The sequence below is a fragment of the Brassica napus genome, chromosome C3, assembly GCF_020379485.1.
Source record: "Brassica napus cultivar Da-Ae chromosome C3, Da-Ae, whole genome shotgun sequence".
In the NCBI taxonomy this organism is placed as follows: Eukaryota; Viridiplantae; Streptophyta; class Magnoliopsida; order Brassicales; family Brassicaceae; genus Brassica; species Brassica napus.
The window spans coordinates 66748673-66866855 of NC_063446.1; the positions used below are offsets into that span (position 1 = coordinate 66748673).

General features: G+C 37.2%; 9 protein-coding genes, 2 long non-coding RNA genes, 5 other non-coding genes and 2 pseudogenes across 18 annotated transcripts; 10 read left to right on the forward strand and 8 right to left on the reverse strand.

Annotated features, from left to right (window-relative positions):
* Positions 1-2085: 2085 nt before the first annotated feature.
* On the forward strand, positions 2086-3213 carry LOC106421760. The gene has a single exon (XM_013862589.2). The coding sequence runs from the start codon at positions 2086-2088 to the stop codon at positions 3211-3213; it is 1128 nt and encodes a 375-aa protein (XP_013718043.2).
* A 25931-nt stretch (positions 3214-29144) lies between these two features.
* Positions 29145-38824, forward strand: LOC106421712 (probable WRKY transcription factor 29). Of its 2 annotated transcripts, XM_048752897.1 has the most exons (7): positions 29145-29651; positions 30152-30268; positions 30359-37381; positions 37723-37831; positions 37920-37951; positions 38182-38378; positions 38518-38824. In XM_048752897.1, the coding sequence occupies exons 1-3, from the start codon at positions 29290-29292 to the stop codon at positions 30804-30806; spliced, it is 927 nt and encodes a 308-aa protein (XP_048608854.1). In that variant the 5' UTR covers positions 29145-29289; the 3' UTR covers positions 30807-37381; positions 37723-37831; positions 37920-37951; positions 38182-38378; positions 38518-38824. The 2 variants fall into 2 exon arrangements, with proteins under 2 accessions (XP_048608854.1, XP_048608855.1); XM_048752898.1 differs by lacking the exons at positions 37723-37831; positions 37920-37951.
* LOC125584662 lies at positions 31665-31823 on the reverse strand. Its single transcript, XR_007321572.1, has one exon. It is a non-coding gene; the product is annotated as a U1 spliceosomal RNA (small nuclear RNA).
* Positions 38825-42571: 3747 nt separating the features above from the next.
* On the reverse strand, positions 42572-43791 carry LOC106421711. The gene is made up of 2 exons (XR_001284231.3): positions 43384-43791; positions 42572-43217 (listed from the first exon to the last, which is right to left on the reverse strand). It is a non-coding gene; the product is annotated as an uncharacterized LOC106421711 (long non-coding RNA).
* A 133-nt stretch (positions 43792-43924) lies between these two features.
* Positions 43925-45254, forward strand: LOC106421775. Its single transcript, XR_001284241.3, has 4 exons — positions 43925-44244; positions 44456-44701; positions 44836-44887; positions 44975-45254. It is a non-coding gene; the product is annotated as an uncharacterized LOC106421775 (long non-coding RNA).
* Positions 45255-51199: 5945 nt separating this feature from the next.
* Positions 51200-53448, forward strand: LOC106421821 (cystine lyase CORI3-like). Of its 2 annotated transcripts, XM_048750352.1 has the most exons (7): positions 51200-51537; positions 51631-51970; positions 52062-52280; positions 52426-52485; positions 52598-52753; positions 52844-52937; positions 53059-53448. In XM_048750352.1, exons 1-7 carry the CDS (start codon positions 51287-51289, stop codon positions 53208-53210), a joined length of 1272 nt encoding a protein of 423 aa, XP_048606309.1. In that variant the 5' UTR covers positions 51200-51286; the 3' UTR covers positions 53211-53448. The 2 variants fall into 2 exon arrangements, with proteins under 2 accessions (XP_048606309.1, XP_048606308.1); XM_048750351.1 differs by having other exon boundaries at positions 51223-51537; positions 52598-52937.
* A 4868-nt stretch (positions 53449-58316) lies between these two features.
* On the forward strand, positions 58317-60078 carry LOC111198319 (annotated as a pseudogene).
* Positions 60079-68408: 8330 nt separating this feature from the next.
* Positions 68409-69054, reverse strand: LOC125583283. The gene is made up of 2 exons (XM_048749921.1): positions 68467-69054; positions 68409-68423 (listed from the first exon to the last, which is right to left on the reverse strand). Exons 1-2 carry the CDS (start codon positions 69052-69054, stop codon positions 68409-68411), a joined length of 603 nt encoding a protein of 200 aa, XP_048605878.1.
* A 916-nt stretch (positions 69055-69970) lies between these two features.
* On the forward strand, positions 69971-70077 carry LOC125584584. Its single transcript, XR_007321497.1, has one exon. It is a non-coding gene; the product is annotated as a small nucleolar RNA R71 (small nucleolar RNA).
* A 2133-nt stretch (positions 70078-72210) lies between these two features.
* Positions 72211-72366, reverse strand: LOC125584707. Its single transcript, XR_007321616.1, has one exon. It is a non-coding gene; the product is annotated as a U1 spliceosomal RNA (small nuclear RNA).
* A 2643-nt stretch (positions 72367-75009) lies between these two features.
* Positions 75010-77254, forward strand: LOC106363590 (cystine lyase CORI3). The gene is made up of 7 exons (XM_048750353.1): positions 75010-75354; positions 75452-75791; positions 75883-76101; positions 76242-76301; positions 76414-76569; positions 76662-76755; positions 76868-77254. Exons 1-7 carry the CDS (start codon positions 75104-75106, stop codon positions 77017-77019), a joined length of 1272 nt encoding a protein of 423 aa, XP_048606310.1. The 5' UTR covers positions 75010-75103; the 3' UTR covers positions 77020-77254.
* A 218-nt stretch (positions 77255-77472) lies between these two features.
* Positions 77473-80025, forward strand: LOC106350754. The gene is made up of 2 exons (XM_022714531.2): positions 77473-79091; positions 79173-80025. Exons 1-2 carry the CDS (start codon positions 78795-78797, stop codon positions 79443-79445), a joined length of 570 nt encoding a protein of 189 aa, XP_022570252.2. The 5' UTR covers positions 77473-78794; the 3' UTR covers positions 79446-80025.
* Positions 79500-81369, forward strand: LOC106363587. The gene is made up of 4 exons (XM_013803306.2): positions 79500-79769; positions 80054-80515; positions 80605-80863; positions 80936-81369. Exons 1-4 carry the CDS (start codon positions 79500-79502, stop codon positions 81367-81369), a joined length of 1425 nt encoding a protein of 474 aa, XP_013658760.2.
* A 1446-nt stretch (positions 81370-82815) lies between these two features.
* Positions 82816-84337, reverse strand: LOC125583284. Its single transcript, XM_048749922.1, has 3 exons — positions 84265-84337; positions 83268-84128; positions 82816-83168 (listed from the first exon to the last, which is right to left on the reverse strand). Exons 1-3 carry the CDS (start codon positions 84335-84337, stop codon positions 82816-82818), a joined length of 1287 nt encoding a protein of 428 aa, XP_048605879.1.
* Positions 84338-89471: 5134 nt separating this feature from the next.
* Positions 89472-89578, reverse strand: LOC125584824. Its single transcript, XR_007321731.1, has one exon. It is a non-coding gene; the product is annotated as a small nucleolar RNA R71 (small nucleolar RNA).
* Positions 89579-94404: 4826 nt separating this feature from the next.
* Positions 94405-96634, forward strand: LOC125583427 (annotated as a pseudogene).
* Positions 96635-100321: 3687 nt separating this feature from the next.
* LOC106380958 lies at positions 100322-102704 on the reverse strand. Its single transcript, XM_048749923.1, has 3 exons — positions 101723-102704; positions 100726-101586; positions 100322-100626 (listed from the first exon to the last, which is right to left on the reverse strand). The coding sequence occupies exons 1-3, from the start codon at positions 102702-102704 to the stop codon at positions 100322-100324; spliced, it is 2148 nt and encodes a 715-aa protein (XP_048605880.1).
* Positions 102705-106928: 4224 nt separating this feature from the next.
* LOC125584825 lies at positions 106929-107035 on the reverse strand. The gene has a single exon (XR_007321732.1). It is a non-coding gene; the product is annotated as a small nucleolar RNA R71 (small nucleolar RNA).
* Between the last annotated feature and the right edge of the window lie 11148 nt (positions 107036-118183).

Here is a 118183-nt window from a genome sequence, read left to right on the forward strand (position 1 = left end):
ACTTTCTAAATTTGTGAAATGTTACAATATTATTGAATATGATAATAAAACAATATTTTACTAATCTTTATATATATAGTTACGATTTTAATAATTAAATAATAATCCGAAAATATATATATAGAAGAAGATACAAATATATGTGAAAGTTTGAAATAATCTATTCAATGAAAAAAATACCGTAAACTTATTATGTTTAAAAAATTGATAGACACATATATATTATAATATATAGCAATTTAGAATTGAAAAGAAAATGTTTATATAAAAATAAATGAAAACAAAAACCCGTGCGGACGAGATCTAGTTTCAACATTAAAATGTCAACTATTTCCGTGTAAGATATCTATAAGCATTTTGTAGTTTCCTATCAAAACAAATGACTTTACAAACTTGTTGTAATGCAATAAGCAGAACATTGGCTTATGCTTCAAGAGGTGAAGTTAAGTTGTTGCTCCAGCTTGAATCCGGTCGTTTGTTCTTCTACGTCGTCAAGAGTCCAATACCGTTTCAGCAACATTTCTAACAAATTAAAAAGAAAAAAGTCAACAAATTGGGTTTTGTAAATATGGAGATTACTAGTATAAAAATTCAATTAGTTTGGTGATGACACGAAAACGCGTACGGTTACATATCACATCTAATTCAACGTGATTGAACATAAGTTGAATAACAACAGTTTTATTGGCTTAATTAACATAATAGTTAACTCTAGTCGACCAAAGATGTCATCTTTTCACAGCATTCCTGTGTACTGAATTGTGCGGAACTAACTTAATTAGTAGTATTAGTTTATAGGGAAATTTTTTTTTAGAGCAAAAAAAATGATAACTATGTCCCTTTATACTAATCTCTATTTTGTGTCATTTTTTCCTATAACACCCTTTAATATATTTGAAAATAAATTTAATAAATAGTTTTACAAACAAAAAAAAAATTGAAAAAATAGTAACTTTTGATAAAATACCTATATGAACTTAGTGGTATTTTTTCAGTTATAAAAAAGTTGAAATCATAAATTTCAGATTATTTTCTAAATAAAGTAGAAATGACATTCTACGAAGTAGAAAACGAAATCCACTTTTTTCATTGAATCTACAATGTTTAGAATACGTGATATACGTAAATAGGAGTATTCTAAAAATATTTAGAATACACATTCCGCGCTTAACCTACCGTTCTAAAATCTTTAGAAATCAAAATCTACACATTAATATAAATCTAAAACACGTAGAAACCGACTTCTACAGATTTACTATAAATCTAAAACATGTAGAAATCAAAATCTACACATTACTATAATTCTAAAAACTGTAGAAACCGATTTCTACAGATTAGCTGTATTCTACGGATAAGAAATCAGTCCCTAAAAATATGGAAACAAAATATTTGGGAATATTCACTTTTATATTTTGTAAAAAAATCGATTTTAAAAAAAAACCGAAAAAGGAACTAAAGAAAGAAAAAAAAAGCCTTGGTAACCTTCTTCGCCGTCTTCTATATTCCATTGATTGTTCACAAAATTTTCACATTATTTCTACCATGATTCATGTCTATGCTTCATGTGGTGTTTGGGAATTGATTGTATTTTCAGGTTGGAGTTTTAATGTTGATAAAAAGAAAGGGGGAAGGTTACTTGCTTTGGAATTGAAGTCCTCTCTGGAACAGTTACAAAAAAACGTTATAGAGGATTTTGGTTTTGAAGAAACGGATGCCGATTTGGAGTTGAGTTACCTTCCTATTGGGTTGATCAATTCATCAGAATGTCCACCGGTGATCATTGGAAACTCACGGCAAGTTCAAAATTTTCTAGGGTTTTGTAAGAAACATCAGTCAACTCAATTGTGTGTTAGCTATAAAACAAAGCAAGGAAATCCAAATAAGGTCGACATTGATCTTAATAAGATGCCAACTGATGCAAGTAATAGTGAAGAGAACGAGCGAAATCCTTGTGACATTGGGGCCGCTTCAAGTATTGTTAAGGGGGCTAAGCATAACGAGAAGAAGAAAGGGAAGATGAAGCAAAGTGAAGTTGATGAAGATGATTATGATGCTGACAAGCATAACGAGAAGAAGAAAGGAAAGATGAAGCAAGACGAGGTTGATGGAGACGATTATGATGCTCACAACATCAACTCTGAAAAAGAAAACAGAGAAAAATTGGCAAAGAGTCCGGTGGTCGAATTGGTTAAGACGGGAGATCTTTTCCACAACAAAAAAGTTTTGAAAGCGAGGTTTGAGTTATGTGAAATGAAGCATAACTTTCACTACACAGTTACCAACTCCAATAAATCACTTTGGTGTATTAGATGCGCTGATAAGGTGTGCTTTTGGGGTGCTCGAGCAGAGTGTTTGAAGGGCTCCACATATTTTATTATTAAGAAGTATGTCGGTGTACATTCCTGCGCACCTTCAAGAAAAACCAGTGCCGTAAAGATAGCTTCAGCGAAAACGATAGGCGGTCTGATCATGCATAAATATGAAGGTATCAAGGAAGGGCCTAAAGTGAAAGATATTGTTCAGATTATGCATAATGATTATGGATGTGAGATCTCTGATTCTTTAGCATGGGATTCCCGTGAATATGCAGTCAACGCTGTTAGAGGTATTCCAGAGGAAAGTTATGGGAAAATACCAAAATACTTGCACATGCTGCGAGAGGCCAATCCGGGTACACATTCCTCTTATGAGACTGACATCAATGGTAGATTTCGATATATGTTTATAACGTTTGGCCAATCGATCAGAGGCTTTAGCAAAGTCATGAGGCGTGTCATTGTTGTCGATGGAACATTCTTGAAGAGTAAATTCAAAGGGGTGCTACTGGTTGCAACTGCTATAGATGGAAATTTAAATTTATATCCTATTGCATTTGAGATAGTAGACTCTGAGAATGAACAGTCTTGGGAATTGTTTATGAGACAATTAAAAGTTGTTGTTGCTGATGATAATGGTTTGGCTTATATTTCCGATAGACAAGTGTCAATAGCGAAGGCACTGGAGAAAGTGTATCCGCTAGCAAGACATGGTATTTGTATTCATCATTTGTTGAATAATGTGATATCATATTTCAAGGGGAAGGGATTAGCTGGGTTGATTTCTAAGGCTTCGAAGGCTTATAGAGTGGTTGATTTCAAGAAGACGTTTGCTCATGTTTGCAATATCAGTCCAGCAATTGGAAATTATCTTATGGAAGCGGATGTCAAAAAGTGAGCTAGATGTCAATTTCATGGATACATGTATGACATTAGGACAAACAATCCTGCAGAGTCGATAAATTATGTGTTGCGTTCGCCGAGAGAGTTTCCTGTAATTCCTTTGTTGGACAGTATTAGAGAAATGCTGACACGCTGGTTTTTTAAGCGTAAGAAGTTGATTTCAAAGCACACCCATCGTTTGACCATAGATGTGGAGGACAAGATCGATAGGAGAATCGAAAAGGGGAAAACTTTCAGAGTTTACCATGTAACCGATAGCCAGCTGCTTGTTAAAGGCGCTACAATTGACTGCTTTGTTGATTTGGACAAAAGGACTTGTTCTTGTGGGAAGTACGACCTCTTGAAGATCCCTTGTAGACACGCAATAAAAGACGGTTTCTTTGTTGGTAGAGAACCATATACATTGACTGATTTTTTGTATACCACGGGAGCTTGGAGAGAAGCTTATCAAGAAAGCATAAATCCCATTTCAGTTCCTGAAGATGGTTGGTCCGTCCCACAAGTTGTGGAAAATTTTGAAGTGCTACCGCCTGAGACAAGAAGATCTCTTGGAAGAAATAGAAAACGAAGATATGAAACTGTTGAAGACAAAATCCGATCATCACAAGGATCACATGGGGGTTAGCTTCTTAAGTGCAGTAGATGTGGTATTGGCGGTCATATAATCCAAACTGGGTATATAAAACATGAAAACAACCCAGATCCGAATTCGAAATGCGCAGAAAATTAAAAAAAAACTGTGGAATACAATGGAAAGATATAACTGATACTGATCATTGGTGGTCGTCAGGACTGCAGCTCCTACTCTGTCCTGGTGTTCGTCTGCTCCTATGGAGGCGTGAACCTCGCTCTGCATCGGCTGCTTCATCAGATGGTTCATCTCCTGCGTCGTCTCCAGTCATACCAGCAGCCTCTGAAGTATGTGGAGCGCGGCAGCAGGAAGGAGTAGGTGGACATCTAATCTTTGCAAGTGCACCCCACACAGTCTGCATCATCGTCGAGAGCTTGACCAGTGTATCCGCAGTCCAGGCGAACTGCTGCTGCTGTGTACCATCTAATGGTGGTGCTCCAGAATCAAACTGACCAGTATATGGTGGTAACAAATACTCCATGGAAGGGTCTGGAGTATGATCGACTGAGATATTCGGAATGGTGTCATCCTCACATTGTGTCTGCGCAGGACCCGAAGAAGAGGAACCACAGCGACGTTTTGAAGCTGATGGAGGAGGCGTGTAAAGAACTTCAGCAGGAGGCATGAACTCCATGTTCTCCACAGACGTCAGAGATGTAATAGCGGGCTGTGGAAGTTTGCAATGAAGGATTGTCCCATCAGGTATGGTAAAACGGTAAATTTTACCAGAGTGGAGGATCTTGGTGTTTAGGAAGAACTGGGCATCAAATCTGTCAACCGTATCCACACAAGGAGTATCCGAAAGATCTATATCATGGTGTTTGAAGATCCGAGTAAGTAGACTGCCAACAGACTCATCCAAAGGCTTCTTGTCAAGAAGATGAAGACCCCTAAACTTCCTTTCAAACAAAATCTGAGCAAACAATGCTCCCATGTTTACCGAAAGCTCTGCTGGAGGTTCATCTGTAACGTCATACGTCGGCCTGAGAGCTATTGGCAGCCCGTAGTGAATAAGCTGTGCTTCATCCTCAGAAAGTGATCCTGCTTCTGACTTTCCTAGTAGAAGATGACCCAGATATTTTGCTACCACTTGCAAGACCGTGTTTCTGAGCATTGCAAGTTTATCTTCCTGAGATACATAAGAACTGTCTGCAATCTTGCCCCACAACAGGTAAGCACAAGGGAACTTGGGCAAAGAGCATGCCTCATGTCGGGTCTCAAATCCGAATAGTGTACACAGCTCGTGTATAGACATCTCATAAAGCAGTCCTCTGCATAGGAATATAAGTTTACCTTCGCTAGCAACTTTGTTTACCTCGGACTTGTTGTGCAACTCAACTGAAGAGAGGAACTGTATAACCAAGTCTGGGTATAAGGGTTAAGGATCGTAGCCAAGAGTCCCAAGTCCCATGTTTTTCCACATCTTTTTGACATCACGCAGAATTCCCAACTCCTTTGTAGTGTAATCACAGATGAACTTTGTTGGTTTCAATCTCATCTGCTGCAAACCATTGTAGAGAATGCAGTGGTAATCACTCCAACCAGCATAGTAATCGCGGTTTGCATAGGATGCAAGTTCTTTCAGCATCTTCTTACTTGAGATATGTCGGTTATGAATTGTAGGGAGTGTGGGAACCGAAATTCGCACTGTCGATTTCCGTTTAAATTAGGAAAGTAGGAGAACCCTAGTTTCCCAGAGGTCCCAGATATCTGCTAATACCACACGCTAAGCAATCAGAACACGAGATAACAAAGATAAATTATATGTAATAGTAAAAAGAGAGCAAAGAGAAGTCTTATTCCGAATTTGCGTATGAGCGTTTACAACAAGTTATAAGCCTGGGCTCGAGAGCTGTCAGCGAGATTCCTAATTCTAACAACCCTAAGACGGTTAAACCTAATTGAGTCGCAGCTTGAATAACAAAAATGGAAAGTTGCTTAATTGCCCTAAGTGCTAAGTTTGCTCTGAGAAAAGTCCTCTCATGCTTCTCACCTAGGACTCCTTATATATTGGCTCCTAGGTCGGTTTGTGCTTTCCCTATTCTGCCCTTAAGCTGTCATAGCATAAAAATGGAGATAATCCATTTTTTTCCGATCTTCGTAATTATCTTCAGAATTTCGTATTTATCCGCGGAAACTTGATATTTTTCTTTCCTTGCGAACCAAGCGAAAACCGTCATACGGCATACGGGCTGTTGGTTAAGAAATCGTAAGTTGGGCCTCGAGTCATGTCTTAGGTCCCTTTGGGCCGTCTTCTGACTCGAAACGTTTATTACGGATTTTTTCGATAAAGAATGAACTTTCTGCGGTTTTTACCGTAAAGTTTGGTCGATGACTTAGAATGGAGGAAAACATGAAATGGGTTCGCTATGGTCTTCGGGAGATAGCATCGAAGGGTAGACGAGAATGCATGGACTAATCGTCATATCGACGTTTCGGAAGAGCTCGGTCGCTACGTAGCGACCGAGCTTTGGCTCGAGCTCGGTCGCTACGTAGCGACCGAGCGGGACGGATGCTCGGTCGCTACATAGCGACCGGACAGCGTGCATGTGCAGTAATTGTGTAATGACCGAGCTTGGTTCGTTCATGTTTCGATCATCATACTCGGACCTATCCGTAACTGGTCTGGATATGTTTCCGATGGCTTATGTTTGAATTCGAACGAAGCTTTATCTCGGAACATACGTTGCGATGTTCTCTTGATCGAGCATGATTTGTTGCGAAAAGTCATATTCGTATTTTGCGGAGATTTGGATATTAACTTCGTCGTAACTGTTTTTGACCCCAACAGTTAGCCCCCCAGCTCGTTAGGATTGTGGATTTCTAGTGAGATTCAACCGTGCGGTATGGCGAGTTCGGACGAGATTGGTGTATTTGGGCGAAGTTTGTGTCCGAAAATCCGCAAGTAAATAGTAATTTCTCATGCCTATAAGAAGGGAGGTAACTTCTTCACAACCTTTACACTTACTCATTTTCATAGAGAGGTTCCTTGAAAAATTCCTTCTTCCTTTTTCTTTCTCTCTATCATTTCCTTCTTGATTCTTAGAAAGAAAACACGAAATGTCGAGTAAGAAAATGAGTTTGAAGAAAGGGTCCTCGCCCGCGAACGTTTCTGAAGAGTTCCTTGTGCCAAAGATAGAATTCGTTCCTCATTCGGTAGACCCGACCGAGAACGAGGCATGGTGGGTGGCGTGTTATGGTTCGATCACGCCTCCCAATGAGAAGTCGTTCCTGGTCATGAACCATCGCCCGGTCGAGGAAGGTGCACCAAGTCGGAGTACTAGCGAATTCCTCGAGATCATGCGGTCGTTTTATCAGATTTTGGATGCGGTGGAGTTCCGGGTTCCTTGTCAAGGAGAGTGCGCTAGTAGTCCCCCGGAGGGTTACTTTACTTGCTACGAAGCATTCGTAGTGCGCTGTCGCTTGTGGTTCCCGATTCCCGAAATTATCGTCCGTGTGTTGGATCGTTTCGAGGTGGCGAAAAGCCAACTGAATCCCCTTGGCATCCAGCACCTCATTGGAGTCCTGATCCTGAGCTACGAGCATGGTCTCTCCCTTACCGTCGATCACTTTGAAGCGCTTCTTAGGTTACAGATTATCAAGGATACGGACAAGTATAGGCTGGTCCCTCGGAACTTTATGTCAGTGGTTAAGGGGTTTACTTCTAACTTCAACTCGTGGAAGAAATTTTTCTTCTTCGTTCGTGTAGATGCTGCGTCTGTTGAAAAGAGTTGTATCCCATTGTTCCGGAGGTTGCCGAACGATCATCCCTTCATCAATCATCTTGCTCCGTTTCCTGAGGACATTATCGCGGTGAGGGATCTGCTCAGGAACGGTCCTTTTTTCTGGACTTCCTTTACGCCGAAGATAATTCGAAAGGCGTTGAGGTTTGTGCATCCTAGTCCTGCTTTGGGCGGGGAAACAGGGAGTGATTCCGAGCCCGATGACCAAGGTCCCGACGCTGCTCCCACGGTTGCGACAGGGCTGAACTCTTCGAAGGGAAAATATATTGACCTTGGTGACATAGACTTTTCGGTGGGCGATTCTATGCTTTCAGGATGGGATCCAGACCTTGCTTTCGGCGATGGAAGTGGTACGAGCGAGGTCCCTATTCTGGACTTCGATGATTTTTTTGCTGGTCTTCCCTCGGGCATCGATGCTCCTCCGGCTATGAACGAGTCGGGGAGGCCGAAAGTCGTCGCGGAAGGATCTCGTATCATCAACGGAGTATAGGCTTTAAGAATTTTGACGATCGTTTCAAGTAAATATTTTTTTATAACGTGTTAATCGGTTTCGCAGGGCTTGAACTTGCTTGGATCGGCCATTGAGGCGAGCCATAGAGAAGCCATGATCTATCGCTTTAAAGCGGAGAAAGCGGAAAGGGATCTTGCTCGCATGCAAGGCGAGATGTTGGAGCGAGATGCGCAACTCGCTCGTGATCATGCGAGGGCTGTTCGCAAGGCGGAACGGAAGGGTAAGAGGGAGATTTTCGAGGTGATGAAGACTCGCACCTCTCAATTCCAGGTCGAGTACGGGAACCTCAAGGATGCTTTCAACTCGCTAGGCGATTTCCGTGAGTGTCGCGGTTCAGTCGGGAGCCTTTGGAAGACGCGTGCGGACGATTACTTTTTCCAGAAGGAGATGAAGTTAATGAAGGGTGGCATGAAGGATCATGCTCGCGCCGAGGCGCTCATTCCTCCGATCGACGGGAGGATCTAGGGATTTTGGGATCCCATCCCAGTTTCTCCTGATACTGTAGAGACCACGACCGAGTTTGCCGGTGACGATGAGGAAGTGAACTATCCCGCGGATGCATTCGGAGCTTCCTTGTCCGGGAATTTTAACTTTGATCTGTGAGAGGTGAGTGTTTGACGGGAAGAAGTTTTTCCCTTATCTAGTCTTTTGCGGCTGAGTGTGGCTTTCGTTCATATATGTTCGGCCGAGTGTGGCCTTTGAACTTTGTGTGGGCCTGTTTTGGCCGCTTTTATCTTTATCGAAACCGGCCGCTGGTGGTTTTGAATCCCTACCGTTATGCGGTTTATATATATATAATGGATGTTTGTTTGAGTTACTTTGTTTCGAGTGGGTTTGAAGTAAACATGAGTTGTCTTCTCATATTTAATTCCGTTGAGGCGTTCAATCTGTTGGTTTGTTCGAGACGTGAGTTTTCGTAAAAATTATTTATACCTACGAACTTTCGGGAACGTTAAGATATGAACGGAGAGACATGTTTTAGGATCTCGTATCGTTTAGATATCATGTCTTGAGATGTCTGAGACCAGTGCGATGGGTTTAGGGCAAAACCTAGGTTTACTCTCGGTTTTAAGGTTTGTGCGGTGACTAGCCGGCTATCGATTTTCCTGTTGCGATTTCTACCTGATTCGTACCGATTTAAAGTCCGCGATAGGTTCTCGGCTTATATGACTTGTATGGTATGAATCGAGCATCTTTCCAGAGACAATTTTTAAGCCAACTGGAAGTGCAAGATCAAAATTTCGGAATTTGTTTTGTAGCGCGCTTTCGTCCTTGTGTTGGACGTTCGAAGATCAAAAGAGTGATCAAGTTGCGTTTGTTTAAGACAGCTGATGTGTTCGTCGGGGCCAATCGACGAACGGGGTGTAAGGTTTTTGTGGTCGCGTTCGGACAATTTGTTCGCATCGTCTCGACTTTTAATTTGGCGACATCTCGCAGTTATTTCGAAGACTATACGTATATTTTTGGTGCTGAAGAGAGATTGTTTTGAGATTTTGGGCCGTATGAGGCTGCTGACAAGAGTCTTAACGTTTGTAGATTTTCTAAGCGTGTTCTAAGACTTTTGCGTTAATTGAAGCGCAAGTGTTTTAATAAAATGGAGCGACGCATATCGTAGTAAAAATTTTCGAAATCTCTAAAAAACTCGATTACAATAACGCATCTTTTCCTATGTGGGAGTATACGAGTATACGCACCCATTCTCCGCCCTTTTAGAGAGGGGGATAGCTGAACTCGTCTTTCGATGAGCTGCCTACGTACCTCTTTCGAGGATCAAGCCATCTCGTAGTTCTATTTTACGCCGCGAGCGTTTTTACTCGGTGGTTGTCGCCGTGCTGACCGCCTTGATCGTGATGACCGTGGCCGGGTCAACGTTCTCTTCCGGATGTTCCGGTTGAGTTGTAGTGTCGGCTTCGGACTCATGTTGAGTTTCGACACCCGAAGCGTTTGCGTCAGCGGACGATGTTAAATCATCTTTTCTTGAAACGTTTTTGGCCAAAGATTGACCTATCTTCGTGCGCTTGCGATTTGCCGTTGCAGAAGTCGTCATTTGCCTTAACTTGTGCTCCGCGAGGAAGCATAGTCGCGACTGTTTCTGACATCCCCAGATAGCTGCGACTCCGTTTGGGGTCGGGAATTTGAAACCCAGGTGGTACTTCGATGGAACGACTTGCATGGCGTTGAGCCATGGGGTTCCCATGATCACGTTGTAGATGGCTGGATGATCGAATACCGTGAATTCGACGATTTTTGTGATCTCCTGGGACATGACTGGTAGCTGAATCGACCCGAGGGTTATCGATACTTTGCCTGAAAAACTTGTGAGCGGTTTCGGCGTTGGAGTTACTTCTCCGAGTTCGATGCTCATCCGATTGACAGTGTCGCGGAAGATTACATTGACCGTGCTTCCCGTGTCAGTGAGTACTCTTCCGACTTCCAGATCTCGTATGACGAGATCTATGACGAGCGGATCGCAGTGAGGTTGATCAATCCCGCCGGCTTCCTCCTTCGTGAGGGATCTGCTCAGGAACGGTCCTTTTTTCTGGACTTCCTTTACGCCGAAGATAATTCGAAAGGCGTTGAGGTTTGTGCATCCTAGTCCTGCTTTGGGCGGGGAAACAGGGAGTGATTCCGAGCCCGATGACCAAGGTCCCGACGCTGCTCCCACGGTTGCGACAGGGCTGAACTCTTCGAAGGGAAAATATATTGACCTTGGTGACATAGACTTTTCGGTGGGCGATTCTATGCTTTCAGGATGGGATCCAGACCTTGCTTTCGGCGATGGAAGTGGTACGAGCGAGGTCCCTATTCTGGACTTCGATGATTTTTTTGCTGGTCTTCCCTCGGGCATCGATGCTCCTCCGGCTATGAACGAGTCGGGGAGGCCGAAAGTCGTCGCGGAAGGATCTCGTATCATCAACGGAGTATAGGCTTTAAGAATTTTGACGATCGTTTCAAGTAAATATTTTTTTATAACGTGTTAATCGGTTTCGCAGGGCTTGAACTTGCTTGGATCGGCCATTGAGGCGAGCCATAGAGAAGCCATGATCTATCGCTTTAAAGCGGAGAAAGCGGAAAGGGATCTTGCTCGCATGCAAGGCGAGATGTTGGAGCGAGATGCGCAACTCGCTCGTGATCATGCGAGGGCTGTTCGCAAGGCGGAACGGAAGGGTAAGAGGGAGATTTTCGAGGTGATGAAGACTCGCACCTCTCAATTCCAGGTCGAGTACGGGAACCTCAAGGATGCTTTCAACTCGCTAGGCGATTTCCGTGAGTGTCGCGGTTCAGTCGGGAGCCTTTGGAAGACGCGTGCGGACGATTACTTTTTCCAGAAGGAGATGAAGTTAATGAAGGGTGGCATGAAGGATCATGCTCGCGCCGAGGCGCTCATTCCTCCGATCGACGGGAGGATCTAGGGATTTTGGGATCCCATCCCAGTTTCTCCTGATACTGTAGAGACCACGACCGAGTTTGCCGGTGACGATGAGGAAGTGAACTATCCCGCGGATGCATTCGGAGCTTCCTTGTCCGGGAATTTTAACTTTGATCTGTGAGAGGTGAGTGTTTGACGGGAAGAAGTTTTTCCCTTATCTAGTCTTTTGCGGCTGAGTGTGGCTTTCGTTCATATATGTTCGGCCGAGTGTGGCCTTTGAACTTTGTGTGGGCCTGTTTTGGCCGCTTTTATCTTTATCGAAACCGGCCGCTGGTGGTTTTGAATCCCTACCGTTATGCGGTTTATATATATATAATGGATGTTTGTTTGAGTTACTTTGTTTCGAGTGGGTTTGAAGTAAACATGAGTTGTCTTCTCATATTTAATTCCGTTGAGGCGTTCAATCTGTTGGTTTGTTCGAGACGTGAGTTTTCGTAAAAATTATTTATACCTACGAACTTTCGGGAACGTTAAGATATGAACGGAGAGACATGTTTTAGGATCTCGTATCGTTTAGATATCATGTCTTGAGATGTCTGAGACCAGTGCGATGGGTTTAGGGCAAAACCTAGGTTTACTCTCGGTTTTAAGGTTTGTGCGGTGACTAGCCGGCTATCGATTTTCCTGTTGCGATTTCTACCTGATTCGTACCGATTTAAAGTCCGCGATAGGTTCTCGGCTTATATGACTTGTATGGTATGAATCGAGCATCTTTCCAGAGACAATTTTTAAGCCAACTGGAAGTGCAAGATCAAAATTTCGGAATTTGTTTTGTAGCGCGCTTTCGTCCTTGTGTTGGACGTTCGAAGATCAAAAGAGTGATCAAGTTGCGTTTGTTTAAGACAGCTGATGTGTTCGTCGGGGCCAATCGACGAACGGGGTGTAAGGTTTTTGTGGTCGCGTTCGGACAATTTGTTCGCATCGTCTCGACTTTTAATTTGGCGACATCTCGCAGTTATTTCGAAGACTATACGTATATTTTTGGTGCTGAAGAGAGATTGTTTTGAGATTTTGGGCCGTATGAGGCTGCTGACAAGAGTCTTAACGTTTGTAGATTTTCTAAGCGTGTTCTAAGACTTTTGCGTTAATTGAAGCGCAAGTGTTTTAATAAAATGGAGCGACGCATATCGTAGTAAAAATTTTCGAAATCTCTAAAAAACTCGATTACAATAACGCATCTTTTCCTATGTGGGAGTATACGAGTATACGCACCCATTCTCCGCCCTTTTAGAGAGGGGGATAGCTGAACTCGTCTTTCGATGAGCTGCCTACGTACCTCTTTCGAGGATCAAGCCATCTCGTAGTTCTATTTTACGCCGCGAGCGTTTTTACTCGGTGGTTGTCGCCGTGCTGACCGCCTTGATCGTGATGACCGTGGCCGGGTCAACGTTCTCTTCCGGATGTTCCGGTTGAGTTGTAGTGTCGGCTTCGGACTCATGTTGAGTTTCGACACCCGAAGCGTTTGCGTCAGCGGACGATGTTAAATCATCTTTTCTTGAAACGTTTTTGGCCAAAGATTGACCTATCTTCGTGCGCTTGCGATTTGCCGTTGCAGAAGTCGTCATTTGCCTTAACTTGTGCTCCGCGAGGAAGCATAGTCGCGACTGTTTCTGACATCCCCAGATAGCTGCGACTCCGTTTGGGGTCGGGAATTTGAAACCCAGGTGGTACTTCGATGGAACGACTTGCATGGCGTTGAGCCATGGGGTTCCCATGATCACGTTGTAGATGGCTGGATGATCGAATACCGTGAATTCGACGATTTTTGTGATCTCCTGGGACATGACTGGTAGCTGAATCGACCCGAGGGTTATCGATACTTTGCCTGAAAAACTTGTGAGCGGTTTCGGCGTTGGAGTTACTTCTCCGAGTTCGATGCTCATCCGATTGACAGTGTCGCGGAAGATTACATTGACCGTGCTTCCCGTGTCAGTGAGTACTCTTCCGACTTCCAGATCTCGTATGACGAGATCTATGACGAGCGGATCGCAGTGAGGTTGATCAATCCCGCCGGCTTCCTCCTTCGTGAAGGTGATTGAGTAATTCTGATCATCTCGGGTAGGAAACCATGTAGACCAGTTTGTGCTCGACTCCGCCTTCCGCTGGTAAGCCTTGATGGCCGAAACCGTATTGTTGCATAATTGCGATCCTCCAATAATCATGTTGACTCTGCGACTATTGTTATCGTTCTCCTTGTCGTCCGGTCTTCTGCCGCGTTTATCCCCAGATTGGTTTCTTTAAGGAGATTTCTCTGCGGGAGGATTTATGTCCGCCTTCGGGGGACGATCGGTCTCGAGGATGAGATCTTTCACGCTGGTCACTTCCGAGAGCTCTCCAGCTAGTAGCTTCGCGGCCAGCCTTGCTCCCAATACTTTGCAGTTAGTCGTGGAGTGTCCTCGGGACTGGTGGAACTCGCAGAAGGTGTTTTCATCATATCCTTGATTGTGAGTCCACGTATTACCCATGGTTCGGCCCTGGTCCGAGTTGATCGCGTAATTGTGCGCTACTTGGAGATCTTCCCCCTCTAGATTGACATACTTGTCGTTACGAGGGTTCTTCTTCTTCGATTTTGGATCTACATCTTTCGAGGATGGTCTCACCGACTTATGGTTTTGCGATACGACTTTCTTTTCTTCCTCGATCATGATGTAGTCCGTCGCCTTGTGGAGGGCGTCCTAGATCGTCCGCAGTTTGTCGAGGGCTGTCCATTTTTTGAATTTCGACTTGTACCAGAGCGCCTTTCTGAGCGCATCAATGGCCACATTGTCGCTTATCCCACTGACCCTGGACATTACCAACTTGAATCGGCTGATGAACTCGCGGAGGGGTTCGTCTTCCCTCTAGAACAGACTCCAGAGATCAACATCGAAAGTTTCTCTATATATGAACATAGAGTATTGCTTTAGAAATTCCGATGCGAGCTGTTAGAAACTTCCGATAGAGTTTCGCTTAAGGCGTGCAAACCATTCGAGGGCTGCCCCTTCCAGATTCTCGACGAACAGGCGGCAGTAGCCGGCGTCTTTTTCGCCGTCCTTCAGTTTCGCTCTTCCCATCGCGATGTGGAAAGCCTGAAGGTGCGCCTTCGGATCGGTCGTACCATCATACCTCGGTGCTTTGATTTTTCCTGGATCGGATACCCTCATATCTAAGATGCGAGTGGTGAAGGGGGTCTTTCTAGATTTGAGATTTCACGGCTCTTACTTCTGTTGCGGTTTTGGTGATATAGTCACGAAGGTCGCGGATATCCGACGTCTCGTCAGCAGATTTCCGAGCCTGTCGGCGTTTACTGCGAGTGAGCTTGGTTTGCTTTTCAGCCAGCTCTTCTTGTTCGTTCTAATAGAGGATTTCCTCCTCTTCTGTCATTGGTTTGTCGAACGGAGAGCTTTCCCGAGCGAATCGGTTTCTGGTCCTCCTTGGATGTCTGTCGACGTCCTCATCAGTATCGTTGGAGACATCGTTAGGATCCAGGTCGACGTGCTCGACTTCGTTATCCTCCGAATCCTTCGCGGGAGGTGGAGGACTTTCAGGGTTTCCCTTTTTGATGAGAGATTTCTCGCTAGGGTTTTGACCCGAAGGTCATTCCTGCGCGGCTCCAGGCCTGTTGAGTGGGGTTGCGAAATCGAGTCTTTTCCCGCGGACTTTAGTGGTTCCGCGGGGGTGGATTGCTCGAGTCCTTTCCGTTAAAGTTTCAACTTGTTTGGTCAAGGTGCTCACGAGCTTATCCTGTTCTTCCGACCTTTTTTCGTAGGTGGCGAACATCTTTTTAAACTCCTCGAGCGCCGCGGCGTTGGCTGGTGCGTTGGCCGCGGATACGTCCACTGCGGGAGTGTGGAGATCAGTGCCACTGCTTCTGTTAAGAGGAGTCTGCACATTATCCGCGTCGTCAGTTGACATGTATGGTTGAGCGTGATGTGGTTGAGAGTTAGATTGATCCGGTATCCCCCTCCTTCTAGCGCCAAACTGTGGGAACCGAAATTCGCACTGTCGATTTCCGTTTAAATTAGGAAAGTAGGAGAACCCTAGTTTCCCAGAGGTCCCGGATATCTGCTAATACCACACGCTAAACAATCAGAACACGAGATAACAACGATAAATTATATGAAATCGTAAAAAGAGAGCAAAGAGAAGTCTTATTCCGAATTTGCATATGAGCGTTTACAACAAGGTATAAGCCTGTGCTCGAGAGCTGTCGGCGAGATTCCTAGTTCTAACAACCCTAAGACGGCTAAACCTAATTGAGTCGCAGCTCGAATAACAAAAATGGAAAGTTGCCTAATTGCCCTAAGTGCTAAGTTTGCTCTGAGAAAAGTCATCCCATGTTTCTCGCCTAGGACTCCTTATATACTGGCCCCTAGGTCAGTTTGCGCTTTTCCTCTTCTGCCCTTAAGCCGTCATAGCATAAAAATGGAGATATTCCATATTTTTCCGATCTTCATAATTAACTTCAAAATTTCGTATTTATCAGCGGAAACTTGATATTTATCTTTCCTTGCGAACCAAGCGTAAACCGTCATGCGTCTTACGGGCTGTTGGTTAAGAAATCGTAAGTTGGGCCTCGAGTCATGTCTTAGGTCCCTTTGGGCTGTATTCTGACTCGAAACGTTTATTATGGCTTCTTTCGATAAAGAACGAACTTTCCGCGGTTTTTACCGTAAAGTTTGGTCAATGACTTAGAATGGCGGAAAACATGAAATGGATTCGCTACGGTGTTCGGGAGATAGCATCGAAGGGTAGACGAGAATGCATGGGCTAATCGTCGTATCGACGTTTCAGAAGAGCTCATTCGCTACGTAGCGACCGAGCGGAACGAACACTCGGTCGCTATGTACCGACCGAGCTTCGGCTCGAGCTCGGTCGCTACGTAGCGACCGAGAGGAACGGACGCTGGGTCGCTACGTAGCGACCGAGCTTTGGCTCGAGCTCGGTCGCTACGTAGCGACTGAGCGGAACGGATGCTCGGTCGCTACATAGCAACCGAGCTTTGGCTCGAGCTCGGTCGCTACGTAGCGACCGAGCAGAACGAACGCTCAGTCGCTACGTAGCGACCGAGCTTTGGCTCGAGCTCGGTCGCTATGTAGCGACCCAGCGTCCGTTCCGCTCGGTCGCTACGTAGCGACCAGACATCGTGCATGTGCGGTAATTGTGTAATGACCGAGCTTGGTTCATCCGTATTCCGATCGTCATACTCGGACCTATCCGTAACTGCTCTGGATATGTTTCTGATGGCTTATGTTTGAATTCGAACGAAGCTTTATCTCGGGAACATACGTTGCGACGTTCTCTTGATCCAGCATGATTTGTCGCGGAAAGTCATATTCGTATTTTGCGGAGATTTGGATATTAACTTCGTCGTTACCGTTTTTGACCCCAACAGGGAGTTTAGAGAATGGAGTCAATGGGTCATGAGGCCAAGGGGCTGCTTCGCGAGGCTCATCACTTTCGGGCTGAGCTGAGGTAGAAGCAGCTGTTGTGTCACGTGTCTGTGTTGCCGCTGGTGCTGCTTCCTTGATCTTTTTCGGTGCTCTTTTTTTCACCATTTTCTGCACACAACCCTTAACAAATGAGTTCTCAAAGGTAATACCGAGTAAATTGGCATGGACAATGATTCAACACCAATGCAACTCAACAACTAACATTAAAGCATCAGCAATCTCACTCTATTAATTCCAAATTTCGAAAAAAAAAATTTAAGAAGTAACCCTAATTTCTTAAATCAAACTTAAAACGACGAATTAAGGCATGGGCTATATGCAAAATCGTCCCTATCATCACCCTAATACACGGTTTAAGCCAAAACAACTTAAAAACTAAAAAAATTCACCTTTTGCTATTTGAATTTCGAACTATAGAAGTGGAGATAGAGTTTTATACCTTTGCAGATCGACCGAAAGAGTGGTAGATTCGGAAATAGCTCACGAAATCATGTGGGTTAGGCTCAAGAATCGTCCAAATCGGAGTTAAATCGAGAGAGATAGGGTTTATGAACTTGAGTTTGATCCCATTCTCTCAAGAACAATTGGGGAAGGAGATAAAAGTGAGGGTTTGATCTAAGTCTCTCACAATTTTATTCATAAAATCGTGTTAGTCCGGTTCAAATTAAGTGGGTATCAAACCGGATTTAACCGACGAAAACCATGAAATTAATTTGAGAGACTTATCTGGGTGCGGGATAGGTCGATCTCAAAGACAGATCGATCGATCTACACTCGATCGAGCTTTGCCGAACGAGCGTACTGGAACAAGTCGATCAGAATATACTGCCCGTTTTTTTGTTTGTTCTGAATAATGATCACGATCGACCGACTGGATCGATCGATCTGTATCTCGATCGATCTATATAAATCGACCTTCGCCGATCGAGTGAAATGGACCAGGTCGATCAGTATATACTCCGTGTTTTTTGTTATGCATAATGATCAGGATCGATCGATCCGTTGGACCTTCTAAATTCGGATCGATCGGTCCCGCATGATCAAACTCATTATATATTTTATTTAAAAAATTACAATATTAAGGACATTACTGTCATTTTGAAAAAAATTAGTCTAATGGAACATAAAGTAATAGAGATTAGTCTAAAAGTACATAGTTACCATTTTTTGTTCTGAAAAAATAATTTTCCCTAATTTATATCAAGTTATTCAAAGTGAATTTTATTTTTATAATCAAGTGATTGGTGGATTCACTTTTTGTCAATTTTTATCTGGTACGCAACCAACACTACGGACCTATTTACCAGATAACTGTATTTACTTATTATACAAGATGCAGATGTGTATTTTCTGCGGATTACTTCTAAAAAATAACATAGATCTTTTATATCTGATGTGTTATGTTTTTGTTGATTTTTACTTTTCACAGTACATGGCATATGCCATATGGTTTCATTTTTGTTCTTTTCAAGATTTAAATAAGGACCAGTTAATAGAGAGATAAAACAGAAATGGTTAATCATCTTTTTCTTAATTCTTACAGCGTTGAACTGGTCAACAATTTGTATATAGTGTTCGCATGCTTAACGAAACATAATATATATACATACAAATAAATTTAAATACTCCGTGTGTTTCAAATTGATTAATGTTTTAGTTTTTTGCACAGATTATAAAACATACTCTCTTTGTTTCTAAATAATACATGTTTTAGATTTTTCACAGATATTAAAAAATTAATATTTAAATATCCATACATTAATTTTAAAAATTACAACAGTTTCCCATAAATTTAAACTAATAGCAACTCAATAAATCCAAAATTATCAATTAATATTTTTTGAAGTTTACAATTCATTATTAAAAAAATACATAGAAAATCTAAAACATTGATCTTTTAGAAACAAGTAAAAAGTGTTACAACATGCATTATTTAAAAACAGATGGAGTATTAAATTTCAGTATTAAATGCATATTTTTGTGATTCTCTATTTTCCATAATTTAAACCAATTAGAAGTTAGTAAATGCGATTAGTTTTCTTAAATTTTACAATTAGCCATTATTAGATAAAAATGCATTGAGAATATAAAAATATATCACTTTGAAATATATTTTTTTTAAAAATATGTATCTTTATCTCTGTTCAAAAACTAGCCCGAGTTGCCGAGTTTACGTCCGGATAATCGCTGATCGGAAGATGACCGTGGCGACTATGGGATGATCGGAGTGGCTAAGCGGCAGACCGATTCTTTGCCGAGTTAACCGTGGAACTATCGAAATCAGCGCGTAAAATCTCCAATCGCGTTTGTTCAATATGATAGTTCTGCAAAGTTTTGGTGTAGATAATTTATCTGCAGAGCAACGTGGATGATTCTTGTTATAAACAGCTAGAAAAAAAACTAAAAAAATCGAAGACAGTCATGTGTTATGGAAAGTACGGCGATTAGGTTATAGAGGAAGCTATATACAGTAGAACCTGTATAAATTAATAATGTTGCAACTTTGAAATTTTATTAATTTATAGAGATATTAATTTACAAAATTGTACTTATTTAGATTTTTATTTTAAGATATATTTATTCAAAGATAAGAAAAATATTTGATTTTAGTCTATAGAAATTAATTGTTATTTTTTGAAATTTGACATTTATATTACTTTTATTATATTATTTGGTATATATAATATATATTACATAGAACTTAAATGTGATGTTAGATATAATATTACTAAATCTCATCAAAAATATATTAAGTATTAAAAAATATAAAGATAATTCAATTGTGAATATGAAACAAATAATATAATAATAAGTTTTTACTTATATAAAATATGTATACATATAAATTTTAATTTATAATTTTAATGGGACCATATATTTACAAAGAATTTTCTAAAAAAATATTATCTTATTATTTTATCGATTTATGTCAAATTTTGAACCGGTCCAAGTTGGGACCGGTGAAATTTATTAATTTGTAGAGATTATTAATTTATCGAGTATTAATTTATAGAGGTTACTGTATTTGTGTAAAAACGGTGAGGCAATTTGTGTGAAAACGGTGAGGCTAGAGTAGTAATTTCTTATTTAACTGATAAAATCAAATAAAATGCAAAAATAGCACATACCACACATGGAACCCGGGTCGTGACAAGATGATTAATACTATCTAACCGTTGGAGTAAGTTAATATATTGAATTTAATACCGTAGCTATCAATATATATTATAAAAAAGATCTAAAAATTCTAAAACTAGGCTCCGATTAGTTCCGCGTAATCTCTGGTTTTCATTAGGCCCGAAATTACCGCATGACTAGTGTCAAGCGTAGTTCCGAACAGGGATCTTTACGAAACGGAAAGCGTAGATTTGTTCATCACGGTAGACGTAAACGTACAATACATATAATTCATTAGTGCAAGTGGAACCCTACGATGTCACGAATATAATCGTAAGTAGCTTGTGGAAATCAACTTTGTTTTTTAAAATATGGCAATCATATACGTAGTACCATATTTATTAAATATTTGCTTATCATAACTAAATAATATATACTAGATGATAATTTGGGTGCATGCGCGGAATAAGTTATTATAATAATATTTGTTCATTAAATGGTTTTAACATTTTGCAACACTACAATTTTTATCGATTGTAAAATGACGAATACAAATATTGGTTTCTTAAATGTATCATCGTTGTTAAAGAGTTAACGTATAACAACTTATTTTAATTATTTTTAAGTCTTCATATGCATAAAAGGAAATTAAGTTTTTTCGGCTGACCAAACACTAAAACCAAATAGGCAACATCGATTGTATAATGACGAAGGGAGGTTAGATTTTCTGATCTCGATTTGTTTACTATTGATTTCCCATAAGTGATTTCATTTTCTACCTCTATAAAATTGTACTTTTGTTCTCCTCTCTGTTTCATTGATATGAATTTAGTTTTTTTTTTCAAACTTCTTCTATGAATTTGGTGAATTACATAAGTGTCAATTTAAAAAAATGGAAATCTGTAAAAATTAGTTATACTCCAGATACATATCTAAGAATCAAAATTTTGAAGAAAATCACCGGCAAACTCTATTAACAGGTTACTTAACCTGTTCAAATTTAATACATCAAAGTGTTATAAAATATAATTGCAGACTCGAAATATAAATTCATGTCTAGTATATATTCACCAGTTTAGTCTAAAAATCATATAATTCTAGAACAACAAAACAAATTACTTATTTTATTAGCCTACGCTTTTGAGCTTTAATTACTTAAGAGTATACATATATATATATAAAATACTTTACCATTCTAGTATATGTAAACTATGAATAAACTAAGAATTATTTGATTTATTAAATGATAAACCAGAAAACTTATAATAAATACTTCAACTCTCTCATTCATACAATTATAATAGCTTGATAGAGTATTAGAGAAAGAAAAAAATATTCGACGAATGATCAAATTCTCATTCTTAGAACAAACTCAAAGTGAGGTGATTGAAATTTTGTCATTATATTTTATTAAAAGCTTTTTAGGAATAAAAATCAAGACTAAATTATTAAATCTGAATGAAAATATATATTTAGTGTTTCCAATACTAAAAAGCACTTCAATTTGAAGAAGTGTGTTTCTGAGATTGTCTGGATCAAATAAGAGATTAGAAATCACCTAATTTAAAAATAATATGTATGCATAAAAGTATATATATTAGAGTAAGCACATAAATCAAAACCAATACCTTTTGTTAATTTACAATCACGTTTTTGGTAAATAAATAAAAAAAAACAATTTTATTTACTTTATATGGTAATAATTAAACTTTAGTGATATTGACATAGATACAAATTATATTTTAATATAATTATTTAGTATTCACACTTCCTACTCATATGATTTTTTTAACATTTGTATATTTGATGTAACAAAAACTTAAACCGTTAATCACAAAACTTTTAATGTGAGATTTTTCAATACAAATTTAAAATTAAAATATTAAGATCTCAATAATTTTTCACTACAAATTTTGAAATTAACATTTTTATATAGTATATAATTTATTTCAAATGATATTTATATATATGTATATATGAATATTTATTAATGAGACTTCATATTCATACAATTTATTAGGACTTGGCATTTTAACCGATACCCGAACCCCATCTGAATCCGATCCGAAAATCCAAACCAAAGTAGTAAAATACCCTAACGGTTATTGAATTCGGAGAGAATGGATATCTGAACCCAAACTGGTAATATCCAAATCCGAATGGGTAGTATCTGAACCCGAACGGATATCCAAAGATAATCAAACATAAGTATACTTAACCCTATATTTTTAGTTTACTTCTCTCATTTTATTCAAAGTATTCATATTAATGCTGCATATTGCTCAAAATTAGATAATATACATATAATTATGGACAAAATCATTTGTTCCTTACTTAAAATACATATCAAGCTCTTGTTTCTTGCATTAATAGAAGTTGCATCTAAAATTTCAAAACAACAACTAAATTAGTGTCTTTCTATTTTTAAAGTTTTATTTCCAAACCTATTAATAGTTTAATCTTTAAAAAATTAGAAAACCAATTAAGTTAAAAGTATATTTTAAATACAAAAAAAACATAAGCAATGAATAATTTATTTATTTTTTATTCAAAATTTAAATATCCGAACCCGATCCAAAATATCCGAACCCGATCCGAAGTGTAGAAATACCCGAACGGTTTCTATACCTTTATATTGAAACACCCGAAAATCCTACATACCCGATACAAACCCGAACGGGTATCCGAACGTCCACTCCTACGATATATGATCATTTGTATCTTGATAGAACAAAAAAAAAATCATTGATCACAAAATTTTCAATGTGAGACTTTTACCATTTTTTTGTAATTTATAGTCATTTAAAAAAATTCAAAATATAACATATAAGAAAAAATCTAATTTTTTTTAATTATATGCTTAATATGATTGTTAATTTATTTAATAATATAAAAAAAAAAGAGGATACAAAAATTGTTATCAAATATATATTATTCATAATCATTAATTGTTGTATATATGTTAATCATATTAGGTAATTCTGTAGCTTTTATTTAAGGAAAGAAAAAATATTATTTTGTACACTACTAATTAATTTGATAGCTAGTTTAATAAAAAGTATATTATATGTTTATATGAACCAACTTATTTTTCTAAGAATTCTAAGAATCATCCTCATGATGACACGTGTCTACAAAAATATGTCATAAGGCTCCAGGATTAATATATAGGAGATTCATCAGTCATCACATAAGTATATATTATTGTTAATATATACTATAATTAGTTTTTATTAATCTTCTGAAACCTGGTAAACCTGGTCTATGCAGCGCCTAGATCTCTGTCTAGACGGCAAATCGGTTATACCCAAAACAGTTTTCTTAAAATATGATTTACTTTTATATATCAGATTATAATTTTTTTTAAACTGATTAAAATATGTCTTAATCTATCTAAATATATTTAAATCTATCATTTCAAATAAGAGTAATAGCGTAAATCCAAAATATTTTCTAATTTCTTGTGTTGTTTGTCTAATTTTATAATTTATCAAAAATAATTTATAATTACATCTAAAAAATATCTAATATAACATATAACATATATATATATATATATATATCAATAATCCATTAATGTCCCAAATAATATGCTTAGTCATTAATAATATATAAAACCCTTAGTTACGACTTAATGATTTCTTAAACATGGGGTTGTCACAGAAACAACATTCATAGATCAAAATTGATAAATTTCTTTGATACAAGTGTAAGATTTATTTTCATGTGGTATGCACTGCTATGAATCGTTGATATCATATCAAGTTATTTATCCATTATGAAAATTATGTGGGGTCATTAATAGAAGGGGTTGTTGGGAGGAATCGATCCCTGTATTTGTGGGTTCAATGTTGAACTTTTCAACCACTGCACCACGGTTATTTAATAGACAATGGCCTACAAACTGATATTTATACGATATTTGTCGTGTCAGTTGACCCCATATCTTTTCAAATGGGTCCACTTCTGGGTGCAAGGTGATCTGTGGATCTATAAAAGACTTGAATTCGAATCCGCTGCTAATCTAGATAAACACGGCGCGTCGCCACCGGAAACTTTCACATTCTCTTTCCAGGAAAGGAGTCACCACTACAAGAATTCACTCGATTAGCTACGGACGGGCGAAGACATTCTACCGTAGAAACATTAGCTAAAACAATAAATATATATAAATTTAATAATTTGTAGCTAACGTAGCTATTCATAGCTATATAGCTAGAGATGATTGTCTGATCTCGTATAAATAGCTACTTCTAGGCTAGAGATAAGTTGTTGCCATAGTATATATATATTTATCAATTGATAGTTATAAAAAATATAGTTAAAAAATCAATAACATATATCATCATCACAATCCCTAACCCTAAAACACAAAACCCCAATCTCAATCTTTATACACTTTAAACACTATATATTATATAAAATGTTGTGTATATACTATATTCTTAAACCCTTTTCCTAATCCTAAACTCAAACTACAAACAACTTACATAAATAACTTACAAATGAATGTGTGTTATCACCGATCCCTAAAGCCCCAAACCCCAACTTAACCTTAACTTACAATGTTTAAAAACTTAACCTTAAACCTTAAAACGTCAAAAAAATCAAAATTAAAGTCATATATACAGTTATTAAAATGTAGCTTTATATATATAACTTATTAAAAAATAGCTATAGGTCTAATTCATACTATTATTTAACGATTACAATATTTTCGTAGTCATATATAGAATTTAAGTAGTATCAATCATGATAAAGTCATATATATAATTTATTAGAATGTAGTTTTACATATAATTTATTAAAATATGGCTACAAATGTAATTTATTACAGTGTAATCATATAAAGAATGAATTATTTTTCACATAAAAATTTTTAGTCTCACCGCCAAATTATCCCTCCTTCCCCGCGTCTCTAACATTTTTGGTAATTTGAATCCAACATTTTAGATATAAACATTTCTAGCCAAATACGTAGCTACATTAGCTACGTCATTGCTAAGGATAAGCCATAGTTAACTCTGTAGCAATTTAGCTACGCAGGATCTATCGCCAAGATTGTTGCTAGTGAGCAACGGAACAATTTTTTAGCCATGTTGTAGCTGTTAGCTATGGCCAGTTCTCTTGCAAAATCGTAGCGAGTGAGTTACGGAATGGCGACGGATCCGAGTTAGCGTCGACACTGACGCCACGATTCCTATCCGTAGCCATCCGTTGTGTTCTTTATTCTAGCGACAGATTGTCCCTTTTAGCTAGGAAAATATCAGTAGCTATTTGAGTGATTTCTTGTAGTGCACCTACTATTTTGTTTTTAATCCGACAAAAATGATATAGATATTTATACTATTAAAAATATATTTAATATAACATAAATATTGAAAAATGGATTCGGATTTTTAAAAGAGGTTAAACCACATAACACAAATCTTATACTTAACTCTAAAAATCGAAGAACATATATTAATTTCGATATATTGTGTGTGACAACTGAGGACAACTCCATATATATGAAGGGTCTAATTTATAAATGAACATGGACTATCCACGATGGACACATAGGTGCTCTGTATGCTTCTTTTTTTTGTTTTTTTTTCCACACGTATGCTTATCTCACACGTTAAAAGAAAAATTCAAAGAAATCGGTTTTATTTGTATTCTTGTGAGATTATCAATGGTGAACCAAAATAAAGTGAGATCATCAATATGACAATATCATTATATTATATCACATGTTGTCCTGGTTTCACATACCAAGTCGACATACAAAATAGTAATTCATAGTGTGGATCTAATCAAATCACCAAGAAGTAAATATATAGTGTGTATATCGACGGATCGACCGAATTTATACAAAAACCTCCCAGATTTATACGACTGGTCAAGACTTATGACAACCATTATATTACTATTAAAGTTTTGGTTTATCGCTAGTGTGAATAAATTGATAATGCTTTGACATAGCATGCAAAATCATTTATTTTACTTGCTGATATGTATGGACTTTAATAATGTCAATCAATCCCCTGGACTACTTCTGAATTCTGAATTCTAAAGTGATTTTGCCACGTGTCATCTTTAGAATCAATTTTACAAAACAAATATGACAAGGCTATTGAAATTGATGACATGGCTTCCGGAAAAATATGACATGAATAATTTCATTTAATGTTGATTTATATTTTTGCCAAACTTATTAGAATATGATAATAATTCATATATTACATTTAATATTGATATTTTTTTTGGTAAACTTTTCTTAAATATGCTAATAGCTTATACATCATCTATAAAATAAGTATATTCATATATAACATTTCAAATTTGGAAATATTATTATTTTTGTATAATTATACAATTTGTATTACTAAAGCTTTCAAATTTTTTTAAAATTTTGTAAAAATTTAAATATCTAATCGTAAGATCATTAGTTTCTTATATACCTACAAATTTTATAAATATTGTTTAGACTAAATTTTTGATAATTATACAAAGTTATATCATTTTTATTAGTTTTATACAAATTGATTTAATATATATCAAATATATATTAAATATTAGTAAGAAAATAGTAAAATTTATAATATTTAATGAAATTTATTTATAAATATAAGTTAGATTAAAAAAATTTCTTACTGCACATGGTGCAGGAAAACACCTAGTATAAACTAATTGGCCAGTAGAAATAGGAATGCTTTCTGCATGCGTCTTACTCTTATTGTATCTAATAAACTACTTATTTCTTTTTTTGTTAAAAGAATAAACCCCTGTTCCAAAAATCGGCCGCCTAGACACCTAGGCAGCCGCCTGGGCGCTACGCGTCACTCTTCCGCCCCGATTTATGCCAAATCGGTTAAAAAAATTGGATATCCGATATTCTCCGCCTAAACCACCTAAATGACCGTCTAGCTGCTTAGGCGGCCGCCTAACCGCCTAGGCGGCCGCCTAATCTATTTCTTTTATTATTATTCTTTTATTTTTAATAATATTTTTATTTATTTATTTGATCTAAAATTTTATAAATATCATTTATATTCATAATTTTGATGAAAATTACACTATATTAAGTTTATATATTCTATATGTGCGTTTTATACAATTTTAAACATGAAAATGTATTAATGTTATACACAATTAAAGATTAACATGTTTTATAACATAGTATATAGTCTAAAAATTCCGCCCCGCATAATTTCCGATTAATCTCCGATTTTCTCTTTAGTCGCTAGGCCCAACCCGACCGTCCGACTAGCGCCTAGCGCGTTCCCGAGCAGGGGAATAAACTACTTATTTCACATTCTAAAAATAGTTCTCTCTCTGATTTAAATTATACAGAATAAAATAACTTTTTTAAATACCATATAGAGTATTAAAATTTTACATTAGTATTTTAAACCATTTTATCTGTTTTAACTATAGTATTAAAACTGCAAAATCTTCTTGGTCGATATTATATCATTTTATTTGTTTGATCTGTATTTATTCTATTTAGGTCGTTTATTTCGCTTAATGCCTTGTCCTTTTTTTTTATTTGAAGCACAAGAAAGGGTAAACTATGCACCAGATTATTTTAGTCCCACTAGTTTATGTTGTCTTCCAATATTTATTTTCTTAAATGACAACAAAAATGTTTTAAACATATAAATGCTTTCTTTCGATATTTATTCTTACAAGTAAAATAAAATACTTTTGGGCTATATAAATCGTTTTGGTTGATTTTGTTGTCTTTAAATGTTTTTTAGCTTATTGTCTCTAAATGTTAAGTGATTTAAATTGGAGTATGTAGATATTGCGCTGAAACGCACCTAGTATTGTGTGTATATATATACATTGTATTTTTTTCGATATGTATAACACATATCCCGTCAAGTGGTGAATAAGGGATGAAAATTTCTTCCCAGTTGCAAGAACAAGCTGATTAAAATATTCCTTTTTGTTAGTGATTTTTTTCGCAATGTGCTTTGTATTTATTATATTGTTGACTTTTGAGTTATTTGCCTTTTCTTATTGCCTTTTATGGGACTCCATTCACCCGTGCCAACTTCCATTCTTCCTCGTCTAGAAACGAAAGGCTTATCAATTTCATCAAGGGCAGACAAAAACTTAAGAGCTTACTACAAAATTCTCCACAGATAAACTGAATTTATTAACGAAATTGAAGCTAATAATTGTAAGTTTGAAATTATTAAAATAACCAAACCGCTTTTGAGAAATAAAATATTTTTGTCTATTACATAGCATTCTTTTGCCTATACGTTCATAGTTAAATATGTAAATATAAAGGAAAACAAAAAAATCATAATTACAAATTTACGTTTGAAAAAAGAACAAGTAAAAGAAGAAGAAGATATTATTGGAGAATCTTTCTTTAGTCTTAGTTGTAAGATTTTTGTGCTACTGGCTTAAAGGTAACCCCTATTCTATGATGGAGGCGTGGCTTATTGGACCAAACTATATATTACCACAAATCTTAACATAAAGCGATAATACCCTCTCAAATTCCTTTTATTTTAAAAATATTTTATTAAAAGAAGCTTTCTACATATAGAACATACTTGGAGTATATATTTAGTTATATCCAGTGTTTGTTACGTGAATGCAAGGCAAGCTAGACTTACGTACGTACCACATTAAACACACACATAATTTACAAGTATGAAACTAGTGACATAGCCTTTATATATAAATAAGGTGCTAGTGTACGTCATACATCTGCATGTACAAATGCCGCTTTCAAAATCTAATTGAGTAAAAGAACGATATTTAAATTCTCTATAAGTCATATATAGCTTCAGTTCAGAAGACATATTGCCCAATATATATATATATATATATATATATATATATATATATATATATAAATATTGTCAATATCTGATGATAAAATAGCAGAAATATAGAATACTCTTAGTTTTGGTGTATGATCCAAAATTGAGATATTTTGTCGGAGATGGATAGCAAATGTATCAAATTCTAAGTTTAGGTACGAATTGACTTTTTCAAAAGTCTACTAAATAAATTTTAAAAGTTAAATGATTACTAACGGTTTACATAGAAAACCAAAAAAAAAAGAACCCTAAACCACAAACCATCCTTTTTCATTCTTTATATAAACTGATGTTCCCCAAAAGGCTTTTCCTCGCCATATACCTGTGAAAGAAACAAAAAAAAAAGATATAAAAGGGAAACAATATTCGAGAGAGAGATATGGGTGAGGTGGCTTATATGGACGAAGGAGATTTAGAAGCAATAGTCAGAGGTTACTTAGGCTCCGGAGACGCCTTTTCTGGGGAAAGCTCCGGTGGGTTTTCACCTCCGTTTTGCCTTCCGATTGAGACGGCTAGTTTCTATGAACCGGAGATGGAGACAACCGGTTTAGACGAACTTGGTGAACTCTACAAACCTTTTTACCCTTTCGCCTCACAAACAATCCTCACAAGCTCCGTCTCTGTCCCCGGAGATTCAAGAAGTTTCCGAGATGATAAGAAACAACGAACACATAGTTGTCTTCAATCTAACGGATCAAGAGTTGATCATATCCGAATCCCAGTATCCAAATCGAAGAAGAGGTCAGTTATACTTGAAAATCTACTTTCAAATGCAACAAAAAAGCTTGAATATTCATAAATGTTTTGAACAAAAAAAAAAGAATATTCATATAAAAAACTGATTTTCAGCTGTCTGGGTTACTATTATGAACCACTTCTTGAAAATAATTTTATTAGAATTTTATACATATTAGGAAAGCAATTTCTGTTTGATCATAAATGTATAAACTTTTTGAACTAAACAATTTCCTACGACTCAAGCAATAGAAATTTAAAAATATAATTATTGTCAATAAATATTTCGATATACTATAAAATTTGTTATGCAAATTAATAATATATGCATAGAAAACTGAGAATGTATAAGAAAAAAAACATAAAATGCTAGAAAATTCATCTTTACAAATGTAGGGTATACTATATAGTTATTAATATCACCAACTTGTTTTTCATAATTATAATTATCATGAATATGTATGCTCCTTGTTGAATTAAATAATTTATGATTTGAATTTGAACAGCAAGAAGAATCAACTAAAGAGAGTTGTTGAGCAAGTGAAGGAAGAAAATCTGTTGTCGGATGCATGGGCATGGCGTAAATACGGGCAGAAACCCATCAAAGGATCTCCATACCCAAGGTCTTAAACCATTTCCGGTTTAACATAATCCTATCCTTACTTTTAACCAAAAAACCGGTTTGACCTACTTAACCTCTTTTGTTTCTTCAGGAGTTATTACAGGTGCAGCAGCTCAAAGGGGTGTTTGGCAAGAAAACAAGTCGAAAGAAATCCTCAGAACCCGGAAAAGTTCACCATAACGTATACAAATGAACACAACCATGAGTTACCAACCCGGAGAAACTCATTAGCCGGTTCGACTCGAGCCAAATCTTCTCAAACCAAACCGGCCGTAACCAAAAAGTCCGTAAAGCAAGTGGTTTCTTCTCCCACAAGTAACCCCATGATCACATCCACTGATGAATCTTCTGTTGCGGTTCAAGATATGAGGGTTGCAGAAACGAGTACCTACCAAATAACCGTAGAAACCAAGGGCACGAGTAACACTTTACCATCGGATTTGTTGTCTGGGACGGGAACTTTTCCGACTTGTACCTGTGACTTTGATGAACTACTGAATAGCCATGAGTTCCTCAATGGGTACTTATGGAATTACTAAAGAACAGTAGGTGTATGTATATTCAGACTTATATTATAGTTGCATTGCGGGCGTTGAGAAAAATGTATATTTATGTCTCTAGGAGATTAGAGCGTCGTAGTTTTCGTCTTGTTTCCAGCTTGACCTGAAAATGTAACCAAATATAGTTCATTTAAATTGTCATACTAATGCTAAGACAAATCCCCATTTTACATTATATATATTTCAACGTTTTCCACTGCACTAAGAAAAGACTACGCCTAAAATTGTTAGACACTGTGTGAAAATGGAACCGTCTTCAGGCCGGTCTAGATGATTAATTAGGCATCCTAAAATATACTGTATATTTTACATTATAGAGACACCAATATACAACTCACCCGCCCACCCAGCCGCATTTAGTATTTTAATGAATGTGAAAATTAATTTTAACTTTTAAATCAAATTATTGACAAATAATTAATATTCAAATAAATGGCCAGACAGTTGCACAAATCAACACCATGTTTCCATCCAATGTCCAAACTGAACGTATTTTTAGGCTCTAACGATTGATATGGATACATATGTTTTGTAAGGCAAACAAAGAGGTAACAAAATTTGAATTGGAGAAATTAAAAGAATCTTTACTCGAAAGTCTACTGTCATTAGCTTTTATTTACAGATGGGATAAGAAACGAGCCAGTCTTAGATTTCTTGTATCATAGAAACTTGGGGATCATTCATTAAACTTCCGTCAACAGATAATATATTATTCGCAATCTATTCTGAATTTATCAAATAGTTGCAAGTCCCAACCTCTCTGTCTAGCTAACAATAGATGATTCGTCTAAGCCACAAACACTTAACCTTAAAAAGAAATTGAACTGTTGGGAAATGGAAGAGGCCGCGCGAACACCCTTGCTGCCACAAATAATGACGCAGGATCATCCACTTGGGAAGACCTTAAGCTAAGCACCCTTCCTTATTGTGCAATGGAAGTCACTGGCATAGGCCACTCGTCTTACGATCACGAGTCAACCCCATCGAAGTAAGTATCTTTCAATGTTCGACCATCTTCTCCTAATATGCTTGCAATGTGGCACTGAATGCTTATGATTTATATGGTTATATATAAGGCAGCATCGTACTGTTAAATAATCTAGAAGGAGATAAAAGGTTTTCTTGTGTATTAAGACGTGAAAGTTACGCCTTATATACAGACTCGGCAACATATACTTTTTACCTAGTTACAAAACATTTTTACCTAATTACAAGACTCAATATCAAACTTACAATTTATGGGCCTATGGCCCAGTACCTCTCCTCAAGATGGAGTGTGCATATTACAAACACCCATCTTGACAAGAAATCAAATACAAATTCTCTGCATCCAAGCGGATTGGCGATTATATCTGCAAGCTGAGACTTCGTGGAGACATGTTTCGTCTGTATGACCCCTCGAGTTTTTCATCTCGTATAAAATGATAGGCTATACCTATGTGTTTCGTGCAAACATGGAAGATGGAGTTGGCTGCCAAGTGAATTGCGGAGGGTCTATCAGAATGTAGAGGGAACACATAAGAACAGTCGGCTCCAAGTGCTGGAAGTAGATTACGAAGCCAAATAATTTCAGTTATAGTGTCAGCCATGGCCCTATATTCAGCATCAGCTGAAGAGCGAGAAACAACATCTTGTTTCATCATTTTCCACGATAATAGCGAGCCTCCAAGATGAATAAACCAACCAGTAAGAGAGCGTTGTGTTACTGGACACTTACCCCAGTCAGCGTCACACCACACCATGAGAGTTAAAGGAGCAGGGGCGCGTAGAAGTAGTCCCTGTCCCGGACTCTGTTTCAGGTATCGAACAACCCTCAAGGTAGCATCCCAGTGTTCTGTTTTCGGCGATCCCATTAACTGAGACAATATATGGATAACATATGACAGGTATGGTCTTGTTACTCCAAGGTAAATGAGCTTACCAATGAGACGACGATACTGCATGGGATTCTGTAGTGTGGCACCGTTGGCACGAGCTAGCTGATGATGTTGTTCAAGTGGGAATTTTTCTGGTTTGACTACTAGTAGACTCGTTTCCGTGATGATGTCGATAGCAAACTTAGATTTCGAGCTACTTCTATCCCCAAGAATATTGAAAGATGCCAAGATCCTTCATACGAAAATAAGTGCTCAGATATGACTTAGATTTTGTGATGTAAGAAACCTTACTTCCAAAGATAATTGGGTCATCGACGTAGACAAGAACTACTAAGATCATATCAGTCTTTTGAAACGTAAATAGAGAATGATCAAAGTCGTTTTTTCTGAAAGCCATACTCTTTCAAAGCAGTAGCGAGTTTGGCGTACCAGAATCTTGGAGCTTGCTTCAAACAATAAAGCGACTTCTATAATCAGCATACCTTTGAATTGCCACCGGTTCTAAACCCAAGTGGGAATTGCATATAAATTTCTTCACCACGATCTCTATGAAGAAAGGCGTTGTGAACATCCATTTGGTGAATCTCCCAATCACGCGAGGCTGCTAGTTGAAGAAATGCTCGAACCGTAATCATCTTAGCGACCGGAGTGAAAGTCTCATTGAAGTCTCCTCCTTCGGTCTGGGTGTTACCCAATACCACAAGGCATGCCTTATGTCTAACCAGTTGTCCTTCACAATTTAATTTGAGATGAAAAACCCATTACAACCAAGCGCTTTCTTTCCCGGTGGTAATACTTCAAGAGTCCATGGACCACTCTCTTCACAAGCATCTATTTCTTCACGAACAACTGAACGCCAGTGATCATCAAGAACATCTTCCTCATAATGATGAGGCTCATAACCTTTTGTGATAGCCATCACATATGCCTGGTACTTTGGAGAGAAGTTATGACTTGAAAAAAACTTATCCAACGGATATGGTGTTGCAGGCGGAGGTGGCGAATGACGTAATGTTGCCACATAGATTGCCAGTTTCGTAGGTGGTCTTTTGGTGCGATGTCCACGTCCCAATATTTCAGGAGATGAGGGATACATGTTAACATCAGTCTCGTCAGGAAGAACCTCATCTTCGTCTAAGTTTGAAGCAACTACCGTAGTGGTTTCCAGTGGTGATATGATCTCACTAGAGGATGGAGTAGGAGCGGTGTCATCACATGTTACCGATGTTGCATGATGAGTGTATGCCAGTGGAGCTTCTGGTTCCGAAGATAAAACAGTTGTGGCTGAAGGTACAGGGTCAGTAAACAGACGTCGTCACTGATGGGCACTGAGATATCATGTGGTGTCGGTGATTAAATGTTCACATGAGGAAGATGATCAAGAAACGGGAACTCTATTTCATTGAATATAGCATCTCGAGAAACAGATACGACTCCAGTTTAAATGTTATACACTCTCCAGCCTTTTGACTAAAAGGATAACGAAGAAAGACTGAGTGATTGCTGCAAGTTGCAAATTTATCACCTCCGTATATCTTATTGTGGACATAACACAACACGAAGATGATTCAGTGGAGGCGGTCGTTTGTAAACAAGTACGCAGTAGGAGTTTGATTAATCATATATCCAGATGTAAGTGCACAATATCCCCAAAATTCAACCGGAAGACCCAACTGAAATCGTAATGCTCGAGCCACATTCAATATGTTACGATGTTTGCGCTAAACTCTCCCATTCTGCTGCGGAGTCCCTACTCAAGAGGTCTCATGCACGATACCATTTTGTGTAAAGTAATCGGAGAGACATGTGAATTCTAAACCATTATCACTTCGTATAATTTTCACTTTAGTAGAAAATTGTATTTCCACAAGCGCAAAAAAAAATTTCAGATGAGTAAGACCCTCTTTCTTGTTCGGAAGAAGGTAAATCCAGACTGCACGACTGAAGTCTTCTAGAATGGTGAGAAAGTAACGAGCTCTGCACATATAGTAGTGCGATAAGGGCCCTATAAGTCGCAGTGAATCATTTCGAAAGCAAAACTCGTCTTATTAATGCTTAAAGGGAATGAGTTTTGTGCTTGCTTGGCACGTATACAAACGTCACACTTTTTAAATTCAAAAACAGTACTACTAAAATCAGAAAGCTTCAACAAATCAATGCTTTAGAAGATAGGTGACCTAGGCGACGGTGCCAGTCATCAATCGTCAAACCACTGGTCTGCTGAACAGCTCCAACAGTCTCCACACCTCTAAAGACGTACAGCATGTTGCTTTCCCTACCCACTCCAATGTGATCCTGAATAACACAAATCTGATCAGTCATTGGAACTAAGAAACCACTATCGCGAGTAAGCTGAGATACATATATCAGATGGTAGTCAAGGCCACCTACAAAATACACTTCTCGGAGTCGCTAAGATGAACCCATAGAGACATATCAGAGATGTTTAAGAGAAAGTCAAGGGTACCTGTCGTGTGATTAGAAGCTCTAGAATCAATGATCCAAGATTCAAAGAATTGCTTACCAGAATGATGTTTATCAGATGAGATTTTGCGTTCATCAAACATGTTTACCAATGTCTTCCATTGAGCATCACTCAATCCACTGATACCCATTCTATCTGCTGTCGTCAGTGTGTGCGATTTCATAAGAGATGCCAAGATAGACAGAACACGAGCCTTAAGAGTGATGACTGCAGCGTGATTTGCTTTAGATGTGTTTCCGACTGCAGAGCCACTACAACGACCCGTTCCTGTAAATTGCGACGAAGATGAAGACTGTTTCAGATGCGACTTCTCTTCCCACCAATCAGGATATCCAATGCGTCAAAAGCAAGTCTCAGCAGTACGTCCACTCTTGCCATAGTCAGTACACACAGCTCCATGTTAGTTGTTCATTTGTCCAAGTGACATGGAGCTGACACTCTGCCTTCTTTCAGTGTTCATTTGTCCAAGTGATTTAGACTCTTCATCCCGAGTTAGCATCTTATAAGCTTCCTCGATAGAGGGCAGAGGAACCCGAGATAGAAGTGCAGATTTCACAGCTCCGTACTCTGTTTCATCAAATCCCATAAGAAACTGGCGCAGCTTGTCTTCGTCTCCCTCCTGTCGAACTTCCTCCATTTTTGGCTTTTTGATAATCATCCAAACTTCTCCACAACTGAGTGAATTTTCCGTAGTAAACATCTATTGCCAATCCTTTTTGTCGACACGTCGCCAACTCGGTTTTGAGTTGTTGGACTCGTTGACGGTTCTTCACTCCAAATCGTTTTTGGATATGTGTCCAAAGCTCTTGAGAATCGTCAATATGTGACATTGAAGAAGACAGTTCATCTACGGTGAGTTTAATCCAGGAGACAACAAGAGCGTTATTTGCTAACCAATCTTCATAATCTGGTGAGTCCTTGAGAGGTTGAGGTATACTCCCATCAGCAAAACTGAATTTCTTTCTTGCTTTTAACTCCAAATGAATGTTGGTTGCCATTCACCATAGTTAGGACCACACAAAAATGGTTTGGAGATCAAGGTTCTGGGGTTGTCTCCAGAGGTCAAGTCATATGGAAAAATCGTACGTTCTGTTTGTGAAACAGAAGAAACGAGGGATGATTCCATACCAGCCATCGTAGAAGTTCAGACAAACGAGATCTCATAATCGAATAGCTAGAAAATCTTGTAGGAGTTTAGATTTTCAAAGTTATGATATCATGTTAAGAAACCTAGAAAGAGGTAAAAAATTTCTTGTGTATTTAGATGTGAAGACTACGCCTTATATACAGACTCGAGAACGTATACGTTTTACCTAGTTACAAGACTCAATACTGAACTTACAATGTATGAACCTATAGCCAATACATATTGTTTTACCTAAATGGGCCTAAGCCTCACTATTGAGAATCAAACGCTTTTTCGTCACTATTGATAAGCTTCAAGAACCACGAACTTGAGCTCTTCATATACCTTACTTCAAGTTCCAGTTACAGCTTCTTCTTCTAACTTCAACAAGCTAGGATCAGATTCTTAATGTTGAATCACCATCCAACACTCACAAATGACTAATATCTGCCCCATATCTATTTGACTATTTTTCTAACTCTTGTCCTCGACTTATCATGGTCAATATGTCGTTGGGATATGTTCGTGTTTATCTACTAGTGTCAAAAAAAAGAAGAACATGTATATCCGTGTCTTTGAATAACATGCAATCTATCTATCTATAATAATAAAGTTGACTTATGATCTCTCCTCTTTCCTCCACCTCATCATAGAGCATGGAGCAATTACTGACACGTGGCCTCATCTCTTTAACTATTTTGAAATGTTTGTCGCTGGAGATCTGTAACTTGAGCTAACTTTAATCTGATTAATGGAATGGGCTATTAAAGCTTTAGAAAAGAGATCCATATTTTATTAGGGTTTGGTTTGTTTTCCCGGTTGACATGCAGAGTATAATCGGCTTGACTCTTCAGATCTCACTTCTCATACCTTCGTCTGTATAACGGCTTGACTTACCGACTATCCTCTTTCAGATACATTAATCTTTGCATTTACGTGTTTATAAATGGGATCGTAGCCTGCGATTATCAGACCCACCACTCTTAGCAATGGGCTTCTATCCGAGGTCTCCCTGATTCGCGCTTTCGTACCAAAGTCGAAGGATTCTTCGTCTTTCCAAATCGAGGTATTGTTAGAAATCCTTCTTCTCGGATCTGACTGTGATTCTCGATTTCAAATCTCCAATGCGTTTTATTTGCTTTTGAGAAGTGGATCGAAAGAAATATGGGATAGATACCTATATCTTCTCCTCACTTCTAGTATTATTCTATACAAGGATATTTCACTTTCATGGATTTTATACGCCATAGAATTTGAGATTTGAATCGAATGAAACCATAGCCTCAAAAGCTTTGAGCCAGAAGTCTTATGTCTTAGTGTTACGGACTATAGTTGTTTGTTCTTCTTCTTTTTCGTTTCTAGGCTGTCTTTAATTAGGGTCTATTGTTTTTGGATTTTGTGTTGCAGTGGATTCTATCTCCCAAATACTTCAATTTTCCACTTCCGATAACACCTACTTATGATCCATATGGGATTTTCTAAGTTCGTGGCCTTCCTTCTTATTTGAGTATTCAAGGTATTCTAAGCTTCATGCTCATCCGGCGTATTTGACCTTTTGTATAATTATCAAGTAAATAAGTATCTTATCTTCTTCTATAACGCAGGTTGTCGCACCTGTTAGAATGACATTCTAAATGTAAGCCTGCCTATTTTATTCTTTCCTATACTTCTTCTTCTATCATATCTTTCTTTTTCTCATATTTGGATTCCAGCCCTTTTGGATACGTGACATGTATGATACCTATAAGCATGTTCTTTGCATCCATCCTCTGATAAATCTTCATACAGCCGGACGTACAAATTTTATAGATGTCATTTTGTCTGAGTCTGCTGTCTCTTGATCATTCTGTTTACTCCCTTTTGCAGGTCCGTAAATACTGTATATTTGGACATTTCAATTGTCTTCATACAGATTTTCAAAGAACACCACTCTCTTTTTGCTCAAAGCCTATTTCATAACTGTTGCATTGAATGTTGATGCAAAGCTGCCAACGATGTCGCTTATCGCTTCAGACTTCAGCTTCTTGCCCGGTTGTGAAAGAGCTCCATTGGTCTCAACAACGGTATATTCTCTTCTTTTCCTTCTAATCATGCATTGTTGCCTTTCTTAGCATGTGTGGACTGTTACATACCATACTCAACCGCTTTGCTTTGCTTTGCTTTGCTTTATACTATTTCTAATTATCCTTTTTGAATGTGCAGAGAACACCACAGGTTGCCCTGATGCTACAATTGATGAAGCAAGCACAATGGACTCAACACCACTACCTTGTCAAGCGGAGACAGTGGTAAGCATTGACTGCAGAGCAAGTGATTTCACGTGGAAACAACAACAATGCAGAAAGAGTATTAGCTAATCATCAACATCATGGAGTGAAATAAAGGTTTGGGGATGCTTAGTGTTAGAGTGAGATGCAAGTCGTGTAACTTCAATCTCTGTTTATGTTATTGTTTACTTTACTTTATAAAAACCAAGCTGGATTCCATCAAGAAAACTTTTAAAAATTGATTTATTGTTTACTTTACTTTCTTAAATAATCTTTAATCCCTTATGTATTGACTCCTACCATCAACTGAACGTTAAAGATAAAACCATAAAAGATAAAAAAAACAAACCGTTATACATACGGACAGTACACCAATTAGTAATTTAAGACCAAAAAATGGCTCTATTCCATTATTAAAAACTTTTTAACATTTTAATTCTGGAGGAGTCAAAATGCATAAACATCTGTCGAAAGCAAAAGACTCCAAGTCCGATTTCTCCTTCCATGTACTCATAAAATCTATTGTTAGTTCGGGACTTCAAATTCTTAATTCGAGAAAACAACGTCCGAACCCGGCCGCAGCGCCGGGACACCCCTAGTTATGTATATTACTTTAGAAAAGTATAAGAATTGTTTGTATAAATATTCTGTAGCTTCGTATATGAATTCAAAAAATCCATTTATAAGAAGTTAGGTTTCTGACTACATATCATAAAGTTAAGGCATCCACAAACAGTTTAATTATACACAAGCTGTATGGATTACTTTTAAGAGAATTTATACATAATTATACTAATATATTCCGTGATGAATGCTCGTCGTTATGCTTCCAATGTGAGAGAATGCTTATAATTTGTACTAGGTATTTTATTTAAAAATAAAATTGATTATTATTTAAAAATTTATCACCATGTGCAGTGATAAAAATTTAAATTATATTTAAAAATAAAATTGATTAATATTTTAAATTTTATTATTTTAAACTAATATTTTAATAAAAATACTAAATAATGAGTTAGTTAAACTAGGCCTGGGCATAAAATCCGGAACCCGAAATCCGAATCGAACCCGAACCAAAAAACCCGACCCGTTATCCGACCCGAAACGTAAAAATACCCGAACGGGTCTTGTAGGGTGGTACAAAAAATATCCGAACCCGAAGTGTTATTAACCGAACCCGAACGGGTAACCCGAAAAATCCGAAATTAATAGTCAATATAAATATTTTGAAATATATATAAGTATTCCAATTATTAAATTTAATATTTGTGGTAATATTATATATAATAATAAATACTAAAATTCTAATAAATGCTTTAAGTACACAATTAGTTATAAATATGTATTTTATAATTGGCTCATTGAAATAAAAAGTCTACTCTCTATAAGGCAATACATATTTTTTACAAATGATGTTTGTTTTCATGCTTGATTTAACATTTTATTGTTATTTTATCAATTTTATATGTGATAGATTAATTTTTATTTAATTTAGATGTTTTTCTTTATGTTTTACTTCAAAAAATTTGTTTTTTACTTTGGTTATATCCGAACCGAACCGATATAACCCGAATCCGTACGATATATGATTACTTTATGGGTTTTATGATGCAATATAATTTTGAACCGAACCCGAAGTGTTATTATCCGAACCCGACCCGTACTAATAAAATTTTAGTATGGGACCTAGAAGCGTAAACCTGAAAATCTGAAAATCCGAAAAACCCAACCCGAATGCCAACGGGTACCCGAATGCCAACGGGTACCCGAACGCCCAGGCCTAAGTTAAACATATAATTAAAATGAATAATTCGTTTTGTTTATAATTATATTCAAGTTATATTTAAAATCATAATTTACATATATTATAATTTATTTATTTTGGTTAAGATAAATTAAATTACTTGTATACAGTAAAATTGATATAATTTTTTTATAATTATCAAAATTAAAAATTAAAAATCATTCCTAAAATTTATAGGTATCAAAAATAAACAAATGATATTACTATTAAAAATTTAATTTTTTCTTAAAAAAGATTGTATAACATTTTGAAAATATTTTTAGTATGAAATTTTTTATGATTATAAAAATATATTTAAATAATATTTCGAAATTTTAGAATCTTTTATATTTCCTTTGTCATATTATTTAAACAAATTTATTTTAATGATGAATTATTAGTTATTATCATATTATCAAAAGTTACCAAAAATTGAAATTAACATTAAATGTAGTTGTTCATGTCTCTTTTAGTCATAATCCATGTCATCAATTTTAGTATGTCATGTCACATCTTTTTCGTGAGAGTGATTATGGAGATGACATGTGTGAAATCACTTCAAAAATAATGTCTAGGGGATGGTCATCTTAAATAATTAGTTAATATGACATATTTGATTATTTACATTAATAATAAACCAGCTACAAATTTATTTATTTTTTAAATTATAACAAAATCTGTTGAGAAAGAATCAAACAAAATCTTACTAAAATTTTAAATATGTTTATAAAATAACACATTAATTAATTTCACAATTATTAATATAATATTATTATAAATTAATTTTAAATAAAATTTTATTCTAAAACAAGAAAATAAAAATTTCTAAAATATTTTTTATAATTTTATAATTATGTTCTGTATTATATAAAAATAGAAATGATTTATGAATTAAATATGAAAAATATACTATTAAATAGGAAAATTAACAAAAAAAATAATTGATTTATTTAAATAAATTATCACTCATCATTAAAATGGGTTAAAATTTGTAAACTATATAATATTTTTATACATAAGTTAAATTTTTATATCTACAACTGTATATATATTTTTTATTTTTATTTTGAAACTCTCAATAATATATTGTTTAAAAATGTTAATATAAAAAAGAAAGTAGTATATAATAACCTTTAGTTCATATACTTTTTAAAAAATGTGTTATTATAGAACTATGATATTTTAATAATTCATTTAAAATATTAATGATAAATCAAATTTTAATTATACATTTATTTTTTATTTTAATTATAATAAAATCTGTCGAAAAAATAATAGTAACCAAAAGTTAAAATATTTTTTTATTAAATAATGTATTAATGTAGTAACAAAATACATTCAAAATTCATGTAATCTTCCAAACTCAAACATAGTTACGTAATTTTCCAAAGTTTTTTTTTAAATAAATATTCAAACTCAAAATGATAATATTTTAATTTTTTGCAAAAGATAAAATCATAGATATTCATAGGGGAATTTGCCAAATATGACTCAAAACTAGATTTTAAATGCAAAAGTATACCCAAACTTAAATCAAATGCAAAAATAACTCAAGCCTTAAAAATTACAATCAGCCCCTTATGACCAAACACAAAACGAGAATTCAGTTTTACGAATATATCCCCATAAAGTAGATCTTAAAAATAATTTACAAATTTTGTAAAAAATATTTGATAGGAGAAAAATTGAAATCTTGTAATATAAACAGTTGTAAGTGAATAAATTAAGATATAATAAAATTGAATCGTTTTTAACATCGACAAGTGGAAGTATTGAGTCATGATATTCTTTGGTTTAGAGTTTGACAACATATGTTGTAGTATTGTATGTATTCTTAAAGTTAGATTTTGGAAGCTTAACTTTTTTTTTTTGTAAAATTAAATTTTGATATATGCTTTTAGCTTTGTGTTAATGAATTATTTGTTTTTATTTAGTTAGTTATTTGAGTTTAAAGTATATTTAGGGTGTAGACGACTTCGAGAAAGTCTTCTAGACGACTTTCAGAAAGTCTTCTAGACTACTTCCAGAAAGTTTTCTTGTGTTTTTACGTTAGAAGACTTCCAAGTCTTCCGAGTTAAATATATTAAAGTCTTATTCCCAATAAAAATATTTTAGTTTCCCGTTTAAACTCTGGAACTTCTAGAAAGTTTTCTAGAAGTCTTCTTGTGTTTTTACGTTAGAAGACTTCAAAGTTTTTCGAGTTAAAAATAATAAAGTGTTTTTTTTAACGCTGATGTATTCAATAACAAATAGTTACAAATGAACCCCCTGAAGCGCACACACCTCACAAACAGAGGATTGAGGGAAAACAAAAAACATAATATAGAAAGTAAAAAGAATACACCATTAGGTGTCATATCAAATCGCAGGAGCGAAGAAGCGAAAAATAATTGCATGGAGAACAGAATATCCATAGCGCCACATCCATGTAACTATACGCCATCACTGGATGCCTCTTCTCGGATAGTGAGGTCAAGCCATTGAGGACCAATGTCGCAAGATACGCATGATAACGGTGACTACGTACTTGTGACACTATTAGCGATGAACTAAAAATTCATGTCATGTTTTAAGCATGAACAATGCAACATGTACAAGATAGCATCTGAAGCATGAAAAAATGAGATCACAGAGATGACACTATTATGTGCCATTTGTCTTTGATATCGAAGATCCAAAATTAGGGTCCAGATTGTTAAAGCACAAACTCGGATCTTTTAAACTGGCTCCTTTTTTATCCACAGCAGTGGCTTGGAAAGAACACAAAATTTTGAGATCCTTCTCTAAAAGACCAATTCTCACTAATTATGGCTTATGATAACCTAACATTGGCCGCTGAAAATGTAACCAACCTGCCATCAGAAAGTCGCAGGAGATAGAGCAAGTCAACAAATACACAAAGACCGTATCTCCATTAGGAACCGGAAACGAACGACAAAACCATCTCTCCACTAGGAGCCAGAAATTCTTGGAGAACCAACAAAGGAACCTCAAACCAATAGAGAGCACGAATCTTACATGAATGGTGAAACCTAGAACCCCAACCCATCGTGAGGCCCACGAAGCACCAGCTGGAACAGAGATAACCAATCGCAGAGTCTGCAATAATAATAGAGGACGAACACGACAGAAAGAGAGGTCATCCTCAAGCAACTCCAAACGCCCGAAACTTCCAGATCTGAAGAGAGCAACACCGGATCTGAACTTCAAGCAAAAACTCATTCACTACGACACTACTGCAGAAAAACGAAGGGGAAAGAGAAGAGATTGAGTGAAACACATAGACACACAAGAGGACGAAAGGCGGATCCGGCGACCGCACAAGGCGGCGGCCGCCGGAAAAGAAACAGAGATTAGGGTTTTCTCTTGGGCTAGTGCCAAGTTTTTTGGAAAAAAATATATTTTAATAAAGTGTTTTTATTCCCGCAAAAAATATTTAGAAAATTTTATTTTCCCGTTTAAATATTAATTTTCTCAAAAAAATAAATTTAACATAATATTAAATTTTACTTTATTATACTAAAATCCAAAACCCTAATCTGATAATTTTTGTTTCTCTCTCTCCGACTCTCCATGTCTTCCCATCTTCTCATGAAAGCTTTTCTTCTCATTATCTTCTATAGCTTTCTCCCATGGTTTAACCTGACTCACTGATGACAAGACCAGCACGAAACTGTTGACTGGAGCAGCCACAACAACAAATTTGTTGAACTCAAGATCCGACTCAAGATCTCACACGCCGAACCACCTCTCTCGCTGGATCAGTCCTCTCGCCGCCACGCAAGATCTCTCTCTCTCCCGTGCCTCTCTCTCTCTGTCTCTCTCGCCGGACCTCTCTCTCGCTGGACCTCTCTCTCTCGCCGTCATTTCCGTAATTAGGTCGGTAGTGCGATGAGTGAGTGATTAATGATAATGAACATTCTCTTAATTTCGTTTGTCAGTCTGATAGCTGTTGGTAATTACATTGTTAGAAAAGGTTTTCGATCCTGTTTTAAGTAAATTTGGGTCTTATTAACCTATATTATTCTCGTATATGATTACATTTGTTCACCAAACAATAATTAGTTGACAAGGGTTATTTTGTCTACAGGTAGTTCTTGGATATGAACATGGTGTTCTTCGGAACACTAATCCAAGATATGTATGCCAGAGAGAGTTTGCGTTGAAGAATTTGCCTGATGACCCTCTTTTCCAGCTGATATTTTTGTTTTTCTTTCTTTCTTTTGCTTTCTTATATAAACTCTTGCATTGTGGGCAGTGGTTAACAGAACCTTCATCTCTATAGGTTTCAAAGCTTTATGAAGTTGTGCCTCCTGTTCTCACCAAACTCAGAAAGGTAATATTTCTAATCTTTTCTCCTTTACCAGGGTGATCAATTTTTTTTTTCTTTGGTTCACGTACCAGGGTGATCAATTCATATAACAGATTACATAGATAGTAGTCGAAAATAAAATTGTGCGTTTTGAATAGGTACTACACGGTGCTCTTTGGTGTCTAAATGAGTCTTGCTATCTGCTCTCAGGTAATATATGCGTCTTTGTTACTACAAACCATTTAAAACAGAACTCAGATGCTCAGCTCATTATGTTATTTTTGGTTTGCTTTGCAGATAATATGGGACAGAGCTCTTGGACTTGGACTTGAGAGGCCAAAGTGTGTTACAATGGATTGGCTTGAAGTACTGTAAGAAAGCTTCATCTGCTTATATTGACAGAGGAGTTGCTCGACCTTGTAATGATTGTAATATTGTTGTATGTTCTATGCAATAAAGAACTCCCAAGTAGCGTTTGTTTTTCTTCAAGATTATACTTCCTAACAGAATGTATATTCGGATTTAAAGACATAAAATGAGATCAAATATCAATCAAAATTTTTGAGTTTTCTCCAAATTCTCTGAATCAAAGAAGATCATCGAGTGGCTAGTTTGAAAGATTCATATTGTTGAAGACTGTAATGTCTAGTCCAATGTCTAATAGTTTGTTTATGAGTTATATGTGTACTTTGTTTTGAAGTAACTTGAACATTCTTGGATTTGTAAGTTTTCCAAATTTGTATATATACTTGTTTAGTTGCGAAGTTTTTTTGTAAATTTGAAAAATAATATTAATGAAAAAGTTTTGGTAAATATATTAATGTTTACAATAGCAAACACACAATTACACAAAAAAAATTAGTCAAATTTATTACAACCAAATGATAAACTTCTAAAGAAAACTTATTCAAAATCACAAAAGATCATAAATTATATTAGTTCAAACATATAACACTTTCAATAGAAGTTTTCTAGGAAGTCTTCCGGAAAATTTTTGGAAAGTCTTCTCGAAAAACTTCTCTGAAGACTTAAATTTCATACGGGAAAATAAAATATAAGCGGGAAATTTAAGAAGGAAATTAAAATTTAAGTGGGAAACTTAATTTTGAAGTGTAAATTGAAAATTTAAATTTCATGAAAGTTAAAAAGTATATCTTCTGATCTAGGAATACACATTAAACCATATTACTTGATATTCTTGAGGTTACTTAACACTTTTGAAAGTTAAAAAAAATATATATCTTAAAGTTGAAAATACAAGTTTTACAAAAACAAACGTAGAAGACTTCCCTATAAGTCTTCTCTCATTAGCTAGAAACATTTATAAGCATGAATGTTGTTAACTTCATAATTATCGCCAATTAAGTTATGAATTTCATTCAGGAGCCTCAATATTGAGTAATATAGATGAATTAACAAAACAAATGTTAAAAAGTGTTTATAGTTTCAGAAAAAAATGAAAGTTTATTAAACGTTGACGTAGACGACTTCCATGGAAATCTATTGGCCGACTTTCTAGAAGGTCGTCAAAAAAGTCATTTTTGCAATTGAAAATTTACAAAAGAAGACTTCCAGAGAAGTCAGTTGTATTTCCAGAGAAGTTTGCTATACATCAGACTTTTCAGGAAGTCTTCCTTTGTAAAGATTGGCTTACTTTTGTTTTAAATTTGTTTTCGAAAATTCCAGAGATGACTTCCATGTAAGTCGTCTAGGATGAACATGTTAGTTTTCCATTTGACCGGGTTGTATCTGAAATTTGATTTTTCCTAACGACTAACACAAAAGTCGTCCAGAGAAAAATAAAACTTTAATATTTAATTTTTGTTAGATGACTTCCATGTAAGTCATCTTGGGTTACTTTTGCAATTAAAAATAAAACTTAAATATTTAATTTTATATGGACGACTTACATGTAAGTCTTCCGACAAACGACTTACGCGAAAGTCGTCTATGGTAACCAAGATTTGACCAGAATTTGGGAATAAAATCCTGGAAGACTTACATATAAGTCGTCTAGCGGAAGACTTACATGTAAGTAGTCCAGATAAAATTAAATATTTAAATTTTATTTTTCAATTGCAAAAGTAACCCGAGACGATTTACTTTGAAGTCATGTAACAAAAATTAAATATTGAAGTTTTATTTTTCTGTGGATGACTTCCGTGTAAGTCGCCTAGGAAAATTCAAAATTCTGACACAATCCGGCCAAATGCAAAATTAATCTGTTTCTGACATGGAAGTCGTCTATGGGATTTTCAAAAAAAAATTGAAAACAAAGAAAACCGGAAGAATTTCAGAGAAGTCTTCTCACGGACAGATCTGGAAAATTTTTGATTTCATACCTTAAATTAGTGAGATAACTTGTTTAGCACACAAAAATCTTTCTCAAGCACCCAAACACTCAAACGAAAGCGACCCACTAAAAATCGTGAGCTCGAATTGCTCTATGAACCTTAAAAAAAAATTAGAATCTTGGTTTTTTTTTATGAATATAGAAAGAAAGTGAAAGAGATGTTGTTTTTAGTTCATAAGAAATGAGATAGAAGAAGACAAAATCGAATTTTAGGTGCATTAAGAGCTTCAAATTGGTTGTTCATGGTGGTTGGTGTATTGATGGCAATGACAATATTGTAAATACTTGATGAATATGAGAATGATAGAGTAAAATACTCATTTTCGAAAAGAAAAAAAAAATAATGGCATTTTCGTGAATATTTCAAACTTTTGGGGTGAATAGGACAAATCAAAGTTTCAAGAAAATATGTGTTAGTTTTGTGTTTGACTTTGAGTTTTGAGTCATATTTGCAAAAACCCGTAAAAAATAATAACTTTTAAAATGCACCACGAAAACAAACTATATATGTTGTAAAAAATAACATAATCTAATATTTTGAAATCTTAATTGTACATCCTAAAAATTTACACTAAGTATTTGATAGTGATCGAGAGTCTAATCTAGGGAAGAAAATATGATGTGGGCAACGATATCTTTAGAACACAACAATATAATCAGATTCCAATATGCAAAGATGAATTTTATTGATGAATAAGATCGAATACAATGAGAGAAACGAGATCCGATGTTACAAATGAAATAAATAAGAGAAAAGACTTAAAACGAGGTGAAATGAAGTCGAAGTATGTGTAGCTCTCTCTAGGGTTTTCTCCGCGATCTCCGTAGCCGTTATCTCGATCTCCGGACCTTCCATCTCTCGAAGAGTTCGCCGGGGGCTTCTTATTTGTTCAGGATCGCCCGGCCCATGCTGATATCGGCCCATTTGATATATGGACCAAAATTGGGTCTAACACTAATTAAAAAAAAAGAAAACTTAATATCATAACATTAGAAAAATATCATATATCAGTAAAATTTATTAAAATAATATGATAGATGCTACTATGTATAAAATTTACTAAAATAATAGGCCTATATTATTTAAACAAAACAATGTTTTTAGTTATAAATTTCGTAAATTCTAAATTTATATATGTTAAAGTATTTTTTAAAACACAAAATGTAAATATAAATTATCTTAAACATATATATTTTCTATAATATAAAGAAATAAAATTTTAGAATGTATTATACGCAAAATGTATAAATTAAAAAAAAAACATATTTTGAAGAATGTTCTCTATTTGATTATTTCATATTATTATTTTATTGTACCTAACTTGAAAATATATTCGGAAGTAACGAATTAGAAAATCACTATATTTTAATAATAAATAATAAGAATATAAATAATTATATTATAAAATTATATGATATATAATACTAAAATAAAATTGATATATTTAAAATATTTGTAAAAATATCAAATGAATCTTTTAAGGCAGCGTGGTGTTGTTTTATCTAATTGGGCCTAAACAAAGCCTCCCAACAGACTACTATCTGGACCATACATTTCTAACTCTTGTCCTCGGAATTAAAGACGTTGGGAAGTTGTCATATTCGTGTTTATCTTGTTAGAAAAAACAAAAACCAGTTTTACATCCATTTCTTTGAATAAAATGAAGTTTTTTTTTTTGCTAAAAAAAAATCGAAGAATATTAAAAAAATAATATTAAGAAATTGAATAAAATGAAGTTATGTATAGTACTTAAGAAAAAGAGAAGAACTGTTTCTATAAATATTGTGTGGCTCTTCGTATATGAATTCACAAAAAAATAGTAAAAACTTAATAGCATCTCTAAGCTCACTCTAAATTTATAGAATAATATTTTTATTATTTGGTTGTTAGTCCATTTTCTACTCCATTTTTGAGTAAAAAGAAATATATTGTCCTTTTAGTAATTTCATTAATATAATTACATTAATTATCTTTCCATATTTCACTCAGATTAACAATTTTATTAATTATAATACCTTAACAATACATCACATCATTAATTATAATACTATAATAACAATAGTGCTAATTTTTATTTATTAGTTAATTAACATTAACTTTGTGCCAATTAGTAAAATCAAAAATATAAAATAACTTGATTTTGCATATGGTTAAACGTTCGGTTTAGTTTGTTTTACTAAACTTTATTTTATTTTAGTTTCAATCGGTGAAAAATTAAGTAGCCAAAGAACATAATTCAAAGACATGTATTTGTGAATAAAATAATAACTTAAATCAAAATAATAAAAATGTATTACATTATTTTCACTTAATTTTTCACTTCATATAATTATTTTACTAGATAAAAAACTCTTTCTATTTCACTTAATTTAGCTAAACACATAGAAAAGTCTTTTTTATTAGTTTATAAAATCAGTTATATATGAACAGTTTTTTTTTTGGGTATTTTTTAAAAAATTGGGCCCGCTTGAATATTATAATTTTATGTGTGGCTTTTGAGTTGGGTCCTTATGGGTCTGGATGAGTTCGGTTCTGATGTATTAGAACCTAAAAATATCTAAATATCAAATGTGTGTGAAACGGGTTCAGATATTTGTGCAAAAAAAAAATTATATTACCCGATTCGGTATAGATCTTTTAATTACAATTAGTTATATTACGACACATCTAAAATATATAATACTAATTATGAAAAACAAATATCAATATTTAAAAATGTAAAAATCAATATTTGCGCATGTGCGCGGATCAATCTCTAGTAGATCTTATGTGTCGTAAGTAAAAAAAAATACTATCTTTTATTGGTAGAGTTATAACATATTTTACTTAGAAATTTATCATGTATAATAAGTTTAAAGCTTCGTAGTTTCGTTGTAACTTATTCATCGTTTTGTTTACCATTTATGTTTATTATCTGTTCAATTTTTTTTTCTTCATTTATTCCTCTTTATTCTGTTTCTTTTTCAATTCAATTCTTTAGATGAGTTTTTCTTCCAACTTTCTTTCCATTCATTTTGTTCAACAATGGGTCACCAATTGAAAAGACGAGAGATGAAACTTTGTTGGTGTAAAAATTTAAATATTATTTTTTGGTGTAAAAAAAACATTTTTATTTTTTTCCATTCACCTCGCACATGAGAAAAAAGAAAAGACGCAAGAAAAAGTGAAAAAATATTTCTCTTACACCAAAAAAAAAGTGTGTGCGGGTGAAGAAACATATATGGATCATGGTCTCATCCTATTATTTATCGTAATCGTCGTTGTGTTGGTCATACTCATGTCGATCCAAGTATGGTATTGCTGTCGCTTCGACGGAACACCGGTTGTGCCACTTTAACAAAACAAAAAGCACGCATTGAGCCTAATTCTAATGCGTAACTATTTTTCTATTTAACATGTATGGCCTATTTTGTGTTTGGTTTTACTTTGGTTTCTCTTTATGAATTATTTAACGATGAAACTTTTAGTTTAGCAACCGATACGATGCTGCAATGCGTGATCCATAATATTTTATTTTATTTTGGTTTAAGGATATTGCAACTTTATTCTACATCTTTAAGAGATATTTCAATGATTTTTCATATTTTACGGTGTTACATTAGGTGATCTGATTTACATAGTTAAAGGTGAAGACGTTATTTTACAGAAAAGAATCTGTATGATCTACAAAAGAAATTTAGTATGGCGATAGGTTATTCCAGCTTATCCTCAAGATTTTCAGTGTATAGACGACGAAAGCTAAAAACACGACCAAACCGAAAAAGATTCCGTTGTTTCTTGTAACTCACGTCGCAAATCATTAGGATTGTTCTTAAGTCTTGCATTTATATGTGTTGATGGTGACGCACGGCATCATAAGCAAAATGTAAACTGTAGAGGCCGTCACCGATAGTAAGAACTACGGATAGAAAGAAAACCGAAAATAAGTTGGGTACTATATTATATAATATCCCCTTGTATAATTGAAAATCCAAATAGCACGTGATTTTTCATTGTCTGATAAAATATTTTATATAAATTACCTATATTCCATTGACAGTTTTACATTTTGTACTTACCGTGATTAGAGGAAACGTTCTAACATGTAGGGACTCGAGATGCATTTAGTTCCTTTCTTTTCTTATATAACCACGCGAAGTATAAACTATCATAAGAAAAAGTGTAAAAACTTGTACTATATAATCTCACTAGTAGTAACGAGAGTAATCATCCAAAAATAAACAACTGCGTAAGGAAAAAAAAGGAAAAAAAAAAGATGGCGAACAGTGAAAGCGTTGATTGGCAGTTCAGTGGCAGCGATGAGGGCAAAGCCGCCTCAGAAGCCTCACTAAGCACTTACACCTCTAAACTCTTTGCTCTGTGCGATCCTCAAGGAAAGCCCATTTTGCCTCCACGAGGTGAAACTGCCGAGACTAGCCACACCGCTGAAAGGGCCGTTGTTAAAGCCGTCCTATTCGGCACTGGAAACGCCTATGCACCCAGTATTGGCCTTCCGGTGGCCAAAAGGTGATATATACATACATAGAATTATAGTAGCATAGTTTATTAATTTTAGACCTCTTTGACAAAAAAGTGTCCCATAATTTTTGCTTTTCTCAGGGCAGTAGCAGATTACCTAAACAGAGATCTTCCGAAGAAACTGTCACCTGATGACGTGTTTATGACCGTTGGATGCAAACAAGCCATCGAGCTTGCCGTTGATACATTGGCTAAACCAAATGCCAACATCTTGCTTCCCAAGCCAGGCTACCCAAGTAACTTAATCCGTTCCATCTTCAAGCACCTTGAGGTCCGCAATTACGAATTTCTTCGCGAAAAGAAGTATGAGATTGACCTTGACAGCGTCCGAGCGGCAGCGGATGAGAACACATTCGCAATATTTATAATAAACCCGCACAATCCCAACGGGAACACCTACTCTGAAGCTCATCTCAAGCAGGTATTTTCACCTATACTCTAACTAGCTATACAAGTATTCGCATGGCCTTATGTTATAGTCCTTTGACTGTGTGTATATTAATGAATCTTAGCTCGCTGTGTTGGCTCGGGAACTCGGGATAATGGTTGTTTCTGACGAAGTTTTTCGTTGGTCGGTGTTTGGGAGGAATCCCTTCGTTCCCATGGGCAAATTTTCGTCCATTGTACCGGTGGTTACACTCGGGTCCATATCGAAGGGATGGTCTGTCCCTGGATGGCGAACTGGCTGGATCGCGCTTCACGACCTAGATGGTGTCTTTAAATCCAAAAATGTCCGGTCTATTTTTCTCCATCACTCTTTAAACATATATATGAATAATATGTATCATTATTCACTATGCATGTACTATGTTTGATATTAATTAAGAGTTATCAACGTTCATTCTTATTAACTTTTTTTCCTAATCTTATGGACAGGTTTTAGCTGCTATAAAACAGTTCCTTGATCTAAATTCTAAACCACCAACTGTTATCCAGGTACGAGACTTTCTGATTCGGACACTTTCTGTAACCATATAAAATAAAATGTTACGGACTATTCCAATTATTATCAATTATATAGCTAATGTTTCAGGTTTTTATTATGTAGGCGGCCATTCCCACCATCTTGGAGAAAACTGGTAAAGATTTCTTCCAAAGGAGGCAGAGCTTTCTGAAAGATGCAACCGAGTTTGCATATTATAAGCTCAAGAGCATACCTTCCCTCACCTGCTACATGAAACCCGAAGCGTGCACCTTCTTTTGGGTATTCTATCATTACTGTATCTTTAGAACTTATTCTAACCTTCTCTTTATAATTGTGTTCTTTAAATTTTGTTTTCTTTTCTACTCGCAGACCGAGCTGAACTTATCATCCTTTGTGGATATTGAAGATGATGAAGACTTCTGTGAAAAATTAGCTATTGAGGAAAACCTCGTCCTTTTACCTGGTATTAATCAATATTCATTATCAATGTCCAAGGTTTTGCGGTCTATCAGTCAAGATAATCATTTTTTCTGTTTGATAATTTTAACAAAACAACTTATATGTTGTGTGCTGGTTTGGTTTAGGGATTGCTTTTACTCTGAAGAACTGGGTGAGGCATTCTATTGACATGCATATTCCAACTTTGGAGGATGCATTTGATAGATTGAAGAGCTTTTGTGATCGCCACTCCATTTCAGGTGAAACTCCATGCAAAGCTGTCAATGGTGTCAACTAAAGGGTTCTTATGTAAGCCTAAGTCTTTTTATATGCTATGATATAATAAATAAATGGGGGTGTTTTGCTTTTATGAATAAATTATGAACACCTTTCGAGTTTGTGACAGAATAAATCAATGGTGTACAATAGTAGACCATTAATCATGTATGTTTTCACATCGTTGGGTATGTCTTTCGATGTATGTATGTCTTTGTACTTTTTATAAACGAATAAAATTCAGCTTGTTTTCATTAGAATATATCGGTATATGACATATTACAAAATCATTCATTATCTCTCTTACAAGTGTGAGGAGAAAAAAGTTTCAAAATCTATATATATATATATATTTTTTTTTTCTCGAAGGGCTATTCTATTACTCAAACTTGAGGTCTTGGTAACCAGACCGGAATAGAACAACCAATATAAAAAAGCTCACAATAAAAATATCTTACAGTCCTAGCTAAAGAGTGAGAAATTCTCTTTTGCGCTCTCAGGATATAAGATATCTTGAAGTCCGAAAAACATATCAGCAGCGTCTTTATCGCCTCCAGTTCTGTTGTAAAACTTGGCTAAGCGTGAAGCTCCTTTATCATCGAGATCAGATCCTTGCAATCCGTCCTGGAGCTCTGACATGACGAATGTTGAAGCATACTCTCCTTAATTTGTCCATCGCGGTGCTTCCATTTCTGAATGTTAGTCTCTCGCCGTCTTAAGTTCTGTGTCTCTTTAAGTTGAATATTTCCCAAGTTATCTACCCAAACCCAACCATCCACTATACATATATTATCCAAGCTTATGACTTGGGAATCCTTAATATTCTGCTCTTGTGGAATGTGGGCTACCATTTCATTTGCATTGAACCAGGCTTGACATTCACTTTCCGCATGTCGGACTAGCTCCAAAGGATCCACGTCTATCCCTCAAAAGAGTTTATCGTTCTGAGCCTTCCACGTATACCAAATTATCAAGTGATAAGGATCCATGTCTAATTATGGTTCAACGATGCTATTCTTTCTCCAAAAACGATAGTCCATATTGGCATAAATACTTGGTAGCGGGAAGGTGTTAGGGCTAGATGGTGTTGTTGATAGGGACCATGCTTGCAGAACTGAAGGACATTCAAATATGGCATGAATAACAGTTTCTTTTGGTTCACCACATCTAGGACAATAATTATCACATCTCATATAATGGCGCATCAGGTTTTTCGTTACCGCCACATGACCTGTTTTCAGTTGTCACATAAGATCATATATTTTAAGTAGTTAGACTAATCAATAAACATCTTATATATTAAAACATAAGTCACAACCTTGATTCATGTGTGATTTTTTAAAAAATGGATCTAATGGACCTATTCTTATAAAGTAATGTTACATTTAATATCTAATCTTATCATTTAAATTTTGGGCATATCAAAATTTTTTATTGGCTATCAGTAATTGGATTTAAACAATAGATGATCTATTGGATTTATAGATAGTATAAATTAAATAGATATAATTTAATGTTGTAATACTATACCTCTATATGCTAAATATTTAAATATTTGTCGATGTTAACTTTTAAAATTATAAACATTTTTTTTTAAAAAAAAAATCATATTATCTAACAATGATTAATCTTTACTACCTTAAACCAATGAAAACAAATTTTAAACTATATAGTTTATTTTAAAAATTAAACAAAAACTAAATGTTTAATTATTTACTCGATAATATAAATCTATGAAGCTAAAAGTTTAATTTTTTAAAAACTTTCTAAATTTTTGAAATGTTACAATATCTTTGAATATGACAATAAAACAATATTTTACTAATCTTTATATATATAGTTACGATTTTAATAATGAAATAATAATCCGAAAAAATATATATAGAAGAAGATACAAATACATGTGAAAGTTTGAAACAATGTATTCAATGAAAAAAATATACAGTAAACTTATTATGTTTTAAAAATTGATAGACACATACATATTATAATATATACCAATTTAGAATTGAAAATAAAATATTTATATAAAAATAATTGAAAACAAAAACTCGCGCGGTTGCGCGGATCGTGATCTAGTTAACCTAATTAAAGCACAAGAAAAAAAAACAAAATAAATCGAGAGAGAAAAAAAAGGTCATTATCTCTACACCTTCTCCGGTCGACGGTGCTCTGTGTTGGGCTAAAGCTCTATGCAGTTGGCTCTATGTAACCTCTCTTCTTCGGGTTCTAGGTTTGTTATGTTTTTTTTTTTGGTAATGTTGTTATAATAAATTGCCAATGAAAAAAAATCAGTAATCACTAACATAGAAAAGCCAAACCCAACCGGTATATTTGGAATTACTAGAAAAGGTTTGGTGTATGGATATGTATATTCAAATCCCCTATATATTATTTGTGAAACATTACAACTTCTTTTTGTAGCCACATGTCATCACTAGGATGACTCTTAGAATTACTAGAGAAATAGGTTGGTCCATCTAATTATATAATAAACTTTTTATTAAACTAACCATAAATTCATTATTAATGTCAATTATTATTTTCTTAAATAAAGATTAAGGAATTGCCTAATGTGGGTAAAGTATATATGACAATTAATGATTTTGAATAAAAAAAATCTGATAAAAAAAATGTATCCTCTATCAAATTTGTTTAATTTAAAACTATTAAAATAACTTTAAAAAAAACAAAATAACCATATTATAAAAATTTAGATTTTTCTGTATATTTTATATTTTGAATTTTAAAAATGACTATAAATTACTAAAATTGTTAAAAAGTCTCACATTCAAATTTTGCGATCCATGGTTTAAAATTTTTGTTATGACAAAATACAAATGATTACAAAATCATATAAGTAAAAGTCTAATTTAATTAATCATTAAGATTTAAAATATATATGTATATATATATCATTCTAAATTAAACTATAAATCATATTGAATAAATAAATATTTTAGTTTCAAAATTTACTTTGAATAATTTTTTTGATAAAATTTTTGAACTAACATTGATAAATTTTTTTAAATTATCAATTACTAAAATTATTAGTCCCACAATGAAAATTTTGTTATCAGTAATTTAAAGTTTTTGCTATTAAAGATACACATGATAAAAAAAAATATATGAGTAGAAAACACCATTAAAAAAAAATAGACATTAATATTAAAAATATACTATGTATGTTAATATCATTTAAATTTAATTACATATCCTATCAAATTTTTTTAAAAAATTGTTTGTATTAATAAAATTGATTTATACGTTCGCATCAATTTTATTATATATGTAATAGTTACTGACTTTTAATTATTTAATATATATTTATTATTTCATAATATGTAAAAACATATAATACATAAAATAATTTATATATATAATTTTTATCCCGCGCAAGGTGCGGGTCTTAATCTAGTTTATATTATATTGCATTAGGGTCGTTGAGAAAAATGAACATTTATGTCTCTAGGAGATTAGAACGTCGTAGTTTTCTTCTTGTTTCCAGCATAACGCTAACCATTAAATTTTGAGAGAATTTATTGTATATACAAAAAAGAAGGCATAATTAGGTTAATATCCTCGTTGGGTTTAGTGATAGACGAAATGTGAAAACAAAAATTGTGATTGAAACATTGTTTGATTTATAATGTGTTAGCTATGTTGTTTGATAAGTAATTTGTTAGTTGATACGTTATTTGTGAGTTGATACATTGTTTGATACATAATTTGTTAAGCGATATATAATTGGAAAATCACCAAAAATGCCATATTCATAATATTTTTTTCATGTTTACACCCACCACTTTTATCATAACTTTTAATGAAGAATAAAAGACATTTATAATCCTAGGATTAACTAATGTAGTCTTACGGTTTTAGAGTTGATGGGTGAGGTATGGTTTTTGGAATGTGAAATTTAGGATTCTAATAAATATATAAATAAATACTTAAAAAATATAAAAAATAGTTTCAAAAAGAAATTTTGAAAAAAAAATCAAAACACAAAATTCAAAAAAAAAGAAATTTATAATAAAGTTCGAATTTGAAAGAGTATAACTCGAAAACATAAAAAAAATATTTTTTTATTTTTTGTTATTTTATTTTTTATTTTTTATTTATTTAAATAATTATTTATTATATATACAAAGAGGAATGATATAATAGTCTTTTGTCACTTAGTGAAAAAAATATTTTTGAAAATGTATTTTTAGTGGTGGTAAACATGAATAAGGGTATTAAGAAAGTGGTAAATATGAAAATTACCCTACATAATTTGGTAGCTGGTATGTTGTTTGTTACGTAATACATGGTTTAATACCAAAAAGAAAAAAAAAATCACAATTATCTATGGTATTGATTTAACACTACACATAATTATAACTTATTAACATAACTTGTTAAAACAAGTCGATAAAGTTGCTAGTCATCATATATAACTACGGAACTATAACAACTACTGTTAACTGATAAATGTTTATGTATCGTGGCGATAGGTTATTCCAACTTATCCTCACGATTTACAGTGTATAGACGAAAGCTAAAAACACGACGAAACAAAAAAAATATTCCGTTGTTTCTTCTAACTCACGTCTCAAATCATTAGGATTGTTCTTAAGTCTTGCGTTTATATGTGTTGATGGTGACGCACGGCATCATAAGCAAAATGTAAAGTGTAGAGGCCGTCACTGATGGTAAGAACTACAGATAGAAAGAAAATAAGTTTGGTACTATATTATATAATATCACCTAGTATAATTGAAAATCCAAATAGCACGTGATTTTTCATTGTCTGATAATATATTTTATATAAATGACCTATTTTCCATCGACAGTTTTACATTTTGTACTTACCGTGTTTAGAGGAAACGTTCTAACATGTTGGGACTCGAGATGCATTTAGTTCCTTTCTTTTCTTATATAACCACGCGAAGTATAAACTATCATAAGAAAAAGTGTAAAAACTTGTACTATATAATCTCACTAGTAGTAACGAGAGTAATCATCCAAAAATAAACAACTACGTAAGGAAATAAAAGGAAAAAAGGTGATATATACATACATAGAATTATAGTAGCATAGTTTATTAATTTTAGACCTCTTTGACAAAAAAGTGTCCCATAATTTTTGCTTTTCTCAGGGCTGTAGCAGATTACCTAAACAGAGATCTTCCGAAGAAACTGTCACCTGATGACGTGTTTATGACCGTTGGATGCAAACAAGCCATCGAGCTTGCCGTTGATACATTGGCTAAACCAAATGCCAACATCTTGCTTCCCAAGCCAGGCTACCCAAGTAACTTAATCCGTTCCATCTTCAAGCACCTTGAGGTCCGCAATTACGAATTTCTTCGCGAAGAGAAGTATTAGATTGACCTTGACAGCGTCCGAGCGGCAGCGGATGAGAACACATTCGCAATATTTATAATAAACCCGCACAATCCCAACGGGAACACCTACTCTGAAGCTCATCTCAAGCAGGTATTTTCACCTATACTCTAATTAGCTATACAAGTATTCGAATGGCCATATGTTATAATCCTTTGACTGTGTGTATATTAATGAATCTTAGCTCGCTGTGTTGGCTCGAGAACTCGGGGTAATGGTTGTTTCTGACGAAGTTTTTCGTTGGTCGGTGTTTGGGAGTAATCCCTTCGTTCCCATGGGCAAATTTTCGTCCATTGTACCGGTGGTTACACTCGGGTCCATATCGAAGGGATGGTCTGTTCCTGGATGGCGAACTGGCTGGATCGCGCTTCACGACCTAGATGGTGTCTTTAAATCCAAAAATGTCCGGTCTATTTTTCTCCATCAATCTTTAAGCATATATATGAATAATATGTATCATTATTCACTATGCATGTACTATGTTTGATATTAAGAGTTATCAACGTTCGTTCTTATTAACTTTTTTTCCTAATCTTATGGACAGGTTTTAGCTGCTATAAAACAGTTCCTTGATCTAAATTCTAAACCACCAACTGTTATCCAGGTACGAGACTTTTTGATTCGGACACTTTCTGTAACCTTATAAAATAAAATGTTACGGACTATTCCTATTATTATCAATTATATAGCTAATGTGTCAGATTTGTATTATGTAGGCGGATGTTTCTGAAAGATAAAACCGATCTTGCATATTATAAGCTCAAGAGCATACCTTCCCTCACCTGCTACATGAAACCTGCAGCGTGCACCTTCTTCTGGGTATTCTATCATTACTATGTATCTTTAGAACTTATTATAACCTTCTCTTTATAATTGTGTTCTTTAAATTTTTTTTTTCTTTTCTACTCGCAGACCGAGCTGAACTTATCATCCTTTGTGGATATTGAAGATGATGACGATTTCTGTGAAAAATTAGCTACTGAGGAAAACCTCGTCCTTTTGCCAGGTATTCATTATCTATGTCCAAGGTTTAGCGGTCTACCAGGGGAGACAATCATTTTTCCTGTTTGATAATTTTAACAAAACAACTTATATATTGTGTGATGGTTTGGTTTAGGGATTGCTTTTATTCTGAAGAACTGGGTGAGGCATTCTATTGACATGGATACTCCAACTTTGGAGGATGCATTTGATAGATTGGAGAGCTTTTGTGATCGCCACTCCATTTCAGGTGAAACTCCACGCAAAGCTGTCAATGGTGTCAACTAACGGGTTCTTATGTAAGCCTGTCTTTTTATGTGTTATAGTAATAAATAAATGGGGGTGTTTTGCTTTTATGAATAAATTACGAGCACCTTTCGAGTTTGTGACAGAATAAATCAATGGTGTACAATAGTAAACCATTAATCATGTATGTTTTCACATCGTTGGGTATGTCTTTCGATGTATGTATGCCTTTGTACTTTTTATAAACGAATAAGATTCAGCTTGTTTTCATTAGAACATACAAATATTCACGATTATATATGGTATTGATTTAACTTTCATAATTATAACTTATTAATATAACATGTTAAAAAAATTCAACACATTTGTAAGTCATATATAACAACGGTACTACAACAACTACTGATAAATGTTTATGTATCGTGTAGATATAAACACCCAAAAATGATTCGTTTAACTGATAATATATTTGTTAACGGAATGATAATTATTATTTATCTCTTCTTCACCACGACTTACGGACGTGGTTCATATTTTCATCTCATACTTTTTGTCAGTTTAAGAATAGAGGGTAAAGCATTTAATGACCACTATTTTGTAACTGATTTTGTAGAAACTAACAAATTATGTATCAACTAACAATATCTATTTTGTAACAAATTTGTAGTGGCTAACAAAATTTGAATCAGCTATGGACAACTATTTCATGACATCTTACTAATTATCATTTGAGGTAACCTATTTTGAAACATATAATCAAATATGTATTTAAAGAGGCGATTCACGACCATAAACATCACAATGGAGAATCTGCAATGCCTTACCCATGGTTAAATTCAACAATGTCACATATCAACTCCACATGCCCAGGACTAATACGCCACAAATGAGACGTGGACAATAGAATGGATACGGTAATGGCTAGACATGTGTACTTGATCTTAATGTCCATGTCCTTCACTTTCCTCTTCTTCACCATTTCAATAACCAAGTCAACGATACAGAACTTCAGTGACCAGACAAGAACTCCATCCATCTCCAAATCCTTTGATATTTCAAGACAAGAACCCTCTAAAAAGCAAGAACGCTGAGAAACAAAATATAATTCGTGTGTATAGTTGCAAATTACTCTTAAATTTAACCAATTGAACAGATTTTCTTCGGAAAGACACAATGATTTAACATTAAAAAAATTTAACTGTTGGAAATGGGAGAAGCCGCACGGACGCAAAGCCCCACTACCGTAAAATAAGACGCATGCTCTTCCACTTGGGAAAATCTTAAGCTAAGGACCTGATGATAGGGGTTTCAAGGCCCCTAATCAAATGTTGTAATATATAGGATGTCAAACCAGTCCTAAGTGATTATGATGCAAAGAGAATGCAAGACCATGCTTAATCTAAGTGCTACCAGTTTTTGAGATGATTTGAAATTAGATTACTACCTAAAATGCAATAAAAAACAAAGCTTTCTTTCTTATAAGAAGAGAGAACTCATGGGCTATGGAAATTGATCTTGGGTGATCAAGATTCAACCTAAAGGTGTCAACTTTTAACCAGTCTATATCTACCTTAGGCCTAGACACAATCCTAAGCAAACTCTATCCCTAGATGAATGCTCATTTACCTAGATAACTCAAGCATCAAATTCCTTTGGTTGAATGTTATCTAAGTAATCATTAATCTCAAGTCTACTAGTCATCTTAACACCTTTAACAACAAAACCCTTTGGTAAAGGATGTTAAAAGCTTACGAGAGTTGGTTCAGGCATTTCATCAAACACCTTCTGGGTATGAAATGCCTAGAGCTCAACTTTAGAGAGGCCAACTCTAAAGTTGCATTAAAAGCCCTCTACTAGCAAGGAATAAGATTGATCTATACCTAAACACCTTAGATCTAGCTTAATCACCCTTAATCTCCCTAACCCATGAATCCAAAGATGACTACTCACTACTCTCCATGATGAGCCCAAGAATCAAAGATGATTTGGTGCTAATCATGATTAGTGATCAAGATAATCAAGCAATCACAAGAGAAAAATGATCAAGATAGGATCTTTCACCTAAAAGTTCTTTTGTGATTAGATAGAAAATAAGATAAGATCCTACAATTAGGTCTGAAGGACCCTTATAGTAGCTTAAAGTCGAACCTGGTTTAACCCAACAAACCTGGGTTAACCAAAACACAAATTGGTAATTATCTGGTCAAACACGAAATATGTTGACTTTCTTGACTCGCAGCGGCCACATGAAACCGCTCCACCTAGCCGCTGGGGCACTCGCAGCGGCTTCTTCACTTCCTTGCATCACACCGCTGCGACAAGTACAAATGCGGCAGGGGATGAGCTATTTTTCCAGCGGCTTCGGTTCACCGCTGCGTTAGGCCGCTTCCATACTTCTCTCCATTTCTCGAGTCTCCATCTCTCGAGCGTCTCCAGCGGCTCCAGGACACCGCTGCACAAGGCCGCTGCTACACTTTGTCTCCGTTTCTCCAGCGCTTGCAGCGGCTTCTCGATGGGCCAAAAGGCCGCTGGGACGTCACGAGGCCGCTGGGACACTTAACCTCTGCGTCTCTTCTTCGAGAATCACCAATTTTGCTTCCAAACCATCTCTAGATGCTCCAAAGTCACCATTTGAAATCTCCATCACCTAATAAGGACATATGTAATGCAATGCAACCTAAACATATCTAAATGCTATCCTAAATGATCAACATGTGCAAGAATGAATGGTTAAAACAATGCAAATTGAGAAGATATCAACTCCCCCAAACTTGTATCTTACTTGTCCTCAAGTGACCTTGTAAGAACTCATAAGAGAGAGAGGTTTGAAGGTGGGAACTCATAGCCAAAAGTAACACTTCCTAGCACTCATCTTAACATCCTAAAGAAACATAGCAAATAGCATGAGCATTCTCCTTATTATACTCTAGCTTCTCTAGGCCTATCCATACTCTTTTTTTTTCTCTACTCAAGTTGCAATACTCTTTACCAACAAGTCCCTTCAATCATCTCTCACATTGGTTCACACACACACACAAAATGTGAAGTCTCACAAATGGCCACATGATCTCAATCATTTGGCTAGGTATGCAATGGTCTAATATGAATGAAAAGATGGGTTCAAATGTTTTTATTTAAGGGTGGTTATCACTCAAAACAAGGAGCTTGATCATTATGCAAAATTTATCTAAGATTAGAAGCAACTCATGCATACATAGATTTATTCTCATCATTCTACCCCATTTTGTTATAAATGATCACAAGTTCTACCCTCTTTATCATCATCTCAAAATCAATCTAAACCTCCTCACATCACTCACCCAATGTACAACTCTCTTTTTTTTTTCATTTGACCCACTCACTAGGGATTTTAATCCACTTTCCACAAGCTCTAACCTTTTTTCATTTCCTTCCCCAACTTCTTTCTGATCTCATTTTTTTTATTAGGGGGAAGGTTCTTTGTTACATAATCAAGAGCTTCTTATTATTTATTTATTTTTTTTATATATATCCCTAGGAGCTTTATTTTCATATCTCTCATCTTTCTCACTCTCCAAACCCAAGATATTGAAATTTAAAACACACAAACCCCTCTCACCATCCCCAAATGCTAACTCATTGTGCTAGCAAGAGATGAGAATAAACCTATGTCGCCTCCAATACTCTCAAGATTTTGCACATGACAAGCTATCAAAAGAGGCCTCACTCATGCAATTAAATGTTTGGTCTCAAGGAATGGTTAGGGTTTTAGGGTAAGGAGTGCCATTTGGGTTAACAAAGATAGGTATGAAGGAATAAGATAACCCAAATGTGTATGAGATCCATGATGAAGTATGCAAATGCCCATATGCAAGAGAGATTAAGTTCATTCAAGCCAAGTTTAGATTGGAGCTGATCTTAAGAACAATGCTAACATCAAGCAAGCAAACAAGTTTCAAGAAGAGTTTTCAAGGATCGAAGCGTACAAGGTTTTCAAGAGATGCTTAAGCTACTTGATATGTTTAACTAGGGTGTCATTTTGAGTTCTAGACAAGGGTTCTTTGCAAGGCATTTTAAATCATTGTTCCCAATGCAAGTGAATGCAACCTATATGCTTTAGACTCAATCTTAAAAGTGCAAGTGATGCAACTACATGTTTCTTTTTGTGTTTTTCAAAATTTTTAATTTTTTTGGTTTTCTCTATGCATATATATATGTACAATGCAATGCATGAGAATCAAATAATCAAAGAAAACATGATCAAATACTTGATACCTCCCCCAAACTTTGTTCACACAGTCTCTGTGTTAGAAAGTAGGAGGAGATACCAAAAAGAGAAATAAATGCAAAGAAAAACTGGTATATACAATGGAAGGGTGATGATGAAACCTGGCTAAGCAAAGGAGGATGCTCCCTCCGTGTCGTCGTCGTTGTCGGTAGCGACTGAAGGAGACTCGTTGGAGGAGGCTCGGGGTGGAGGAGCTGTGTTCCTGCGTCTACGACGGAGTCGGTACTCCGGGGAACGAGGAGGTCCATAGAAGACAGGGTATGGGAGAGTAGATGGACCAGCACCAGCCAACACGTCATCCCGTTGACAACCAGAACCGATAGACACTTGAGAGAGAAGTGCATTGACCTTTTTCATCTGTCTCTTAAGCGCTTTCACTGAGTTCTTCAGCTTGTAGATGGTGGAATCTTGCATCTTGTTCCACCGAAGCAACTTGGCGTTTTGAGAGAGAGCTTGGCGCAATGCAACGTTCGGTGTAACTCCACCATAAGGCTGAAAGTGGTATCTCTCTGTCCCATACACCGGGGCTGGTGTGGTCGGTCCTTCGTCATCAGCATCACTAGGACGAGCTACCCGAGAAGAAATTGCCTTGGTCTTCTTCTTGCGCGCTTTGGTGATGGTCTCAAGTACACCAAAATCTGCGGGAATGAGCTCATGAGCAGCTGGAGCGAAGAGTACATGCTGAGGATCAGATAGCGTCGTCAACCTCTCACAAGGGAGGAATATCTGTAGCTTCTCTGGCTCGATATCAGTGGACCAAAAGGGGTAACCATACCGATCGCCAGATTGGCCGGTAAGGAAATGGGTTTTCTTCAAGTAAGCAAGATCAATGGAGGCTGGAGCATGATCCCGAGGTCCCAAATCTATCCCAAATGCTTCCAAGATCGGAGTAATGAAGCTCCCGATAAACAGCGTCGGTTTTTCATTCGGAGTTGTCCAAGCCCAATCTCGATAGTACTCAAACCGCTTCATCAACAATCCCACAAGTCCCAAGTCCTCAAAATCTTCCGGATCGGTGTGGAGTAGCGTTCCTTCCTCAAGAATCGGGAGAAGTCCAAGAGCCAGAAGTTTGAGCTCATCATCGTTTGCTCCGCCCGGTTCCCTCCATGAGTAAAAGGTGTGAGTAAGAACCTTTTGGGCATATCTCACTCCCGGGTTAGAGATGTCATTGCTCTTGTCCTCTCCCGCTGTACGCGACCACCCCGTAATCATTGCTCATATGTCATCCACAATTGCCGACCTAGCAGGTAGAAACGACCCACGGTTGTCCGAGAAACCGAGAATGGAGCTTAGCTTCTTGAAACACACCTTGTAGGTTTTCTCATTGATCTCAAAGCTGGTGCGCCCAAACCCCTCGGTCCTATGTGCATCGCAATGGTATCGAACTGAGAATGTAGAAATGAACTCACAAGAGACCTCCTTATGAACTCCGTAGCTCATACCAAGTAGTGACTCCATGCCCATGTTCCGGAGAATCATTCTCACATCTTCATAGATCCCAAGCGTACGAAGAGCCTCAACATCTGGAAATCTCATCGGGCTCCATTTGACGTCATCACAAAGGCGCTCATAGAGTTGCGCTGAAGTTGGTTTGCTGGTTGGGGGTACTCTATTCCGCTTCTTAGCTGGCTTGGGAGCAGGTGTTTCCTCCTCCTCATCTTCAGTCTCAGCTCTAAGACCCTCTTCTATCATCTCTTCGATCTCTGCCTCCAATGTCGCTTTTTCATTGGTGGGACTTGCCACAGCTTCTACCCACTTGGAGACATAGTCAACAGCTACAAGGATGTATTTGTTGCCAAAAGATGATGGAAATGGTCCCATGAAGTCAATACCCCACACATCAAAAACCTCCACTTCCATAATTGGGTTTTGAGGCATCTCATTCCTTTTGGTGATGTTCCCTCTCCTTTGGCATGAATCACACCTAGAGACAAAGTCTTGAGTGTCTTTGAACATATGAGGCCACCAAAACCCAGCTTGTAACACCTTTGAGACAGTCTTGAAAGTAGCAAAGTGCCCTCCATAGGATGATCCATGACAGTGTGTGAGGATCCCTTCAACTTCTTCATCAGCTACTGCTCTTCTATAGAGTTGATCTCTACAAAGGATGTAGAGTTAAGGTTCATCCCAATATTATCTCTTCACATCTTTGTAGAACTTCTTCTTGGCATATCCCTCAAGATCAAGTGGCTCTCTCTTCCACAAGCTAAGTAGTTCACCAAATCAGCATACCAAGGCCCTTTCTCTTCAGTTGCCTTCACTTCTTCAAGCTTCTTTCCAGTTTCACAAACTGCTACCACCGCTCCAATTGCCATGATCTGCTCTTCTGGAAGCCCTTCATCAATAGGGATCCCACTCTCAATCTTCAGTCTAGATAAGTGATCAGCTACACCATTCTCAACTCCTGGCTTGTCTCTAATCTCAAGGTCAAACTCTTGTAGCAGCAAGATCCACCCCAACAGCCTTGGCTTAGCATCCTTCTTGGCCATGAGGTGTCTCAATACAGCATGATCAGTGTAGACTATGACCTTTGACCCAACTAAGTAGCTTCTGAACTTCTCAAAGGCATAGACAATGGCTAGCAACTCCTTCTCAGTTGTAGCATACTTCATTTGGGCTTCATCAAGGGTTTTACTCGCATAGTAGATCACATGAGTCTTCTTGTCCTTCTTTTGACCAAGAACAGCTCCCACAGCATAGTCACTAGCATCACACATGATCTCAAAAGGGAGATCCCAATCTGGTGGCTGCACAATGGGGGCGCTAACCAGCTTCTCCTTCAACTTCTTGAAGGCATGTAGACATTCCCAATCAAAGACGAATGCAGCCTCCTTGCATAGAAGCTTAGTCATTGGCCTTGCTATCATCGAGAAGTCTTGGATGAATCTTCTATAGAATCCAGCATGACCGTGGAAGCTTCTAATGTCTTTAACCGTCTTTGGTGCAGCTAACCCAACCATCACTTCAATCTTGGCCTTGTCTACCTCAATCCCCCTCTCTGAAATCTTGTGTCCAAGCACAGACCCTTCCTTAACCATGAAGTGACACTTCTCCCAGTTCAACACAAGGTTGGTCTCTTCACATCTCTTGATGACCCTGCTAAGATTTGAAAAACAAGCAGAAAACGAAGATCCGTAGAAAGAGAAATCATCTATAAACACCTCCACAACATCCTCTATAAGATCATAGAAAATAGACATCATGCATCTTTGGAAAGTGGCTGGAGCATTACATAGCCCAAATGGCATCCTTTGATAAGCAAAGGTACCATAGGGGCATGTGAAAGTCGTTTTCTCTTGATCATTTGGATGTATGGGGATTTGGAAGAACCCTGAATACCCATCAAGAAAACAATAATATGGATGATTTGCAAGTCTCTCAAGCATTTGATCAATGAATGGCAATGGAAAATGATCCTTTCTAGATGCTTTGTTAAGTTTTCGATAATCTATGCACATCCTATGTCCTGTTATTGTTCTTGTTGGTATTAGTTCATCCTTATCATTTTTAACCACAGTCATTCCTCCTTTCTTTGGAACAACATGCACAAGAGACACCCATTTGCTATCTGAAATAGGATAGATGACTCCTGCATCTAAGAGTTTTAGAATCTCTTTCTTAACAACATCCTTCAAGTTGGGGTTCAACCTTCTTTGATGTTCTATAGAAGTCATAGATTCATCCTCTAGATGTATCCTATGCATGCATAAAGAAGGTGATAGCCCTTTAATATCATTTAGTGAGTAGCCTATTGCCTTTCTATACTTTTTAAGTTCATTCAAAAGTTTAGACAATTCATCTTCACTACGCTCACTACTCACTATGACAGGGTAAGTCTCATTAGGGCCAAGGAAAGTATACCCTACACCATGGAGAAGAGGTTTAAGCTCCATTTTTGGTGCTTTGAGTTCACTCCAATCATCCTCTTGGAGATTCTCTTGTTGAGTAGCTGAGGAAGCATGGTGATCCTCATATGAAAGCTCCTCATTCTGTTCTTCATCACTAATCTCCGTGTGAGAGTCCAGCATCTTCACATAAGCATCACTTTCCTTGTTCTCAACCATTTGGACCTCTCTCTCAATTGTTAAGGCATGTTGTAGAGAGTCTTCAAGTGCCAACTCCTCTAGAAGTTCATCAGCTAAAACCTCCATCTCCTCAATGTAGAATGCTTGGCTTTGAGTAATAGGCTTCTTCATCACCTCTTTGATGTCAAAGTGAAGAATGTTTCCCTTTCCAAGGTGAAGATCAATCTTCCCTTCCTTAACATTCACAACTGCTCCTGCTGTAGCCAAGAAAGGTCTCCCCATTATCAAAGGATCTGTTGGTTCTTCATCCATCTCTAACACCACAAAATCTGTAGGAATCTCACAATTTCCAACCATAACAGGGAGATCTACTAGGATACCAATGAGAATCTTCACTGAGCGATCAGCTAGCACAAGAGAGAGTCTACACTTCTTGTATTGTGTAAAGCCAAGCCTTTTAGCAATGGAGAGAGGCATAAGGCTCACACTTGCTCCCAAATCGCATAGACACCTCTCAAAAGTAAATTGCCCAATGGCACAAGGTAAAGTAAAGCTTCCTGGATCTTCAAGCTTCTTAGGGATGGTTAGCCGTTGGATAATAGCACTACACTCATGAGTAAGAACCACCATGCCTTCCATCTCCTTCTTCTTCTTAGTTACAGCATCCTTGAGGAACTTGCTGTATTGAGGCACTAGCATGAAGGCATCAATTATGGGCATAGTAATCTGAACTTCACTCATTTGCTTCTCAAATAAAACCTTGTATTGCTCCAAAAACTGTCTCTTGAATCTACCGGGAAAAGAAAGTTTTGGTTCATAGGGAGGAGGATTGAATAGAGCTCCTTTTGATGAAGTAGCAACTTCATTCTTGTTCTCCCCCTTCTTTTCTTCTCCAATTTTACCCTTTCTTTTTGCTTCAACTATTTTCTCCAAGATCTCTTCATTGGTCTTCTCATCCATAATAACCACATCATCATCCACATTGATGACCACCTCCCCATCTTGCTTCTCATTATCCTTAATGAGAGTTCTTGGTGGTAGCTATTTTCCACTCCTAAGGGTGATGGCTTTCATTTTCTCCTTGGGATTTTGCTCTGGCTTTCCAGGTAATGCCCCTTGTTGGCGACTTGGCTGAGAGTTCATTGAAGCAAACTGATTCTCCAAATGGCGGATCTTGTTGTTGAGCTCATTGTAACTTCCATCAATCTTGGAGTGAATTTTCGTGAACTCATAACCCATTGTCTTCTCATTCTTGGCCTGAAAATCTAAAAGTTTCTTGAACATTGCATCCACACTTGTATCTGAAGCTGGAGCTTGTGAAGAACTTCCTTGAGCTTGAGTAGACTGATTGTTGTTATTGTTGAAACCAGGATGGGTGTTTTGCCTAGGCTGATAGCTCCCTTGCTGAGTGTTTTGCCTCTGCTGGTATCCTCCTTGCTGGTTGTTTGAGTAGGAATTTTGCTGGTAGTTGTTGTACTGAAAGTTAGGTTCCTTCCTGTACCAAGAACCATTGTTGTTGATGAAGCACAGCTCTTCTTGTCCTTCCAAACCATCAACCTCATTAATCTTGGGAGGAATCTCTTGAATAGGACCACCCACAAAGTTGACCTGCTCTTGTTTAGCTTGGTTAGAAAGAAGCAAGTCCATCTTCTCCTGCAAGGACTTGATCTCTTTCTTTGTCTATTGATCATCATTTCTATTGACCCTATCATGCTCCTCGCTGTAGACTGAGTCGCTCTTAGCCATGTTCTCCACCAGTTCCTCTGCTTCTTCTTCAGTTCTCCCCAAAAAGAAACCATTGCTAGCAGTATCAAGCATGTTTCTGCATTGTGGTAAGGCTCCTCTATAGAAGGTGTTAAGCAAGCTCTCCTTGCTGAAACCATGATGAGGGCATTGAGACCAATAACCCTTGAACCTCTCCCATGCTTCACTGAAGCTCTCTAGACCTTTTTGTTGAAACCCGGAGATTTCGTTCCTGATCTTAGCTGTCCTTGAAGTAGCGAAGAACGTTTCTAGGAAAGCTCTCTTGCAATCTTCCCAAGTAATGACAGTGTCACTTGGAAGAGTCTTCTCCCATTGGTGTGCCTTATCTCCCAAAGAGAAAAGAAATAGCTTCAGCTTGAAAGCATCTTCAGAAACACCATTTGTCTTGGACAAGCCACAATACTGATCAAACTTGTACAAGTGATCAAAAGGGTTGTAGCAGCAAGACCATGATACTTGTTGTTCTCTATAGTGTTGAGCAGCCCTGACTTGATCTCGAAGTTGTTGTTCTCCACAGCTGGTGCTCTGATTCCCAACCTATGACCATGAATGTGAGGTTGATCATAGGCTCCAATGGCACGAGCTTGGCGCTGTGGATGTTGTGGCTGACGCTGTGGTCTAAAAGGATCAGCTCTTGGACCATTGCCTCCTTGGGCTTCACCATCTTGAGGCAGATTCTCCATATCAAACCCCAACCCTTGCAAGTGAGCATGTTGCTCTACTTCTCTTCTTTGTCTTGCTATCTCCCTCTCAAGTGCTCTAATGTCTTCAACTCTTGGAACTAGGTTTGTTGGACCTCTGCTCCTTGTGTTCATACACCTGAAATGCAAAGAGAGAAGAACAAAGAGAAGCAATAACACAGTTAAATAAAAATTGACTTAGTATCAATCAAATGACTAAATCCCAATGTCACAATCAACTTAGAATTTGGCAACGGCACCAATTTGATGATAGGGGTTTCAAGGTCCCTAATCAAATGTTGTAATATATAGGATGTCAAACCAGTCCTAAGTGATTATGATGCAAAGGGAATGCAAGACCATGCTTAATCTAAGTGCTACCAGTTTTTGAGATGATTTGAAACTAGATTACTACCTAAAATGCAATAAAGGACAAAGCTTTCTTTCTTATAAGAAGGAAGAACTCATGGGCTATGGGAATTGATCTTGGGTGATCAAGATTCAACCTAAAGGTGTCAACTTTTAACCAATCTATATCTACCTTAGGCCTAGACACAATCCTAAGCAAACTCTATCCCTAGATGAATGCTCATTTACCTAGATAACTCAAGCATCAAATTCCTTTGGTTGAATGTTATCTAAGTAATCATTAATCTCAAGTCTACTAGTCATCTTAACACCTTTAACAACAAATCCCTTTAGTAAAGGATGTTAAAAGCTTAGGAGAGTTGATTCAGGCATTTCATCAAACACCTTCCGGGTATGAAATGCCTAGAGCTCAACTTTAGAGAGGCCAACTCTAAAGTTGCATTAAAAGCCCTCTACTAGCAAGGAATAAGATTGATCTATACCTAGACACCTTAAATCTAGCTTAATCACCCTTAATCTCCCTAACCCATGAATCCAAAGATGACTACTCACTACTCTCCATGATGAGCCCAAGAATCAAAGATGATTTGGTGCTAATCATGATTAGTGATCAAGATAATCAAGCAATCACAAGAGAGAAATGATCAAGATAGGATCTTTCACCTAAAAGTTCTTTTGTGATTAGATAGAAAACAAGATAAGATCCTACAATTAGGTCTGAAGGACCTTTATAGTAGCTTAAAGTCGAACCTGGTTTAACCCAACAAACCTGGGTTAACCAAAACACAAATTGGTAATTATCTGGTCAAACACGAAATATGTTGACTTTCTTGACTCGCAGCGGCCACATGAAACCGCTCCACCTAGCCGCTAGGGCACTCGCAGCGGCTTCTTCACTTCCTTGCATCACACCGCTGTGACAAGTACAAATGCGACAGGGGATGAGCTATTTTTCCTGCGGCTTCGGTTCAACGCTGCGTTAGGCCGCTCCCATACTTCTCTCCATTTCTCGAGTCTTCATCTCTCGAGCGTCTCCAGCGGCTCCAGGACACCGTTGCACAAGGCCACTGCCACACTTTGTCTCCGTTTCTCCAGCGCTTGCAGCGGCTTCTCGATGGGCCAAAATGCCGCTGGGACGTCACGAGGCCGCTGGGACACTTAACCTCTGCGTCTCTTCTTCGAGAATCACCAATTTTGCTTCCAAACCATCTCTAGATGCTCCAAAGTCACCATTTGAAATCTCCATCACCTAATAAGGACATATGTAATGCAATGCAACCTTGCAATGCAACCTAAACATATCTAAATGCTATCCTAAATGATCAACATGTGCAAGAATGAATGGTTAAAACAATGCAAATTGAGAAGATATCAGGACCCTTCCTTATTGTGCAATGGAAGTTACTAACTTAGGCCACTCATCTTATTGATCAAGAGTCGACCTCATCCAGGTAAGTATCATTCAGTGTTCGACCATTATCTTCTGATACCTTGATGATTCGCATTGTTTTAACCATTCATTCTTGCATATTTTGATCATTTAGAATAACATTTAGACATGTTTAGGTTGCATTGCACTACATATGTCCTTATCAGGTGATGGAGATGTCAGATGGTGACTTTGGAGCATTTAGAGATGGTTTGGAGGCAAGAATGGTGATTTTCGAGCAAGAGACGAGATGATTAAGTTTCCCAGCGGCCTTGTGACATCGCAGCAGCCTTGTGACCCCGTCGAGAAGCCGCTGCAAGAGCTCAAGAATGGAGACTTAGTATGGGAGCGGTTTGGCGCAGCGGTGTGCTAAAGCCGCTGGGAAAATACCCCACTCTCTGCCGCATATGTACTTGTTGCAGCGGGCTGATGACGAAGACTGCAAGAAGCCGCTGTGAGAGCCTCAGCGGCCTAGTGGAGCGGTTTCGCCTAGCTGCTGCGAGTCTAAAAAGTAAACATTTCGGAGTGTGACCAGATATTTATCCATTTGTTTTTGGGTCAACCCATGTTAGTTGGGTTGACTCGGTTCGATTTTAAACTACTATAAATGTTTCTTAGACCTAATCTTAGGATCTTATCTTGTTATCTATCCAAACACAAAACCTATTTTGGTGAAAGATTCAATGTTGAGGTTCTTTTCATCTTGATATCTTGTGTTTGCTTGATTATCTTGATTACTAATCATGATTAACTTCAAATCATCATTGATTCTTGGGTTTATCATGACAATTAGTGAGTAGTCATCTTTGGATTCATGGGTTAGGATGATTAAGTGATCATCTAGAGTGTTTAGAGTTAGATTAATATGTTTTCTTGCTTGATTGAGTGATCTTAATGCTAGTCTAGAGTTGGCCTCTTTAGATTAGAACTCTAGACATTTCATTACCCGGAAGGTGTTCGATGAAATGTCTGAGTCAACTCAACTTGCTCTTTGATAGCTTAACCAAAGGCATTTGATGTTAGGAGAGCTTAGATAGTTAATAGACACATTCTTAATGATTACTTGAATGACACAAACCAAAGGCATTTGATGTTTGATCAATGAGAGTAAATGAGCAGTTATCTTGACAAAGAACTTGTTTAGCCTTGTTGTCTAGACTTAAGGGAATATGTTGATTGATACCTTGCCATTCTAGATTGGAGTTTAATCATCTGAAGTCAAATTCCTATACCCATGATTGCTCATTTATCCTATTGCTTGAAAGTTTGTTAATTTGTTGTCTTAGAGAGTTGTTAGTTAAATCAAATCACTTCATTACATTGAGTGCGCTTAGATTAAGTATGAACATGTATTCTCTTTGCATTGAAACCACTTAGAATTGGATTGACACTTAAATACTACATTGATTTGACTTAGGATAGAAACATCCTTAAGATCTTCTAATATACTAAGCCGAACAAAGCCTCCCAAATGACTCATATCTGGCCCATGCATATATGAATATTTTCTAACTCTTGTCCTCGACTTACCATGGTCAATGTCGTTGGAAAGTTAACTAAGTTAACTCTTGCCTATGCCCGGACCGGGCCTCTGTGTTGGTCATACGTATGTCGATTCAAGTATGGTATTGCTAGCTGTCGCTACGACCCAACACCGGTTGTGCCACTTTAACAAAACAAAAAGCACTCGCCTATTTTGTGTCAGTCCACTGTCCTTGGCGATAGCGAAAATTTAATTCTCCAGTGGCTGGGACTCGAACTCAGGTGGCTTCACCTTATTGATCTTCAAATTAATTACCACCGGGCCTGTTTGTTGGTCATACTCATGTCGATTCAAGTATGGTATTTCTAGCTGTCGCTCCGACCCAACACCGGTTGTGCCACTCTGACAAAACAAAAAGCAGTCACATATTTTGTGTCAGTCCACTGTTCTTGACAATACCAAAAATTTAGTTTTCTAATGGCCGGAACTCGAACCCAGGTGGTTTCACCTTATTGAGCTTCAAGTTAATTACCACCTGGCCACAGGCCCCGGTAATTTATTCTACATCTTTAAGTGATATTTCAATGATTTTGTCATATTTTACGGTGTTACATTACGTGATCTGATTTACATAGTTAAAAGTGAAGACGTTATTTTACAGAAAAGAATATGTATGATCTACAAAAGAAATATAGTATGGCGATAGGTTATTCCAACTTATCCTCACTGTTTTCAGTGTATAGACGAAAGCTAAAAACACGACGAAAAGAAAAGATTCCGTTGTTTCTTGTAACTCACGTCTAAAATCATTAGGATCGTTCTTAAGTCTTGCGTTTATATGTGTTGATGGTGACACACGGCATCATAAGCAAAATGTAAAGTGTAGAGGCTGTCACCGATGGTAAGAACTACGGATAGAAAGAAAACCGAAAATAAGTTTGGTACTATATAATATAATATCACCTTGTATAATTGAAAATCCAAATAGCACGTGAATTTTCTTTGTCTAATAAAATATTTTATATAAATTACCTATTTGATCCAAAAAAAATTACCTACCATTGACAGTTTTACATTTTGTACTTACCGTGATTAGAGGAAACGTTCTAACATATAGGGGACTCGAGATGCATTTAGTTCCTTTCTTTTCTTATATAACCACGCGAAGTATAAACTTTGATAAGAAAAGTGTAAAAACTTGTACTATATAACCTCACTAGTAGTAACGAGAGTAATCATCCAAAAACAAAAAAACTACGTAAGGAAATAAAAGGAAAAAAAAAGATGGCGAACAATGAAAGCGTTGATTGGCAGTTCAGTGGCAGCGATGAGGGCAAGGCCGCCTCAGAAGCCTCACTAAGCACTTACACCTCTAAACTCTTTGCTCTGTGCGATCCTCAAGGAAAGCCCATTTTGCCTCCACGAGGTGAAACTGCCGAGACTAGCCACACCGCTGAAAGGGCTGTTGTTAAAGCCGTCCTATTCGGCACTGGAAACGCCTATGCACCCAGTATTGGCCTTCCGGCGGCCAAAAGGTGATATATACATACATAGAATTACAGTAGCATATATAGTTTATTAATTTTAGACCTCTTTGACAAAAAAGTGTCCCATAATTTTTGCTTTTCTCAGGGCAGTAGCAGATTACCTAAACAGAGATCTTCCAAAGAAACTGTCACCTGATGACGTGTTTATGACCGTTGGATGCAAACAAGCCATCGAGCTTGCCGTTGATACATTGGCTAAACCAAATGCCAACATCTTGCTTCCCAAGCCAGGCTACCCAAGTAACTTAATCCGTTCCATCTTCAAGCACCTTGAGGTCCGCAATTACGAATTTCTTCGCGAAGAGAAGTATGAGATTGACCTTGACAGCGTCCGAGCGGCAGCGGATGAGAACACATTCGCAATATTTATAATAAACCCGCACAATCCCAACGGGAACACCTACTCTGAAGCTCATCTCAAGCAGGTATTTTCACCTATACTCTAATTAGCTATTCAAGTATTCGCATGGCCATATGTTATAATCCTTTGACTGTGTGTATATTAATGAATCTTAGCTCGCTGTGTTGGCTCGAGAACTCGGGATAATGGTTGTTTCTGACGAAGTTTTTCGTTGGTCGGTGTTTGGGAGTAATCCCTTCGTTCCCATGGGCAAATTTTCGTCCATTGTACCGGTGGTTACACTCGGGTCCATATCGAAGGGATGGTCTGTCCCTGGATGGCGAACTGGCTGGATCGCGCTTCACGACCTAGATGGTGTCTTTAAATCCAAAAATGTCCGGTCTATTTTTCTCCATCAATCTTTAAGCATATATATGAATAAAATGTATCATTATTCACTATGCATGTACTATGTTCGATATTAAGAGTTATCAACGTTCATTCTTATTAACTTTTTTCCTAATCTTATGGACAGGTTTTAGCTGCTATAAAACAGTTCCTTGATCTAAATTCTAAACCACCAACTGTTATCCAGGTACGAGACTTTCTGATTCGGACACTTTCTGTAACCATATAAAATAAAATGTTACGGACTATTCCTATTATTATCAATTATATAGCTAATGTGTCAGATTTGTATTATGTAGGCGGCCATTCCCACCATCTTGGAGAAAACTGGTAAAGAGTTCTTCCATAGGAGGCAGATGTTTCTGAAAGATAAAACCGATCTTGCATATTATAAGCTCAAGAGCATACCTTCCCTCACCTGCTACATGAAACCTGAAGCGTGCACCTTCTTTTGGGTATTCTATCATTACTATGTATCTTTAGAACTTATTCTAACCTTCTCTTTATAATTGTGTTCTTTAAATTTTTTTTTCTTTTCTACTCGCAGACCGAGCTGAACTTATCATCCTTTGTGGATATTGAAGATGATGAAGATTTCTGTGAAAAATTAGCTACTGAGGAAAACCTCGTCCTTTTACCAGGTATTCATTATCTATGTCCAAGGTTTAGCGGTCTACCAGTGAAGACAATCATTTGTTTGTGTTTGATAATTTTATCAAAACAACTTATATGTTGTGTGCTGGTTTGGTTTAGGGATTGCTTTTACTCTGAAGAACTGGGTGAGGCATTCTATTGACATGGATACTCCAACTTTGGAGGATGCATTTGATAGATTGAAGAGCTTTTGTGATCGCCACTCCATTTCAGGTGAAACTCCACGCAAAGCTGTCAATGGTGTCAACTAAAGGGTTCTTATGTAAGCCTAAGTCTTTTTATATGCTATGATAATAAATAAATGGGGGTGTTTTGCTTTTATGAATAAATTACGAACACCTTTCGAGTTTGTGACAGAATAAATCAATGGTGTACAATAGTAAACCATTAATCATGTATGTTTTCACATCGTTGGGTATCTCTTTCGATGTATGTATGTCTTTGTACTTTTTATAAACGAATAAGATTCAGCTTGTTTTATTAGAATATATTGGTACGAAATTACGGTAAAGTGTATGACATATTACAAGATTATTCATTTTCTTTCTTACAAGTGTGGCGAGAATAAAGTTTCATATTTTAAGTAGTTAGACTAATCAATAAACATTAACCTAGTTAAAGCACAAGGAAAAAAAAAAACAAAATAAATCGAGAGAGAACGAAAAAGGTCATCATCTCTACAGCTTCTCCGGTCGATTGGTGCTCTTTGTTGGGCTAAAGCTCTATGTAACCTCTCTTGTTCGGGTTCCAGGTTTGTAATGTATTTTTTTGGTAATGTGATTATAATAAGAGAAAATTGGATAAATAGGACACTTTGAACTTGGATTTGTCACATTAAGATTTCTAGAAGATATTTTAGGAAAATAGGATTTTAGATCTTGTAAAATACCAAAGTACCCTTAATTTACCAATTATGTTGAATTTAAATTATAAATTATAATAATTTTCGTTTTAATGTTAAAATTAAAATCTATAAAAATTAAAAAAAAGTCGTTTTAATGTTAAAAGTAAAATCTATTAAAATTAAAAAAAAACACTAAATGGGAAAAAGGGAGACGCGGGATGCCGCAAACCTAATTCATTTTCTCCTCGTCTTCTCCGTCGTGAGTCGTCGCTCTCCCACGGCGATTTAGGGTTCAACGGTGAGAAGCTCTGTTCTTCGTCGGTGTTTCATCAGCCCGTGGTCTCTACTCTCGTCTCCGTCACCATCCTTTTCGATCTCACTGAAGACACAACGGCTGCAAATCGTTCTTCCTCTTCGTTGGGTCAAATCGATTTTTGAAGTGTTCTTCCATCAATTTCGCTTCTCAATCTCACAATTCTTCACATAAGGTATTGGATTACATCTATAGATTCTCATATTAAACGAAATCGAAGAGTTCTTCCATTAAAGCTCGATTTTTTTAAAAAACAATTTGGCGTGTTTGAACTAACAATTTTGTCACGGTTTGTAGCTATGTCTGAGGAGCTACCGAAGAGGCTTTTTAAGGAGGGCGAGGAGCCCCGAGTTACTCAGATCAACAACAACTGCAGGATCGACTACATAATCCAAAAGTTCCAAGCGTGGCTGCCAAAGGAGTTGGATGTCGTGAAGAAAGACCCGGTTTTTCATCAGATTTTTAAGCTCCACGAGAATGGTCTTGGATACTCTGCCAGGGTGATACACAGCTTCTTGTGTAGGGAGCTGGTGACTTTCTTACAGCACGAGCTATGGTTTGTCTTTGCGAGGAGACCGCTTCGATTCTCATTGCAATAGTTCCACGCCGTAACCGGGTTTGAATGCGATACTCATATCTCGCTTGAGGAGTTTGAAGAGTGGAAATATGATGGCGGTTTCTGGAGCAAGGTTTTGAGGAGAAAAGATGGAACAATTACACTCTTCAGCCTGTGGACTAAGGACAAGGAAGCTGTAAAGAAGTGGAGGAATGCAGATCGCATACGTCTTGTCTACTTGGCGATCATTCTTTGTGTGGTATTGGCAAGAGATGAGAAGGCTAATATCCCCCTGAAGTACATCGCGGTGGTCATGGATCTTGACAGAGTTCGAAGGTATCCTTGGGGAGTTGCTGCTTATGACCTTCTCTGCAAATCAATAGCCAAAAATCGTTCCCAACTGAAGGAAAAGACCACTAGCTATGTCTTGGATGGCTTCTCATACGCCTTGCAGATTTGGGCAATGGAAGCGGTACCAAAAATTGGGAAGCTTTGTGGAAAAAAGCTGGATAAGGGTTTCAAGGACGGTCCTAGATGCATAAACTGGATGGGAGCTGCGAAGGTGTCATATGAGGAGATCATTCGCTTGGAGGAGATTATTACACCCAAGGTAATTTTATCTATTTATGACGATTCCTTCCGGTTTGAAATGAGTATTTAGTATCTAACTGTATTTCCCTTTCTTGTGTAGGATGACATCTACCCATACATCTCATGGACAGGAAATTATGATGTTGTCAAAGCTCAGGCGTTTCGCAGAGATGATGATGTGGAGGATGATAGAATCAATGTTCTGATGGAGATGATAAAGAAGGGGCATGATTTTAGTGAGCATGTTTGGGAAACTGAAGAAAATGAAGTGATTTCTGTATCTCTCGATGACGAATCAGCTGTGAATGATGAAGCAAGCGTGAATGTTGAAGCAGCCGAGAGTGATGACGACTTTCAGACTCCGAAAGGATAAAAAAACGTTGGTTCTAGATCAAAGAGGGGTAAAAAGAGGCTTCCCGATCGTGGTATGGAGAAGAGAAAGCATAAGGTTCTCGCAAGTGGTGCAAAGCAAGCTCCTTTTAATGAAGACATGAAGGCTTTTATGACACAGTTGTTTGAGCACAACTTCTCTGGAATGGAACAAAGGATACAGAAACAGATGGCCGAGACATTTGAGCAGATGCGGACAGAGCTTAAACAATCACGTAAGGAAGCCAGCGTTGAAGTTGAGCTTGGAGAGCCTTCACCGACAAAGCCATCGATGAGCCAGGCACCGTTGAGGAGGTCCACACGCGGGGTAAACAAACACTAGTCTTCACCATCCTCTTCAATGTTATTTTGTCTTGTTTAAGTTTGTGGTTTGCGTGTCTGTTTGTTTTATTGGCATCTAAGTTATCGGCCTGAATTTTGTTGTACTTTATAAGGTCTCGGTTTGTATGTGTGCTTGGTGTGTAAGTGTCCTTGGTTTGTAAGTGTCTTGTTTGAACTTATGTAATGGTCTGGAACTTTAATGTAAAATAATTATGTAATGATAATGTATTTTGGTGTCTCAATTATTGCTTATTTGTCGTGACATAACAGGATGGTTCCGAGACTACATTCGATGTGAATTATAGTGAAGCAGATGATATGGGTCGCGGGATAGGTACGCAAGGGGTTGAAGGGCTTTCTCAGACGTCGTATGTGCCAGGCTTTGATCCATCTCAGGACAAAAAAGAAGAAGACTGGTGGACTCCAATGACTTCGGTCCGAGGTTCAGTGGATAATCCAGTAAAGAAAGAAAAGACAGAGATGAATACAGCTCCACCGCCGTCACAGTGGGAGAAATGGTGCAAAAGAAAAGGTCATGGACTTCAGCTTAGCGATTCACCATTGCCAGAAGATGCTTCTCCGCAGGCGTCACTTTATTATATCTCCGAAGAGTCATGGAAAGGATTCACAGAATGGGCATTAAAGCCTATACCTTTAACAATTGGTCCTACATGTTTTAATTTGTCTGTAGCTACAAGAGTAGTAAGTGCTGGAAAATGGCTTGGAAACGAGGTAATGAATCTTGTACTAACCTTTAGTGAATTTATCTTCCTAATACTTCTTATATGCTATATTACTTAACTTTCATTGTAAATTTTTAGGAGATGGATGCGGTTATGTTTATATGGCGTGTGAACACTACATTGAATCGTTGGGCCCCTCGCCGTGTTGCTTTCATGAGTGCTATGTTTTGCCTCCAAGTAGACGCTGCATACAAGAAGTTTTTACCAAACAAAAAAGCCTATCAATTGCCTGATTTCCTTCTTGGGTACGGCAGAGGAGAGCTTCCATCTCATGGGCAGACTGATCTAGTTTGGGGTGTTGATGTTGATCGACTCTACTTTCCTCTGTTTGTAAATGGTAACCATTCAGTTCTTTTTACATCCTAGTATACATTTCTTCGTTTACATATTTTTGTGGACTCGAACGCAGGTAATCACTGGGTTGGTGTCTGTGTAAACATCATTGAAAGAAAAGTGGAAGTCTTTGATTGCGGTCGGGGAAAGAACAGACAGTACGTTGAGAAGTTTGCTGCTATCATTCCTAGGATAGTGAAGTCCGTTGCACCACAAGAAAGACAGAAGCAGCTACTCCTCTCATCATATTCTATCGTGGATGTGCCTATGAAGTTGAGATTGAACAAAAGTTGTTGTGATTGCGGTGCATACGCTCTGAAGCACTTGGAATGCTCGCTGCTTGGTCTTGACGTCAGTTTAGTGGATGATGAAATCATTATGGGTTGTAGACAGAAGATTGGAGTGGACTTATGGGAGGCTGCACACGACCCCATCTTTGCTGAGGTTATGACACGATATGTGCCTTCACCATGGGAGAGGTCTGAGGTCTTTGACCTCGAGGATGATTGATTAACTGTGATTTTAGTAGTTTGGTTTGTTAGAATTAGAAAACAACTTTGGCTTTGGTATTTGATTTGAATTAAGAAACAACTCTAGATTTGATTTTGTATAAATTATGAAACAACCCTATAAAGAATTGTGTGCTACAAAATCATAAAACCTGAGGACCCAAACCCTAAACAAACCCTTAACTAAAACCATAACCATAGACATACCCTAACCAAACCCTAAAACCATAATACAATAATGATTCTTAATCATACCCTAAACAAACCCTAAATCCGTAATTCATAGTCAAACCCTTAACCCTAAACAAACTCTAAAACCATAACCGTAGACATACTCTAACCAAACCCTTAACTAAAACCAAAGTACAAATTAATCCAACGCCTCAAACACACACCTATTTATTGATTATTGTACATTGGTCACTATCTAAGTACGTCCGTCCACTATGTTTGATAGATGTTTAAACACTAATTTAGAGGGTTCAAAGACAAAGTTCTTGTGGTGTTATCGATAAATTTAGTGACTTTTTTCTGCTCTGCCTTAGCTAGAATACGCGTTATGGGAGTATGAAACGACGTAGTTTTGGTTATTTTTTTGACCTAATCACTTTTCTTCCTCATTCTTCCTCGACAGAGAGATTGCAGCGGCGAAAAGTTGGAGATCGACTCCCTCATGTCTTCAGTAAATTCTTCATCCACTACAAGAGATCGCCTCGCGAAACAACGGGGAATTCCCACAAGATGCAATTGCGGTGAGGCAGTGAATCGTTTCACTTCAAAAACAATTCAAAATCCGGGAAGATTATTTCATTGTTGTCCTTTGGGATCTCAGAAGGTTAGTCGTGTTATCATATAACTGTCTCCTTGTTGTCCGATGAGAGTAGAATTAGTCAATCTAATTGTGTATTGGATGTTACTGATGAAGGACAAAACCCACTTGTTCAAATGGACTGACAAGTCAGTTGTTGAGGAGATTGAAGACTTCCAAGACCTGTTTGACGTGTTACTCGTTGACAATTCCGAGTTTCAGAAATCAGTGAGAGCTGGTGAGGCCATGATGACACGCCATGAGAGTAGAATTCAAGAGATGGAAGATGCAATGTGCCATTACGAAGAGAAGACCTCGGAATGCATTAGGGAACTAAGGGGCATAAAAGCTTTGTTTGTGTGTTGTTTGGTGATGGTCTTCTTGTACCATATCTATGCATGATGTTCAACAAAGGCAGCGACTTCGCGCACAACTACTTTTATGTGCTTCCTCAACTTGTTGTTTCTTTTTTTCAAAGAAGTTAAGACCATGTTTCTTGTTCTTTCGAGGTGATCATCATCTACTGAAACGAATTATTTTGCAAATACTTTGGTTGTTACTAGAATAAATCGATTTGTCTCTATAGTTTAGCAAATACCAAATTGTCAAATAGGTTTTTAAACAGAAGATCAAATAGTTTCAAAAGCAATAAGAAAAAAAACAGAGACAGATGCAGACACATAACAAACTAGATGGGTAAATCGCATGTTCCTCTCTTGTGTCCTTCAGTTCCACAACGGCTGCACTTATGCTTTTTATTCTTCTTGATCCTTGAGAAGATGCGATCTTGTCTTCTACTGATTCATACCTTCTCTTTACTGGTCGACCAGCACTCTTTCTTGTCTTTGGTGGTAAAACCTTTGCAAGTTTAACCTCAGCAGGGACATTCCATTCAGACTCTAGAACTGCTATTGGATTAATGGAATCTGCATAGGCGGTTCTCCACGCTGCAGTGCTGTACAAGGCGTCAGTGAATCTGTGCACTTCCATACCTGTCAATCTCAAAAAAAACTTGATCAATATGAAGTCTATATGATGAAAATCCCGAAAATAAATAATTCTCAAGTATTCATGTGTTTATACTTCCATACCTCGTGAATAAATTGCAGGAATGGCGTGTCGGCAAGGAATTTTTCCTATATCATACTTACCACATGTGCATGTTCTTCTTTCCAAATCAACATGACAATCATATATGTCTCCTTTTACAACCGATCTGAAGTTGTCAACCTTGTAAACCTGGAATCCTTTTGCCTTCACAATTCTCCTATCAATCTTTCTCTCCACCTTAGCGGTTAAAGGATCTACATGCTTTGAGCTTAACAAGCGACGCTCATAGAACCATCGAGTCAACAGTTCTCTTATACTATCAAGCAAAGGAATAACCGGATATTCTCTAGGTATTCTAAGAACTGAATTTATAGACTCTGCAGGGTTCGTGGTCCTAATGTCATACCTGGAGCCAGGGAAGAGAGAACGAGCCCATTTGCGCACATCAGCCTCCCGTAGATATCTTCCAAGCTCAGGACTCATATCAAAAATTTCGGTGATACGTTCTTGAAATTCAGTGTACCTATATGCCCGTGAAGCCTTTTCCACCAACGCAGTCAATCCTTTTGTCTTGAAAAATGAGACCACATTGGTTAATAAGTGATGAATGCAAATTCCATGTGCTGATCGAGGGTAGACAGTCCCAATAGCTTTAGAAATAGACGCATTTCTATCTGAGACAAAAGCTAGATCTTGACAATCAGCAATAACCACTTTCAACTGTCTGAAGAACCACCCCCATGAATCGTCATTCTCTGAATCAACAACCCCAAATGCAATCGGATACAAATTAGAGTTACCATCTACAGCAGTAGCAACAAGAAGTGTCCCTTTGTATTTATTTTTCAGAAAAGTTCCGTCAACGACAATCACCCTTCGCATTGCATTGTAGAATCCTCTAACTGATTGCCCAAATGACATAAATAGATACATGAATCTTCCCTTCTCATTAGTTTCGTAGTGTATGCGTACCAGGATTTGCTTCTTTAATCATATGCAAATATGCTGGTATTTTAGAGTAACTGCGATCTGGTATACCTCTAGCAGCTGCAATAGCAAACTCACGAGCTTCCCAAGCGTGCCAATAAGTAATCTCACAACTATGCTCCATTCTCATAAATTGAATGATGTCATTCGGTTTTGGGCCATCGTTTGTATCATCAAATCGATGTTGTATCAGAGTCCCAATTGTTCTTGCAGATGCTGTTTTTCCGAATTTCCTTTTCTTTGAAGGAGCACATGAATGTCTTCCATCACATTGGTTGATCATGAAATATGTAGACCCATCTATTCCTCTGCACGCACAGTCCAGTTGCACAATGCATCCTTACATCGAATATACCACCATTTTCTCGTGGATTTGATAACAGTGTAATCGAAATTATTCTTCATCGCCAAAATTTCCATTGTTGCCTTCAGAACCCCTTTACTTGTGAAAATTTGATCCTTCTTCACGAAGTCTCCTCTCCAAGCTCGACCATCCTTATCACTGTCTCCATTGTTTTGACAAAGTTCAATGTTTTCACTCCTTAAAGCACCGCAACCATCCGCAGCGACATGATTCGTTCTTTTAACAAAAGACTCTTTTGACGGCTTGACAAACTCTGCTCGATTTATCTCAGGAACTTCTTCATCCTCAACATTACTTGAATCACAAGGCTCCTTATTCAAATCGATATTGACTCGTTCCTTTTGATTTACACCAGAAACAGAGAACATCACACACAAGGTAGTGGACGATTCCCTCTTTGCATAGCCCACAAAATTAGATGCTTGCCGATCATTGGTGATAATAATTGGAGGATTCCCTTTTTGATTCAACAACGAATAACTGAACTCGGCATTAATGGCATTATGGTCCACCCCATAATCCTCACACACCGTTATCTTGAGCTGCTTCAACGTAGTAGTAGTTGCTAATGTTACCATTCGACCACGCCTTTCTTTGTCTACCACGAAACTCCAGTCATCACCGCGACTACACATCCATTCACCCGATTTGACATAGATTAGAACCATGTTGTATTGATAGAGAAAAGAGAGATGATTATGTCGATGAAGAAGAGAGAAACACAAAGAACGACGACAAAAGATCGTGGGAGAAGGAGAAAAACGTGGGAGAAAATATTCTTGGAGATATTTAGGGAAGATTTAGTTTACATTTAGGAAACATCTTTAACCGATTATGGAAGTTTCCATATTTTTCGGATTTCCTGTAGAATGTATAACCTATGTAAGTCAGAATACAGTAGAGTAGATGTGAAACATATTCTTCCCTAGGTGCCACATAAGGTAAAAGACAGACCATATCATGGCTCCAAATATAGATAGGGTATATCAACGCATTGTGGCTATATGTCGTTATCAAGCTAAAGGTATAAGAAAGACATCTTTCTTGATTATAACGTAACGTAACCTAGCTTTGGTTAGAATATATAAGAAAAGATAGGTTACGTTGTATACCAGAGATATATCTATGTATAAACATTAGTAGCCGATTTCTAGACTAAGTAGATCACTAGAATGAGTATTGTAACTGTAGCTAGAAGATGAAATAAAATATGATTCATTTAAAAAAAAAAACAATTTAAACATATATATTGTCATACTTATGTTTCCAATAGTTTTGATATTTTTTAACATTTTTAAAATTCAGTTTACTATTTTTCCATAAAAAAAGGGTAAAATATGTCCAGAATTGCCCAAAATATCAGAAATCCTATTGTGACAAATAAAAGTTCAAAGTGTCCCATTTTTCCAATTTACCCTTATAATAAATTGCCAATGGAAAAATAATTCAGTAATCGCTAACATAGAAAATCCAAACCCAACCGGTAAATTTGGAATTACTAGAAAAGGTTAGGTATGTATATGTATATTTAAACTTATATTATATTGCACTAGGGCTGTTGAGAAAAATGTACATCTCTTTTTAATTATACTCGGATATATGGCTTCCAGAAGTGGGTTCAGACTAGCAATGTGTTAGCAGTCTGCATTTTCAGAAAAAATGTACATTTATATCTCTAGGAGATTAGAGTGTCGTAGTTTTCTTCTTGAGAGAATTGATTATATATACAAGAGAGAAATCATAACTAGGTTGACATCCTCGTTCGGTTAGTGATAAACGAAATGTGAAAACAAAAATTGTGATTGAAACATTGTTTGATTCATAATTTGTTATCTGTGTTGTTTGATAAATTATTTATTAGCTGATACATTATTTGTCAGTTGATACATAATTTGTTAAGCGATAGATAATTTGGTAGCTGATATATTTTTGTTACATGATACATTGTTTAATACAAAAAAAAAAAAAGAAATTCACGATTATCTATGGTATTGATTTAACTTTCATAATTATAACTTATTAATATAACATGTTAAAACAATTCAATACATTTGTAAGTCATATATAACAACGGTACTGCAACAATTACCGTTAATTGATAAATGTTTATGTGTCGTGTAGATAAAAACACCCAAAAATGATTCGTTTAACTGATAATATATTTGTTAACGGAATGATAATTATTATTTATCTCTTCTTCACCACGACTCACAGACGTAGCTCATATTTTCATCTCATACTTTTTGTCAGTTTAAGGATAGAGGGTGAAGCATTTAATGACCACTATTTTGTAACTGATTTTGTAGAAACTAACAAATTATGTATCAACTAACAACATCTATTTTGTAACAAATTTGTAGCGGCTAACAAAATTTGAATCAGCTATGGACAACTTTTTCGTAACATCTTACTAATTATCATTTGCGGTAACCTATTTTGTAACATATAATCAAATATGTATTTAAAGAGGCGATTCACGACCATAAACATCACAATGGAGAATCTGCAATACCTTACCCATGGTTAAATTCAAAAATGTCATATATCAACTCCACATGCCCAGGTTTAATACGCCACAAATGAGACGTGGACAATAGAATGGATATGGTAATGGCTAGACATGTGTACTTGATCTTAATGTCCATGTCCTTCACTTTCCTCTTCTTCACCATTTCAATAACCAAGTCAACGATACAGAACTTCAGTGACAAGACAAGAAATCCATCCATCTACAAATCCTTTGATATTTCATGACAAGAACCCTCTAAAAACAAGAACGCTGAGAAACAAAATATAATTTGTGTCTATAGTTGCAGATTACTCTTAAATTTAACCAATTCAACAGATTTTTCTTTGGAAAGACACAATGACTTAACATTAAAAAAAAATTAACGGTTGGGAATAGGAGGAGCCGCACGGACGCAAAGCCCCATGATATATGGTGTTTTTGGCACCTTGTATATATGTTTTCTAATTGGTTTTCAAGTCATTATCGAGTCTTCCTAGTCCTTTTCGAGTCATTACAGGTCTGGAGTTGCATTGGATTGGAGATAGACCAGCTGGAACAAAAAGGACAGAACACAATGCAATCTGGAGATTTTCACGCGGAACAGTCGGAGTGACTGTTCCCGATAGCAGAGCAACCCGAGTGACTGTTCTGGATAGAGCGGAGCAACCCGAGTGCCTGTTCCAGCGGCAGATATTTTTAAGGAAACTACAAGTCATTACGGGATTTGCCCTAATTATCCCATCTTTTTCTCCCAGCCGCCGGTGGCTTCCATAAAACTTCTTTTTCTGTTTTTCTATATTTTACTACACTATTTTTTGGAGAAGAAACCATACCTTAGAGTTTGAGACTTGAGATTTGCTACTTTGTAAAGGGAGAAGACCATCTCTCTCGATTTAGAGAAGAACCCCCTGAACCCTATTACTTTATTTTAGTCATATTTCATGTTGCTTTATATCTCCGTCTCTGTGTTTTCTTTCTTCATGGCTGAGTAGTCAGCTTGCTTAGTCTAGGGTGTTAGGGTGTTAGATCCGTGAGCTTGACATAAATAAGTTATAAATCGATTGTTTTCATTCACTGTTGTTCTTAAGGCTTGCATCAAGTTAACCACTTAGTGCCTGATTCTAGGTTTAATCTATTCATCAAAAGTTTTATAGGTTGCTAGACATAACTTGAATGAGCATCATATCCCTAACCGGCGAAAGTGGATGTTAGGGTGTTTTGTGAACAGATCGGACTTGATCTCAAGGTTTGTCATCGCTTCTCAGTCCAAAGGACAGTTTATGTACTGAGATCGATATAGAAAAGGTGAAGCACTACGACAGTGGGCTAATCTATCTTAAGTGATTCGAGTTCTAGACTGGTCTTTAATCGAACTTGAATAATTGTTTGGCTCACACTTGTTTAACACCCGACCAAACCACCCTAGGCTAGCATTTTAATCATCTGAAAGCTTTAATTAATCTTATTACTTTCTTGTTACGAAACCTTAATCTCAAAACCCCATCATTGTTTCAGCTAAGTATTGATCTCATAAAGATTAAGTGTAATCGTTGGTCTCTGTGGATTCGATCCTAAAGTGCTACATCGACATACCATTCGACTGTGGTAGTGTACACATTAGGTTAATTGGTGTGCGTATACACGAAATATCAATTTGGTGCCGTTGCCGGGAACCATCTTTTTACCTTTATTTTTTCGGTTATTTATTTAGTCTAAGACATCTAACTTGCTCTATCTTTTTTGTTGTAACTAATGTTCCAGGTGTATGACCAGTAGACATACTCGGAGAAATGCACAAGGAGAATTGGTTACAATTACCAACCCCGAGCAAGCAAGGTTAGAAAGAACAAATCGTCAACAGCCAAGGCAAACCGACACCACTATGGTGATCACACCAATCAGGATGATCTAGCTGCAGCAATGCAACTCATGCAGCAGCATATGCAACAGTTGCAGCAGACCATTCAAGCGTAGGAACAAGCTGCTCAGCAGCAGCAGCAGGAACAGCAGGCGCAGACTGTTCCAATCGGGCAGAGAAACCTTCCTTGTAACATCCCTACAACTCGTTCTGCCATAGTTCCTCCACCCTGCACCAGGCAGGACTTCGAGATCAAGCATGCTTTGATCGGTCTAGTACAGAGAAAGGTATTCTCTGGTCTCTCTACAGAAATTCCAATGGAGCATATTGAGAGCTTCGAAAAAGTCTGCAGTTTCACTCGTGCGAATGGTGTTCCACCAGACTACATCAGGTGCATGTTATTCCCATTCTCTCTTGATGGAAAAGCTTCACGATGGTTGAACTCTCTCCCTTCCGGCTCTCTCACTTCATGGGAACAGGTCCGATCAGCGTTCCTCAACCATTTCCACTCTAAGGCGAGAACAGCTGCATTGAGGAACAAGACCACCTCCTTCAGACAGCTCACTGATGAGCCTTTTTGCGACGCATGGAAGCGGTTCAATGACTATCGCAGAGAATGTCCTCACCATGTATTTGATGACGACTACCTTTTGGAAATTTTCTGTGATGGAGTTGACTGGGAATTTCATAGTGCTATGAACTCTGCCATCAATCGAGACTTCATGACTCAGACCACTCATAGAGCGTTTGAGCTAATTGTTACCTCAGCCAATAAGAACGAGGAGAGTGATTGCTCCAAGAAAGGGAACAGTTCTGACACCCAGAAGATAGATGAGCTGACTGCCAAGGTTGATCATCTACTGAAAAACAACCAAGGGCACGTTTTCAGCATGGAGCAAGCTACGGCCGGGCATATTCAGAACCAGAACCATCGATAACCGCAGAGCAATCGGCAAGCTGTTCCAGCTACTGAGAACAGTCAACCAGATGAGCTGAAGGGTCTGGGTATGATGATGCAACAGCTGTTGCAGGGTCAGCAGGTTCAGGCCAAAGTGTTGAATCAGGTAACCACGGAAATGAACACCAGGATGGGCAACATGTTCACTGAGTTGAATGCCAAGTATGACACTCTTGCGAGTCACATAAGAAAGATCGATGTTCAGCTTGCTCAAACAGCTGAGAGTGTCAAGAGGCAACAATGGACGCTCCCTGGAAAAACTGATAAAAATCCTAGGACTGAGCACTGTAATGCAATAGAGCAGCCGTTCGCTGAGACTGTTCTAGGCGCGGAAGAGAACACAGAGCAGTCTGCTAGCTCTGGAGTGACTGCTCCTAGCGAACCTGCTGAGACTCCACCAGTGCGAGTATATGTTTCTAAGGTTCCCTATCCAATTCCACCTAAACATCTGATGGATCCTATTAGTGCAGAGCAGCTGGCTGGGTTTAGGAAGATGGTAAGAAGGCTTCCTCAAAAGATCTCATTTGAACATGCTTGGGAGATTCGGCCATTGCATATGTTCTTCAAAAATTGCAGAGAATCTCAAGAGGAAATCAAGGCACTCTTTACTGAAGCACTGACACCATCGCTGAAGGTACTGCCTAAGGTTGATGACCCTGGAAAGTTTGTTTTTCCTTGTTTCATTGCTGGAGTAGAATTCAAAGAAGCTCTTTCTGATTCTGGTTCTAGTGTGAACCTTGTCTCAAAAGCGATTGTAGACGAACTGGGCATTGTTGATGTTGAGCCTTCTCAGGTGAAGCTGGCCTTTGCAAACTCTTCCATAGCAGTCCCTTATGGAACCATTCGCAATCTTCCTGTCCAGGTTGGGGACTGTGTGCACTACAAGAAAACACGCCGAATTCCGACAGAGGTTCCGACGGACACCAATGTCGTCAGACATTTGTGACGGATTTGTGACGGATTACCGACCAAATCCAAAAAAATGAAGTCGTCGGAATTCCGTCGGCCATTTCCGACGGAATTCTAACGAAATAAGGGTCGTCGGAATATTCCGACGACTTTTCGACGACATTCCGATAAAAAATGTAACCTTTGTAGTCGTCGGAAGTTCGTCGGTATATTCCGACGAATTTCCGACGACATTCCGATTAACAGCAAAGTCGTCGGAATTCCGTCGGTATTTTCCGACGGAATTCCGACGAACCATGTGACCGTTGCCGACAAATATATATGACCGTTGTATAGCCGTTTGAGATTGGATAATTCCGACGGAATTCCGACGGACTGCTTTACATTCGTTGGAATTTCGTCGGAAAGTCGTCGGAGGTCCGTAAGCAATTTCCTATAAATACAACCCCTCCTCATTCAACTCATTCACACTTCATTCTCTCTTCATTCTCTTTAGTCATAACAATTCCGTGAAAATCATGTCTTCAGAAGTTTATTATCGTTCGTGGATGGATAAACCTCATTTGGATCCGAACACCAATTTGCTTACGGAAGAATACGTTCAAGGGATTGGAGAATTCATGAGGCTTGTTCAACAGCAACCGGATGCAAAAAGTGGTATGTTAAGATGTCCCTGCTCTTCTTGCAATAATAATAAGGTTATAAAAGAATTTGATGTTTGGACTCATTTGTATATGAAAGGGTTTTCACGTAATTATAAAGTTTGGTACCTTCATGAGGAAACTGGTTATGAATATGGTAGTACTAGCGAACCTCAGCCTGTTAGTGAACCTCAGCCTGATATTAGGTTAGAAGAATCTAGAACGGATATAGATTATGGTGTAGGTACTGAGCAGATGGTACATGATCATTATAGAGGGGAAGAACCAAACCCCGAGTCTAGGAGATTTTTTGACATGTTGGATGCAGGAAAACAACCTTTGTATCAAAATTGTAGAGATGGTCATTCAGTCTTATCATCTGCAACTAGATTAATGGGTATTAAGACAGACTATAATTTGGCTGAAGAATGTATGGATGCGATTACTGATTTTGTCAAAGGTATTCTACCTGAGGATAACCTTGCACCGGGTTCATACTACGAGGTTCAGAAACTTGTTGCAGGTCTTCAACTACCGTATGAAGTGATAAATGTATGTATTGACAACTGCATGATCTACTGGAGAGCGGATGAGACACGGAATGTATGCAAATTTTGTGGGAAACCTCGTTATTAGGAGACGAGGGGAAGAGTTCCGATCCCATTCAAAAGAATGTGGTATTTGCCTTTGACGGAAAGATTGAAGAGGTTGTATCAGTGTGAGCGCACAACAAAAGCAATGAGATGGCATGCAGAGCATTCCACAAATGGTGAGATTAGACATCCTTCAGATGCAAAGGCTTGGAAACATTTCCATTCAACATATCCAGAATTTGCGGAAGAGAGAAGAAATGTTTATCTTGGATTATCTACTATAAATGTTTCTTAGACCTAATCTTAGGATCTTATCTTGTTATCTATCCAAACACAAAACCTATTTTGGTGAAAGATTCAATGTTGAGGTTCTTTTCATCTTGATATCTTGTGTTTGCTTGATTATCTTGATTACTAATCATGATTAACTTCAAATCATCATTGATTCTTGGGTTTATCATGACAATTAGTGAGTAGTCATCTTTGGATTCATGGGTTAGGATGATTAAGTGATCATCTAGAGTGTTTAGAGTTAGATTAATATGTTTTCTTGCTTGATTGAGTGATCTTAATGCTAGTCTAGAGTTGGCCTCTTTAGATTAGAACTCTAGACATTTCATTACCCGGAAGGTGTTCGATGAAATGTCTGAGTCAACTCAACTTGCTCTTTGATAGCTTAACCAAAGGCATTTGATGTTAGGAGAGCTTAGATAGTTAATAGACACATTCTTAATGATTACTTGAATGACACAAACCAAAGGCATTTGATGTTTGATCAATGAGAGTAAATGAGCAGTTATCTTGACAAAGAACTTGTTTAGCCTTGTTGTCTAGACTTAAGGGAATATGTTGATTGATACCTTGCCATTCTAGATTGGAGTTTAATCATCTGAAGTCAAATTCCTATACCCATGATTGCTCATTTATCCTATTGCTTGAAAGTTTGTTAATTTGTTGTCTTAGAGAGTTGTTAGTTAAATCAAATCACTTCATTACATTGAGTGCGCTTAGATTAAGTATGAACATGTATTCTCTTTGCATTGAAACCACTTAGAATTGGATTGACACTTAAATACTACATTGATTTGACTTAGGATAGAAACATCCTTAAGATCTTCTAATATACTAAGCCGAACAAAGCCTCCCAAATGACTCATATCTGGCCCATGCATATATGAATATTTTCTAACTCTTGTCCTCGACTTACCATGGTCAATGTCGTTGGAAAGTTAACTAAGTTAACTCTTGCCTATGCCCGGACCGGGCCTCTGTGTTGGTCATACGTATGTCGATTCAAGTATGGTATTGCTAGCTGTCGCTACGACCCAACACCGGTTGTGCCACTTTAACAAAACAAAAAGCACTCGCCTATTTTGTGTCAGTCCACTGTCCTTGGCGATAGCGAAAATTTAATTCTCCAGTGGCTGGGACTCGAACTCAGGTGGCTTCACCTTATTGATCTTCAAATTAATTACCACCGGGCCTGTTTGTTGGTCATACTCATGTCGATTCAAGTATGGTATTTCTAGCTGTCGCTCCGACCCAACACCGGTTGTGCCACTCTGACAAAACAAAAGCAGTCACATATTTTGTGTCAGTCCACTGTTCTTGACAATACCAAAAATTTAGTTTTCTAATGGCCGGAACTCGAACCCAGGTGGTTTCACCTTATTGAGCTTCAAGTTAATTACCACCTGGCCACAGGCCCCGGTAATTTATTCTACATCTTTAAGTGATATTTCAATGATTTTGTCATATTTTACGGTGTTACATTACGTGATCTGATTTACATAGTTAAAAGTGAAGACGTTATTTTACAGAAAAGAATATGTATGATCTACAAAAGAAATATAGTATGGCGATAGGTTATTCCAACTTATCCTCACTGTTTTCAGTGTATAGACGAAAGCTAAAAACACGACGAAAAGAAAAGATTCCGTTGTTTCTTGTAACTCACGTCTAAAATCATTAGGATCGTTCTTAAGTCTTGCGTTTATATGTGTTGATGGTGACACACGGCATCATAAGCAAAATGTAAAGTGTAGAGGCTGTCACCGATGGTAAGAACTACGGATAGAAAGAAAACCGAAAATAAGTTTGGTACTATATAATATAATATCACCTTGTATAATTGAAAATCCAAATAGCACGTGAATTTTCTTTGTCTAATAAAATATTTTATATAAATTACCTATTTGATCCAAAAAAAATTACCTACCATTGACAGTTTTACATTTTGTACTTACCGTGATTAGAGGAAACGTTCTAACATATAGGGGACTCGAGATGCATTTAGTTCCTTTCTTTTCTTATATAACCACGCGAAGTATAAACTTTGATAAGAAAAGTGTAAAAACTTGTACTATATACCTCACTAGTAGTAACGAGAGTAATCATCCAAAAACAAAAAAACTACGTAAGGAAATAAAAGGAAAAAAAAAGATGGCGAACAATGAAAGCGTTGATTGGCAGTTCAGTGGCAGCGATGAGGGCAAGGCCGCCTCAGAAGCCTCACTAAGCACTTACACCTCTAAACTCTTTGCTCTGTGCGATCCTCAAGGAAAGCCCATTTTGCCTCCACGAGGTGAAACTGCCGAGACTAGCCACACCGCTGAAAGGGCTGTGTTTGTTAAAGCCGTCCTATTCGGCACTGGAAACGCCTATGCACCCAGTATTGGCCTTCCGGCGGCCAAAGGTGATATATACATACATAGAATTACAGTAGCATATATAGTTTATTAATTTTAGACCTCTTTGACAAAAAGTGTCCCATAATTTTTGCTTTTCTCAGGGCAGTAGCAGATTACCTAAACAGAGATCTTCCAAAGAAACTGTCACCTGATGACGTGTTTATGACCGTTGGATGCAAACAAGCCATCGAGCTTGCCGTTGATACATTGGCTAAACCAAATGCCAACATCTTGCTTCCCAAGCCAGGCTACCCAAGTAACTTAATCCGTTCCATCTTCAAGCACCTTGAGGTCCGCAATTACGAATTTCTTCGCGAAGAGAAGTATGAGATTGACCTTGACAGCGTCCGGAGCGGCAGCGGATGAGAAACACATTCGCAATATTTATAATAAACCCGCACAATCCCAACGGGAAACACCTACTCTGAAGCTCATCTCAAGCAGGTATTTTCACCTATACTCTAATTAGCTATTCAAGTATTCGCATGGCCATATGTTATAATCCTTTGACTGTGTGTATATTAATGAATCTTAGCTCGCTGTGTTGGCTCGAGAACTCGGGATAATGGTTGTTTCTGACGAAGTTTTTCGTTGGTCGGTTGTTTGGGAGTAATCCCTTCGTTCCATGGGCAAATTTTCGTCCATTGTACCGGTGGTTACACTCGGGTCCATATCGAAGGGATGGTCTGTCCCTGGATGGCGAACTGGCTGGATCGCGCTTCACGACCTAGATGGTGTCTCTTTAAATCCAAAAATGTCCGGTCTATTTTTCTCCATCAATCTTTAAGCATATATATGAATAAGATGTATCATTATTCACTATGCATGTACTATGTTCGATATTAAGAGTTATCACGTTCATTCTTATTAACTATTTTTCCTAATCTTATGGACAGGTTTTAGCTGCTATAAAACAGTTCCTTGATCTAAATCTAAAAACCACCAACTGTTATCCAGGTACGAGACTTTCTGATTCGGACACTTTCTGTAACCATATAAAATAAAATGTTACGGACTATTCCTATTATTATCAATTATATAGCTAATGTGTCAGATTTGTATTATGTAGGCGGCCATTCCCACCATCTTGGAGAAAACTGGTAAAGAGTTCTTCCATAGGAGGCAGATGTTTCTGAAAGATAAAACCGATCTTGCATATTATAAGCTCAAGAGCATACCTTCCCTCACCTGCTACATGAAACCTGAAGCGTGCACCTTCTTTGGGTATTTCTATCATTACTATGTATCTTTAGAACTTATTCTAACCTTCTCTTTATAATTGTGTTCTTTAAATTTTTTTTTCTTTTCTACTCGCAAGACCGAGCTGAACTTATCATCCTTTGTGGATATTGAAGATGATGAAGATTCTGTGAAAAATTAGCTACTGAGGAAAACCTCGTCCTTTTACCAGGTATTCATTATCTATGTCCAAGGTTTAGCGGTCTACCAGTGAAGACAATCATTTGTTTGTGTTTGATAATTTTATCAAAACAAATTATATGTTGTGTCTGGTTTGGTTTAGGGATTGCTTTTACTCTGAAGAACTGGGTGAGGCATTCTATTGACATGGATACTCCAACTTTGGAGGATGCATTTGATAGATTGAAGAGCTTTTGTGATCGCCACTCCATTTCAGGTGAAACTCCACGCAAAGCTGTCAATGGTGTCAACTAAAGGGTTCTTATGTAAGCTAAGTCTTTTTATATGCTATGATAATAAATAAATGGGGGTGTTTTGCTTTTATGAATAAATTACGAACACCTTTCGAGTTTGTGACAGAATAAATCAATGTGGACAATAGTAAACCATTAATCATGTATGTTTTCACATCGTTGGGATCTCTTTCGATGTATGTATGTCTTTGTACTTTTATAAACGAATAAGATTCAGCTTGTTTTATTAGAATATATTGGTACGAAATTACGGTAAAGTGTATGACATATTACAAGATTATTCATTTTCTTTCTTACAAGTGTGGCGAGAATAAAGTTTCATATTTTAAGTAGTTAGACTAATCAATAAACATTAACCTAGTTAAAGCACAAGGAAAAAAAAAAAACAAATAAATCGAGAGAGAACGAAAAAAGGTCATCATCTCTACAGCTTCTCCGGTCGATTGGTGCTCTTTGTTGGGCTAAAGCTCTATGTAACCTCTCTTGTTCGGTTCCAGGTTTGTAATGTATTTTTTTGGTAATGTGATTATAATAAGAGGAAAATTGGATAAATAGGACACTTTGAACTTGGATTTGTCACATTAAGATTTCTAGAAGATTTTAGTTTTAGGAAAATAGGATTTTAGATCTTGTAAAATACCAAAGTACCCTTAATTTACCAATTATGTTGAATTTAAATTATAAATTATAATAATTTTCGTTTTAATGTTAAAATTAAAATCTATAAAAATTAAAAAAAAAGTCGTTTAATGTTTAAAAGTAAATCTATTAAAATTAAAAAAAAACACTAAATGGGAAGAAAAAGGGGAGACGCGGGATGCCGCAAACCTAATTCATTTCTCCTCGTCTTCTCCGTCGTGAGTCGTCGCTCTCCCACGGCGATTTTTAGGGTTGAAGGGTTCAACGGTGAGAAGCTCTGTTCTTCGTCGTGTTTCATCAGCCCGTGGTCTCTACTCTCGTTGTCCGTCACCATCCTTTTCGATCTCACTGAAGACACAACGGCTTGCAAATCGTTCTTCCTCTTCGTTGGGTCAAATCGATTTTTTATGTAATGATAATGTATTTTGGTGTCTCAATTATTGCTTATTTGTCGTGACATAACAGGATGGTTCCGAGACTACATTCGATGTGAATTATAGTGAAGCAGATGATATGGGTCGCGGGATAGGTACGCAAGGGGTTGAAGGGCTTTCTCAGACGTCGTATGTGCCAGGCTTTGATCCATCTCAGGACAAAAAAGAAGAAGACTGGTGGACTCCAATGACTTCGGTCCGAGGTTCAGTGGATAATCCAGTAAAGAAAGAAAAGACAGAGATGAATACAGCTCCACCGCCGTCACAGGGGAGAAATGGTGCAAAAGAAAAGGTCATGGACTTCAGCTTAGCGATTCACCATTGCCAGAAGATGCTTCTCCGCAGGCGTCACTTTATTATATCTCCGAAGAGTCATGGAAAGGATTCACAGAATGGGCATTAAAGCCTATACCTTTAACAATGGTCCTACATGTTTTAATTTGTCTGTAGCTACAAGAGTAGTAAGTGCTGGAAAATGGCTTGGAAACGAGGTAATGAATCTTGTACTAACCTTTAGTGAATTTATCTTCCTAATACTTCTTATATGCTATATTACTTAACTTTCATTGTAAATTTTTAGGAGATGGATGCGGTTATGTTTATATGGCGTGTGAACACTACATTGAATCGTTGGGCCCCTCGCCGTGTTGCTTTCATGAGTGCTATGTTTTGCCTCCAAGTAGACGCTGCATACAAGAAGTTTTTACCAAACAAAAAAGCCTATCAATTGCCTGATTTCCTTCTTGGGTACGGCAGAGGAGAGCTTCCATCTCATGGGCAGACTGATCTAGTTTGGGGTGTTGATGTTGATCGACTCTACTTTCCTCTGTTTGTAAATGGTAACCATTCAGTTCTTTTTACATCCTAGTATACATTTCTTCGTTTACATATTTTTGTGGACTCGAACGCAGGTAATCACTGGGTTGGTGTCTGTGTAAACATCATTGAAAGAAAAGTGGAAGTCTTTGATTGCGGTCGGGGAAAGAACAGACAGTACGTTGAGAAGTTTGCTGCTATCATTCCTAGGATAGTGAAGTCCGTTGCACCACAAGAAAGACAGAAGCAGCCACTCCTCTCATCATATTCTATCGTGGATGTGCCTATGAAGTTGAGATTGAACAAAAGTTGTTGTGATTGCGGTGCATACGCTCTGAAGCACTTGGAATGCTCGCTGCTTGGTCTTGACGTCAGTTTAGTGGATGATGAAATCATTATGGGTTGTAGACAGAAGATTGGAGTGGACTTATGGGAGGCTGCACACGACCCCATCTTTGCTGAGGTTATGACACGATATGTGCCTTCACCATGGGAGAGGTCTGAGGTCTTTGACCTCGAGGATGATTGATTAACTGTGATTTTAGTAGTTTGGTTTGTTAGAATTAGAAAACAACTTTGGCTTTGGTATTTGATTTGAATTAAGAAACAACTCTAGATTTGATTTTGTATAAATTATGAAACAACCCTATAAAGAATTGTGTGCTACAAAATCATAAAACCTGAGGACCCAAACCCTAAACAAACCCTTAACTAAAACCATAACCATAGACATACCCTAACCAAACCCTAAAACCATAATACAATAATGATTCTTAATCATACCATAAACAAACCCTAAATCCGTAATTCATAGTCAAACCCTTAACCCTAAACAAACTCTAAAACCATAACCGTAGACATACTCTAACCAAACCCTTAACTAAAACCAAAGTACAAATTAATCCAACGCCTCAAACACACACCTATTTATTGATTATTGTACATTGGTCACTATCTAAGTACGTCCGTCCACTATGTTTGATAGATGTTTAAACACTAATTTAGAGGGTTCAAAGACAAAGTTCTTGTGGTGTTATCGATAAATTTAGTGACTTTTTTCTGCTCCGCCTTAGCTAGAATACGCGTTATGGGAGTATGAAACGACGTAGTTTTGGTTATTTTTTTGACCTAATCACTTTTCTTCCTCATTCTTCCTCGATAGAGAGATTACAGCGGCGAAAAGTTGGAGATCGACTCCCTCATGTCTTCAGTAAATTCTTCATCCACTACAAGAGATCGCCTCGCGAAACAACGGGGAATTCCCACAAGATGCAATTGCGGTGAGGCAGTGAATCGTTTCACTTCAAAAACAATTCATAATCCGGGAAGATTATTTCATTGTTGTCCTTTGGGATCTCAGAAGGTTAGTCGTGTTATCATATAACTGTCTCCTTGTTGTCCGATGAGAATAGAATTAGTCAATCTAATTGTGTATTGGATGTTACTGATGAAGGACAAAACCCACTTGTTCAAATGGACTGACAAGTCAGTTATTGAGGAGATTGAAAACTTCCAAGACCTGTTTGACGTGTTACTCGTTGACAATTCCGAGTTTCAGAAATCAGTGAGAGCTGGTGAGGCCATGATGACACGCCATGAGAGTAGAATTCAAGAGATGGAAGATGCAATGTGCCATTACGAAGAGAAGACCTCGGAATGCATTAGGGAACTAAGGGGCATAAAAACTTTGTTTGTGTGTTGTTTGGTGATGGTCTTCTTGTACCATATCTATGCATGATGTTCAACAAAGGCAGCGACTTCGCGCACAACTACTTTTATGTGCTTCCTCAACTTGTTGTTTCTTTTTTTCAAAGAAGTTAAGACCATGTTTCTTGTTCTTTCGAGGTGATCATCATCTACTGAAACGAATTATTTTGCAAATACTTTGGTTGTTACTAGAATAAATCGATTTGTCTCTATAGTTTAGCAAATACCAAATTGTCAAATAGGTTTTTAAACAGAAGATCAAATAGTTTCAAAAGCAATAAGAAAAAAAACAGAGACAGATGCAGACACATAACAAACTAGATGGGTAAATCGCATGTTCCTCTCTTGTGTCCTTCAGTTCCACAACGGCTGCACTTATGCTTTTTATTCTTACTTGATCCTTGAGAAGATGCGATCTTGTCTTCTACTGATTCATACCTTCTCTTTACTGGTCGACCAGCACTCTTTCTTGTCTTTGGTGGTAAAACATTTGCAAGTTTAACCTCAGCAGGGACATTCCATTCAGACTCTAGAACTGCTATTGGATTAATGGAATCTGCATAGGCGGTTCTCCACGCTGCAGTGCTGTACAAGGCGTCAGTGAATCTGTGCACTTCCATACCTGTCAATCTCAAAAAAAACTTGATCAATATGAAGTCTATATGATGAAAATCCCGAAAATAAATAATTCTCAAGTATTCATGTGTTTATACTTCCATACCTCGTGAATAAATTGCAGGAATGGCGTGTCGGCAAGGAATTTTTCCTATATCATACTTACCACATGTGCATGTTCTTCTTTCCAAATCAACATGACAATCATATATGTCTCCTTTTACAACCGATCTGAAGTTGTCAACCTTGTAAACCTGGAATCCTTTTGCCTTCACAATTCTCCTATCAATCTTTCTCTCCACCTTGGCGGTTAAAGGATCTACATGCTTTGAGCTTAACAAGCGACGCTCATAGAACCATCGAGTCAACAGTTCTCTTATACTATCAAGCAAAGGAATAACCGGATATTCTCTAGGTATTCTAAGAACTGAATTTATAGACTCTGCAGGGTTCGTGGTCCTAATGTCATACCTGGAGCCAGGGAAGAGAGAACGAGCCCATTTGCGCACATCAGCCTCCCGTAGATATCTTCCAAGCTCAGGACTCATATCAAAAATTTCGGTGATACGTTCTTGAAATTCAGTGTACCTATATGCCCGTGAAGCCTTTTCCACCAACGCAGTCAATCCTTTTGTCTTGAAAAATGAGACCACATTGGTTAATAAGTGATGAATGCAAATTCCATGTGCTGATCGAGGGTAGACAGTCCCAATAGCTTTAGAAATAGACGCATTTCTATCTGAGACAAAAGCTAGATCTTGACAATCAGCAATAACCACTTTCAACTGTCTGAAGAACCACCCCCATGAATCGTCATTCTCTGAATCAACAACCCCAAATGCAATCGGATACAAATTAGAGTTACCATCTACAGCAGTAGCAACAAGAAGTGTCCCTTTGTATTTATTTTTCAGAAAAGTTCCGTCAACGACAATCACCCTTCGCATTGCATTGTAGAATCCTCTAACTGATTGCCCAAATGACATAAATAGATACATGAATCTTCCCTTCTCATTAGTTTCGTAGTGTATGCGTACCAGGATTTGCTTCTTTAATCATATGCAAATATGCTGGTATTTTAGAGTAACTGCGATCTGGTATACCTCTAGCAGCTGCAATAGCAAACTCACGAGCTTCCCAAGCGTGCCAATAAGTAATCTCACAACTATGCTCCATTCTCATAAATTGAATGATGTCATTCGGTTTTGGGCCATCGTTTGTATCATCAAATCGATGTTGTATCAGAGTCCCAATTGTTCTTGCAGATGCTGTTTTTCCGAATTTCCTTTTCTTTGAAGGAGCACATGAATGTCTTCCATCACATTGGTTGATCATGAAATATGTAGACCCATCTATTCCTTCTGCACGCATAGTCCAGTTGCACAATGCATCCTTACATCGAATATACCACCATTTTCTCGTGGATTTGATAACAGTGTAATCGAAATTATTCTTCATCGCCAAAATTTCCATTGTTGCCTTCAGAACCCCTTTACTTGTGAAAATTTGATCCTTCTTCACGAAGTCTCCTCTCCAAGCTCGACCATCCTTATCACTGTCTCCATTGTTTTGACAAAGTTCAATGTTTTCACTCCTTAAAGCACCGCAACCATCCGCAGCGACATGATTCGTTCTTTTAACAAAAGACTCTTTTGACGGCTTGACAAACTCTGCTCGATTTATCTCAGGAACTTCTTCATCCTCAACATTACTTGAATCACAAGGCTCCTTATTCAAATCGATATTGACTCGTTCCTTTTGATTTACACCAGAAACAGAGAACATCACACACAAGGTAGTGGACGATTCCCTCTTTGCATAGCCCACAAAATTAGATGCTTGCCGATCATTGGTGATAATAATTGGAGGATTCCCTTTTTGATTCAACAACGAATAACTGAACTCGGCATTAATGGCATTATGGTCCACCCCATAATCCTCACACACCGTTATCTTGAGCTGCTTCAACGTAGTAGTAGTTGCTAATGTTACCATTCGACCACGCCTTTCTTTGTCTACCACGAAACTCCAGTCATCACCGCGACTACACATCCATTCACCCGATTTGACATAGATTAGAACCATGTTGTATTGATAGAGAAAAGAGAGATGATTATGTCGATGAAGAAGAGAGAAACACAAAGAACGACGACAAAAGATCGTGGGAGAAGGAGAAAAACGTGGGAGAAAATATTCTTGGAGATATTTAGGGAAGATTTAGTTTACATTTAGGAAACATCTTTAACCGATTATGGAAGTTTCCATATTTTTCGGATTTCCTGTAGAATGTATAACCTATGTAAGTCAGAATACAGTAGAGTAGATGTGAAACATATTCTTCCCTAGGTGCCACATAAGGTAAAAGACAGACCATATCATGGCTCCAAATATAGATAGGGTATATCAACGCATTGTGGCTATATGTCGTTATCAAGCTAAAGGTATAAGAAAGACATCTTTCTTGATTATAACGTAACGTAACCTAGCTTTGGTTAGAATATATAAGAAAAGATAGGTTACGTTGTATACCAGAGATATATCTATGTATAAACATTAGTAGCCGATTTCTAGACTAAGTAGATCACTAGAATGAGTATTGTAACTGTAGCTAGAAGATGAAATAAAATATGATTCATTTAAAAAAAAAAACAATTTAAACATATATATTGTCATACTTATGTTTCCAATAGTTTTGATATTTTTTAACATTTTTAAAATTCAGTTTACTATTTTTCCATAAAAAAAGGGTAAAATATGTCCAGAATTGCCCAAAATATCAGAAATCCTATTGTGACAAATAAAAGTTCAAAGTGTCCCATTTTTCCAATTTACCCTTATAATAAATTGCCAATGGAAAAATAATTCAGTAATCGCTAACATAGAAAATCCAAACCCAACCGGTAAATTTGGAATTACTAGAAAAGGTTAGGTATGTATATGTATATTTAAACTTATATTATATTGCACTAGGGCTGTTGAGAAAAATGTACATCTCTTTTTAATTATACTCGGATATATGGCTTCCAGAAGTGGGTTCAGACTAGCAATGTGTTAGCAGTCTGCATTTTCAGAAAAAATGTACATTTATATCTCTAGGAGATTAGAGTGTCGTAGTTTTCTTCTTGAGAGAATTGATTATATATACAAGAGAGAAATCATAACTAGGTTGACATCCTCGTTCGGTTAGTGATAAACGAAATGTGAAAACAAAAATTGTGATTGAAACATTGTTTGATTCATAATTTGTTATCTGTGTTGTTTGATAAATTATTTATTAGCTGATACATTATTTGTCAGTTGATACATAATTTGTTAAGCGATAGATAATTTGGTAGCTGATATATTTTTGTTACATGATACATTGTTTAATACAAAAAAAAAAAAAGAAATTCACGATTATCTATGGTATTGATTTAACTTTCATAATTATAACTTATTAATATAACATGTTAAAACAATTCAATACATTTGTAAGTCATATATAACAACGGTACTGCAACAATTACCGTTAATTGATAAATGTTTATGTGTCGTGTAGATAAAAACACCCAAAAATGATTCGTTTAACTGATAATATATTTGTTAACGGAATGATAATTATTATTTATCTCTTCTTCACCACGACTCACAGACGTAGCTCATATTTTCATCTCATACTTTTTGTCAGTTTAAGGATAGAGGGTGAAGCATTTAATGACCACTATTTTGTAACTGATTTTGTAGAAACTAACAAATTATGTATCAACTAACAACATCTATTTTGTAACAAATTTGTAGCGGCTAACAAAATTTGAATCAGCTATGGACAACTTTTTCGTAACATCTTACTAATTATCATTTGCGGTAACCTATTTTGTAACATATAATCAAATATGTATTTAAAGAGGCGATTCACGACCATAAACATCACAATGGAGAATCTGCAATACCTTACCCATGGTTAAATTCAAAAATGTCATATATCAACTCCACATGCCCAGGTTTAATACGCCACAAATGAGACGTGGACAATAGAATGGATATGGTAATGGCTAGACATGTGTACTTGATCTTAATGTCCATGTCCTTCACTTTCCTCTTCTTCACCATTTCAATAACCAAGTCAACGATACAGAACTTCAGTGACAAGACAAGAAATCCATCCATCTACAAATCCTTTGATATTTCATGACAAGAACCCTCTAAAAACAAGAACGCTGAGAAACAAAATATAATTTGTGTCTATAGTTGCAGATTACTCTTAAATTTAACCAATTCAACAGATTTTTCTTTGGAAAGACACAATGACTTAACATTAAAAAAAAATTAACGGTTGGGAATAGGAGGAGCCGCACGGACGCAAAGCCCCATGATATATGGTGTTTTTGGCACCTTGTATATATGTTTTCTAATTGGTTTTCAAGTCATTATCGAGTCTTCCTAGTCCTTTTCGAGTCATTACAGGTCTGGAGTTGCATTGGATTGGAGATAGACCAGCTGGAACAAAAAGGACAGAACACAATGCAATCTGGAGATTTTCACGCGGAACAGTCGGAGTGACTGTTCCCGATAGCAGAGCAACCCGAGTGACTGTTCTGGATAGAGCGGAGCAACCCGAGTGCCTGTTCCAGCGGCAGATATTTTTAAGGAAACTACAAGTCATTACGGGATTTGCCCTAATTATCCCATCTTTTTCTCCCAGCCGCCGGTGGCTTCCATAAAACTTCTTTTTCTGTTTTTCTATATTTTACTACACTATTTTTTGGAGAAGAAACCATACCTTAGAGTTTGAGACTTGAGATTTGCTACTTTGTAAAGGGAGAAGACCATCTCTCTCGATTTAGAGAAGAACCCCCTGAACCCTATTACTTTATTTTAGTCATATTTCATGTTGCTTTATATCTCCGTCTCTGTGTTTTCTTTCTTCATGGCTGAGTAGTCAGCTTGCTTAGTCTAGGGTGTTAGGGTGTTAGATCCGTGAGCTTGACATAAATAAGTTATAAATCGATTGTTTTCATTCACTGTTGTTCTTAAGGCTTGCATCAAGTTAACCACTTAGTGCCTGATTCTAGGTTTAATCTATTCATCAAAAGTTTTATAGGTTGCTAGACATAACTTGAATGAGCATCATATCCCTAACCGGCGAAAGTGGATGTTAGGGTGTTTTGTGAACAGATCGGACTTGATCTCAAGGTTTGTCATCGCTTCTCAGTCCAAAGGACAGTTTATGTACTGAGATCGATATAGAAAAGGTGAAGCACTACGACAGTGGGCTAATCTATCTTAAGTGATTCGAGTTCTAGACTGGTCTTTAATCGAACTTGAATAATTGTTTGGCTCACACTTGTTTAACACCCGACCAAACCACCCTAGGCTAGCATTTTAATCATCTGAAAGCTTTAATTAATCTTATTACTTTCTTGTTACGAAACCTTAATCTCAAAACCCCATCATTGTTTCAGCTAAGTATTGATCTCATAAAGATAAGTGTAATCGTTGGTCTCTGTGGATTCGATCCTAAAGTGCTACATCGACATACCATTCGACTGTGGTAGTGTACACATTAGGTTAATTGGTGTGCGTATACACGAAATATCAATTTGGTGCCGTTGCCGGGAACCATCTTTTTACCTTTATTTTTTCGGTTATTTATTTAGTCTAAGACATCTAACTTGCTCTATCTTTTTGTTGTAACTAATGTTCCAGGTGTATGACCAGTAGACATACTCGGAGAAATGCACAAGGAGAATTGGTTACAATTACCAACCCCGAGCAAGCAAGGTTAGAAAGAACAAATCGTCAACAGCCAAGGCAAACCGACACCACTATGGTGATCACACCAATCAGGATGATCTAGCTGCAGCAATGCAACTCATGCAGCAGCATATGCAACAGTTGCAGCAGACCATTCAAGCGTAGGAACAAGCTGCTCAGCAGCAGCAGCAGGAACAGCAGGCGCAGACTGTTCCAATCGGGCAGAGAAACCTTCCTTGTAACATCCCTACAACTCGTTCTGCCATAGTTCCTCCACCCTGCACCAGGCAGGACTTCGAGATCAAGCATGCTTTGATCGGTCTAGTACAGAGAAAGGTATTCTCTGGTCTCTCTACAGAAATTCCAATGGAGCATATTGAGAGCTTCGAAAAAGTCTGCAGTTTCACTCGTGCGAATGGTGTTCCACCAGACTACATCAGGTGCATGTTATTCCCATTCTCTCTTGATGGAAAAGCTTCACGATGGTTGAACTCTCTCCCTTCCGGCTCTCTCACTTCATGGGAACAGGTCCGATCAGCGTTCCTCAACCATTTCCACTCTAAGGCGAGAACAGCTGCATTGAGGAACAAGACCACCTCCTTCAGACAGCTCACTGATGAGCCTTTTTGCGACGCATGGAAGCGGTTCAATGACTATCGCAGAGAATGTCCTCACCATGTATTTGATGACGACTACCTTTTGGAAATTTTCTGTGATGGAGTTGACTGGGAATTTCATAGTGCTATGAACTCTGCCATCAATCGAGACTTCATGACTCAGACCACTCATAGAGCGTTTGAGCTAATTGTTACCTCAGCCAATAAGAACGAGGAGAGTGATTGCTCCAAGAAAGGGAACAGTTCTGACACCCAGAAGATAGATGAGCTGACTGCCAAGGTTGATCATCTACTGAAAAACAACCAAGGGCACGTTTTCAGCATGGAGCAAGCTACGGCCGGGCATATTCAGAACCAGAACCATCGATAACCGCAGAGCAATCGGCAAGCTGTTCCAGCTACTGAGAACAGTCAACCAGATGAGCTGAAGGGTCTGGGTATGATGATGCAACAGCTGTTGCAGGGTCAGCAGGTTCAGGCCAAAGTGTTGAATCAGGTAACCACGGAAATGAACACCAGGATGGGCAACATGTTCACTGAGTTGAATGCCAAGTATGACACTCTTGCGAGTCACATAAGAAAGATCGATGTTCAGCTTGCTCAAACAGCTGAGAGTGTCAAGAGGCAACAATGGACGCTCCCTGGAAAAACTGATAAAAATCCTAGGACTGAGCACTGTAATGCAATAGAGCAGCCGTTCGCTGAGACTGTTCTAGGCGCGGAAGAGAACACAGAGCAGTCTGCTAGCTCTGGAGTGACTGCTCCTAGCGAACCTGCTGAGACTCCACCAGTGCGAGTATATGTTTCTAAGGTTCCCTATCCAATTCCACCTAAACATCTGATGGATCCTATTAGTGCAGAGCAGCTGGCTGGGTTTAGGAAGATGGTAAGAAGGCTTCCTCAAAAGATCTCATTTGAACATGCTTGGGAGATTCGGCCATTGCATATGTTCTTCAAAAATTGCAGAGAATCTCAAGAGGAAATCAAGGCACTCTTTACTGAAGCACTGACACCATCGCTGAAGGTACTGCCTAAGGTTGATGACCCTGGAAAGTTTGTTTTTCCTTGTTTCATTGCTGGAGTAGAATTCAAAGAAGCTCTTTCTGATTCTGGTTCTAGTGTGAACCTTGTCTCAAAAGCGATTGTAGACGAACTGGGCATTGTTGATGTTGAGCCTTCTCAGGTGAAGCTGGCCTTTGCAAACTCTTCCATAGCAGTCCCTTATGGAACCATTCGCAATCTTCCTGTCCAGGTTGGGGACTGTGTGCACTACAAGAAAACACGCCGAATTCCGACAGAGGTTCCGACGGACACCAATGTCGTCAGACATTTGTGACGGATTTGTGACGGATTACCGACCAAATCCAAAAAAATGAAGTCGTCGGAATTCCGTCGGCCATTTCCGACGGAATTCTAACGAAATAAGGGTCGTCGGAATATTCCGACGACTTTTCGACGACATTCCGATAAAAAATGTAACCTTGTAGTCGTCGGAAGTTCGTCGGTATATTCCGACGAATTTCCGACGACATTCCGATTAACAGCAAAGTCGTCGGAATTCCGTCGGTATTTTCCGACGGAATTCCGACGAACCATGTGACCGTTGCCGACAAATATATATGACCGTTGTATAGCCGTTTGAGATTGGACAATTCCGACGGAATTCCGACGGACTGCTTTACATTCGTCGGAATTTCGTCGGAAAGTCGTCGGAGGTCCGTAAGCAATTTCCTATAAATACAACCCCTCCTCATTCAACTCATTCACACTTCATTCTCTCTTCATTCTCTTTAGTCATAACAATTCCGTGAAAATCATGTCTTCAGAAGTTTATTATCGTTCGTGGATGGATAAACCTCATTTGGATCCGAACACCAATTTGCTTACGGAAGAATACGTTCAAGGGATTGGAGAATTCATGAGGCTTGTTCAACAGCAACCGGATGCAAAAAGTGGTATGTTAAGATGTCCCTGCTCTTCTTGCAATAATAATAAGGTTATAAAAGAATTTGATGTTTGGACTCATTTGTATATGAAAGGGTTTTCACGTAATTATAAAGTTTGGTACCTTCATGAGGAAACTGGTTATGAATATGGTAGTACTAGCGAACCTCAGCCTGTTAGTGAACCTCAGCCTGATATTAGGTTAGAAGAATCTAGAACGGATATAGATTATGGTGTAGGTACTGAGCAGATGGTACATGATCATTATAGAGGGGAAGAACCAAACCCCGAGTCTAGGAGATTTTTTGACATGTTGGATGCAGGAAAACAACCTTTGTATCAAAATTGTAGAGATGGTCATTCAGTCTTATCATCTGCAACTAGATTAATGGGTATTAAGACAGACTATAATTTGGCTGAAGAATGTATGGATGCGATTACTGATTTTGTCAAAGGTATTCTACCTGAGGATAACCTTGCACCGGGTTCATACTACGAGGTTCAGAAACTTGTTGCAGGTCTTCAACTACCGTATGAAGTGATAGATGTATGTATTGACAACTGCATGATCTACTGGAGAGCGGATGAGACACGGAATGTATGCAAATTTTGTGGGAAACCTCGTTATCAGGAGACGAGGGGAAGAGTTCCGATCCCATTCAAAAGAATGTGGTATTTGCCTTTGACGGAAAGATTGAAGAGGTTGTATCAGTGTGAGCGCACAGCAAAAGCAATGAGATGGCATGCAGAGCATTCCACAAATGGTGAGATTAGACATCCTTCAGATGCAAAGGCTTGGAAACATTTCCAGTCAACATATCCAGAATTTGCGGAAGAGAGAAGAAATGTTTATCTTGGATTATCTACTGATGGTTTCAGCCCATTTGGAAAGCATGGAAGGCAGTATTCTCTATGGCCAGTTATTGTGACACCGTACAACTTACGGCCGAGCTTGTGCATGCGACGAGAGTTTTTGTTTCTCTCAATTCTCGTCCCCGGGCCAGATCATCCTAAAAGATCACTAGATGTGTTTCTTCAACCACTAATATATGAGTTGCAACAACTATGGGCGCATGGTTTTGAGACATACGATGTTTCGCGCAAAGAAAACTTTCAGATGCGGGCAGTACTTATGTGGACAATAAGTGACTTTCCAGCATATGGTATGTTATCTGGATGGACAACACATGGGAAGCTATCATGTCCATATTGTCAAGATGACACAGATGCTTTCCAACTAAAGAACGGAAGGAAAACGTGTTGGTTTGACTGTCACAGACGATTTCTACCACCTGATCATCCATACCGCAGGAGTAAGACTTCGTTTACGAAGAACAAGCAGGTGTTTGATGGTCCACCTGAGGAAGTTAGTGGGAAAGATTTGTTGAAGCAGTTTAGGTATTTTGATGCAGAAAGGACGCCAGATGTAGGTGGACATGAAAACATTCGAGTCAATGCGGTTGGAGAGCTACATAACTGGCACAAAAAGAGTATTTTCTGGGATCTGCCATATTGGGAGAGTCATCTATTGCGGCATAATTTAGATGTCATGCATATTGAGAAGAACTTCTTCGATAATCTGATGAACACAGTCCTTAACATCCAAGGTAAAACGAAGGATAATTTGAAGTCAAGGTTGGATTTAGTCGATATTTGTGATCGTTCTGAACTTCACGTTGATGAGAACGGTACGGCCCCTTTTCCCATTTATCGGCTAGATGGTGCTAGAAAAGAAGAGTTCTTTGATTGGATTACAGATAAAGTGAAATTTCCTGACGGATATGCATCAAATTTGGGGAACTGCGTTGATAGAAGCGAAGGAAAGTTTACTGGCTTGAAGAGTCATGATTGTCATGTAATTATGCAGCGCCTCCTTCCGTTTGCTTTTTCAGCATTATTGCCACGTAATGTTCATGAAGCAATTGCAGGTATATTATATTTTTACAATTTAATTTATTTTTATATTTAACAATTATGCTTATAAAAACTTAATACTTACGAAAATTATGTCTTTTATCTATGTAGGGATTAGTGTTTTCTTCCGCGACTTATGCAGCAGAGTAGTGACTGAAGAGGGTATTAATAATTTGAAGACAAACGCACCAGTCAGCATGTGCAACCTTGAGAAGATATTTCCTCCATCATTCTTTGATGTAATGGAACATCTTGCTATTCATCTCGCAAGAGAATTGGAACTTGGTGGTCCTGTGCAGTACAGATGGATGTATATTTTTGAGCGTTATATGCATCATCTGAAGAAGATGGTCAAAAATCAAAGCAGGGTGGAAGGATCTATAGTGGCACAGGTGATCAATGAAGAAACTGCAATCTTTGCTGAAAATTATTTTCCACCAGAAGTGCATACAAAACACCGAAGACCTGCTCGGCATGATGATAGAGGGGAGAGAGCAACATATCATGTTACTGTCCCAAGCATGTTCAAGGAAATAGGACGACTTAGTGGAAAATTCACGAAGCGGAGACTTACGGACACTGAGCACGCTCATTTGCAAACATATTTGCTCACCAACTGTGAAGATGTTCTACAATATGAGAGGTAAAAATATTTATTCATTTATTGTTAGATTAATATTCAATAATTTATTTCATATTGATAATATTTTTGTATATAGTGTATATATGGCGGAGTTGCGTATGACTCACAGGCATGCAACAGAAGATGAGCTTCGACAACTTAGAGATAAAGGATTTGCTGCGTGGCTTCGTAGTTATGTGAGTCATATATCATATTACCCTATGCAAATGATTAGTTTAAATTTAATATATATAAACTAATTAATTTTGCAATCATATATGTTTTTAATTTATAGGTGAATGATGGTTTGGCCAGAGGTCTTGTGTTCGATGATTGGATACGCGAATTTGTGCAGGGACCAAACTATGTGGTCAAATCATATCCTAAATTTTGTACGCGAGGATATGCATTCACAAGGAAAGGTCATTCTAAGACAACATATGATGCTGGTGTTTCATCTTCTTCTGGTGACGATGTCTACTACGGCAACATAAAAGAAATATTGGAAATCCAATTTCCTGGAATGGTTGGATTGCGTTGTGTAGTATTCTATTGTGATTGGTATGACACCACCCCAGATAGAGGAGTGAAGATTGATGCGTTTGGTGTTACATCAGTTCATTCGCGGCGGAAACTTCAATATTATGATCCCTTCATTCTTGGTTCGCAAGCTGATCAGGTATGTCAATCTATTCATAATTTTTTACCAATATAATTAATTAATGTTATATATTTTACTAATACTTGTATAATTGATATGTATAGGTGTGCTACATCAGTTACCCTCGGGTGACGTACAGAGACGATCCATGGGTTACTGTAACGCAAATCAACCCAAGAGGACGAGTGGATGGAACTTCTGATGATGATGAACCATTGCAACCAGAGTCTACCAGCAACGCCCAGGCAGTTGAAGATTTGGAAAATGTTCAACTCGTTGAGAATTTGACTGTGTTTGGACATGATGCTGTCGTACATTCAGAGCCGGAAGCCGAGGTTGGGGAGTTTGATGAAGATTCAGAAGATTCTGATTAGTTTTTTTTTTTTTTTTTTTAATGGTCCGTCGGAAATCCCTCGCAATATACCGACGACATAGCGACGACAACGGGTTTCATTGAAAATTGGAAAGGTCGTCGGTATTTCGTCGAAAATACCGACGACATTCCGACGAACTTGTCCAGTTCGTCGGAATGTCGTCGGTATTTTCCGACGAAATACCGACGACTTGTTTTTCTATAAAGTTTCAATCATAAAAATCTATAAATTTAGATGCCAAAACTATGAAAATAACACATAATAAGTGTTTAGTATAGTATTAGATCGCAACCGTTCAAATATAACAACTCATTAAAATATTTATGTATGCATATCATTGTTTTCATAACATCTCATCTTAACATTATATACTTATACAATCATATTTATATAAGCTTACACTACAAAAAATGTTGTTGTGTAAAATCGTGTTATAAAACATTTTTATTGTTAAATCTTTATGCAAATACTATATATATTATCAAAGATTTGGATTTTGCATTTAGAAACTTGAAATCAACACCCTAAACACTAAGTCGTCGGAATTCTGTCGGAGTATACCGACGGAATGTGTCCGTCGGAAAATACTGACGGACACATTCCGTCGGAATTTCAATTAGCCCGGGAGAACCAAACGCTTGAAAATTTTCGCGAATCGGCATTTGGTATATTTTAATTATACCGACGGAATACCGACGAACCCGTGTCCGTCGGAATCCTCGGAAATAAAAACCCTTCTTCTTCCTTCTTCGTTATCTCCGCGGCCTCTCTCTCACAAAACGAAAACACTCCGGCGATTTCTCCCCCTCTCCGGCGATTCCGGCCTTTCTCCACCTCTCTTCACCGGCGAATCCTCTCTTCACCCTCATATCTCTTCTCCAAACCCCAAATCATGTAAGAATCATCCCAAACCTTCTTTTTTATCAATTGTTTAGGGTTTTGGAAGTTGATCTCGGATTTTAGGTTGTTTGATTGAAAATTTTAGGATTGAATGGATAGTTTAGGATATATAAGTTAGGATTGTTGTTTGGATTGTTGTTTTAGTTTTTTTTGGAACATTTTTCTGATTTTTAAAAACGTTTTTTGATTTTTAAAAACGTTTTTTGATTTTTAAAAACATTTTTTGATTTTTAAAATCATTTTTTGATTTTTTAAAACATTTTTTTTTATTTTTAAAAACGTTTTTCAAGTTTCCAGTAATGAAATATATATAATAAAACGTTTTTAAAATTTTTAAAAAATATTTAACAACATTTTTCTATATTTATAAATTTTTTATAATTTTGTATACATATATATATATATGTAAATCATGTATAATAAAAATTTTAAAATTTTTTATAATTTTTTATAAGTTTCCACTAATAAACTATGTATAATAAAACGTTTTTTTAAAAAAAATATAAATATTTAACAACATTTTTCTTCATTTATAAATTTTTAACAATATTTTTCTATATTTATAATTTTTTTATAATTTTGTATACATATATATATATATATATATAAAAGTTTAATAGTTTTTTTTAAAACGTTTATAAAACCTTTTGTAAATATATAAATGAAAACATTAAAAATAGAAATGATTTGAAAATATGTTTGATGGGTTAATTTTTTTTTTTTAGGGCCGAGGATGAAGCCCGCCCCGCAGCCCGTCTTCGACGTAGTTCGGTGAGTAGTTCCCGTGCATCGGGATCGTCTCATGACTCGGTTCCCGCATATATTCCCGCTCCAGCTCCCTCAGCCCCTCACGCTGCCCCTCACGCTGCTGCTCAACAGGATCCGGGGGTCATGCCGGTTCATCTATTGGTTCAACAACCAGGTCGAGAGCATCTCCCGTTTCTCCAAACCAACCCACGACGAGGCCATAGCACTTGGTTAGTATTTTTTTTATTTGTACCGTTATATTTTTTCCTTTAATTAACTTGCTAACTTGTATTTTTTTTAAAGGTTCACCAAGTCGAAAAATGGCATTAGCCGGAGCATCAACCAGATGATGTACTCCATGCTCCGTTTTGGATATCCAAAGTGGAGTGTGATCCCTTCCGACGAACGAGAGTTGTGGTTTTGTCAGTTCGCGGTATAGTAACTCTTCATTTTTTTAAAGTTTGAACATTTTTTTAAATATATTTACTTATTAAATTGTGTTTGTTTTGTAGCAAGAGTTCAACTGGCACTCCGATCTTACGGAAACAGTCCGTAAGAAATTCAACGAAAAGGCCATGGACTCTTACACAAAGCAGATAAACTCGTGGAAGACAGTTTGGCAGAAGAACAAGAAGCCACGGTTCATCAACGGGTCGGTGTGGGAGCAGTTGATAGCTCATTGGGAGAAGGAAGAAACTGCAGAGACGTCTTCTAGGAACTCCAGGAACCGGAAGAGCGATCGTGGCGGGAAAGGTATGTATGTGCACAACCTCGGCGCTTGCTCTATGTCTACTAAGGAGGATGAAATTGTAAGTTTTTTATTATTATTTATCTTTATATTTTTTAAATAAATATTTTATATATTCCTTGGCTAATAATGGCGGTTTTTTTAGATCGAAGCAAATGACGGTAATCCCGTTGATCGTCTACAACTCATTAAGGTGGCTCACACTAACAAGACGACGGGTCAAATTCAGGACCCCGTGATCAAAGGTGTAGTTGATTTGGTGGAAGCTGAAATAGTTTCCCAATCTCAGCCTCTCTCTGATGACGGCGACTCCACGGGAGCTTCAACCAACCTGTCTCTATTGCAAATAAATGAGATGGTTGAAAAGGTAATTTTTTTTATTAATATATTTTTTTAATAATGTCGATTACTTACTTGTCCTTATTTACTTACTTTAAATATTTTTGTAGGCGGTTCCTAAAAGGAAAGGAGGCCGTTTAGTTGGGTTGGCCCGTCGTGCTTCTTCGTATCCGGCATCTTCTTCACAAGCTCCGTATGCCGATCCCATGATTCTCGAGGAGCTACATGACAAAGATGAACGGATTGGGGCATTGGAGGAGCAGAACACCACTATCCTTTCCGAGAATGCCACTATCCGTTCGGAGAATGCCACTATCCTTGCTGAGTTGGCATCCCAGAAGAAGTTCAACACCGAGATTATGCAGAAGCTAGATCGTTTGATGTCTTCGAGTTCATCTTAGTTTATTTCGGCTTTTTAAAACTTTCGGAATGTTTATTTTTATTTCGGTTTGTATGAATTTTAAACTTTATGAATGTTTTTTTCCTATTTCGGTTTTTATGAATTTAAATTTTATAATATTATTAGTTTTAAATTTCTGATTTTTAAAATTTATTAATATCAAAAAATATATAAAAATGCAAAATTAATTTGAAAAAAAAATGGGTATATACCGACGGACAGTGGTCGTCAGAATATACCGACGGAAATATATCCGTCGGAATTTACCGATTAACCTCGTTCGTCGGAATGCACCGAGGAACACTCTACGTCGGAAGTGTCCGAGGAACGTTCTTCGTCGGTACGTAGTTTTTCCGATGAACTCTGGTCTCGTGTATCCGCATCGTAATATCGTCGGAAGTTCGTCAGAATGACGTTTCTCGGTATTCGTCAGAAAGTCGTCGGAAGTTCTGACGAAATTCCGACGGATTTTTTTTTTCCGACGAAACGATACCGACGGACGGTTTCGTCAGAAATTCGTCGGAATCGGTCTATTCCGACGAATTTCCGACGATTTTGGCCATCAGAATCTCCCTGTTTTCTTGTAGTGGTGCTCCATACCGAATTTCAAGTTGTTGAGATGAGGAACGGTCATGAGATGCCTTTGATCTTTGGAAGATCATTTATGGCTACAGTGGGAGCAATCGTCGACATGCCTAATAAGAGAGTCTCATTCTCCAACATCAACAAGAAGGTTTTCTACAAGGCTGTCCCAATCAGATCACAAATCCGATACGCCTCCTGCATCTCAGTGGTTAGTGGAGCACAGCTGGAAATTGTTCCTAAGAAGGAGCTTGGTAAAGGGTGAGATCAAAGAAGTCCTGGATGGAGATCCTCACATTGATACCAAGAAACTTAGTGGGAATGTAAAGCTGAATGAAAAAGTCCAGAAGAAAAGGGGTGATCCTATGATGACTTTGATACCTCGCTTGTGTGATGAAAAATCCATTGAGTATGAGGTAAAGTGCAAGGGTACCTCTAACCTTTCTCTAAAGTCAGAGTAATTCTCACACATGAACTGCAAGAGAAAGGAGAAGCTGCTGTGAAAGGGTTGTTGAGCAAAGTTTTGAAGCTGAACATGTCTGATTGTGGAGCTTGTTGTGGAACAAGCCCTCATGCTCAACCCGACTAATCCCAGTCACCAAGTCAAGCTAGTGACTTAAACCAAGCGCTTGGTGGGAGGCAACCCACTGGTAAGTGTAAATATAACTTGGTTTTGTTTTTGGTTTGCTTATTTTTCGTTTTAGTTTATTGAGTCTCAGGTCAAAAAAAAAAAAAAACGAGATACTTCAAAATTATGGGTTGCAGAAGGGAGCGACTGCTCTAGTTGGAGATCTTGCAATGGAACACCCAGAATTTTCGTGGAGCGCCCGCTCCACTCAGGTAAGTATCTCACACACAAAAAAAAATGTTCATTCTTGTTTTCACCTTCTCTCTGATTTATTTTCACACCAGAGACGTTGTGAAGTAAGTCTGGGGGAGGGTTTTCGTCGTTTACTAACTCGTTTCTTTCTTTTGTTCTTCTTTTGAGTCAGTTTGAGTCAATTTTGAGGATTGAGTCAGTCAAAAATTTGTGGGAATTAGGACCTTATACCGTGTTGATCACTAACCACCTCGTGCTTTAGTTATCTTATTCAGTGACCTTAGCAGTGGCGAAAGACACACATGTTGACCTGGAACACCCTGACATATCTCACTTGATTCTCCAGAAGTTCTCAGCCGATCAGGTTACACTGGGTAGACTTAGCTCCACCTAACTTGAACCTAATCTTTACTGAAATTCTTCTTGTTATGGGCATTAGATCAGGGAAACGAGAACACACTTAGGACTTCTTATCCTTTTTATCCATCTTGCTGATCCTGAGTGGCTAGCTCATCTTTAGCTAGTTCCCACCTTGCACCTTAGCCTTTATTCCACCTTCATACATTTGTTTTTCAGTGTCATATGTGCAGATATGTGCAAAAAGGTCGGAGAGGAAAGGATCAACGCAGCCTCTTACTCGTTACTGCTGCAGAAATTCAGTAAGAAAGGAGAACAAGCAGATTAAGGGAGCAACCACTCCATAGCCAATGAACTGCGCAAGAGTAGGGATGGAGAACCAGAATGGTTGCGAAATCAGAACCACCAGTGGCACTCAGAACCATCATGTATTACCTCCTTCTTCGTCACATCACCATATCAGTATTCAAAAAAAAAAATGAAAATAAGGTGATGGAGAAGGGGAAGAAATCAAAGAAACATGAGCCACTAGGGAGGTCGATCAAAAGAGTGCGTACCAAGATGAAAGTGGAAAGCATAACAATCAGTTGTTTGTTCCGTCGTCAGAACAGTCGCACCAGATAGAGCAAAAACGAGTAGAGGCTGTGGACATCAATGGATCTATCCTCTCTTGCCATTTTGTACGATATCCTGCATCCTCTACAATGAAATGGTAGCCCCTAAACACTTTTAACTCCACCATTAAATAGCATGTTTAACACCTAGCTCGTCTACCCTGAATAGTGCATATGATGAGAAGCTCACGA

Excerpts from the sequence above, each read along its gene's own strand:
- LOC106421760 (XM_013862589.2), top strand. The coding sequence starts at position 2,086 with ATGAAGCAAGACGAGGTTGATGGAGACGATTATGATGCTCACAACATC.
- LOC106421712 (XM_048752897.1), top strand. The coding sequence starts at position 29,290 with ATGGGTGAGGTGGCTTATATGGACGAAGGAGATTTAGAAGCAATAGTC. Across the intron at positions 29,652-30,151 it reads GTATCCAAATCGAAGAAGAG|CAAGAAGAATCAACTAAAGA; the intron begins GTCAGTTATACT and ends GAATTTGAACAG. Across the intron at positions 30,269-30,358 it reads AAAGGATCTCCATACCCAAG|GAGTTATTACAGGTGCAGCA; the intron begins GTCTTAAACCAT and ends TTGTTTCTTCAG.
- LOC106421821 (XM_048750351.1), top strand. The coding sequence starts at position 51,287 with ATGGCGAACAGTGAAAGCGTTGATTGGCAGTTCAGTGGCAGCGATGAG. Across the intron at positions 52,281-52,425 it reads GTGTCTTTAAATCCAAAAAT|GTTTTAGCTGCTATAAAACA; the intron begins GTCCGGTCTATT and ends TCTTATGGACAG. Across the intron at positions 52,938-53,058 it reads AAACCTCGTCCTTTTACCTG|GGATTGCTTTTACTCTGAAG; the intron begins GTATTAATCAAT and ends GGTTTGGTTTAG.
- LOC125583283 (XM_048749921.1), bottom strand. The coding sequence starts at position 69,054 with ATGGATGAGAAGACCAATGAAGAGATCTTGGAGAAAATAGTTGAAGCA.
- LOC106363590 (XM_048750353.1), top strand. The coding sequence starts at position 75,104 with ATGGCGAACAATGAAAGCGTTGATTGGCAGTTCAGTGGCAGCGATGAG. Across the intron at positions 76,102-76,241 it reads GTGTCTTTAAATCCAAAAAT|GTTTTAGCTGCTATAAAACA; the intron begins GTCCGGTCTATT and ends TCTTATGGACAG. Across the intron at positions 76,570-76,661 it reads AAGCGTGCACCTTCTTTTGG|ACCGAGCTGAACTTATCATC; the intron begins GTATTCTATCAT and ends TTCTACTCGCAG.
- LOC106350754 (XM_022714531.2), top strand. The coding sequence starts at position 78,795 with ATGGATCTTGACAGAGTTCGAAGGTATCCTTGGGGAGTTGCTGCTTAT. Across the intron at positions 79,092-79,172 it reads AGGAGATTATTACACCCAAG|GATGACATCTACCCATACAT; the intron begins GTAATTTTATCT and ends TTTCTTGTGTAG.
- LOC106363587 (XM_013803306.2), top strand. The coding sequence starts at position 79,500 with ATGGAGAAGAGAAAGCATAAGGTTCTCGCAAGTGGTGCAAAGCAAGCT. Across the intron at positions 79,770-80,053 it reads TGAGGAGGTCCACACGCGGG|GATGGTTCCGAGACTACATT; the intron begins GTAAACAAACAC and ends GTGACATAACAG. Across the intron at positions 80,864-80,935 it reads CTTTCCTCTGTTTGTAAATG|GTAATCACTGGGTTGGTGTC; the intron begins GTAACCATTCAG and ends ACTCGAACGCAG.
- LOC125583284 (XM_048749922.1), bottom strand. The coding sequence starts at position 84,337 with ATGGAGCATAGTTGTGAGATTACTTATTGGCACGCTTGGGAAGCTCGT. Across the intron at positions 84,129-84,264 it reads TGCTATTGCAGCTGCTAGAG|TTAGAGGATTCTACAATGCA; the intron begins GTATACCAGATC and ends TTGGGCAATCAG. Across the intron at positions 83,169-83,267 it reads TCCTGCAATTTATTCACGAG|GTATGGAAGTGCACAGATTC; the intron begins GTATGGAAGTAT and ends TGAGATTGACAG.
- LOC106380958 (XM_048749923.1), bottom strand. The coding sequence starts at position 102,704 with ATGGTTCTAATCTATGTCAAATCGGGTGAATGGATGTGTAGTCGCGGT. Across the intron at positions 101,587-101,722 it reads TGCTATTGCAGCTGCTAGAG|TTAGAGGATTCTACAATGCA; the intron begins GTATACCAGATC and ends TTGGGCAATCAG. Across the intron at positions 100,627-100,725 it reads TCCTGCAATTTATTCACGAG|GTATGGAAGTGCACAGATTC; the intron begins GTATGGAAGTAT and ends TGAGATTGACAG.